This window comes from Mus caroli, unplaced genomic scaffold (assembly GCF_978045245.1).
Source record: "Mus caroli unplaced genomic scaffold, Mus_caroli_1 scaffold_19, whole genome shotgun sequence".
Lineage (NCBI taxonomy): Eukaryota > Metazoa > Chordata > Mammalia > Rodentia > Muridae > Mus > Mus caroli.
In genome coordinates this window covers 83,699,962-83,844,140 of record NW_028227274.1, presented here as the reverse complement: position 1 = coordinate 83,844,140, position 144,179 = coordinate 83,699,962, and the positions used below count along the sequence as shown (strand labels likewise).

Below are 144,179 nucleotides of genomic sequence, written 5' to 3'. Positions count from 1 at the left end.
CCAGAGGGATCCAGGACAACAGGAGAACATAGCACAAAAGAATCAACTACATAGAGCCAATAGGGACTCCAGGAGACTGAAGGCCATGAGGCCTGCACAGGTCTGAGCTAGGCTCTCTGCATATATGTCATGCTTGTGCAGCTTAATGCTCTAGAGGGGATGTCTCTGTTTCTCTTGCCTACTCATAGGACCCTTTTCATCCTATTGAATAGCCTTGTCCAGTTTTGATATGAGGATTGATGCCTAGTTTTATTGCATCTTGTAACACCATGTTCAGTTGCTATTCCCAGAAGTCCTGTTCTGTTTTTGGATGGGAAATGGAGAAAATGTATTTCTGGGAAAGTACGAGGGGGTTCTGAGAGAAGAAGAGGGAGGAGAAGCTGTGTCAGGATGCATTGCATGAGAGAAGAATAAAGCAAAAGAGAAAAAAATCTCAAATAATCCATTAATAATAGCTATTGCATTGAAAAGCCTTCAAAAGAAAAATACAAATAACCAGTAAATATGTGAAAAAAATTATCACCTTTAGCCATCGTGGAATTGAAAGTTAAAATTGCATTAAATATTCCACTTTAGTCTAATCAGAAGAGCTATCAACAAGACCAAAAACAATTAAGTTTCAGGCAAGCTTAATGAAAGAAACTCTGGAATTATCTTGGTCAAATTGTAAATTAATACAAAAAAAACCTATGAAAATGCCACTTTTTGCCATTAATAGTAGTCATGTCTGCTGGTTCCATATCCTGACTACTGTGAACAATGTCATGACGCCCTCATCAAGGAGAACTGTCTTTGCAACAAGCAGAAAGAGCCACAGCCAATGAGAATGCAGAGCTCAGTGCTAATAGATAAATCTAAAAATCCACAGTTAAGGGGTTCCTGAGGAAAGGGGGCATAGAAAGACTGTGATAGTCAAAGCATAGGGAATTTTGCGGTGAGAGTCTGTCTTCTAGTAATGTCAGAAGTTATATCTGTAAAGTTTCATCAACATGATTGCCTAAATATGAGCTGAACATAGACAATCATAGACATGCTAAAGTAGATGGGAGCGCTTATAAAGTCTTAACTCTACACAAATAACGATAGGCATCTAAGGGATGCTGAGAGGAACGAAATAGTCTTCCCCACAGATGAGAACAACAAAAGGTTATCCAAGACCAAGTGTTCAGCCCTGAAAACACAAACACAATTAACAGTATACAGACCAAGCAGGTTGTGTTTAAGAATACCTATGTATATACACATATGTAAGTAACAATCATTTTGAAAATAGAGGCCATGAGTTTGAAAGAGTGTGAAGATATATATGAGAGGTTGGAAAGAGGAAAGGCAAGGGGGAAAGGGTCCAATTACATTGTAATTTCACAAAAATACAAAACAGATGTGCAAATATTCTTATGTGACACCAAAATATTCCTTCAAATATAAATTTTAGAGTGGTATATCTGGGTTATATTTGGAATCATAGAATCAAATGTGATTTGCATGTGAGTACCCCTGCCCCTGTTGTGTGTGTGTGTGTGTGTGTGTGTGTGTGTGTGTGTGTGTGTGTGTGTATGTGTGCATCTGTATGTGTGTTATATAAAACCAATGATAGTACAAAGTGGATTTAGGTCAGATTATTTTCTGAATGTATCAAGGAATTGATATTTTGAAAGTCTGATATAAAGAAAAATGAATCCCTTCACTTCTAGGTCAGTAGTTTGAATTCAACTCAGCTCAGTATTAACTCTAAGTATGAAATATGTGTTGTTTAGATTGGTCCCAGAATAAAAATAGAATGGCTGCCCTATTCAGAAATGAAAACCATCCATATTCTCCAAATCATCAGCCCCATTCCTGACAAGTAGGTTTGCATAGAGTAGGATGAGGCTAGACACAGACAGCAGCTTACTTAAGTCATTTGTAAGTAAATGCCAAATATTGTAAAGATTATTCCGGTTTAAATTAGAACTTTAAAAATAAGTTCCATTCAGTTCTCTCATTAATAATGTAATGAAAGAGTTTATGCATTATGGATATCAGAAATTGAGGTGGAGACCTTATTTAGATTATAAGAATACTATTAAATATGAGGTATTTTTTAGGGATGGAGGACATGCTAAAAATTCAAATACCATTTTCTCACTTTGTTTTTCTCTATTGTAGCCTAATGCCTTGGTTTAAGGCAGATGCTCCATAACACCTTTTTTATAGATACCTGGATTAGTAAGTGTACAGATAAACAGATTTTGAAGTTTGGTCTTTTGCTAGGTATTGTAATGCTAAATGCAGGTGCTCAAGACCTGGTTGCTCCAGAGATCAGAGTGTCTAAACATTGTTGGCCTCAAATTATTTCTGGCTGATGAATAAAGATGCCAACACCTAGTAGCTGGGCAGGAGAGACATGAAGTTTAGGCTCCCTGGACTTAGGGTAGGAGAGGGATAACCAGGGGGAAAAAAGTAGGGTGAGGAATGAGAAACCACCATGGGTTAGGACTCAAGAGAATGTGGCCCTGAGTGCTGACCATTTGATACTAAGGAAAACATAAGAAAAAACAAGAAAAACATAGTAATAACTGATGGTTCTCTATAGAAAGATAAATTCTAACAGCATAGAGGATAGGCAGCTGCCAAGCTATTGTGCAGTTTAAGGCTTATTGTAAATATAAAGGCTGTGTGTCTTTTTTTTAATTAAAAATATTAATTAGATATTTTCTTCATTTACATTTCAAATGCTATCTCCTTTCCTAGTTTCCTCTCTGAAAGTCCCCTATACCCTTCCTCTGCCCTGATCCCCAATCCACCCACTCTGGCTTCCTGGCCCTGGCATTCCCCTGTACTGGGACATATAATCTTTGCAAGAACAAGGGCCTCTCCTCCCATTGATGGCCTACTAGGATATCCTCTGCTTAATATGCAACTAAAGACACGAGCTCTGGGGGTACTGGTGAGTTCATATTGTTGTTCCTCCTATAGGGTTGCAGACCACTTCAGCTCCTTGGGTACTTTCTCTAGCTCCTTCATTAGGAACCCTGTGTTCCATCCAATAGATGACTGTGAGCATACACTGTATTTGCCAGGCACTGGCATAGCCTCACAAAAGATAGCAATATCAGGATCCTGTGTGTGATTTCATTTGGAAAGTTAAATAGCTAAGATGAGTTATAAACCTCAGGCCAGGATTTAAATAATTTATACAAGCAGGTGCACAGTTTGTGAGCTAAGATTATAAATTTAAACCTATAAGATAACCAGATACTTTATACAAATGGAAAATACATCAATATGAATTTGAATTGAATTATGCACATATATTTTCCATGGGTTCAACAATAGAAAACACACATAAAAGTATTCACCTGTCTCTTCCCTATGAAGTTCTTGATTTAGAGCCAACACCTTTTGCCAACACATGCCCTTTCCACCATCTCACATCTCCACACTTAAATGTTTGTTTTCCATTGAGTCAGTTTTTGATGGTTAAAATTGATGTTAAAGAGATTATTGAAGCATATATCTGGCTATATTTATGAAAGTGTATCAAGTAATGGGTAGATTGTAAATGCTCTGGATCCATATTTCCATTGAAATATTCAAATTTGAAGACTATTAGGAAATGGTGGAACTATGAATGTTGGAGGATGTGAGGCATGACTTTGGGTCATTACTAAGGGCCATGACTTTGAAAGGTTTGTATTGGCTCAGGACTCTTCCTTGTAACCCTCTGTTTCCTGCCTACCATAGTATTAGGAGCCACTGTCATATGCTCCCATAGCCATTTCATTATAACTCCCCTCAGATCCAAAGGAAAGGAGAAGATAGTCTTAAAATTTCATGCCCCAAACTATTAACCAGAATAGATCTGTTCTTCTAACGCCCTAGTGTTTGTCAGAGGGATAGAAAACTGACCAAAAACATAAGTGTTTGTATAGAGGAAAAACTGTGACCACCCAGTAAATGTTTATTAAAATAAATATAAAAATACTGTGATGTAGTAAACATTCTTCTGCCTGTTAGAGGACCAACGGTGAGCAAACAGGAAAGTCCTGCCCTGGTTGTGGTTAAATAGCCAATGAGCAAGATGAAGAAAGAGAACCTTGGACACAGGATGGAAGTGTTCGGGTTGAGAAGGAAGTCTTTGCAACTTCAGCTTTAAAAACAATGAAACATTCCTCATCAGTATGGGGTCATTTGACTCAAACAAGGAAGTAACCAAGTCAACCATAAGATATCTACTAGAAAACTCCAAGAAAAGAACATGGCCTTGTGGTGGGAAAATGACAATAGGTATAAGAATTAAAAGATTAATATACATGGGTAAGAGTTCAATAAGTGAACAGAGTAAACCTAGTGGCAACAGAGCCTAGGAGGTCGGGAAACCAGTTTGTAGCTAGAATGAAATGGAAAGACATTGATTCTGAATATTGATGGCTGGATTTCTCCTCCAATAGCACATATAGAACTGTCCAATACCAAGAATGCAGGTCAGCAGGGGTGAATGTTCTGGCTGAGCACTACTCCATGTCCAATGACATGTGGTTTCCTTAGAAATAGTGTCTTACCATGAGGTTGTAGAAGATAACCAACGGCCTTGCTGATAGCTCCTGGTGTTTCAGGGAGTCTATGGGATACCTTTGGCCAGTGACTTAAAAAGATGTAACCATTCCTGCTACTTGGTATTTTATTTAGTAACATATGTTGCTTAATTGTGGGCACTGTCTCTCCTGTTATATGGTAACTATATTTAAATTCATTTTATCCGTACATAATTGTAGAAAGTTTCTACATAATAGGTTTCCATATGGCTTTTCTAAAGGTCTTTAGCATTGCTCATTTTCCCCATAGTCCCTTCTCTACATTTCCTTTTCATCCTCTCACCCATTTAATATTCTCTTTCCAGTTTCCCCTTCATCCCCTTATCACATTATATTCTATTTACATCTTTGGGGGATAACCTCTTCCCCCAAGCTGCTCACTAGCTACTTAGCCTCTGGAATTACACACAAATATCTCAACTTTAAAAGCTAACATTCACATATAAAGAGCAAACATGCGACTTTTCCCTGGGCCTGGGTTGTTATGCCCAGGATTATTGATTCTAGCTCTACTGGCAAGTTTTATCGTCAACTTGACACAAGCTAGAATCATCACAGAAAAAGGAGCCTCAGTTAAGAAAAGGCCTCTCTGAAATCTAGCTGTAAATTTTTCTAAATTAGTGATCAATGGGGGAGGGCTGGTCCACTGTGGATGATGCATTCTCTGGGCTGGTAGTCCTGGATTCTATAAGGAATCAGGCTGAGCAAGGCTGGAGAAGCAGGCCAGTAAACACCACTCCTCCAAGACCTCTGCATCAGCTCTTGCCTTCAGGTTCCAGCCCTGTTTGTGTTCCTGTACTTTCTGTAAGGATGGAGTGTGATATGAAAGTATAAGACAAATTAAACTCTCTACTTCACCACTTGCTTTTTGGTCATGGTGTTTCATTGCAGTCATAGAAACCATGACTATGGCATTATCTCTATGTATTACTTGAGAATCTTATAGTGCCACGTTTATTAACAGCTGCACAATATTCCATTCTGTAATGTACATTTGCAGTCTGCATTCATCAGCCAATGGCATCTAGGTTATTTGCAGTTACCGATTATTATGACTAGAACAGCAATGAACATGGATAAGTATTCCATAGTAATACGGAGTCATTTGGGTGTATGCCCAAGGGTAGTACAGCTGGATCTTGTGGTAGGCTTATTGCTAGCTTCCTGAGGAAGCTCTACACTGATTTCCATAGTGCCTGGACCAGTTTGCACTCCTACAAGTCATGAATAAATGTCTCTTTTTCCCCTATCCCCAACAGCATGTGCTGTCATTTGTTGATTAAACTCTGACATTATTACTATGATAAGCAGAAATTACACTTTTAATTAATGTGATGTGCAAGAATGTTGAGAAATTACAATTGTTTTTCAGCCATTTTTAATTTATCTTCTGAGAGTTTTCTGTTTAGTTTTATTTTATCAAAAAAAATTGTATTTGATCCTAATTCATTTTTTTCTTTTCCTTTTTTTTTTAAAACTCCATATTTTATTCCCCCATCCATCCTCCAAACTGTTTAGTTTTACACCACATTTTTATTTTGATAGCTGTTTGCATAATGTACAGTAACAAGTTCTTTGTATAGTCTAGCTATTGACTCTTGGCTAGATGCATAATTAGTAAAAACTTGTTTTTCCCATTCTGTAGGCTATTACATTGCACAAATGATCTATTTTTCACTCTTCTACAAGCAGGTATCCAGTTTTGTGCCACTGTTTGTCCAACGTGTATCTTTGTTTTCTTTGTCACAGATCAGCTGATGTAAGGTTTGTGGAGTTATGTCTAGGTCTTCAATTCTATTTATTTCATTGATAAATTTTATTTTATCTAATGTCATTAAAATTCTGTTTTTAATCACTGTAATTATAGAGTACAGTTTGGAATCTAGGATGCTGATACCTCCAGTGCTCCAGGAATTCTTCAGGATTGTTTTAGCTGCTCTACTTCTTCTGCTTTATTTTGTTTAGATTTGCTTTGCTTTGATTTAATTTGTGTTTCTATATTTAGTTTATTTTTTTTCAATTTCTGCATGGAACTGAATGGTAATTTTCATGATGATCACATTGAATCTCTACATTGCTTTTGATTGTATGGATGTTTTCAAGCAACTAGTTTAAGGAACGATCTTTTTCCATCTTCCACTGTCTTCAAATTCTATTTTGAATGTCTTAAAGGTTTTATTATATAATTCTTTCATTTGATTGATTGAAGTTATTTCAAGATATTTTTGAGAGTATTGTGAAAGGTATTTTTCCCATTACTTTTTCTCAGCAAGCCTGACATTTATTTCTAGGAAGGTGACTAATTTTTTGGTGTTATTATTTTATCCTGATACTTAGTAAAAGTATTTATCAGCTGTAGATGCTTCCTGATAGAGTACTCAAGGTCTCTTCTGTATAAGCCATATCATCTACAAAGCAGATTACTTTATATTTGTTCTTTCCTCACCATATCTTATTTATATTTCTTTCAGTAATATTACTGCTCTAGCTACAGATCTGAACATTATATTAAACTGTTATAAAGAAAGCGAACATCCTTTTTCTGCTCTTTATTTTAGTAGAAATCTCTTTAATTTCACTGTATTTTGAGTGCTGTTGGCTATGTACTTGCTGTGAATTATTATAATTACATTAAGATATATCCCTCACATTCTTATTCTTTCCAGGACTTAAAGCATAATTTAATCTCACATAGGTATGAACCCTGAGAGATACAATAGCACTTTCTTTTTCCATCTACCAATTTATGCACATGTATATGTATTTCTGAATACACAAGTGCATATTACTCTGTCCATGCAATGTTAACTGACAACTTGGTATAGTGTAGCCTGTTGTGGTATTCTTCCCTGGGGAAAAGTTTCTCTGGCTCTTAAAGCTTTGCTGTTTTACAGAGTTCTTTGGTTACCTGTGAGACAAACTTCCTTTTTACATCTCAGTATATCCACTGGAGTCTTTGCTGTTCAAACCTTGCTTAGATAGTCATGTTGACAAGGCTTTCTAACATTTCTAGGAGATACAACCTCATACAATTCTCTGTTTCTTCGACTCTTACAATGTTTCTGTCCCAACTCTTGAAATCATTAATTTCATGAACAGGATGTGTTTATTTCTTGCACCTCTATAGCCTTCCAAATTGAAACCAATCACAGCTCATCTGCCTATAACATTTCAGCCCGATTTGGAGTTCATGAGATGTCAGAGACAGGTTGTTAAAAAGCTTGAATTGGATTCAGTTGACTCAGTGTAGGCAGTAAAGGGAGGAATCCAAGTTAACGCCAAGGTTTTTAACTCAGCTAAATAAAATTTTATTTACTAGGAAAAAAAGAGTTGACTATAGGAACTCTTTCACTTAAAAATTTTTATTTTTATGTTCATGAGCATTAAAAGCCATAAGCAAGTTGAGAGAGATACTGTAGTTAACTTTCTAATTATAAACATTTTAAAAAGTGATTCTTTGTGAGTTTCACATCATACACTCCTGTCCCACTCTCATTTCCCTGTCCCCTCATTTCTGCCCTCTGCCCTTACAAAACCACCCTCCCAAAACCATAAACAAACAAAAAATAGAACAAAACATAGGGAACATCTCCTCATGGAAGCTTCAAGGTGCCACAGTGGGTCCTACAATATTCCCTTTTAACTATATATCTTTACTAGTGCATGTTCATAACAATGAGTCAGTGGTCCAGTTTGAGTTCTATGGTTTCTGTGACACCACATAATTTTTAAAGGTTAAAAACTAAGAAAAAGGATAAGTGTCACAGGAAAGGAGGAACTGCCTATAGTCATAAAAATCAAAGAAAATATTTTACAAATGATACATTATAAAAATGACATGAGATAAATATAAGAAATGCCTATCTTACCATGACAACCTCCAGGAAATTAGCATTCATATTAGAATTCTAAACATATTAATCTATTGCACAAGTATATGAATTTGCCACAGCTAGGAGACAATGTACTTCAACTGTATGATTAGAGAAGAGAGTGGTAGTCATTACTGGGTATGGGGGATATGGAGGAGAATGACTGAGAAACTCTTATATGGTTACTTCTATTTTTATCTTAAAGACCTCAACTAAACACCAGGATAGGAATATAAGACATAAAAATCTAGATACATTAATAGAGGATATGAAATTAATACAAGGCTGATGGGTGAGGAAGCAGACTAGGGGAACATGGCATAATGTTCCAGCTATAGTTAATGGGCATGAGTTCAATGAAAAACCCACTGGTGCATCTCAGTTTGCTTTGCTGTGTCCAACTATTTTCTTGTTGCTCCTATAGCAAACCATACCTAATGCTTAATGATGCAAAATCACACCGGTGCATTGCCCTATGATATTGGAGATGAAAAGTACAAAATTAGTCATCTAGGGCTCTATTCTTTCTGGAGCTTTAGCTAAGTCTCTGACTCTGTTGCTTGCCATTGGATCCCCTTCTCCTACCTGGATTGAGTGGTTAGGTTTCAGTGGGAAATGAAGATCTCTAAATCCTGCTGCAACTTGATGTTCCAGGGCAGATGGGTATCCAAGGGGATCTTCACCTTCTCTTAGAAGAAAAGGAAGGGGAAATGAGGGTAGGGATTTGTGAGGGTTGATACTGAGAGGTAAGGAGAGGGAGTTAGAAACATTTACTACCCATCCTCACTATTATGGCTTCTAGTTTCTTTGCCTTTCTCAACTCTTCTGTAATGCCAGTAGCAATATGCTTCATTTACCTCATCCTGTACTTTCTGGTATCCATTGAAAACTTTTCTTTGTTTCTCCACCCCACCCCACCCCTCGCCTCTTTCTCTTCCAATACTTCTTTCTCCTTTGTTCCTTTTTGCCGCCTTCTTTTCCTCCTCCTCTTCTTCCTCTTCCTCTTTCTCTTCTCTGCTTCTTCCTCTTTTTTCCTCTTCTAATTCCTCCTCTCTTTCTCTTCTTCCTCCTCTTCTTCTTACTCTCCTGTACTTTGAGATGATGAAATTTATATGTTATAGGATGGCTTTGAATGTACTCCTTACTTAATCCAGGCTATTGCTGAAGTCCAACCCACATGCCTCTGTTTCTAGAGCCCTAGGATTCACCACATTTGGCTCTTCAATTTTACTTTTAACATTTTTAATATTTAAAATGACTGACATAGCTGATCTTTCTTATAAGGTTTCCTTATTAGCAATATGTTTTCCATTTACAATGTTAATTTTACTTTACATGTAAACTAAAATATTTAGAGGTTGAGAGGGTTTAGATTAGAGATTTAAAGGGTATAAGATTGGGCTGTAGACAACTGACAAGAAACATTTGCCTACCATACTCTGGTAGAGAAAAAAATAGAACATGATCAGAAAGAAGTTTTGTCTCAGGAGCACATATGAAAACAGGATGAGATACCATTATATTGATCACTTATGAGATTTAAGCTTAGTGAGAAACATAGTGGCATGCCACAGACTTTAACATCTTTAAAAGTAAGATGTGACTGTTAGCAACATTAAAGTTACAGTGAATGAGTAGTAAAGGCAAGCGGCAGAGGTCTGGCCCTTACATGAGGGAGGAGATGATGTCAAGACACCTGGTGAGGTTGTGAGCCCTAGTGGCTGATAGACAGTCAGCTGACACATCTGAGGCAAGACATGTAGAAAGATGAATGAAGAGTACATGAAACAATCTGAATTGTGGTACACATCCCTTGACAAACTTACCTAAAGAATGAATCCAAGCAAAGGAGAATTTTCCCCCACGCTGACACCATTGCATACACTAGCAAGATTTTGCTGAAAGGACCCAGATATAGCTCTCTCTTGTGAAACTATGCCGGGGCCTAGCAAACACAGAAGTGGATGCTCACAGTCAGCTATTGGATGCATCACAGGGCTCCCAATGGAGAAGCTAGAGAAAGTCCCCAAGGAGTTAAAGGGATCTGCAACCCTATAGTTGGAACAACATGATGAACTAACCAGTACCCCGGAGCTCTTGTCTCTAGCTGCATATGTATCGAAAGATGGCCCATATGTATCACTGGAAAGAGAGGCCCATTGAACTTGCAAACTTTATATGCCCCAATACAGGGGAATGCCAGGGCCAAAAGAATGGGAATGGGTGGGTAGGGAAGTGGGGGGGGGGTATGGGGGACTTTTGGGATAGCATTGGAAATGTAATTGAGGAAAATACTTAATAAAAAAAAAGTGTTTAGAACTGCAATGTCAAATAACGTTGACCTCTGGGAGCTCCTAGAGACTGAGCCACCAACCAAAAAGGGATATGGGCTAGTCTAAGACCCCTAGCACATATGTAGCAGAGGGCTGCCATGTCTGGCATCCGTGGAAGAGGATTCCTCTGGGGTAGGGACATATGAAGGGCTATGATCTCAGAGTTGAAGGATAGGAGTATTGGGGGACAGGGGAGAACCTCTACAAGGGGTAGGGGAAAATAAATAAATAAATAAATAAATAAATAAATAAATAAATAAATATTAAAAAGTGTTTAGAACATTGTTGGCTTTTGCAAACGTTAATTTACCAGTATACCAGTGCAAAGTTGTACCAGATTCCAGGAAAGACAAAGGAATCACTTAAGTAGTTATTTCTAATAGTAAGTCATTTTCTATCCCAACGACAATTTTGATATGCTCTGTGTGTGTGTGTGTGTCTCACTGCAATTTATTTATATTACCTTAACACATAATATTTTTGCATATACTTGAAATATTTTTTACTGAATTGTCTTATTTCTATGTCATGAAATCATACTACCTACATGATTGTACCAATTATTAGATAAAACACATATGTATAAGGATTACAAAGAATTATATCTGTAATTAAAATAGTACTAAGAGAAATCAAAGGAGGATTTATTCAATACAACTTGCTATAAAATATTTCATTTACCCGGATCAATTTTATATGGTTAAGCCCTACACTTCTATATGATAATATATAGTTAGATGTTTGGCCATTGGGAATTAATTTTGTTTATGGAAGATATGAGTTTATGAAAATGAAATCTCCAGAACTGAATTAGTGTCCCTATAGTAATATTATTAACTCTCTTTTTCTATCTATATCCCTACTCCTCTCCTCTTTCCCCCTCATCCCTTCTTCCTCTCTTCTTCTCTCTTTCATGTGACAACACAGCAAAAAGAAACTTTTTCCTTAGGAAACAAATCCCCTGGCACTTCTGTCTTCACCTCTTCTGACAGATTTCTCAGTAAAATATAGATTCTTTTAGATTGGCTACCCACTAAGTTTCTTACTTAAGGCACCCCAGTCCAACTAAGCTACTACTCAAAAAGAAGTCTTAAACTATCCTCTTTAGATTATTGTAAGTCATATTGGTCCACTTACACTTTACAAAAAAACAAATCTAAACTGAAATGCTCTGTAGCAAATAATCAATAAAATTATTTTTTGTTATTACCTGTCATTTGGCACTGTGTATAACATCTAATACTATAGATTTGAAATTAAGTCTTCAAAGTTCACTTCAACAGTTGAAATGAATGGTATGATTGAATGAATATGAAGAGCAATAAACTAAGAGTAATTGCCATGTAGGTGTCAATCAAGAACTCAATCATAAACATACATTTCTGAATACATGTAGATATTTAAAAATCATGGTCAGTCACTTCTTGTTTTTATAAGTATTTGAACATGCAAGTTATTGCTTGGGGATTTCACACAGCTGCAGAGAAGTCAATTGGTCAAGCTCAGACAATTGCAATGCAATAGCAGGAACATTCAGTATTTCATACAGAACTTGAATAATAGGCTCAAAGGAGAAATGTGGATGATAGCTGAATATCGATGCTTAAATGAGAGTTTGAGAAAATTGTCATTTTAATGTCTTGAGCCCTTTGTCAGGTTTAAGAAAGCTCTGATGAATGTGCAGAGACCTCACTGTGGAAAGATTATCACAGCCAGACATGCTCACAATGAAGTTGCAAGGAGCTAGGGAGAAGGATTACAATTTTTGCTTGCTGTGAAGCACTAGGTCAGGAAAGACATTTGAAAGAACTTATAAATTGCAGATTAGGCCAAAACCCCTTATCAATCTATTTTTTTTAACTCCTATGCTATCAGCTTTTAAGTGCTACTATATTGAGAGTCTCTGTTTAAAACGTTAATGTAGCTACTGATTGCCATAGAAAAATTATTGGAGAAATTCACAGCAATCATTGACTCTTTTCTATCATCCTGTAAAACAGACCTTCACTGTAAAGTCATTTGATCACCATGCAATGCATGCTCACTAAATTGCTCACTGTGACAATTAAGGGATGAATTAAGATAAGACATCCACAGATCCAGAAACCTGCTTTATGTGACAGTGGAGTAGGAACCATGGCTAGATACATAACAGATAGAGGATAAGGATGAAACATTGCTAGTACAACTGAAGGAGCATGGTATGTGGTAAAGGGGGAGGGTAGGTACTTTTCTTAGCAATAGCATTGCTGATTCTTGGAGGATGTATCTGTAATGTCTACACCAACTTCACCCATTGATCTTTAATATACACGAAAGGTTTCTACTGTCTGCTCCTGTACAAGAACCATGCTTGTGTGATCACACTGAACAGTGGCAGTTGGATTGTACATGGATCCCCTTGTTACTGGGGAAACTGGTATTCTCTTTTAGGTTCTTAGTCTCTTTAATAAAAAGAAATTTTAAAAATGAACGTAAAAGGAAGTTTGAATTCCATTTTATTAGACTTTGTAGGAAAAATCAACAGAGAAGTCAAGTAATTACTCCTGATAGCTGCAGAGAGAAAGGAGAGGGAGAAGTGGATGAGAGAATGCTATGCCTTTGTGAGTTACGGTTCAAGGAAGCTGGTGTGTTTAGCAATGGAGGTCAGCAAGTAGACACATGATGGAAAGAGGAGAGGTGTGAGCTTCAGAGAAAAATGAGAAAGCCCAGTTTCAGAAAGAGGCCTGGTAACTGGGGGCATGAGAGTGGCATAAGGAAGAAATACAAAAGAGGAAAAGAAAAAGAAAGCAGGCACTTTAGTTAAAACTCAGAAAAGTGAGCAGAGATAGCCATATCACTTGTTAGAAGCCCTGATAACAGGTGTATCAATCAAGGACTTTCAGGAAGTACAAATATATATTTCAACAAGAGGATATTTATTCCTCTCACTTCCTTTGCATGACTTTAAGTAAATCTGCTCTCTTAGGGAGTGGTCTACCAGGCAGGCAATTGACAGAATTAACTGTTTTGAATTCTAAAGGTGAAGTCAATAATAATGTGCTAATCTTTAGGGCAAATCATTATGACCTTGCTCTGCAGGGCCAGATATATAACTCAAATCACTTTTCTTCTTCTTCTTCTTCCTCTTCTTCTTCTTCTTCTTCTTCTTCTTCTTCTTCTTCTTCTTCTTCTTCTTCTTCTTCTTCTTCTTCTTCTTCTTCTTCTTCTTCTTCTTCTTCTTCTTCTCCTCCTCCTCCTCCTCCTCCTTCTCCTCCTTCTTCTTCTTCTTCTTCTTCTTCTTCTTCTTCTTCTTCTTCTTCTTCTTCTTCTTCTTCTTCTTCTTCTTCTTCTTCTTCTTCTTCTTCTTCTTCTTCTATCAAGTGGAAGTAGTTTTCTCTTGATGGCCTTCAAGAAGACCCTGATATTTACAACTTTTTGTATTATAATGAAAGTCCTAAGGAGGGGTTGTGATGTTTGCCTTTCTAGTATTGCCATGGTTGTGAATAGGATAATGAGGGAAAGTGCATCCTTGCCAACCAATTCAGTCACTCCAAATAACAATGTTAAGGGACAAAAGTCAAATGAACCTGGCACACTCAACCTCTTACCTATTAAAAGAATGGTCTCATCAGCTTTGTCATGCATCATCAGATAAGGCCACTGTGAACATGAACTTCTCAAAAGAAACTGTGTCTGCAGACTGGTTGATTAGAATTTTAGTATTGTGGGGAGATTGGAATGCTGCAGGTGCAGAGGTTAATCATTTTATCTTGGGGTAGTTCAAGCTCCAGAACAGTCATTCCATTCCCACCTCTGTGTCAGAGCTAACAACCTGTGACTAATAAGTAAACACATTTTGGAATCTATTAACTTAGCAAATCACTAGTTCCCACCAAACCAAAAGATTGGATAACGGTCTTTCTGATGTAATCAGCACTTCATTTTAAATTTGCCTCGATTTATGATTCTCTCTTTGTTCTACAACATTTTTAAAACATCATGAGACTGCTTCCACATTGGAACTTAGAGTAACTGAGTTTCTGAGCCATGCTTATTCCAAGTTGATCCAGAATAAACTATTTCTTATTCCCTTTAAGGTGAGAGCCATGGCTTTGGCATCCACACCACAAGCCAGAATCTTTAATAGACAAGGGTCTCAGTATCACAATACCAAGGTGAAACTCATTGAGATTCAAGAGGATTACAAAAATGACATGCAAATAAAGGCAAAAATTGTTCCTAGAGAACTACCACCTCCTATAAAATACCCCCTTTAAATACCAAGCATCAACCCTCTGGAGTCAGACCATCTTTCAGAGCAGAATTACAGCACTAACTCTTAGTTGAGCTAAAATATCAGTAATTTGAGACCTCACAGAATTGACTAATTCCACTAGTATCTTGGAGACAACATATTTGGTGTGTGGCTGGCGATAACTGTGACTAGGTAACTTCAGAAACTTGACAGTGGCTTTTACAAGAAAGAAAGAAAGAAAGAAAGAAAGAAAGAAAGAAAGAAAGAAAGAAAGAAAGAAAGAAAGGAGGGGAGGGAGGGAAAGATGGAGAGAGAAAGAGAGAGAAAGAAAGGAAGGAAGGAAGGAGGGAAGGAAGAAAGAGAGAGAAAAGAGAGAAAGAAAGAAAAGAGAAAAAAGAACAGAAAAGAAAAAAATGACTTCACTGACTAAGAAAGGACAAAAGGCATGGCATCTCTCTTGATACTGACTTTGTTCATTTTTCTTCTTGGCCTTTGGGTCATATTTCAATTAACTCTACTAGTAGATATGTTTAACCTTTGATGAAAATGTCAACACAGGAGTTGCTGTATGCATCTGGACCATGTTCTGCTTTCTCAACACCTACACTGCTTCAACTTAACCTGCCTAGTGGTGATGTCATTCATAACAGAGTAGCTCTGTTGATTGCTCAATAGTTCACTGAGTACAAGCTCAGAAGCCTTGCTCACACGCAAAAAATCAATAAAAGCCTGATATTCATTTCCTTGTCTTAAGACAGAATTTAAATACATCTTTGAACATTGTTCCCTTCTTCTCTTCTCATGAGTTAAAGTCCAAAAGGTGCTTTGTCTCTATATTCTTGTTCATTTATTTAGTGTGTGTGTGTGTGTGTGTGTGTGTGTGTGTGTGTGTGTGTGTGGTAAGCGGGGATTAGAGTAGAAGCCAGTTATGTCCTTCCACCATTTTAGAGACAGACCATTTATAGAAGTCGATCAATTTAGGAGACATCAGTTTACTAAATCACAAAATGAAGACATGGAGTAGAATTACATGACTTTTACAAAGTATGATCACAGTATGCCAGAACATCAATTTCAGAGAAACAAGTGGTGGTGGGGGTGGTGGTGGTGGTGGTGGTGGTGGTGGTGGTGGTGGTGGTAGGGATTTGGATGCTGGTTCCAGGCTTCATGGCATGTACATTCATTCAGTGAACATTCTCAAAGATCTGTGTCTTGTTCATAGTGGTTAGATTGGTTTCTATTCTACTACTTTCAATACATCTGATATCACTGTCTAATATCAGTTGGACAGAGAAGCTTACAGTGTTTCTCTGATTGTCTCATATGCTCTTATTCTCAGTACTACAGTGTTAAAATATCCAAATTTGGGGTTTTCAAATACAACTGTTTAAATGTACAGTTCTGTCTAGCAGACACATACAATAGATATCACTGGGCTAGAAAACAAACCATGAGAGAGACAACATCATTGAGGCTATAAAAAATAAGCATTCTCTTACCTCTTCCAGGTTCAAGAGTCAAGAAGACCTATTTTTTATGGCTCAGAGCATTAAAATCGTTTTTTTTTTTTTTTTTTTGGTTTTTTGGTTTTTTTTCACATTGCAGTGCTGTGGCCAAGAATAGGAAGCTTCATTATCTCAACTTAAGAATGCTCTGATTATATCAGCCCTGCCCAAGAATCCAGGACTCTCCTGATTTAAAAATTAGCTGAATAGAAAATGTAATTTTACCTGTCTAAATTCCCCTTTGTTACACAAAATACACCTCTCCATTCTCTCAGGGAAAAACTGTTCGGAGTTGAATGATCAGCCTTACACACACATTATTGCCAATGAATTACATCAACTATTTGATACAGTATTTCTCATTTGTAGTCACACATTCTTTGGGCACATTTATCTATAAAACACATACTACTCTTACTTTGATTGGAGAGAAGGGGCAAAGATTGGTATCATGAATATGGATCATCAATTAGAAAATCCTGACTCAAGATCAGCCAATGTCACATGTGTTATCCTAATACTAAAGAGGAGAGTTGAAAAATGAAGGCCAACCTGGTAGCATGAGGATACATCCTAAAACAGTCATTATCATCACTACAAAACAATGGCTAATTAAGAAAGTCTGTAGCCATTCAAAAGTCATCATATTTACCATATACCAGTTGTCTACTTGCTTTAAAGTTTGAGCATTACTTTATTTTCTCTTGAGACAAAGTCTTACTCTTTAGCCTGAGCTACTTCCCATTCAGTATATAGTTCAAGCTAACATCAAACTCCAGCATTCCTCTCTCAGCATCTCTTATGCTGGAGAATAGATAAGAGTCTATGACCAGCTAGAACATTTATTAGATATTTTCCTTTTTAATATGGCATATATCTTAACTGATACTCTCAACGGTGCATTCACACTTCTATAAATGCAGACAAAATAATTTATTAAACCCAGACATTATTGCTGATTCTAAGAAGTACTTGCTGACTGAAACCTGGTGTAGCATTCCCTGAGAGGCTCTTCCAAAGCCTGATCAATACATATAAGGATGCTCATAGCCAACCACTGGACTGCATTGAGCATGGGAACCTCAAGGGAAGAGTTTGAGAAAGGTCTGAGGGAGCTGAAGAGGATTGCAACATCATAGAAAGAACAACAATATCAACTAACTAGACCTGCAAGAGCTCTCAAGGACTAAACCACCAAAGAATACACATGACATGAAGGGAGCTTATGGCTACAGCTGCAGATGTAGCAGAGGATTGCCTTATCTGGCATCAAAGGGAAGACAGGCCCTTGATCCTATGGAGGCCTGATGCCCTAGAACAGGAGGATGCTAGAGTCATAAGGTCGGAGTAAGTGGGGGAGGGCACCCTTATAGGGGCAGAGGAGGGGGTGAAACAGGGGGCTTGCAGAGGGGAAACCCAGAAGGGGGACAACATTTGAAATGTAAACAAATAAAATAACCCATAAAAAAACAACAGAAAATGTTAATAGATTGCCTAAAAAACTGAGGTTTTGTTATTACCAAAAGTGTTTAAGGTAATGTAATACTTTTTAAAATTGAGATATTATGCCAATTTTACCATATACTAAGCTTATTTTACATAAAATTACACTAACTTTAAATAGATGTGTTACCTTAGAAAGATAGAGTTCAAATAGAACTCATAGATTATATTTCTTAGTTTTGTACAGAATGTTCAAATGAGTCACTTAAATTTAAAAACATCAGTTTATTACATCAAAAATGAAGACATTTGTGTAGAATCACATAAATTTTACTCAGTATGATCACAGGATACCAATATGTCAGTTTCAATGTCAAAAAGAGGTATCATAGCGGTTCTCAGAATGGAATCATGTCAGCTGAGCAAACTAAACCTCTGAAGATGCCTTGTGAGGCCACTATAATCAGATGGTTAAACAGAAACTTCTACTGTGGTCCTTGGGATAAACATCAAGGAATATAAGTCTGGAATATGGCTGTGATATCCTAAATGATAAACTATAACCCATTAATGTTCGAATAAAATGATACTTTCCCATCTGTTCACAGCTATACTGCCCAACATCTGCCCCATTGATTCCAGTCTCCCAGATTTTAGCAATACTATCCCTCTAACCACCACTCTATCTATACATATTGCAACCCAGCTACAGACTGTATTTTACAGATTTCCTGTCCTCAGAACTAAGACAGTTCTGCAGCTGTGCAGTACTTGCAAGCAAACAAGTGAGCCTGAATAAATTATAAAACTGCAGGCAAGCAAACAAGCAAACAATCAACAATAATAAGCATAAGACTGTTTAATCAGAAATTATATTTTGCTATTGACTGTCCTGGTGCACAGCTTTTCTAGGAATGCATAGCAAGGTGTTATCCACTCGGCAGTTGCAACAAGGGGAATTTATTTTCAACTGTCCTGATTGGTTTTCCTGAACATACCTTAACATATAGATATCTGTGTTCTCTGTATCTTCACATAGCCTTTCTTTTGCCTGTGTCTAAAACTTCCCCTCTTAAAGCAATGCCAGTAGCATTGTAATAGATCTCATTATAATGACCTCTCCTCCTTAGATACCCAATCTCAGACATAATAGCTAGGAGATGGAACTTCATGGTAAAATCTGGGGAAAATACAATTCAGTGTGGAACACTAAGCATTTTCTTGTTCTCCAAGGCCCAGTTACCACAGAGGTTATAAGAGAGTCGAGTGATGCCAATTTAAGTCAGTGGAGCTTGCTGTTCGTCCTAAGGGTACCCTGCCTGCTCACAGGGTTATGATGGCTATCAGTTAGGACAAGACAGAGGATGGCCTGTGCAAAATTCTGTATATCTTTCTCTTCGGACCAGCTCTGACATAGTAGATGGATGGGGAGGGAGCTAGAAGTAGAAAGGAAAGACCAACAGTTAATATGTCTTAACTACATTTTCTTGGCACATGGGTATCAGAAGTTCCATTCCATAAAGCTATCATTGCTGACACTAGGAGACTTCAATCAGGGGACCTGTACCATGTCCATCTGCTGAGAACAATGGAGTTGGACACTGGCTCAATCCACTTCAGATTCAACTCCATTTTTCTAAAGGTTCATCTAACTTTAAGCCTGGTCTCATCCACTTGCATAGCACTTGGGTTTCTATCTAAATTCATTGTAAAGCCTGTGAGACAATTCTGGACAGAGGTATTTATAGAGAGGGTGTACATTTCTTTGGCTCTCATTGCCAAAATTTCTACTTAGAGTTATTGTAATTAAAACAATATAATCTTTTGTTTGTTTTTCTTTTTTTTTTATTATGTATTTTCCTCAATTACATTTCCAATGCTATCCCAAAATTCCCCCATACTTTCCCCACTACTTCCCTACCCACCCATTCCGATTTTTGGACCTGGCTTTCCCATGTACTGGGGCATATAAAGTTTGCATGTCCAGTGGGCCTCTCTTTCTAATGATGGCCGACTAGGCCATCTTTTGATTCATATGCAGCTAGAGTCAAGAGCTCCAGGGTACTACTTAGTTCATAATGTTGTTGCACCTACAGGGTTGCAGATCTCTTTAGCTTCTTGGATACTTTCTCTAGCTCCTCCATTGGGGGCCCTGTGTTCCATCCAATAGCTGACTGTGAGCATCCACTTCTGTGTTTGCTAGGCCCCGGCCTAGTCTCACAAGAGACAGCTATATCTGGGTCCTTTCAACAAACTCTTGCTAGTGTATGCAATGGTGTCATCGTTTGGAGGCTGATTATGGGATGGATCCCTGGATATGGCAGTCTCTAGATGGTCCATCCTTTTGTCTCAGCTCCAAACTTTGTCTCTGTAACTCCTTCCATGGGTGACTGTTTCCAGTTCTAAGAAGGGGCAAAGTGTCTACACTTTGGTCTTCGTTCTTCTTCAGTTTCATGTGTTTTATAAATTGTCTCTTATATCTCGGGTATACTAAGTTTCTGGGCTAATATCCACTTATTAGTGAGTACATATCATTTGAGTTCTTTTGTGATTGTGTTACCTCACTCAGGATGGTGCCCTCCAGGTCCAACCATTTGCCTAGGAATTTCATAAATTCATTCTTTTTAATAGCTGAGTAGTACTCCATTGTGTAAATGTACCACATTTTTTTGTATCCATTCCTCTGTTGAGGGGCATCTGGGTTCTTTCTAGCTTCTGGCTATTATAAATAAGGCTGATATGAACATAGTGGAGCATGTGTCCTTCTTACTGGTTGGGGCATCTTCTGGATATACGCCCAGGAGAGTTATTGCGGGATCCTCCGGTAGTACTATGTCCAATTTTCTGAGGAACCACTAGACTGATTTCCAGAGTGGTTGTACAAACTTGCAATCCCACCAACAATGGAGGAGTGTTCCTCTTTCTCCACATCCTTGCCAGCATCTGCTGTCACCTGAATTTTTTATCTTAACCATTCTGACTGGTGTGAGATGGAATCTCAGGGTTGTTTTGATTTGCATTTCCCTGATGATTAAGGATGTTGAACATTTTTTCAGGTGTTTCTCAGCCATTCGGTATTCCTTGGGTGAGAATTCTTTGTTTAGCTCTGAGCCCCATTTTTTAATGGGGTTATTTGATTTTCTGGAGTCCACCCTCTTGAGTTCTTTATATATATATATATATATATATATATATATATATATAGTGAGTACATATCATTTGAGTTCTTTTGTGATTGTGTTACCTCACTCAGGATGGTGGCCTCCAGGTCCAACCATTTGCCTAGGAATTTCATAAATTCATTCTTTTTAATAACTGAGTAGTACTCCATTGTGTAAATGTACCACATTTTTTTGTATCCATTCCTCTGTTGAAGGGCAATATATATATATTGGATATTAGTCCCCTATCTGATTTAAGATAGGTAAAGATCCTTTCCCAAGGTGTTGGTGGCCTTTTTTGTCTTACTGACGGTGTCTTTTGCCTTGCAGAAGCTTTGCAGTTTCATGAGGTTCCATTTGTCAGTCCTCGATCTTACAGCACAAGCCATTGCTGTTCTATTCAGGAATTTTTCCCCTGTGCCCATATCTTCGAGGCTTTTCCCCACTTTCGCCTCTATGAGTTTCAGTGTCTCTGGTTTTATATGAAGTTCCTTGATCCACTTAGATTTGACCTTAGTACAAGGAGATAGAAATGGATCAATTTGCATTCTTCTACATGATAACCACCAGTTGTGCCAGCACCATTTGTTGAAAATGCTGTCTTTCTTCCACTGGATGGTTTTAGCTCCCTTGTCGAAGATCAAGTGACCATAGGTGTGTGGGTTCATTTCTGGGTCTTCAATTCTATTCCATTGGTCTACTTGTTTGTCACTATACCAGTACCATGCAGTTTTTATCACAATTGCTCTGTAGTAGAGCTTTAGGTAAGGCATGGTGATTCCACCAAAGGTTCTTTTATCCTTAAGAAGAGTTTTTGCTATCCTAGGTTTTTTTGTTATTCCAGATGAATTTGGAGATTGCTCATTTTAATTCGTTGAAGAATTGAGTTGGAATTTTGATGGGGATTGCATTGAACCTGTAGATTGCTTTTGGCAAGATAGCCATTTTTACAATGTTGATCCTGCTAATCTATGAGCATGGGAGATCTTTCCATCTTCTGAGATCTTCTTTACTTTCTTTCTTCAGAGACTTGAACTTTTTATCATACAGGTCTTTCACTTCCTTAGTTAGAGTCATGCCAAGATATTTTATATTATTTGTGACTATTGAAAAGGGTGTTTTTTCCCTAATTTCTTTTCAGCCTGTTTATTCTTTGTGTAGAGAAAGGCCATTGACTTGTTTGAGTTAATTTTATATCAGCTACTTCACCGAAGCTGTTTATAAGCTTTAGGAATTCTCTGGTGGAATTTTTAGGGTCACTTATATATACTATCATATCATCTGCAAAAGTGATATTTTGACTTCATCTTTTCCAATTGGTATCCCCTTGATCTCCTTTTGTTGTAGAATTGCTCTGGCTAGGACTTCAAGTACTATGTTGAATAGGTAGGAAGAAAGTGGGCAGCCTTGTCTACTCCCTGATTTTAGTGGGATTGCTTCAAGCTTCTCTCCATTTACGTTGTTGTTGGCTACTGGTTTGCTGTAGATTGCTTTTATCATCTTTAGGTATGGGCCTTAAATTCCTGATCTTTCCAAAACTTTTATCATGAATGGGTGTTGGATGTTGTCAAATGCTTTTTCCACATCTAACATGATGATCATGTGGTTTTTGTCTTTGAGTTTTTTTTATATAATGGATTACATTGATGGATTTCCATATATTAAACCATCCCTGAATCCCTGGAATAAAACCTACGTGGTCAGGATGGATGATTGCCTTAATGTGTTCTTGGATTCGGTTAGTGAGAATTTTATTTAGTATTTTTGCATCTATATTCATAAGAGAAATTGGTCTGAAGTTCTCTACCTTTCTTGGATCTTTCTGTGGTTTAGGTATCAGTGTAATTGTGGCTTCATAGAATGAGTTGGGTAGAGTTCCCTCTACTTCTATTTTGTGGAATAGCTTGTGCAGAACTGGAATTAGATCTTCGTTGAAGGTCTGGTAGGACTCTGCACTAAACCCATCTGGTCCTGGGCTTTTTTTGGCTGGGAGACTATTAATGACTGCTTTTATTTCTTTAGGGGATATGGGACTGTTAAATCCTTAAGTTGATCCTGATTTAACTTTGTTACCTGATATCTGTCTAGAAATTTGTCCATTTCATCCAGGTTTTCCAGTTTTGTTGAGTATAGCCTTTTGTAGAAGGATCTGATGGTGTTTTGGATTTCTTCAGGATCTGTTATGTCTCCCTTTTCATTTCTGATTTTGTTAATTAGGATGTTGTCCCTTAGCCCTCTAGCTAAGGGTTTATCTATCTTGTTGATTTTCTCAAAGAACCAACTCTGAGTTTGGTTAATTCTTTGAATAGTTCTTCTTGTTTCCACTTGGTTGATTTCACCCCTGAGTTTGATTATTTCCTGCCCTCTACTCCTCTTGCATGAATTTTCTTCGTTTTTTTTTTTTTTTTCTAGAGCTTTTGGATGTGTTGTCAAGCTGCTAGTGTGTGCTCTCTCCAGTTTATTTTATGGAGGCAATCAGAGCTATGAGTTTCCCTCTTAGAAATGCTTTCATTGTGTCCCATAGGTTTGGATATGTTGTGGCTTCATTTTCATTAAACTCTAAAAAGTCTTTAATTTCTTTCTTTTTTCTTCCTTGACCAAGGTATCATTGAGAAGAGTGTTGTTCAGTTTCCACATGAATGTTGGCTTTCCATTATTTATGTTGTTATTGAAGATCAGCCTTAGTCCATGGTGGTCTGATAGGATGCATGGGACAATTTCAATATTTTTGTATCTGTTGAGGCCTGTTTTGTGACCAATTATATGGTCAATTTTGGAGAAGGTCCCGTGAGGTGCTGAGAAGAAGGTATATCCTTTTGTTTTAGGATAAAATGTTCTGTAGATATCTGTTAAGTCCATTTGTTTCATAACTTCTGTTAGTTTCACTGTGTCCCTGTTTAGTTTCTGTTTCCACGATCTGTCCATTGATGAAAGTGGTGTGTTGAAATCTCCCACTATTACTGTGTGAGGTGCAATGTGTGCTTTGAGCTTTACTAAAGTGTCTTTAATGAATGTGGCTGCCCTAGCATTTGGAGCATAGATATTCAGAATTGAGAGTTCCTCTTGGAGGAGTTTACCTTTGATGAGTATGAAGTGTCCCTCCTTGTCTTTTTTGATAACTTTGGATTGGAAGTCGATTTTATTCGATATCAGAATGGCTACTCCAGCTTGTTTCTTCAGACCATTTGCTTGGAAAATTGTTTTCCAGCCTTTCACTCTGAGGTAGTGTCTGTCTTTTTCCCTGAGATGGGTTTCCTGTAAGCAACAGAATGTTGGGTCATGTTTGTGTAGCCAGTCTGCTTGTCTATGTCTTTTTATTGGGGAATTGAGTCCATTGATATTAAGAGATATTAAGGAAAAGTAATTGTTACTTCCTTTTATTTTTGTTGTTAGAATTGGCATTCTGTTCTTGTTGCTGTCTTCTTTTTGGTTTGTTGAGGGATTACTTTCTTGCTTTTTCTAGGGTGTGATTTCCGTCCTTGTATTGGTTTTTTTCTGTTATTATCCTTTGAAGGGCTGAATTCATGGAAAGATAATGTGTGAATTTGTTTTTGTCTTGGAATACTTTGGTTTCTCCATCTATGGTAATTGAGAGTTTGGCTGCGTATAGTAGCCTGAGCTGGCATTTGTGTTCTCTTAGTGTCTGTATAACATCTGTCCAGGCTCTTCTGGCTTTCATAGTCTCTGGTGAAAAGTCTGGTGTAATTCTGATAGGCCTGCCTTTATATGTTACTTGACCTTTGTCCCTTACTGCTTTTAATATTCTATCTTTATTTAGTGCATTTGTTGCTCTGATTATTATGTGTCGGGAGGAATTTCTTTTCTGGTCCAGTCTATTTGGAGTTCTGTAGGCTTCTTGTATGTTCATGGGCATCTCTTTCTTTAGGTTTGGGAAGTTTTCTTCTATAATTTTGTTGAAGATATTCGCTGGCCCTTTAAGTTGAAAATCTTCATTCTCATCAACTCCTATTAACCGTAGGTTTGGTCTTCTCATTGTGTCCTGTATTTCTTGGATGTTTTGAGTTAGGATCCTTTTGCATTTTGTATTTTCTTTGATTGTTGTGCCGATGTTCTCTATGGAATCTTCTGCACCTGAGATTCTCTCTTCCATCTCTTATATTCTGTTGCTGATGCTCGCATCTATGGTTCCAGATTTCTTTCTTAGGGTTTCTATCTCCATTGTTGCCTCACTTTCAGTTTTCTTTATTGTGTCTACTTCCCTTTTTAGGTCTAGTATGGTTTTGTGTTTGGCTGTGTTTTCCTGTTTTTCTTTAAGTACTTGTAACTCTTTAGCAGTGCTCTCCTGTATTTCTTTAAGTGAGTTATTAAAGTCCTTCTTGTTGTCCTCTACCATCATCATGAGATACACTTTTAAATCCGGGTCTAGCTTTTCGGTTGTCTTGGGGTGCCCAGGACTAGGTGGGGTGGGAGTGCTGCGTTCTGATGATGGTGAGTGGTCTTTATTTCTGTTACTAGGATTCTTATGTTTTCCTTTCGACATCTGGTAATCTCTGAAGCTAGTTGTTATAGTTGTCTCTGGTTAGAGCTTGTTCCTCAGGTGATTATGTTAGCCTCTATCAGCAGACCTGGGAGACTAGATCTCTCCTTAGTTTCAGTGGTCAGAGTGCTCTGTGCAGGCAAGCTGTCCTCTTGCAGGAAAGGTGCCCAGATATCTGGTGTTCGAACCTGCCTCCTGGCAGAATTTGTCTTCCACTCACCAGAGGTCTTAAGATCCCGTGGAGGGTCCTGTGAGGAAATTGGGGGTGTCCAGAAACTCAGTGCACAAGGAACCCTGGTGCTGGAGTGGACCAGAAGGGACTTGTGCCCCTAATCAGGCCGGGTTATCTGCTTCCCTAGTTAATGCAGTCTCAGTTCCCGTGCGATTGGATTGGAGCAGAAGCTGTGTTCCAATCACCAGAGGACTTAGGATCCCATGGGGGATCCTGTGTGGGTCTTTGCAGGTGTCCGGAGACTCCCCAGGCCAGGAACAGTGGTGCTGCAGTGGACCGGAAGGTGGTCGGATGTCCGGAGCCTGAAAAGGGTGCTGCCTCAGAAGCAATGTGGCTCCCACCTGTCCCAGAAGCTGTCTGCTTCTGTGTGCATACTCTCACCTGTGCAGACCACTTTTCGGCAGAGTCCCGGAACCAAAGAACATTATAATCTTAACAGAAGGCAGAGGGTCCCCAAATTAGACAACATAGGTAGTCTAAGTGCTACCATAGAGATTGTGTGTGTGTGTTTGTGTGTGTGCAATTATCCTCAGTAATAAGACCTACTCAATCTTATTAAATCAGCCAGAAAAATTACTTTTTTTCTGAGAACTTTTACTGTTACCTCTCAGTGACTCAAAGTTGGCAGGGTAGACTAGAGGAGCTCCTGGGGTAGACTACAGAAGATACTGAACTATAAAGTATTTAGCTTCCCTATATGTCCTGTAAAATCAGTTAATGAATGCTTCCTGCAATTCTACATGGAAGCCAGGAAATGTTTTGGCTTGCCTGACTCCTGCCCAGTGTAGTCATGTGTGGGACCATAAAAGGCAGCCTGTTTTCTGGTTGAACTAGGTTTAAATCCAAGACACCCAGCAGATAAATCTGCAAGGGATAGAAAGAAGATTGTCATACTCTCCCAGACACTGGGATCCTGACACAAGGCCCCAGTTCCATAATTCTGTGGCCATCAAGTCACCTAGGGCAAAGCCCCAAGTCCTTGATATTCTCTTTGGACACCACCCTCACAGCTACCTGGCAACAGCTAGGTAAGCAGGCCCACTATAAAAGGTTTAAAAGGTGTTGCTTGCCTACTCCTCTCTCTCTCTCTTGCTCCTGCTTCTGTGTTCCCAGAAAAGCTTTCCACGATGTTGAGCCCAGCCTCCCACCTGAAAAAGCTAAGGGCTCACCTCCCTGTGGTAACCAGCCAGAGTGCTCTCCTCCCTGTCATTTTCCCTTCAGCACCAGGCCAGAGGGGCTCCCACTCTATTTTCAATTCTTCAGTCATAGAGCAGGGTCTGGGATGTATGAGAGTCTGAGAATCTGTCGTCCTTGGCCTCCGTGCAGGCCCCCCAGGAACCCCTGAGCCAATTCTGGCAGGTCCACAGGGACCTCAGACTGCGACTCCCCACCCCTGGAACAGGGTCCTGTGGCTTCTCACAGCCTGGTGCCCACTGGGTGGTGGCATGGGAGTATACACAGTCACACTTTTCGCATGGCCAAGTGGCCTGAGCCCTGGGACAGACATGGGACCCCATTTTTAACCAACAGTCATGGACATCTCCCATTTCATGCTCACAGCAAATGAGTTTCTTGGGAATGGTTGCTTGAAAAGAACTAGAATTCTCTGTCTACTCAGGAGATATAAAGGTACAGGTCATCACAGACCAGGAACCCTGAGTCTAATCACCGATGAAACAGGAAGCACTCCCACTAGAGGGAGGGAAAGCAGCCTCCAAAGCTTTGGAAAGTGGTCTGTATTGCTCATCGCTGACTTAAGTACTCACTCCTCTCCTAAAGCTTTCCTCATAGTCAACACAGTTACTGGCATTGTCTGATAGACTTGGGTCACCATGCTTCCAAATGTTTCCCATGGGCTTCTTGCAATCCCTGTTACACAACTTTCTTTCTTTCTTTCTTTCTTTCTTTCTTTCTTTCTTTCTTTCTTTCTTTCTTTCTTTCTTTCTTTCTCTCTTCCTCCCCCTCCCTCCCTCCCTCCCTCTCTCTCTCTCTCTCTCTCTCTCTTTCTTTCTTTCTTTCTTTCTTTCTTTCTTTCTTTGATGTATTTCATCCTTTAATGGGTTCCCGATATGTCTACTACTTAAAACTAACTTGATAGAGAAAACAATTTTGATAGAGAATACTTGCAGGTTGCATCACAGTCATCACTTCCCACTGCATCAAGATGAGTGTGGACTGTGTAGCTTTCCCCTTCCATGACTAAGTACCTGATGGCAACAATGGTCCAAAAAGAATGTTCAATTTTTTCAATTTTTATTAGATATTTTCTTCATTTACATTTCAAATGCTATCCCAAAAGTCCCTTATACCCTCCCCTGCCCTGCTCCCCTGCCAACTCACTCCCACTTCTTGGCCCTGGCATTCTTCTGTACTGGGGCATATAAAGTTTGCAAGACCAAGGGGCCTCTCTTCCCAATGATGGCTGACTAGACCATCTTCTGCTACATAGGCAGCTAGAGATATGAGCTCTGGGGGTACTGGTTAGTTCATATTGTTGTTCCACCTATAGGGTTGCAGACCCTTTCAGTTTCTTGGGTACTTTCTCTAGCTCCTCCATTGGGGGCCCTATGTTCCATCCTATAGATGAATGTGGGCATCCACTTCTGTATTTGCCAGGCACTGACATGGCCTCACAAGAGACAGCTATATCAGGTTGATCTTTGACAAGGGAGCTAAAATCATCCAGTGGAAAAAAGATAGTTACACAACTTTCAATGCTTCAAACTTCTCTATTCCATAAAGCTGTATCTTTAACACCAGCCCACCACCATTGCCTACAGTGTCAAAAGCCTTCAGATACAGCATCAGATCAAACTGAGGGGCTAACCCCTGATGGCTTCATCCATGTTATGCAAATATGTGACTTTTTTTTTGGGGGGGGGGGGTTAAGACAGGGTTTCTCTGTATAGCCCTGGCTGTCCTGAAACTCACTTTGTAGACCAGGCTGGCCTCAAACTCAGAAATCTGCCTGCCTCTGCCTCCCAAGGGCTGGGATTAAAGTCATGTGCCACCACCACCCGGCAAGATGTGACTTTTCTTATTTAGAGGTACATGAATTGAAACTGGGAGAAAGTAGATTTCTGTATGTAAGAATTCTCTGTGAACCTGCATCTTAATCCCCATGGAGCTATGCCTGCTAGGGGAGCAAACAGCTCACAAACTGTGAGAAAGCCTCAGTTTTGCCTTTAAGGAAAACATTCTCTTCACCTCCCAAAATGCTTTTTGCTATAATAGACTTTGAAACAATCCTAAACAATGATGAAATGGGACTGACAGAGCCAAATGTACTTGTGTACAGAACTTGATTATGGCCAAGCTGAAAGGAAGGTTATAAATACTTCCATGTCCTTGAAGAACTGTCCACTCAGGCCTACATGTTGATTTCATTTCTGAACACAAAGAGAACTGGGCTGCTGAGCACAGACAGAACTGGGTGTTTTCCTTCCATGCATACCCAGAAACTGCAGGTAAAGGACTATAGAGACTCCCTGCCTTGAATGTCCCAATAAGGCTTGTTGACACAGTCTGCTTTAATAGATAGTTCTGCAAAGGAGGTATGAGTGTCTATATCATGAGGTCTGTTTGTTTCAGCACCGTGGTGTTTAGTCTGCCTAATGTAAGCATGTTCCTGACTTGTGATAAAATATCTGTCAGTTCCACTGAAAGCAAAATGCCAATTCTAAAATTGTATGTATTTACCAGTCTGAACTAACACATTAAAAAAGAATTTCAAATTCTTTGAATATCATTAAATAAAGAACTAATAGACTTTCTCCTGATATATAGTCACCTCAATGGCTTGAGAAACATGAAGCAAAATATTGAAAAAAGAAATGGATGTAATTTAAAATCATGAACTGCAAAATCAGTGATTTCCGGTTTTATAGGGATAGTAGCAGGTAAAGATGTTTATATTTTAAGATTCTATGTTATATGTTTTTATTACTTAAATTTCTAAGAAATTTACAAACTAGTAATGGTGCCATGTAAATGAGAAATTCAATATTCTAATTGTGATTAAAACTTTAAAAATCTAGTATGAAAAGATTCAAGAATTATCCAACAAAATGTAGTAATTGAAACTTCAGGAACAGAACATTAACATGAAAGAAATTACAGAGAGATATTTTAGGTTAATGTGAAGAAGATTTAATAATTACAAGCTAAGCTACCTCAGGAAATAAGGCCAGAGTAATACAAGGATGAATAATAGAAATGTAGACCTGCATTTAATTTTAATATGGACAGAGGGCAGACAATGTGTAATGTTCTAAGGAGCCATTCGTCAAAGAATGGTCCCAAGCTGCAGCATCAGCAGCCCCTGAAATCCTTCTAGAAATGTAGGTGGCTAGTTGCCACCTTGTACCTATTGAAACAGGGACTTTGAATTTTGAATAAGAAACAGCAATCTGTAATTTATTAAGCCCTGTAGTGTTTCCGATAAAGAGTGAGTCTAATGTATTTTATATGATCTACAAAAGCACACAAACAGCATTTCTTTCCATTCTCTAGTAACTCACATGGCACATTTGCATCTTTTCTGGTTAATTCCTAATATTTTTTTAAAAAATAAAGAAAAGAGCAGATGCTGTCTGTACTATATAAAAAGATACTAATACTAATTTCATCCTATTAGTTCTTTTCCTATTTTCAGAACAAACATTCAAGGGTGAGTAACATATTTTTTGAAGGAATTACAGTTAACTTGCAACTCTAGAGAACCAAAACCACAGTGGCTTCTTGGGTCTGCTGAGGCTCTCACAGCAGGTGGAGTCCTGCAGCAGGACTGCATGCTGCCTGGATCTCATGCTACCATAGGAAGCCTAGGAGGGAAAAGAGGATGATTCTCCCTGTTCCAAACAGCTCACTCTCATGAGAACTATCTTAGTCTGTGAAAACAATATAAATTCATCCTGAGATCAGGACCTACAATTATTTGGCCTTTCCTATGAGGTTCCAATGCTTATCAGCATCACTCCAGTCTGGTAGACTTCCAATGAATCTTAGAGAAATGTATACCATATTGGAGCTTCATCATCATATCAAAGATAACTTTGTAAAGACACAAAGATATAAATTGGAAAATAACCGAGTTTACAAAATATTATTTTTTCATCACAACTTTTCCTCATTTGGGGAACTTGTTGTTCAAGTAAGCAAAAGCATATATAAATAAATATTAAGTGTCAATAATTCTATTGTGCAATTTCTTTAAATGCATTGAGTGGCTGTAAGGAGTTAGCACTAATTGGTGATCCTGTCTAATATACACTTTTACATATCTAATCACATGGAAACTATAAAGCGATCAATGTTCTTGTTTCTCAATTAGATTCACAGCTGGTGATTCTCAATTTGACCTTTTAAATGACTCTATAAATTTCAGATATTTGATAGTTATATTTGTCGCAAGCATTTGGCTTTTACTCGTCTTCAGTAAATTAATTTTTTTGGAAGTTAATCTCAAACACAGTTGCTCACAAGATCCTTTTCATGGTTCAACAGTTCGCTAGCACAAAATATTAACAATCAGCCTAGGGAATTCTCCTTAATCTAAAAGAAAACAAACAAAAAAGTGGTCTGAGAAAAGCACACTGTTAGGCTATGATAGTTGCCATGGATACTAAGCTCCTCCAGAGTTCAGCTGCATGGATGAGCATAAAATATTAGCCATTTGATTAATCTGTGATTCTATTCAGAAATGCTGCAATTCACAAGCTTTGATTGTTCTATTATAAATGAGTGTATTTACATTCACAGGTAACACAACATTGAGAAAAACTATCTCATCTCCCTTTTTCTCTCTCCCATTTTCAGGTATATATGAGGAACACATCAAGAATATGTGAATCATTAGGCAATAAATCAAACACCTGAAGCAATGAGCAGCTGAAATTTACCATCTTACTATTTTGAAGGAAATAAAGAACTGTCCTTTAAAAACTTTTACAAACCCTAGCAAAACAATGTGCCTCTAAGAATTATAGTAAACTGGTGCTCTACTCAAGGTTTCTATTCCTGCACAAATATAATGACCAAGAACTAAGTTGGAAAGAAAAGGGTTTATTCAGCTTAGAATTCCATGTTGCTGTTCATCACCAAAGGAAATCAGGACTGGAACTCAACCAGGTCAGGAAGCAGGAGCTGATGCAGACAGAGGCTTTGGATGGATGTTACTTACTGGCTTATTTCCCCTGGCTTGCTCAGCTCACTTTCTTCTAGAATCCAGAACCTCTAGCCCAAGGTTGGTACCACCCACAAGAGGCCATGCCCCCTTGATCACTGATTGAGATCAGTCTTACAACTGGATCGTATGGAGGCATTTCCTTACCTTAAGCACCTTCTTCTGTGACAACTCCAGCTTGTGTCAAGTTGACACACAAATCCAGCCAGTAAAACTGGTGACTATCAGCATTATCCATAGTGTTGCCTACAATGGTTCTTTCCATTGATATTTTTTATGTTATCAGACATAGTCGCATTGAGTTTTGTACAACCACCAAACCCAGACACTATTGCATATGCCAGAAAGATTTTGGTGACAGGATCCTGATATAGCTGTCTCTTGTGAAGCTATGCCAGTGCACGGCAAATACAGAAATGGATGCTCACAGTCATCTATTGGATGGAACACAGGGCCCACAATGGAGGAGCTAGAGAAAGTACCCAAGGAGCTAAAGGGGTCTGCAACCCTATAGGAGGAACAACAATATGAACTACCCAGTACCCCCTAGAGCTGTGTCTCTACTTACAATATGTAACAGAGGATGGCCTAGTTGGCCATCAATGGGAGGAGAGTCCCTTGGTCTTTTGAAGATCATATGTCCAAGTACAGGGAAATGCCAGGGCCAGGAAGCAGGAGTGGGTGGGTTGGGGAGCAGGGCAGGCAGGAGGGTATAGGGGGCTTTGGGGATAGCATTTGAAATGTAAATGAAGAAAATATCTAATAAAAATGTATTGTACATATCTTTTTCACAGTCAGGCAACAGATTTCCTTTCATCCTTCACAAAAAAAAAAAAACAAAAAACAAAAAACAAAAACAAAACTATTCAAATCGTTGGTACAGAATAACAGGGTGTACTGAGTTTCAACGAGCATCACTGAGTCACAAGTTGCACTGAAATGACATTGGTGTGCACCAGGTTATACTCTTTTCTCTGCCTTCCAAGAATCCCTGCTTACATTTAAGGAGCCCCATTTCTCTCCAAATATCACAATATAACTGACAGATTTCATTCTGCAGAAACAGATTCTTTGCTATGAATGTCAGAAACTTCATCTATGCAGTCTCACCATCATGCCTACCTAAACATGAGCTGAGCAAAGACTACAGAAGGTAGAGATGCCAAAGTGGATGGGAAATGCCTATGAGATCTCAACCTTGCTCCAAGAATGAGACACAGAGTAAAGAAATGCAGTACAAAATCCTGAGCCCTGAAATCATATATATATATATATATATATATATATATATATATATATATACAAGTGACATTATACAGAATAGTGTATATATGTGCCCATGAATTTGACAAAGCATGGGAGATTTTAAAGGGAGGAAAGAGGAGATGGAATGAAGTAATTTTGTTATAGTTTAAAAAATAATAAAAATGATAAAATTATTCTCTTTATGTGCATTGAATGTTAATGGAATAGGAGTTAGGCACACTAGTCACTGAACACATTTGTCCCAGTGACTCACTAAGAATAGGATGTGTAAGAAGATGCTCTGGAGCTGTGGTTCTCAACCTTTTTAATGCTGCAATCCTATAATACACTTCTTCATGCTGTGGTGATTCCCCAACTATAAAGTTATGTAGTAGCTACCTTATAACTTTAATTTTTCTACTGATATGTATCATAATGTAAACATTTAATGTGCAGGATATCTTATAAGTGACACATTCCCTCCCCCAAAAAGGGGGGGTATTGCAACCCACAGGTTGAAAACCACTGCTCTAGAATGAAGGGGTTTTTAAACCCTAATTTTTCTCTTTGTATTTATTTCTTATTTCTTCCATTTATAACTGTACCACATCATGGATGAGTGAGATGGCTCAGTTGACAACTTAGTTAAGCCACTGGAGGAGAGAACTGACTGCCGAAAATCGTCCTCTGACCTCCATCTTCATCCCGTGGTCTGTGCACGTCCATGTACAAAGGCACCAAATAAACAAAGCTTTTAAATAAAAACAAGTAAAACAAACATAAAGAGCTGTTCTATAACAAGCTATCATCCTCTCTTTCTGCAACTCCACCCTAAGGTTAGCTCACATTTGTTTGTCCAGTTAGATGACATTCTTCTTGCCCAGTCAGGCAGCTACGATCCTCATCATATTCAAGCTTTTAATAGTTTTAGTTGTTTCAATTCTTGCAATTAAGATCAAAATACAGTAACCACAAACCCAGACAAATTATTCCTACTTTTTCCCATTTTCATCCTAAAGAATTTTAAAGTAAAAGACATTTGCTGTTATTACTTTTTAGGTTTGCTGTTTTATCCATATGCTTTTAAAATTAAGAGTTAGAATGTACATCAATTTCTGAACGTTTAATTGAAAAATAATTAGTTTGGAAAATATAAATGCATTAAACATGTACTTTAAAATCATATTTTCGCCTAATGGGTTTCTGTGGCATATTAGAAGAGAACATTGTGCCAAAAGTCGCTAGTATTTAATGTTTCATTGAAGTAGAGCTTCACCTACAAAGGAAATTAACACATTATCAGTTATATATTCCTGCACTAAAGAGTCAGATCAGCAGTTATCAGCAGTTGTTGCTCTTGCAGAGGATTTGACCCTAGTTCTCAAAACTCATGTGATATCTCAAAGCCATCCCTAACTCCAGGTGGTCTGACAATATTTTCTGACTTGAGAACCAGGCACACACATTGTACATATACATAGATTTAGAAAAAAATATTCATACACACAACATGCATAAGTATAAAAACCATTGTCTAAAAAAATGAGATATGTGTTCCCTAGTAATATCCTGCATCTAAACCATACTGTGTCACCAACAACTCCTTGTGCAAATACACTCTACTTACTTTCTTAGCTCAGACAATATACTGATGCTCTGATCCTGTGTAAGTTTCACATCGCCAAGACCATGACATCTGATTGTGGTGGTTTGATTGAGAATGGCCCTCAAAGGCTCATATGTTTGAATACTTGATCCCCAGTTGGTAGGACTGTTTAAGAAGTATTGGAAGATGTGGCCTTATTGGAAGAAGTTTCACTGGGGATGGGCTTTAAGGGAACAATAGCTTCATGCCATTCCCATAGTAGAGTGCTCTGTGCCTCTTGCTGGCAATTCAAAGTGTAAACTCTCAGCCATTTCTGCCTCAATGCCTCACTTAGCTCTGCTATCGTGGGCTTTAGCTGTCTGGAACCTGAAGTCCAATTAAATATTTTCTTACATTAGTTGATTTGGTGATGTTTTTTGTTCGTTTGTTTGTTTTGTTTTGTATCATAGCAGTAAAAATGCAACTAATACAAACAAACTCAACTTGAGTGAGGAAAGGTTGTTTTGCTCACAGTTCTAAAGAGATTTCAGTCTACTATGACCTGGAAGATTTAGTGGAAAGACTTTAGAGAAGGTTTGCTCATGTGGCAGGGAACTAAGAAAGAAGGTGAACCTGTCCCTTCAGGGATGAGTCCCCTGATAGGTTATCTGATTCCATGTGCTCAGCCCTAAACTGATATACATATGAGCAACACTAAATGGCCCCATCAGGCTGTATTAACATATACATATTTGTATATTTACATATATGTAATAGTAATGATTAAATAAGAAGTCATAAATTTGGGCAGGAGCAGGGAGGCACAGGATGTGTTGAAATTGGAAGACAAGAGTATGGAAATGATAAGAATACAGTACTCAGATATGAAATTCAAAAGTAGAGTTTTAAAATGTCATCTCATGAAACATATTGTATCTAATGACATATTTTTCCCAGGCTATATCCATCCTATACAAAATCTATAACCTTCAAAAAAAGCAGCACAAGTTAGGTACCAAGGTTTCCAATCATGAAACTGTAGAGTTATTCCAGAATCAAACAAAAACAATATTGTAATTAATTCAGACAGCACTCCAAACTGTTGATTTTATGGTTTCACAAGTAAGTGTGTGTGTGTGTGTGTGTGTGTGTGTGTGTGTGTGTGTGTGTGTGTGTGTGAAAGAGTTAGAGAGAGAAAGAGACAGTCAGACAGAGGAAATTTACAGCCATGTAAATTGCTATTTGGTATTTCTTTTTGCAAATTTGCATGACACTTAAAATAACAAAAATGACTCACTACTACTCCGCACCCACAAACCTCCCCCATACAAAGGAATAAATATGTGTCATCCTTTGCCTCAGATATTGTCACTCTGTCCAAAGACAACAAAAAACACAGTGATGTTTGGAATAAATGATACTGTCATGCCCAATAAAGTGATTTTATCCATAACATATTCACCATATACTATCGGGATATAACTTTGCAATTAGGATTAAAATTTCTGTTCTGAATGGTAAGGAAAGCAGTATTTGTTTCTGTTGCGTATTTCACTGATAGGTAATGAATATTATCCTGACCATATCCCTGCCACCCAGACTTTTTCATTCCATATTCTGAGCACTATCCACACCTTCTGAGAGCTGTGTCATCCACTGCTCTTAAGCCCTGTAGGAAGAAGGAAGATACAAACCAGTCTGGGCTGTTTCTGAGGTCTCCAGAGTAGGTTCCCAGTCCTTTTTGTCCAGTTTCACTGTCTCCATTGGTATATAAACCTCCCCATAAGCTTTTAGAATGATGCTCAGCACAAGACAAATGTTCAATGGATATTATAGCTGCTGCTTTGTTGCAGTATAGTCATTATTGGTATTATATACATATTCTGCTTTACCAACATATTTTGTTTGATGATTTGTGTAGTTGCTTTACCACACTGGTCTGCTAATTTGTCTCTTTTGGACTGGATGATCTTCAGCACTCAGTGATGAGCTCACTCTATACTAATTTGAGTGAATCATCTTAATGAAGTCACCAGGATATGTGACTAAGCATGCTTCTCCAGCATCCCTGTAACACTGGAAACAGGGTAGCATGATTCAGAGATTTGAGGCTGACATAAAAGCAAAAAATCCAGAGATGATTTTAACACTTGGAGTCATTCCCCAACCACAGGTGTCAACAATTCATGAAAAAAAGACTTGAATCTAGGATTTGAAGCAGCAACTTTGACATGACAAGATATTCACCCTATCTGTTATCTTAGACATATGCTAGCCCATAGGAGTGAGGAGTTACTATCATTAAATTTCTGTAGATCTCAACATTAACTTCTTACAAAAATGGTGACATATTTAGATATTTTGTCACATTTTATTTGATTAGTATGCAAGAAGTTTATATTTATATATGACCTTTGAAATTCAACCTTTACAAAATGATTCAAGTTTAGAAAGATAAAAATGATGAACTCAAAAACAATTTGAAAAACTAATGTGATCTGTTATATGCTATATTAAACTCTTGCAAATAAGTAATTTGTAACAAATATGATTTTTCATATTATTAGATAATATCATATTCATATTTTCATATTATTAGGTAAGATTATATCTTATTAATAAAGTCCATTAAAAAGCTACACAATCTTTGGATGCTCCACCCTTTTATCTTAGCTCCAAACTTTGTCTCTGTAACTCCTTCCATGGGTATTTTGTTCCCTATTCTAAGGAGGAATGAAGCATCCACCCATTGGTCTTCCTTCTTCTTGATTTTCTTGGGTTTTGCAAATTGTATCTTCGGTAATCTAAGTTTCTGAGCTAATATCCACTTATCAGTGAGTGCATATCAAGTGACTTCTTTTGTGATTGGGTTACCTCACTCAGGATGATATCCTCCAAATACATCCATTTGCCAAAATTTTCATAAATTCATTGTCTTTTTTTCTTTTCTTTTTTATGCATTTATTTTCTTTTTTTGTTTATTTGTTTGGTTTTTTATTGGGTGTTTATTTCATTTACATTTCCAATGCTATCCCAAAAGTCCCCTACATGCTCCCCCACCCACCCACTCCAACTTCTTGGCCCTGGCATTCCCCTGTAATGAGGCATATAAAGTTTGCACAACCAAAGGGCCTCTCTTTCCACTGATGGCCAACTGGGCCATTTTCTGATTCATATGCAGCTAGAAACACAAGCTCCAGGGGGGTGCTGGTTAGTTCACATTGTTGTTCCACCTGTAGTATTGCAGATCCCTTTAGCTCCTTAGGTACTTTCTCCAGCTCCTCCATTGGGGGCCCTGTGATCCATTCAATAGCTGACTGTGAGCATCCACTTCTGTGTTTGCTAGGCCCCAGAATAGTCTCACAAGAGACAGCTCTATCTGGGTCCTTTCAGCAAAATCTTGCTAGTGTATGCAATGGTGTCTTTGTTTGGAAGCTGATTATAGGATGGATCCCCAGATATGGCAGTCTCTAGATGGTCCATCCTTTTGTCACAGCTCCAAACTTTGTCTCTGTAACTCCTTCCATGGGTGTTTTGTTTCCAATTCTAAGGAGGGGCAAAGTGTCCACACTTTGGTCTTTGTTCTTCTTGAGTTTCATGCATTTAGCACCAGAGACACTGAAACTTATAGAGGAGAAAGTAGAGAAAAGTCTCGAAGATATGGGTACAGGGGAAAAATTCCTGAATAGAACAGCAATTACTTGTGCTGTAAGAGCGAGAATCAACAAATGGGACCTCATAAAGTTGCAAAACTTCTACAAGGTAAAAGACACCGTCAATAAGACAAAAAGACCACCAAGAGATTGGAAAAGGATCCTTACCTATCCTAAATCAGATAGGGGACTAATATCCAATATATATATAAAGAACTCAAGAAGCTGGACTCCAGAAAATCAAATAACCCCAATTAAAAATGGGGCTCAGAGCTGAACAAAGAATTCTCACCTGAGGAATACCGAATGGCTGAGAAGCACCTGAAAAAATGTTCAACATCCTTAATCATCAGGGAAATGTAAATCAAAACAAGCCTGAGATTCCACCTCACACCAGTCAGAATGGCTAGAATAAAAAATTCAGGTGACAACAGATGCTGGCGAGGATGTGGAGAAAGAGTCACACTCCTCCATTGTTGGTGGGATTGCAAGCTTGTACAACCACTCTGGAAATCAGTCTGGCGGTTCCTCAGAAAATTGGGCATAGTACTTCTGATAGAATCAGCAATACCTCTCCTCAGCATATACCTAGAAGGTGTTCCAACTTGTAATAAGGACACATGCTCCACTATGTTCATATCACCCTTATTTATAATAGCCAGAAGCTAGAAAGAACCCATATGTCCCTCAACAGAAAAATGGATACAGAAAATGTGGTACATTTACAAAATGGAGTAGTACTTAGCTATTAAAAAGAATGAATTTATGAAATTCCTAGGCAAATGGATGGACCTGGAGGGCATCATCCTGAGTGAGGTAACCCAATCACAAAGGAACTCACACAATATATACTCACTGATAAGTGGATATTAGCCCAGAAACTTAGGATACCCAAGATATAAGATACAAATTCATTGTTTTTAATAGCTGAGTAGTACTCCATTGTGTAAATGTACCGCATTTTCTGTATCCATTCCTCTGTTGAGGGACATCTGGGTTAAATAGTCGGCCATCATTGGAAAGAGAGGCCCCTTGGTCTTGCAAACTTTATATGCCCCAGTACAGGGGAATGCCAGGGCCAAGAAGTGGGAGTGGGTAGGTAGGGGAGCAGGGCAGGGGAGGGTACAGGGAACTTTTGGGATAGCATTTGAAATGTAAATAAAGAAAATATCTAATAAAAATAAAAAAATTAAAATGCTACACAATCACCTTTTAAGTTTGTGTCTTCTTATTGATTTCATCAGACTGTTTAAAATGATAAAGGTGAACTTTTCACTATACCAGAGTCCACATTTAAAACAACCTTGGTCTGCCCAGCTACAGTGGATATATCTACAATGAAACTTCAGCACCCCAGATTTGTATAATAAATTTAAAAGAATAGGAAGGTTGTAAGGACCAAAAGACAAGGAAATCTGCTGTGAGATCGTCTCCTACAAAGGACAGGAAAGTTTCCAATGTGATAGCTCAACAACATGACTGCCTAAATAAGTCCTGAACAAGTACACACCATTGCTATCAGTGTTAAAGTGGAGGTAGGAAAACTCACAAACCCTTAAAAGGGACTTACAGGCAACTAACAGCTGATGAGAGCAAAATAAATAGCCTTTCCCAGGGATGGACTCCTCCTTAATTAGTTATCTAATACCAAATGGTCAGCCCTGAAATCATGTATGTACAAACAACATAAAATGGACCCAGCAGCTTTTATTTATATATGTATATGTAACAGTAAATATTAAAGAAAAAGAAGTCATGAAATTAAGAGGAAGTAAGCACTAGAAAGGAAGAAAAGAAGAGTGAAACAATCTAAACAAAATATTAAAATATAAAAAACCCTTATGTTGCAGATGAGTTATAAAAATGAAAGTGTAAAAGAGCTGTTTTCACTAAGATAGTTTTTCTCAAGAGCCCATGAGCTGGAAGTTTTATCCCTAGTGTGGTCAGTAGTCTATAAGTTAATGCACTTTATAGGATTAATGAGCCTCACAGAGGGGAAAGGTAATAGGATCTCCAGGTAAGAACTTCCTGTGGCCCTCACACTTGGAAAGAATTCTATTTTGTGGACTTGGAATATATAGTCATATTGCCCAGGGTTGTACTTCATCAGTGTATATACTGGTTATTGACAAAGAAGCTAAAATCATATGGTAGAAAAAAGAAAGCATCTTCAACAAATGGTTCTGGTTGAATTGACAGTCTGCATATAGAAGAATGCAACTGACCCATATAACTCATCCTGCATAAAGCCAAGTCCACGTGGATCAAGGACCTCAACATAAAACCAGATACACTGAGTCCAATAGAAGAGAATGTGGGAAGGAACCCTGAATGCATTGGCACAAGGTAAAATTTCCTGAACAGAACCAAGGGCTCAGGCTCTAAGATCAACAATTGATAAATGGGACCTCTCATGAAACTGAAAACTTCTGTAATTAAAAGAACACTGTCAAAAGGACAAAACAGCAGCCTACAGATTAGGAAACTATCTTCACTAACCCTACATCTGATAGAAGGATAATATCCAAAATATATTAAAGGACTCAAGAAGTTATACTTCAACAAAACAAACAATCCAATTTTTAAAAATGGGATGCAGAGCTAAACACAGAGTTCTCAACAGAGGAATCTCGAATGTCCAAGAAACACTTAAAAAAAAAAAGTTCAACTTCCTTAGTTACATGGGAAATGCTATCAAAATGACCCTGAGATTCTACCTTATACTCATCAGAATGGCTAAGATAATAACTCAAGTGATAGCAGATGCTGGCAGGGATATAAAGAAGGGAGAACACACCTCCACTGCTGGTAAGACTGCAAATTTGAACAAAGACTCTGAAAATCAATCTGGTGGTTCCTCAGAAAATTGGAAATTGTTTGACCTGAAGACCCAGCAGTGGCTTCTGGGCATATACCCAAAAGAAGCTCCACCATATCACAAGGACATGTGCTCCACTAAGTTCATAGAAGCTTTATTCAGAACAGCTAGAAGCTGGAAGCAACCCAGATGCTTCCAATCCCAAAACCAAAGAAATAATACGGACAATGTGGTTCATTTTCACAACAGAATACTATTTAGTTATTAGAAACAAAGAGATCATGAATTTTGCAGACAAATGGATGGAACTAGAAAATATATTCTTGAGTGAGGTAACCCAGTCTCAAAAGGACATGCATGGTATGTACTTGCTAATAAGTGGATATTAGCCCCCCAAAAGTGCAGAATATCCATGATACAGCCCACAGACTGTAAGAAGTTAAACAAGAAGAAAGGTACACGTTTGGATGCTTAAATCCCATTTAGAAGGGGGAACAAGATAATCATGGAAGAGGGAAGTAGGGACCTGCGTGGGAGATGGGCAGAGGCAGGATCAAGTATAGGTGAGGACAGGAGAGAGTCCTTGAAGGCCAGGAAAGTGAATGGAAATATGCAGTGTCCTGGGTTCAGGGTGGGGGAACCTCTAGAAAGTCCCAAAGGTCTGGGATAGGGGATACTCCCAAGACTCAATATGGGTGACATTAGTCAAAATGTCCAACAATGGGGATATGTAACTTTGAAGAGACCACCTCCAGTAGTCCGACAGAACCCCCAGTGGAGGGATGGGGAAAGCAACCCACCTACAAAACTCTTGACCCCAAATTACTCCTGTCTAAAAGAAACACAGGGAAGCCGGGCGTGGTGGTGCACGCCTTTAATCCCAGCACTCGGGAGGCAGAGGCAGGCGGATTTCTGAGTTCGAGGCCAGCCTGGTCTACAAAGTGAGCTCCAGGACAGCCAGGGCTATACAGAGAAACCCTGTCTCGTAAAAACCAAAAAAAAAAAAAAAAAAGAAACACAGGGAAAACTCATCAGAGACTGAAGGAAAGACAGTCCAGTGGCCAGCCCAACTTGGGATTCATCCCATGCATAGTCAACCAATCTCTAACACTATTACCGATGCTATGTTATGCCTGCAGACCAGAAGCTAGTATGACTGTCCTCTGAGAGGCTCTATCAGCAGCTGAGTGAGACAGATGCAGATACTCACAGCCAAACATGGGAAGGATGGGGGCACCCCTACGGAAGAGTTAGGGGAGGAATTAAAGGAACTGAAGGGAATGGCAACCCCATAGGAAGACCAGCAATGTCAACTAACCTGGATTTCTGGGAACTCCCAGAGACTGAGCCACCAACCAAAGAGTATACAGAGGCTGGCCTTAGGCCCACAGAACATATGTAGCAGAGGGCTCCTTTGTCTGGCCCAAGTGTGAAGAGGAGGAACCTCATCCTATAGAGTTGTGACATGCCAGGGTGTGGGAATATAGGAGGGTCACCCTCTTAAAACTGAATGGAAGGAGATATGGGAGAACTCTGCAAGGGGAGCAGGGAGGAGGCAACATTTTTGATGTGCATAAATAAAGTAATTAATAACAAAAAATTGAAAAAAAAACAAGTACACTTTTTATTCGACCTCTTTTACAAGAAACTGCTTGAAACTCTGCTATGCATGCTTGCTTCGGTGCAATGCCAGCAACCCTAGACTTTTATGCTTCCAAAATCATGAGCTGAAATAAATTTCTTTCTCTTCTACAAAACATAATGAGAGGACTTTTATCATAACAACACAAAATGGGCTAAGATAGGATTCAAACATAATATTTCTCTCATTTTCCTAAGATAATTACATTTAAAGATAGTATTATTGACTGTGACAGTAACTGCATAAAGCACAAGGTAAGTCTATATAACAAATACCACCTTTCTAGGACTCTTGGATGGAGAAAGACAACCTATCTTTCTTTCCCAAGGAACGTTGTCTAGTTTTTACAAAACAAACAGGAATGGCCATGCCAAAGCTAGGTATACTTTCCAAAACCAGATGCATAAGACTTAGACTTTACCACTTCACCAGAGCAGATAATTAGACATCTGCATTAATTAGAAGTTTGAAAAACACAAGCAGACATGCTACTTTCTTATCACCGGTGAAAAATTCAGAAAAGTGAATTTGGCAAATATTATATTTTAGGACAGCCATAAAACTCAAGTTTCTTTGAAATTATGTAAATAATAGGCCTGACATTTTCCTGTAGTTCCTGTTAGTCTCCTAGAAAAAAAAATCACAGTTTAGAAAATTATAATTTCTCAGATGGAAGCTTTAAAAATTTTGACAAGCAACTGAAAAAGTCAGATGCAGGTATTTTAACCAACCAATGGACAAAATCTGTGACCCTGTAGTTGAATTAGGGAAAGGCTGGAAGAAGCTGAGGATGTGGGAAATCCTATAGGAAGACCAAGAGTCTCAGCTAATCCGGACCCCCCACAAGATCTCTCAGACTCTGAGCCACCAACAAGGCAGCATATACCAGATAACATGAGGCCCCTGTCACATATACAGCAGAGGACTGCCTGTCTGGCCTCAATGAGAGAGAATAAACACCTAATCTCAAGAGACGTGATGACCCAGGGAGTGGGGAGGTCTGGTGTTGTGGGGGTACTAGATTGGAGACATCCTCTTGGAGACAAGGCGAGAATGAAAGAGATGAGGAACAATTTAAGTGTGGAGCAGGAGGGTTATAACTACTGGACGTAAATAAAATATAAAACAAACACAAACAAACAGAACTTCATGTGTTTTTGACATTTGATTAGATTACTAACTCAGAATGTGTGTGTTTGTGTGTGTGTGTGTGTGTGTGTGTGTGTGCCCATCTACAAGTATGCTGCAGTATAGAAGTATCAAAGGACTTTCAAGAATTTTTTCCTATTCTTCCACCATGTGAATCCTATTGCCAAATTTAAGTCATCGGGCTTTCAGCAAGTGCCCTTTCCTGTTGGACAATCTCACTATCTTCTGGAAATTTTCTTAAAGCTGTCTTTATTTTTTTTCTCATCGCTGCTTAGATTTGTTTTATTTTTTACCTTATGCATATAAATATTTTACCTAATGTACGTGAATACTATATGCATGCCTAGTGCCTGCTAATGTCACAAAGAGGCATTGGATCCACTGGAGTTATGGATAGTGATGAACCATCCTGTTGATGCTAGAAATAGAACCCAGGTCTTCAGCAAGGACAACAGGGCAACAAGTGGGCTACTCTCTCTAGTCCCACTGCCACTACTGAAACTATAGACAGCATTGCTCAATGCTTTCAAACAATAGTAAGAATGCAAGTAATCTTTCCTTTGCCTCCCAGATTATTTTGGCCTTTTGAACATTACAACCACTTTTTTATGATTGTCATTGAAAGAAACTTGTCTGGAAGGGTTTGGCTTTGAAACATGAACTGAAAAACATATCTACCTAGATAACGTGGCATCCTCAGAAATAAGTGGACAGGAGATGAAAGCCCTGCAGTCTCCTTTACAGCTCCCTCAGGACTGGTCTCAAACTCTCCTAAAACAGTAAAATACACAATGCATATTTTTCCAGTCATTAAGAAAAACAAGCGCTAGATTCTATCCCATTGAAGTCCATCTTTGTGTTCCTCAACCTTTGTGTTGCTAAGGCTTTAGAAGTAAAGAATCTGCAGAATTGAGAACTCTGGGAGGAAGAAGGCTCACAAGTACAGATGCCCAGGGAGAGAGTTCAGCTTGTTTGACATAGATGCACACAGTGAAAATTCTGAAAGAGTTGTGCCTTCTCACTGCAAATATTGTAGGGTTTTCATAATTAAGATAGAATAATCCAAAACATGTACATGGCTTTACAGGGAATATTATGCATTTCGATTCCATGCGTATTACTAAAGAAAGGGCAGGAAAAGAAAGGTTGGATTTCTCTCAAAGCCTCATAAAGGAGGAAATGAGGATATAAACTCCATGAGATCAAATATTAATATCTAATGACTCAGATTTATGTCTACAAATAAAAATACAAACTGATAGCACAATAAAAAATGCTGATCAAAAAATCATTTAAAACTTGCCATGCTTTATCACCTTCAGATGAATTTGGATAATGATTGTAATCTGAGTAAAAAGCACTTAAGCAAAAGCAGAAGAAAACATGCTGTGAATATTCTTGAAAACATACTTTATGAGTAGAATTTATAGATTACCTATTCAGAATTATGATAAAATATAAACATATGTACAAATACATAAATCCTATGAGAAAGAGAAAAAGATAATGCAATTAACCTCTAAGGATTTGGGAGACTTATTAACTTTAAAATATATAATTGCAAAATAAAAAATACAGAAACTGTTAAGAACATAACTTTGGCATCTAATTTATCAACATGTGTTAACATGCTTAAAGATGTTAAAAGTTGCTGTGCTATATATTCTATATAAAAGTATATATATTTTTGCAATAATGTTTCTGTCTTAATGATGAATTATTTGTATTAAAAACACAGAGACACACAAAAATTTTAAATAAAACATAATTTAAAAGTGTAACACAATAACCTAAAAATAAATCACTTTAAAAATGCTTTTCTTTTAAACTGTAATAAAAGAAATTAAGACTGCAGAAATGCGCTGTTGAGAGTTCTTACGGCAGTTTCTGTCTAGTGAAACTCCCTGTAAGGACACAGATAATCTACATCACACTACTCATGCAGATGGTTGTGGGACATTGAAATGATTCCATAAGACCAAAATCCTTATGTTTAAATTTTATTTTAATCAGTGCAAAGTAGCTAGGTCTAATGGCTTCCATATAAATAAGCTCTCTCATAAAATATGACATATGTAGATACAGAATGTGAATAACTCAATGGTAATGATGAAGATACTTCAAATTAAAGTTAACAGTTGGACCTTTATTACATGCAGAGATGGAATGCCATAACATAAGAAAGTAGGAGGAATCTCATTACAACAGTATAAAGATCTTGTAAGATCTGTGCAAAGGGAGAGGTGTTCTGATCGGCATAGCCAGTGTGACAGCTTCAGGACTGGGTGTAGAGATAACCATATATAAGAAAAGAGTCCAGTATAAGGCCAAGTTCATAGTCTCTGGACAAAGAGGATGTGTTTGTACTGGTTTTCTGTGTGGATGTCGAAGGTATCATCAAATAGAGTCATACCTATTGTTGCTATCAATTCCAACCTCATCTAAAGTGACTTTTCACCAAGACAATCAAATGATATAGCTGTGAAAATGCTAGGGTCTAACCAATCTTCCTTCCCATAGTCTGTCTTTCTATTCTTCCCCTCTATCCCTTCCCTTCTTCTCTGCCTATCTCTCTCTGTCTCTCTGCTTCACTCTGTGTCTGCCTCTCTCTCTCTCTTTCTTTCTCTCTCTCTCTCTCCCTCCCTCCCTCCCTCCCTATCTCCCTCCCTCCCTCAGTCTCTCTCTCTCTCTGTGTGTGTGTGTGTGTGTGTGTGTGTGCGAGCGCGCAAGTGAGTGTATGTCTATTTCTAATTTCTCACCAACATAGAGGCAATATAATGCAATACAACCAATAATTCTGCAAATCCTCTGATAAAGCACCATTTAAAACCAGCTCACTAAGCTACACAGATGGAATAATTGTTCCAATTTAATGTTTGGAGTACTCAGTTTAAGAAATTTACACAAGCCATCAAAGGAAGTATAATGAAATTGTCTCTCCAGTTGAGAAAAGGTATGGACATCTCCTTTTCTATGTGTTCTGGTCTCCTGGACTTGGGTCAAGCATTTCTCTCCACTGAATTATTCTTAGGATGTTTGAGCAGTTCATTGCTATAACAAAATACCTGGCAAATGCAACCTGGATAAAGATTTTCCTTTTCTCATAAGCCACAGATGAATTCCACAGTAAAAGTTATAGTAGTCAGAGAAGGAGACTGCTAGTCATCTTGAGCCTAGAGGCAGAAACCTTAGGCAGATTCATTTGGTTCTTAGCTTGCTATCTCCTCTTTATTCAATTCAGGGCCTTGCACTTGGAATGACGTCATGTCCTGCCTTAATTAAACCAGTATAGATTAATTCAAGATCTTGTCAAGTATTAACCACCTTACTTTCCAAGCTTAATTTCAAAAATTAAAAATTAGTTAAAAATTGAAAGCAGTCTGCCTTTCATTCTCACATTTGACTTTCCAGAATCAATTACGAGGAAACAAAAAAAGGACAGACAGATGTTGGACACGACTCTCCTGAGAAAAGGACCAACAGATGTTGGAGATGACTTTGCTGCCAAGGGGTCTTTGTAATAATGTCCCTATCATCTGGCATATCTTCCCTGAGTCTTAGCTTGTGTCATTTCAGAAATACTTTTTTCTGAATTCAATTTTATTTAAATTTCTTTACAAGTAACCTCTTGTCAAAATCTATTTTCTCAAGGTTATGCTCAACTGTCATTGTACATTAGCTGTATGGGTATTTGATCAATCTCACAAAAGAATATAAAATCGGAAATGTGATGACTGTCTCTTCTGTTCAGTATCTTCTCATCAGCAGCCTGCCTGGTTCCTAACATGGAAACTAGTCAGAACAGAAAGTGGGTTGATATGTTAGGAAACCTTCAAAATAGGAAGCTCTGGTGTGACTTTCTTAATGTTTGGTCTAACTCAGGAGCCAGGCTCAAGCCCAATGTCTTACTTAAATGGCATGTTTTCAAATGAACTCAAGAATATGCAATTCATTTTATTTATTTATTTATTTATTTATTTATTTATTTATTTATTTATTTATTTTCTTTTTTCAAGACAGGATTTCTCTGTGTGGCCCTGGCTGTGCTGGAACTGTCTGTAGAACAGGCTGGCCTCGAACTCAGAAATCTGCCTGCCTCTGCCTCCCAAGTGCTGGGACTAAAGACGTGTGTGCCACCACTGCACAGTTGCAGTTCATTTTCTAACGCAGAAGCAAAGATGTAGTCAAAAATACGTCCAATTTTATTTCCTATTATTCATCAATAACATTTAAAAGAATTCTACAAGATGTGTGAGTCCAGCTTGACTATGGAATTGTTTCAACACTGAAACTTGTACTCATATAAAATTTGATGAGTGATGTAATGTCTTCCTTTCCATAGCTCTAGCCATCACACTGTGCAATGTCTTCTCTATAACTGAGTCAAGTGAAGACATGTCCATCCTCCCTTTAAAAATAAACCTATATACATCACCTAAAGAAACACATATTTTTGTTTTTTTTTTCTTTTTTAACTTTATTTATTTATTTTATTTATTTACATTTCAAATGTAATCCCCTTACATTCCCCCCTCCTGAATACCCCCTATGCAATTCCCCTCCTCCTGCTTCTATGAGGGTGTTCCTTCACCCAACAACCCACTCCTGCTTCACCACCCTCGAATCCCATACACTGGGGCATCTATTGAGCCTTTCTAGGACCAAGGACCTCTCCTTCCACTGATGCCTGACAAGGTCATCCTCTACTACATATGCAGCTGGAGCCATGTGTATTCGTTGGTTGGTGACTTAGTCCCTGGGTGTTCTGGGGGATCTGATTGGTTGATATTGTTGTTCTTCCTATGGGGATATATTTGTGGTTTTTTTTTTTATGTCAGATAAGAGTTGTAATGTACTCTAATAAAGTATATATTAATGACCTGTTTTTAATAGATAAATTATAATGGTAAGATAACACTGAAGGAATTATATAATTTAGAGTAAAATGAAGTATATATATTTTTAAATTTTTTATTGGATATTTTCTTCATTTACATTTCAAATGCTCTCCCCACAGTTCCCTATACCCTCCCGCTGCCCTGCTCACCTATCCACACACTCCCACTTCTTGGTTCTGGCATTCCCCTGTACTGGGGCATACAAAGTTTGCAAGACCAAGGGGCCTTTCTTCCCAATGATGGCTGAATAGGCCATATTCTGCTACATATGCAGCTAGAGACAAGATCTCTGGGGTACTAATTAATTCATATTATTGTTCCACCTATAGGGTTGCAGACCCCTTCAGCTCTTGGGTACTTTCTCTGGCTCCTACATTGGGGGCCCTGGGTTCCATCCTATAGATGATTGTGAGTATCCACTTCTGTGTTTGCCAGGCACTGGCATAGCCTCACAGGGACAGCTATATCAGGGTCCTTTATCAGTAAAACCTTGCTGGCGTATGCAATGGTGTCTGCGAGTGGTGGCTGATTATGGGATGGATCCCTGGGTGGGGCAATATCTGGATGGTCCTTCCTTCTGTCTCAGCTCCAAACTTTGTATCTGTAACTTCTTCCATGGGTATTTTATTCCCTGTTCTAAGGAGGAATGAAGTATCCATGCATTAGTCTTCCTTCTTGATTTTTCTTGTGTTTTAGAAGTTGTATCTTGGATATTCTAGGTTTCTGGGATAAAATCCACTTATCAGTGAGTGCATATCCAGTCACTTCTTTTGTGATCGGGTTACCTCACCCACGATGATATCCTCCAAATACATAAATTTGCCCAAGAATTTCATAAATTCATTGTTTTTAATAGCTGAGTAGTACTCCATTGTATAAATGTACCACATTTTATGTACCCATTCCTCTGTTGAGGGACATCTGGGTTCTTTCCAGCTTATGGTTATTATAGATAAGGCTGCTATGAACATAGTAGAGCATGTGTCCTTATTACCAGTTGGAACAACTTCTGGGTATATGCTGAGGAGAGGTATTGCTGGTTCTACCAGAAGTACTATGTCCAGTTTTCTGAGGAACCACCAGACTGATTTTCAGAGTGGTTGTACAAGCTTGCACCCACACCTACAATGGAGGAGTGTTCCTCTTTCTCCATATCCTCACCAGCATCTGCTGTCACCTGAATTTTTGATCCTAGACATTCTGACTTGTGTGAAGTGGAATCTCAGGGTTGCTTTGATTTTCATTTCCCTGATGATTAAGGATGTTGAACATTTTTTCAAGTGCTTCTCAGCCCTTCAGTATGCCTCAGTTGATTCTTTGTTCAGCTCTGTACCCCATCTTTTAATGGGGTTATTTGAATTTCTTTGTTCAGCTCTATACCCCATCTTTTAATGGGGTTATTTGAATTTCTGGAGTTCAGCTTCTTGAGCTCTTTGTATATATTGGATATTATTACCCTATCAGATTTAGGATTGGTAAAAATCCTTTTCCAATCTGTTGGTGGCATTTTGTCTTATTGGCAGTGTCTTTGGCCTCACAGAAGCTTTGCAATTTTATGAGGTCCCATTTGTCGATTCTTGATCTTACAACACAGGCCATTGCTGTTCTGTTTAGGAATTTTTCCCCTGTACTCATATATTCAAGGGTTTCCCCCACTTTCTCCTCTATAAATTTCAGTGTCTCTGGTTTTATGTGGAGTTCTTTGATCCACTCAGACTTGAGCTTTGTACAAGAAGATAATAATGGATCAATTCGAATTCTTCTACATGATAACCACCAGTTGTGCCAGCACCATTTGTTGAAAATGCTGTCTTTTTTCCACTGGATGGTTTTAGCTCCCTTGTCAAAGATCAACTGACCATAGGTGTGTGGATTCATTTCTGGGTCTTCAATTCTATTCCATTGATCTACCTGTCTGTTGCTATACCAGTACAATGCAGTTTTTATCACAATTGCTCTGTAGTACAGCTTGAGATCAGGCATGGTGATTCCCCCAGAAGTTCTTTTACTGTTGAGAAGAGTTTTTGTTATCCTAGGTATTTTGTTATTCCAGATGAATTTACAAATTGCCCTTTCTAACTCAGTGAAGAATTGAGTTGGAATTTTGATGGGGATTGCATTGAATCTGTAGATTGCTTTTGGCAGGATAGCCATTTTAACTATATTATTCCTGCCAATCCATGAGCATGGGAGATCTTTCCATCTACGGAGATCTTCTTTGATTTCTTCCTTCAGAGACTTGAAGTTCTTGTCATACAGATCTTTCACTTCTTTAATTAGAGTTACACCAATGTATTTTATCTTATTTATGGCTATTTTGATGGGTGTTGTTTCCCTACTTTCTTTCTCATTCTGATTATCCTTTGTGTAGAGTAAGGCCACTGATTTGTTTGAGATTATTTTATATCCAGCTACTGTGCTGAAGCTGTTTATCATGTTTAGGAGTTCTCTGGTGGAATTTTTGGGGTCACTTATATATACACTATCATATCATCTGCAAATAGTGATAATTTGACTTCTTCCTTTCCAATTTGTATCCCCTTGTTCTCCTTTTGTTGTCGAATTGCTCTGGCTAGGACTTAAAGTACTATATTGAATTGAATAGGTATGGAGAAAGTCGGCAGCCTTATATAGACCCTGATTTTAGTGGGATTACTTCCAGCTTCTCTCCATTTACTTTGATGTTGGCTACTGGTTTGCTGTAGATTGCTTTTATTATGTTTAGGTATGGTCCTTGAATTCCTGCTCTTTCCATGACTTTTATAATGGAAGGGTTTTAGATTTTGTCAAATGCTTTCTCAGCATCTAATGAGATGAAGATGTGATTTTTGTCTTTGAGTTTGTTTATATAGTGGATTATGTTGATGGATTTTCGTATATTAAAACATCCCTGCATCCCTGGGATGAACCCTACTTGGTCAGGATGGATGATCGTTTTGATGTGTTCTTGGATTCGGTTTGCAAAGATTTTATTGAGTAGTTTTGTATTGATATTCATAAGGGAAATTGGTCTGAAGTTCTCTTTCTTTGTTGGATCTTTGTGTGGTTTAGATATTAGAGTAAAGGTGGCTTCATAGAATGAATTGAGTAGAGTACCTTCTGTTTCTATTTTGTGGAATAGTTTGAGTAGGGTTGGAATTAGGTCTTCTCTGAAGGTCTGATAGAACTCTGCACTAAACCCATCTGGTCCTGGGCTTTTGTTGTTGTTGTTGTTGGGAGACTGTTAATTACTCCTTCTATTACTTTAGGGGAAATGGGACTTTAAGATCATTAATCTGATCCTGATTTAACTTTGGTACCTGGTATCTGTCTAGAAAGTAGTTCATTTCATCCATGTTTTCCAATTTTGTTGAGTATAGCCTTTTGTAGTAGGATCTGATGATGTTTTGGATTTCCTCAGGATCTATTGTTATCTGTTATCTTTTTCATTTCTGATTTTATTAATTAGGATACTGTCCCTGTGCCCTCTAGTTAGTCCAGCTAAGGATTTATCTATCTTGTTGATTTTCTCAAAGAACCAGCCCCTGGTTTGGTTAATTCTTTGAATGTTCTTTTTTTTTTACACTTGTTTGATTTCAGCCCTAAATTTAATTAATTCCTGTCTTCTACTCCTCTTAAGTGAATTTGCTTCCTTTCATTCTAGAGCTTCTAGGGGTGCTGTCAGACTGCTAGTGTATGCTCTCTGTACTTTCTTTTTGGAGGCACTGTGGGCTATGAGTTTTCCTCTGAGGAATGCTTTCATTGTGTCCTATAAGTTTGGGTATGTTGTGGCTTCATTATCAATAAACTGTAAAAAGTCTTTAATTTCTTTCTTTATTTCTTCCTTGACCAAGTTATCATTGAGTAGAGTGTTGTTCAGTTTCCACGTGAATGTTGGCTTTCAATTATTTATGCTGTTATTGAAGATCAGCCTTAGTCCATGGTGATCTGACTGGATGCATGGGACAATTTCAATATTTTTGTATCTGTTGAGGCCTGTTTTGTGACCAATTTTATGGTCAATTTTGGAGGAGTTACCATGAGGTTTTGAGAAGAAGGTTTATCCTTTTGTTTTAGGATAAAATATTCTGTAGTTATCTGTTAAATCCATTTGTTTCATAACTTCTGTTAGTGTCCATATGTCTCTGTTTAGTTTCTGTTTCCAGGATCTTTCCATTGGTGAGAGTGGAGTGTTGAAGTCTCCCACTATTATTGTGTGAGGTGCAATGTGTGCTTTGAACTTTACTAAAGTTTCTTTAATGAATGTGGCTTCCTCTTGCATTTGGAGCATAGATATTTAGAATTGAGAGTTCATCTTGGTACATTTTACCTTTGATGAGTATGAAGTGTCCCTCCTTGTCTTTTTTGACAACTTTGAATTGGAAGTCAATTTTATTCAATATTAGAATGGCTACTCCAGCTTGTTTCTTTAGACCATTTGCTTGGAAAATTGTTTTCCAGCCTTTCACTCTGAGGTAATATCTGTCTTTATCCATGCGGTGGGTTTCTTGTAGGCAGCAAAATTTGGGTCCTGTTTGTGTAGCCAGTCTGTTAGTCTAAGTTCCTTTATGGGGGTATTGAGTCCATTGATGTTAAGAGAAATCAAAGAAAAGTAATTGTTGCTTCCTGTCATTTTTGTTGTTACATTTGGGAATCTGTTCTTGTGGCTGTCTTCTTTTAGTTTTGTTAAAGGAAATCTTTATTGCTTTTTCTAGGGTGTAGTTTCCATCTTTGTGTTGGTGTTTTCCCTTTATTATCCTTTGAAGGGCTGGATTCCTGGAAAGATATTGTGTGAATTTGGTTTTGTCGTGGAATACTTTGGGTCTCCATCTATGGTAATTGGGAGGTTTGCTAGGTTTAGTAGCCTGGGCTGGCATTTGTGTTCTCTTAGTGTCTGTATAACATCTGTCTAGGATCTTCTGGCTTTCATAGTCTCTGGTGAGGACTCTGGAGTAATTCTTATAGGCCTGCCTTCATATGTTACTTGACCTTTTTCCCTTAGCTTTTAATATTCTGTCCTTATTTAGTGCATTTGTTGTTCTCATTATTATGTGCCGGGAAGAATTTTTTTTTCTGGTTCAGTTTATTTGGAGTTCTGTAGGCTTTTTGTATGTTCATGGGCATCTCTTTCTTTAGGTATGGGAAGTTTTCTTCTACAATTTTGTTGAAGATATTTGCTGGCCCTTTAAATTGAAAATCTTATTCTCATCTACTCCTATTATCTGTAGGTTTGGTCTTCTCATTATGTCCTGGATTTTCTGGATATTTTGAGTTAGGATCTTTTTGCATTTTGCATTTTCTTTGATTGTTGTGTCCATGTTCCCTATGGAATCTTCTGCACCTGAGATTTTCTCTTCTATCTCCATTGTATTCTGTTGCTGATGCTCACATCTATGGTTCCTGATTTCTTTCATAGGGTTTCTATCTCCAGAGTTGTCTCCCTTTGGGTTTTCTTCATTGTTTCTACTTCCACTTTTAGATCTTGGATGGTTTTGTTCAATTCCTTTGCCTGTTTGGTTGTGTTTTCCTGTAATTTTTTAAGGGATTTTTGTGTTTCTTCTACCTGTTTAGCCGTGTTCTCCTGTAATTCCTTGAGGGAAATTTGTGCTTCCTCTTTAAGGGCTTCTACCTGTTTAGCAGTGTTCTCCTGTATTTCTTTATGTGAGTTATTAATGCCCTTCTTAAAATCTTCTACCACCATCATGAGATATGATTTTAAATCTGAGTCTTGTTTTGTGGGTGTGTTGGGGTATCCAGGATTCTTTGATTTGGTGTACTGGGTTCTGAGGATGCCCAGTGTTCTTGGTTTCTGTTAGTAAGATTCTTATGTTTGCCTTTCTCCATCTGGAAATCTCTGGTGTTAATGTTCAAGGTGTCTCTGGTTGGAGCTTGTACCTCCTGTGATTCTATTGGAGTATTTAAAAAAAACTCAACCTCTATCAGCATTCATGGGATCCCAACTCTCACCTGAGTTCCAGTGGTCAGAGCACTCTTGCAGGCAAGCTCTCCTCTTGCAGGGCAGGTGTCCAGTAGTCTGGAGCTCTGATTCACCTCCTGAGTTCTGGAGTCAGAACCCTCCCTGTAGGTTGACTCTCCTCTGGCAAAGAATATGCCCCGGGGTCATTATCTCGGCTCTACCTCCTGGCTGAGGATGAAGACCTGATGGGATACTGACCAAGAAGCTCTGTTTCTTCTATCATCCATGTGCTCTCAGGTGATCTGAAGGTCCTGGGTGTACTAGGGGTCCTGAGGTGTGGAGAGCACTCGGGAGCTCTTAGAGGCCTCTGCTGGGCTCAGAAGGAAGATGGCAGGGTGGCCCTGACCGGAATGGATACCAGCCTCTGTTTGGGTGGGGTTCCTTTGTCCCTGTTCTTGCTGGCACAAGACCCTCTGTGATTCTTGAAGCTGGTGTTGCGTTCCACTCACCCGTGATCCCGAGGTGATCATGAAGTCCTGTGATCCCAAGGTGATCATGAGGTCCTGCAGCCTAGAGAGCACTCTCAAAGTATATTTTGTTTAAGTCCCATGGACTTACTGATAGCATTATTTCATATAAGTTAATAATTATGTTTTAGGAAGAAATGCTAAGAAGTGGTTCTTGTACCAGTAGGATGGCTCAGTGTGTAAACGTGCTTGGTTTTAGGCTTGACAACCAGTGTTTGATCTACTGGCATCACATGGTAGAGAGAACTGATACCTGAAAGTGTGTTCTTTTACAGCATGCATACACATATACTCATATACAAACACACACGCGCACATATGTACACAGAGAGGCATACTAAATAAATATTCTCCAAAATGTAAAAGAAAAATGGTTTTATTGTGCATAATAACAAGATATCATGTGTGTTTCAAAAAAAATATTCTGCTCATTCATAATGACTGAGACCTTAATGCCCTTAAGGAAGCCAGATCAGTGAAAGTGACAAGAAACTATTGGAGTATTTAAAAAAAACTCAACCAATACAGGACACTAAAAGAAATAAGGCTAGTTAAGGGGGAAACATGTCAGATATGGAAAGGAAATATTCATCTGAAAGTATATCCTAGCTAAAAGTACTACAAAAGTTTGAGATAATTTTATGTGAACGAGAAGGAAGATACGTGTGTTCCTAATTACAACATAGTGTGATGTTGCAACCAAGGACTTGACATCATCCAATCTAACCCCTCACATACTCACCCTGTTACAGCCAACACTGAAGCAAAGAAAAGATCAGAAAAAAAAAACTTGAAAATAGTAATTGTTTAAGAGCAATATTCAAATTATCACAATTAAAATTTACATCATTCTTCCAAGGAGATATTAATTCCAACTAACATATGCAAACAAACTTTGCAAAGGTTAACAAACTTTAAATAGCAAAAATAATCATCAAGTCCTGTGGTCTACAATTTGTTTCCAGATAGGCACTCATCCAGCCAATCTGACATACTACTTCAGTAGGGCAAAAATCTCTTTCTGGGCCAATTATTTTATTTCTTAACTAGCATCATAATAGACAAAGAAACACATTCAAAATGATTACTGGATATTAGTCACCTAAGAAAATAGAGAAATATTTTTCTAGTCTCAGTAAAGTGAAAGATATTTAAAATTGATGTACTTAAGTCATATTGGATGTCAAGGATTATAATAATGTATTCTATTTACTTATTAAAACATACAGTTAAAACAAAAAGCTCTAGAATGAGCAAAGCCATTGCTACTTCTTCTATGAATCTCTCTGGAGTATTATTGGTATTATTTATGGTTTCAACAATGAGTGATTCTGGATAACCAGTAACATGATTTCAACTCATCGAATGTGTTTATATAATACACACACACAAACACACACACACACACACACACATACTCATCTGGAGTTTATATGTATTTCTATTGTTTTAAGTGTCCACCACCTTACCAGACCTAAGATACTGGCCAAAAGCCTATCAATTTGAGAGTAGGGGGATAAGCAAGAGGTTGGATGGAAGGTATCTGGAGGAACTGGAAGAGGAAAGGTGGGAAAAAGTGATGTAATCCTATTTCAAGAAAAAGATTTTTCAAAATTGATTCTTAACCATCTATCCCATTTCCCTTTTATTTTAGTCTTATTTTATTTTTTATTTCTTATTATCACATTGATTGTGTAAGGTGAAGACACCATGATTCACATTTAATACCTATCCAACACATTCCCTTTTACAATTCATTGACAATAAATATCATTTGCACATTGTTCTGAAGCTATAAGTCATTAATAAATGATTACATGTTTGGAACTTAAGTTTTACAAGTCTAAGAGTTTTGAAAATCCTTATCATAAATATAATGTCATGAGAAATACCATTTTGAGCTGAGTTATAGGGAGGTAATTTTACATTTTTACTACTGTGTTCTATTTTAACACTTTTTATTATAAGTATGGAGGCACAGAGATCTGTATATAGTGTCAAGGTAAATACTAATATTTTACACTCCAAAAAGTGATCAAGATCATAGCACATTAGATTCACATTCCCCGGAAAAGAGGAAAGAGCTTGTTGAAAGGACACAAAATAAGCCAGGGAAGGTGATTAGATAATCACCTATGATGGCACAATAGATTTGAAGAAATGGCCATTTAGGTGGAAAGACATTCTAAGCAAAGAGGAAATGGACAATTAAGGATTAATTGGCTAGAGACTAAATGGCACAAAGAAGTATAGGAGGAGACAAGGCTGATGATAATAACTGTAGTTGCACAGCTTAGGTTCAACTGTGAAAAGTTTTAACCTTGGAGAAAAGCAGGGTGGGACTTGACATAAAGATCACAGGATTCTATGTGGGTAACTCAACCAATTAACTCCTTAAGGAACCACAGTTTAGGGAGCTGATTTTCATAGGAGCACAAGTCATTTATATTGAGAGCAGGATGCTCATGGAAGAGACTATGGCTGACAGATTAGAGCCTATTCTGATACTCCACTGTGGCAAAGCCAGTTTTCAAATGAGTTATATGACAAATCAATTCAGTTTTCTGGTTCTATTTTCCTCTTTTATTCATTTTAAAAGAATCTCAGTCTGTAGCTCAGGCTTGCCTACAATTCACTGTGCAAACCTAGCTGGCCTTGGTGTCATAGCAAACTTCCATCCTCAGTATCTAAAATGAAGGTATTACAATTATGAGCGGCCGTTCTTATATTTTAAGGACAAATTCTTTTATAATTATCTATTTTTTTCCTTCCACAAATTCTAAGTGTTCTAAAAACAAGCTCTTCTAGACATGAATCATGGGAAGTAAGCACTTTTGAACATATGTTATGGTGAGAATTTTAATACCTGAGCAATCATCACATACTCTGTACCAGGGTAAATCTACTACTATTCTTGCTGACATCAGAGTGATTAATAGGCAAAATGTAAATTTGCTTTCTTCCATTCACTTCTGACAATGCTAACTGTGAGTGCTTTTAGTATGTGTCGGACATAGAAGAGTGTACAACCAAATGTTTCAAATCTTAAGCCATGGAATGTGAACAACAACAACAAAAAATGAACAAATATGTCTCCCATATCAAATAAAATAAGAACTGGTGCTAAGTAACCTTATATTGTGTGTTTTTAATTGGAAGAAACAGCCTGTTTTATTCTATAACGTCAATAAAAAAGAAAAACTATAAAATAAAAATAAACCTTCCAAGGATTTAAGTGACAGAGAAAATGTAAAGTTATGTGAAAATTCATTAAAGATAGTAAGTAAATAGGAAAAATAGATAAGTCAATTGGAAAGTTTATTCTTTAGTTTAGAATATCTGAATATTTCACATGTATATGTATTTTTATCAATGAGCACGGGTACATAAAATATACACCATCCTAAAAAATTCTTTACCCACAACATATAATCCATATTCAGCTTCATAATACATTGTATCTTTCACTTTCTTTCTTATTATTCACTTTCTTTCTGTTATTTATTTAAGAATTTCATGTCAACTATTTGTTCTACAATACATTTTAAGCTATATACATTTTCTTTTTAGAGAAGGCAATTGACTAAGTCTTTTACAGTTTTATTTTGTTTTGTAAATTTATATTTAAATTTGTTTTTTCTGCTTTTTTTCTTTTTTTTTCTTTTTACTGGATATTTTCTTTATTTACATTTCAAATGTCACCCCCTTTCCTGGTTTTCCCCTGAAAACCCCTTATCCCACCACTCTTCCCTGCTTCTATGAGGGTGTTCCTCCACCCACCCACCCACTTCCACCTACCTGTCTTCAATTCCCCTACACTGGGGCATCAAGCCTTCACACAACCAAGGGCCTCCCCTCCCATTGATGCCTGACAAGTCCATCCTTTGCTACATATGTAGCTGGAGACATGGGTCACTCCACGTGTATTCCTTGGTTAGTGGTTTAGTCCCTGGGAGTTCTGGAGGGTCTGGTTGGCTGATATTGTTTTTCCTATGGGGTTGAAAACCCATTCAGCTCCTTCAGTCCTTTCTCTAACTCCTCCATTGGGGACCCCATGCTCAGTCCAATGGTTGGCTGCAAGCATGTGTCTCTGTATTTATCAGGATCTGGCAGAGCCTCTCAGGAGACAGCTATATCAGGCTTCTGTGAGCAAGTACTTTTTGGCATCCACAATAGTATCTGGGTTTGGTAACTGTAAATGGAATGGATCCACAGGTGAGGAAGTCTTTGGAAGGTCTTTCCTTGAGATATTTGATATTTAAGCTTTGATGGGAGGGGTTTGATGATGAATCCCATGTAGAACTGAGTACTCCATCATCTCTCACTATATACACATTGTTCTGTTATGGGTCTCTTTAACTTTAATACATTGAAATAGCTAGTCTGAAGAGGACTGAGCAATAATCTTATCTATGGGTATAGCAATATCTCACTAGAGGTCCTTAACTTGCTACATTACTTTAGGAGAATAATAATAGTAGGTTTTCCCATAGTCAATGACCTAGTCTCAGGTCCTTGGTTACTTTAGCAGTGTTATAGGAGTTCTGTCTCATGGATTGGACCTTTTTGTTTTTCAATTTTTTATTAGATATTTTCTTCATTTACATTTCAAATGCTACCCTGAAAGTCCCTTATACCCTCTTCCCACCCTACTCCCCTATCCACCCACTTTCACTTCTTGACCCTGGTGTTCCTCTGTACTGAGGCATATAAAGTTTGCAAGATCAAGTGGCCTCTCTTCCCAATGATGGCCGACTAGGCCATCTTCTGATAGATATGCAGCTAGAGACATGAGCTCTGGGGGTACCGGTTAGTTCATATTGTTGTTGCACCTATAGGGTTGCAGACCCCTTCAGCTCCTTGGGTACTTTCTCTAGCTCCTTCATTGGGGACCCTGTGTTCCATCCAATAGCTGAGTGTGAGCATCCACTTCTGTATTTGCCAGGCACTGGCATAGCCTCACAGGAGACAGCTATATCAGGGTCCTTTCAGTAAAATGTTGCTAGCATATGCAATAGTGTCTGGGTTTGGTGGCTGATTATGGGATGGATCCCATGGTAGGTTACTCTCATAATGTTTGAGCCACTATTACACCAGTATATCTTGTAGACCGGTCTCTGTTGTAGGTCACAAGTTTGTTTTCTGGGTACTTTTCTCCTACAGTATGTTCCAGCAACTTGAACACTTGCAAAAAAAAGTGAAATAAGATGCGCATCTGTTACCTTGCAACAAAACCAACTCCAAATGGGTCAAAGACTTAATATGTAACCTGAGAAACTAAAACTGATAGAAGAAAGCATAAACAATATATATATATGTGGTTTATGCTTATATATATATAAATATATATATATGTGTGTGTGTGGTTTATGCTTTGATGAACTATATATGCTTTTATATATATATATACATATATATATATATACATATATATATATAATTTCATGCTTTTACATATTATGTAAATATGTATATATACATATAAATGTAAAATGAGCAGAAAGGTGTATGTGGGGGAGATTGAAGGAAGGAAAGGGAATGAAGAAATGCTATAAGTATACCTTCAAAACTTTTAAAAATAAAAAAGTAAAGCCTGCAGTAAAGCAAAGAGGAAAAAAGCAAATCACAATACCCGTTCCTGTGTCACTAAGTTCTTCTTCTTTCTTCTACCAGATACACAGTATCTGGTCTTAAATTGAAGACATTCATTCATTTGGAACTACATTTTATTCGGTTTGATAATTATTAATCTATTTTTATTTTTCTAGATGCAGCTGTCACCAGAGAAGGAAATCTTTAATAGAGACTCTTTCCAGATCAGACTGCTGTGTGGGCATGTCTGTGGGGAATTGTTATGATTGTTAACTGATGAAGGAAGCTTGGAACCCTCTGGGTGGCCAGTTCCATGGGTAAGGTATATAAGAAAGCTATAAATGGGCATGAACATGTGAGCAAGTTAACAACTATCATTCTGTTATCATTTTTCTGCTTCACGTTTCTGAATTCCTATCCTGACTTTTCTCTACGATTAACTGTGACCTGAAAAGTTAGCCAATTAACCGTATCCTTCCCAAGCTGTCATTTGTGCAGAGCACTTTGTCACAACAATGGAAAGGAATGGAGGACATTATTCCCTCTATAAGTACCATCTTTTCTATCTTCTCCCAGGTGCTTTCCTCTCACCGAAGGGAGACACCTCACAGTCTTGTCAGAACCTTTCCTTCTTAGAACTCTTCTCAAATTCATCCCAGTTCTGCTTGCCTTCACTCAGGGACAGCTGTTTTCAGGGCCAGCGCTCTCCATGGAGGGTTATTGCCTTCTCACTTTCAGAGTGGTAGCTCTGAATTCTTTCCTTCTTCACTTCTCCTAATTATCTCATCCACTGTTGGTTGACAAACACCTCTGCTGGCCTCAGGAGTGTGTCTCCAACTTATTATTAAATTAAAATTTGGCATATTGACTATATCAGAATCAGCCCCTTGATAGGAGTTTTGAATTTACTTGCATAAAGCATACAGAAGAAAATTTAATTTAGCATTGACAGCTATATCTTGGGACACAGGAAATCTATGTAATTATCAATATAAAATGTCACTTTCCTGAACATTGACATAAATTGGCTTACAAACTGCAGCTTTTTTCTAAAACTCTGTGGTTGCTAATGGCATTTAACTTTTTTATTCAGCTTTCAAGTATCTGTTGGTATCTGAATTTTCATGATTAGTTTTTTAACCTTGAAAATCTAAACACCTTGGTTAGGCATTTCTAATTTTAGAAATCAGTTTGTATTGCCCTACATGATCACAGCAAATTCTTATAACGGTTGGTTTCCTTTTCCTTTGTTAATGCCTTTGTGACAAAATGAGAAAAAAAAATATAGTGGAGTAAAAAATAACTTAAAATAAAGATAATATGCTGAGATAAAAAAAATATCCTAAAAGGGAATCAGATGCACGTGTTGATTGATACTGCAGAATTTTCTTCACTGAAAAATGTGTTGAAATGTCATTTAAACACAATGGATATAAATTTAGGCACATCTCTAAATGTCTGTACTGGGGTATAAAACTCTCTGACTTCATCATTAGAAGACATCCAAGTCTGAAAGTAGCATTAGTTAAATAGTTATCCTCAGTTATTTTTATCATCTTCAATTTAAATAATGATTGGATGTATCATTTAATTTAAAATGATAGAATCATGACATTTGCAGGAAAAGTGGATGGAACTGGACATCTTACAAAAAAGAACAAAGAAAGAAAGAAAGAAAGAAAGAAAGAAAGAAAGAAAGAAAGAAAGAAAGAAAGGAAGGAAGGAAGGAAGGAAGGGAGAGAGAGAGAGAGAGAGAGAGAGAGAGAGAGAGAGAGAGAGAGAGAGAGAGAGAGAGAGAGAGAAGGCAATTTGGAGAAAAATATTGAATGTTTTACTTTCTCTTGTATAAAAAATTTCTAGCCTTAAAATACCCTATCTCCCCGACTTCCTTGTCTGCAGGAAGGTTGCCAGAGATTTTTAGATAGGGTATGAGAAGACAGTAATTGCACACCAGTACATGAAGTCAGGAGAAAGACAGTTTGATAGGGGTACAAAACAGATCAAGATGGAGGCAGGGATGAAGGATGAGGAAGGGTCTCAGGAGAAGAGGAAAAACAAGAGCATAGTATAATCATCTGTGTGTAAAATGACATGATAAACCCCAACACTTTGTATCCTAAAAGTTAATAAAAAATGACTCGGCACAATGATCCTGACACTAAAATATTACATCACAAAAAACCTAAATACAATAGTCTGAAGTAATTATGGGCATTATTACACAACAGAGAAAAATGAGAGACTTCTCACTTAAACACATGTGAGGATGGCAAAGCTGATGTGTATACCCAACCTATTTTCTTTACAGAATAAGCTGCCACACTTAAGTTGTAATCTTCTTCAAGGAAAATATAATTTATCTAGTATCATACTCCTATAACTTACATCATGTTAGGTGAACACTAGATAGCTACAACTGACTATACCTCATTTCACTTGTAAAATTCTTAGAGTCATACAATTAAGAACACAACCTTAGTGATACACCATAAATTGAATGTAATTAACCACAAAGCCAATATTATTATGAGCTTATTCAGTTAAAAATACGCACTATATTTATTCAATGAACAACTGATATAACAGAGTCCATGCTTTCAAAGAACTTACATTCTTCTGGGAAATTCACATGTTAAGAACATAGTTCAGTGGTAAACTGCTGACAAGAACACACTAGGCCCTGCCTTCAGTTAAAGCACAAAGTTTGTTCTAATAGAAAATTCATACACTAATACATTCAGCATCGTCTAGTGCATCTATAACAGTGGTAAATACAAAGGCACAAGACGAATAAAAACAAGTCTGTGGAAATTCTTATGGATCTGCTTATGCCTTTGGTGGATTTAGAATGTAGATAAAAACTATTCAGTTTGACTATGGACAGAAAAGTGCTTCAAAACAAGAAATGGTATTCCAAAATCGGATTCAATAAACCTAAAAAGTACAGTCTAATAGGCACACTGAAAAACAAGGCAAAGTAGAAGGCATAGAACAGTCTGTACATCTCTGAATATGGTAGATTGCCTTAGACAGACCCCAGTGATGCCCCACTGACACCCATAGATGTTTTATCCTTCCTCTTTTCCAAGCATGGGCCTAGTGATATCCTTCCATCTAAGAGAATGTGAGGAATGGGATATGACGTCATTTCCTGAAATTAAGATTCAAAAACATGGTGACATGCATCTTGCTCTCTTTTACTTACTCTGAGTCCTAACTCTTAGGAATGTGAGCTTCCATTTTTCAAATACTCCTGATGAAGCTACAGTGGCAAGAAATGGGTTTATTATCTATATTACAGGTATAGATGTCTGCCTCAAACTAGGAAAATTGAAAATGTTGAGATCACTGTGGTTAATGTACATGTTTATTACATGATATAGCCAACATTGATTCAGTGAACTCCAATGCAGAACTCCAATGCCTAGATTCTCTCATCCTGGACAGAAACATGTTTTCCATCCCATTTCATCTACTCATGTTGAATATATAATATTTTAAGATGAGATGATAAGAGACTTAGATAAGGGTAATGGGATGTGATGAATAAAGATTTCAGGGAAAAGCCAATGTGAATTGGCCTAACAAATTCCTGATATTTTAGTGAATATGTAAAGTATGTTCATAGTATTATAGGCTGAGCTGACAGATGGTATGAATGAAAATTTACTCCAAAGGCCATAGGGAGGGATATTATTTGAGAGATTAGGATACATGACCTTATTGGATTAGGTGTGGCCTTGTTGGAGGAAATGTATCCCTGGGGGTGGGGTTTGGGGTTTCAAATGCTCAAGCCAGGCCCAGTTGTGGTCTCTCTCTTCCTTCTGTTTGCTGATCCAGATATAGAACTCTCATCTCCTTCTACAGTATTGTGCTATTCTTCCCAACAAAGTGATAATAGACTAAACCTCTGAACCAGCCCCAGTTAAATGAATGAAATTATACTATTTCTATGATCATGATGTCTCTTCACAGCAATAGCAGTCCTAAGTAAAAATATAAAAATTAAAAAATTAAAAAGCCTCCAGAAGAAGATCTGAGTTTAAGTTTGACGGGGAAAAACTGAACTTGGAGACACATAGAAGCAGAAATTTATGATGAGAGAGTCTGGAATAGCAAGAAAGGAAGAGTCCATGATGACGTAGAGTTTACGGTTGTCAGCATGCTTGATCAGACTCTCATTTATCTGTAGAAAGACAACAAAGAGAGGTAAGACTGTGTTGGGAGAGAAGGAATGAGGCACAAAATAGTAACCCTGTTAGACACAGAGCACCCTTAGCATGCCAAGACATTTACATGTGGAAAGACTAAAGTTTAAAGAAAAGGGTAAAAATAGAGGATGGCGAAGAGAACCGAGAATCCCCAAAGCACACTAAATCTTTTTTTTTTTTTTTACAGGAACAGAAATGTGTGTGAGGAAGTTAGGAAGAGGCTCATAATTCAGTGAGGAAAGAGAGATACAGTAGACATGAGTAATGTGCCAGAGTAGCAATAAAAATAGCTGCTGGATGCCTGGCAAGTGGTTGGAGATATCTGGAGGCATCTAGCAGCCAGAACTCTACAGTATCTGCTGGATGCATCTTCACAGCTGCTACCCATATCCCCCAGAGCATCCCTCTGTCCATCTTTCTTACCAGCACCTTTATCCTGGGGCTACACTAACATGTTTCCATTTGCATCTCATGATATTCTCTATGAGGAGGCCATGTTCCAAGGTATATATCTATATATATATATATTTAAAGATTTTATGCTTGAGATCACTATGTAGAACAAACCCTTGTCACCAAGGAGCTGACTACTGAGAGTTACCTCAAACTCTGGTATTGCTATGAAATTACTTCCCAGCCTGTGGTTAAGATCAAGTGAAGTTTTTATGTTCTGCCTGTAATAGAAACATTTAAGAGGAACACCAAATGGGCAATGCATATTTTCTCATTTCTTCCATCTGGCATCTCAATCATTCTTTATTCAGCACACAACGCACCTTGCTATTTATTAGTTAGAATAACTTAGTAAGCAGCATGGTAATTCTTACTGTATTGTAGGCAATGAAAAATCTTCACCTTCAAACTAATCATGTTAACTTTTAAAAGCAAACTAATTTCACCTTTCCCATGAGCAATATCAAGCGAACACAGTAATGGTTTTAAGACATTCTCTGTCCTCTGTTACCTGTTTTGTCTCCTGAGGACTCACTCATTTGCCCTGAGAAATGCATCCTACATTCACCCGGAGGTTGGAAGATGAGTTGCACAGATGCTGGACCATATGTGTTACAAGGCAGTGCTTGCCCTTGGGATATCCTTCCGTGGGTATTTGCTTTATCAATTGGAAAATTAGATGGTTTTTCATTCCCATTTATCCAAGTGGGTACAGAGAGAAGTGTGCTCCAAAAATTCACACAGTCTGGAGCTGCCAGGTCCTGTGGCTCAATCCATCAGCTGCTTCTTCTCCTGCTGTTCACTGCACCCCCTGATAGCATAGAAGTCACTTGGCTATTAGGCATGGTAAAAGCATGATCAATGTGTTGTCCCTCTCAACTTGAAGGGTGATGTTTTACATCTATAATACCAGGTAAGTGTCAGTTTAATTTGCGAAAAAATACAGTCCAAAGTGAGAATTTGGAAGTATGTGTTTGTTCTTTGAGCATTTAAGAGATGGAGAGGTGCTAAGTTGAATTTCTAAGTTGATGCTATTTCTTCTAATGAAAGGTTTTTCTGATTTGGATGCTTTCTTTATGAAACAGAAGTGATTTAAGTTGAAAAGAGACGCTAACATACAACATGCAGGGATTTGAAATTCTCAAGAACACTGCTGTTTCCAGCTGTTATCATCCATCTATGAAAAAAAAAGCACTTGTCACTCTAGGGACTTGTACATGGATGAGTGATCCAACATAGCAGCCCTGAGCTGTGATCTTTGATTCACCTCTTCAAAACAGGTGTTTATGTGTTTTGTTTGTTTTAGGTTTTAAGGTTTTTAAAAAAAAATACTTTCTGAAACTGTAAATAATCCAGACTCACCATGAGTAGGTAAACTGATACATAAGTATCAATGTTACAAATTAATTAATGAGCACAAGTTTATCTAGAATAGCTAAGTATTGCAAGGGAGCTTATATACAGTAGAGGAAGTCTATTAAGTTGAAAGAGCCACTGAAGAAGGGGATTGAATACTCAATGGGGGTACAATCTGACAAGGGTACTAATGGACAGCTGGCCAGAGAACAGGAATCTAACTATACAGTCAAGGAGTCAGATCTATCTGCAGCCAATGATAGGGAATCATTCACCTCTGGAGCCTCTGACCAGGAGCTCAGTCCCATTGGCTCCTCTATTTTTCCTCATGTCACATGTCACAGCAAGCTGAGCACATGCAACATCAGGTATTTAATATTATGATTTTTTTTCATACAGATTTCTTTGCCTACTCAGGGTCTTTCATGGTTCCATGTGAATTTTGCTTTGTTTTGTTTTGTTCTATTTATGTGAACAATACTGTGGTTATTTGGGGGAGGGATTGCAATTAACCTGTAGATTCCTTTTGGTAAGATGATGATATTCACCATATTCATGCAACAGATCCATGAACCTGGGAGGAGGGACAAATAACAGCAAAGTTATATAATAAATTCTCAAATAGCATTACTATTTTATACTTATCTAAAATTATGCACAATCCATAGAACTGCGCATTGTATATGCACACATATGTGTGAAAGGAAATTGTGCCATGTGAGCTGACGTTGTGCTCACATGAACCATAGAGTGAATACCCATAGTACAAGGCATGCTAAATCTCCGCTGGAATGGAAAAGTAGTCCATATGACTCCTATAACACAGACTATTGCTTTTGCCTTTAGGTGCCTCTCAGGGGATGACGGGAAGTATCCACTGCTGAAAACACTGTATCCTTAGCACATGTGACCTAAGACGTTTCGAGTTGGAGCTAGTCTGACAGCCTCCTTTATGTGGTCTAGCTCCCAAGCTACTAGAAAAGACTACACAAGTTGCCAGGGGAGGTAACCAATTAAGAGTCTTGCCTAGTAATAACATCTACAAAGCACAACAATGGCCAGTGTGACAAGATAGACATGAAGGAGCAGTAAGAGTCACTCACAAGGGGGTGGTACCCACCTGCTGTTAAAGTAATTTAAGGTCCACTCAATAGGAGGGCAATCATACCTGCTCCCAAAAGCTAGTCAACTTCTAGTGATGTCATGAAATGGAAGAAGAAAATACACTACGACCACTTTCCCAGGTCAGCATAATTCCAAATTCATTCTAAATCTTATCCCACCAGATAATATTTGGCTAGCTAACACCCCTACTCAATGAAGCTCCTCTTTGCCACACAATAAATAATAATTATAATTAATATTATATATTTAATACTTTATATTACATATTATATTATGTATACTATATTTTATATAGTATAAAATTTTATTAAAACAATAGTAAAGAAACATATATTATATATCTTTATATAGAGAATAAAATTATTATTATAAAATAATATAGCAACAAATATAACAGTAAATAATAACAATAACTATTATTATTAAAAAATAAAATACCAAGAACAAAATAAATAAAAAGCGATCAACAAAATAAGATAAACTATGTCTTAATCTCCTTTTTCTGAAATACTATGCTAGTTGAAGAATTTCTTCCTGTTGTTTCCAAGGAAAGTTGTAGCAGTATAGTTAGCGACTGATATTTGTATCTCTGAATTATGTAGAACTAAATTCAGGTATTTTAGAGCCATATAAAACCAGGGGTAATGGCTGATTCTGGTTTTTGTAAGCTGCCTAGTGAGATTTACTGTTAGTTTTATATGATGCAGTCAGATTTTGAAGGTATTATCACTTTTATCACATTGTGTCTTCTTGCTGAGAAGGGGGAAGTGCTGATTTCCACACACATCCATATACATTTTGTTTTATTTTTTTTTCCACACTGAAACACGTGAATGACAATGTTTTTTGTAAACATTAGCATCTTCTTCATCTTCCAAAGGAAGTATGGGAAAGGAAATATTTATCAGGTCTGTATAAATGAATGGTGTAAAGCCATGCACATTAGAGATCTTATTTTACAGTAATTACATTTCCACATAACCTTTTAGAAATGATGCTCATAAAGAAGATTTAGCACACACTGCTATAAATCTGTGTTCAGGTCACTTTTAACTTTATGCCACTGGGTTCCCTAACACTCATGTCCCTTCTTGTGACCGACCGTTCAGCACAGATACCTACCCATTGTTTAAAGTATCAATCTGTAGCTTATTGATATATCTTTCACATGTGACTTTAAAAAAAAATCCCCAAGAGATCACTTATTTACTATCTCTGTGATGACGTAATGAGTATGAATCTGTCTGGAACAAGGCTGAGTGCCTGTCCCTTTGAATATAAGGAGTGAGACTTTATTCTAGATTACCCTGAATATGCACATTCCACATTTATTATACTAGAGGTCAGACATTTTTGCACTTACAACTTTTGATTCTAAAACGGAGTCTTCTTTACAAAGCCAACAAGACATCAGCTAAAGAAAACAGAAAATTTCAGTGTGATTGCACTATACAGTGAATCAACTCCACAGGTCTTTGGGATGGATGATCTGGCTTTCTTGTAGTGTGGGCTAGGGACGTAAAGATGAACAGGAGTCCTTTTTCAGTTTTCATTGTACATATCAAGAACTTCAGGATGGAAAGTGGCTACTAATTTTTTTAAGTGTGCTGAATAAACTGCCAATGTTATTTTTAAAACACATGCAGATTTTTATCATTTTATTTTGTATAAACTTTAAACGCCCTTTCAGCTGTTATTACTAATTGAAGAAAATGTTCCTTCTTTAAACCCTAAAAAAAAAAAGTTATTTAAAGCCACACCCATTCTTTAGATGAATTTCTAGCTTTTGTTTTGTAGAATGAATTAAATATTCACACAAAACAAGTTGTGATAATGCATATCAATAATCCTATTCCCTCAGATTCAAGCCAGAAAAGTTACAAGGTGAAGGGAATCCTGAGTTGTGGAATGAAACCCTGTATTTTAAATATCAAAAGGATGGGAAGTTAGTATCTATACGTAAGTTTTAAGCTCACTATACCTTTACCAGTGCTAAAAATATCACTTTGTCCAGGCAACGAGAAGCTTAGAGACCACAAAGAATTCATCTGAAAAATTTCATAAGCACAGCACAAGAATAAACCACATTAGCCTTTGAATCAAGTAGTCTAACTCTTAGTTCTGGATACCTCAAAGATCTGTGAAAATGGATTTTAAAAAAATCCAATTTTCTAAGCCTTGAGGTTGTTCTTAATATTAAAAATCAGAAATAAAAATTGCTAATTCATAGAATTTTGATAAAATTATATAAGATCAGAACAGCACTTAGGGCTACATAGGACTTCAAAATTCTTTCCTCATTTTCCAAAATATTTACCCTCATTACATTTTCCAGTACTTTTCTGAGGTAGATATCTTGTTTTTCTACTATTTACAAGTTAAAAATTAAAATACAGAAAAGATAAATTAGTAACAGACGTGCTATGAACACCATAGTATATTGTTTGGCAAGGACCAGCAGTCTCAATTAATCCAGACCCCTGAGATTTCTCAAACACTGGACCACCAAACAGACAGCATACACCACCTGATATGAGGCCCCCAACACACATACAGTAGAGGACTTCTGGGTCTGTGTTCATTCAGAGATGATGCACCTAACCCTCAAGAGACTGGAGGCCCCAGGGAGTTTAGAGGTCAGGTGGAGTAGGGGGTGGGGGCATCTACATGGAGATGGGGTGGAGTGGGGAGGAGATGTGGGATGTGGAGCAGTCAGAGAGTAGATGGGGACCAGGGAATGAAATATGGAATGTAAAAGAAAATTAAAAATAAAATTTTAAAAAATGAAAAAATAATTTATCACTGATATTGAAGATAGGGACAAGTCTGTTAGAGACCTTGAAGTGTTATTGAGATTTTTTTTTAAAAAAAAAGAATTATATCAGAGAAGCCAGAAAGTGATGATTTGAAATATTTATTTGCACACTTAGTGGGTGAATTCTGATGTTCATCTTAGAGACATATAATTATAACCCTAGTTTAAAATAACTATTTTTTAAAAAGTTAGTTGTCTTCTTTACCAATTTCTTTCTTCATGAAGTGACATGTCTGGGCAGTTAAGATATAAATAAAACCTATCACAATTTGTTCAATTACAAGGAAATAAATCTAATTATCAATACATTACAAACTGTAAGGAGTACACTAGCTTTTTTTCTCCCATCCGAGTTCATAAGTATAGAGCAGGTATTTTATACAAGAAAATTATCAATGAAACTTAAAGTTTAGCATTTCTTACCATTAAGACAAGCGTTTTTATTGAATTTGATACTATAAACCTAATGGCACTGTCAAGACTATAATCTATGCCTGCGTATGATTTGACTTTTCTCTCTCAGAATATAGTAATTTTTGATGTTTTACTTTTTAAATACATTATGTTCATATGTATGTTTCACATTTGTAGATGTATTTGGGTCCACACATGTGTGTGCAAGAGCACTCAGAGGCTAGAAGAGGCCCTCAGCTCCCCTAGAACTGGAGGTAAATGTGATTGTGAGCCACCTGATTCCGAAGATGGGACCTGAACGTCAGTAATCTGAAAAGGCTCGGAGAGATTGAAACTGTTGCACCTTCTCTTCAACCTAGGGATTTCGTTTCTACAAAAATATAAGAAAGGTTTTTAGTATTCTCCACATTTGATAATCATATTATCCTAGACAAATCACTCAATCATAAGGCACAGATGGAATATTGTATTCTACTGACTAGGGACTCTCAGTGATTTATTGTATGGCAAGTTTTGTTTTGTTTTAATTTAAAGAAAGAAAGATGATTGTGCCAATCATAGAAATGTATTTACTTACAAGAGACATAAAGTTGCCTTGTTTTTCTCATTTACCCTGGGGACAGACACCGAATATATTTAATTAAGAAGTTTAGTTTTCTGCATGAGAGGTAATTTACAGATAAGCTCACCGCTGAGGAAGGACCAACTTCTCTAACATAATATGAATCTTAGAAACCAAACTGCTCATAAATGCACCTGCTACACTAAATAAGCCACATTGCAGTCACACAAAAAAGTAAACTACAGCCACACACACACACACACACACACACACACACACACACACACACACACAAACCAACTTGGGATTTGGAGGCAGAAATAATATGAGATTCAAGGAAAAGCCAGCAATCAAGTAGAAGACCTGTCTCAAACAATCAAGCAGCGTTTCTAAATATAGAATTTTTGTGATACTAATTGAAAGAAGATACCTGAATTCTGGAAACTTCATCTTAATGGAGTTATTATCTCAAGAACTCAAGAAGTTACATATTACCCACAAATAATAAAACCTTAACATACAATACTGAGTGTAAAGATTTATTTCCATTCCTGATACATCATGGGGGGAACATGAAGGCTAATGGCTGTAGTAATATATAGTGCTGATTTGTGTGACAGATGGATATTTACATACTAGCCATCCTAATGTTGCAAGGTCCCGAGTCTTATCCCAAAGTTGAGCTGACTATTCTCCACTGGACAGCCGATAAAGAGGCTAATCTTCCTCTCCACATTCATTAGATTCCAGTCGTTCTATCACATAGGGTGGGACCTCCAGGAAAATTTACCCTTTGACTTTAACATACCCATTGATACAGACATATTTTCAGTCTTGGGTTTGCAGCCATTTGTAAAAACTTCTATATTATACAAGTCTCGTTGTATTATGGACTCTTGAAATCTTTTTGCCCTCTTTTCTGTGATGTTCCTTGAGCCACAGATCCTGCTGTACCCTGTTCACTTTTATTTCTGAGATGAATTCTTACAGAATGAAATGAGCAGCTCTAATTAATGTCACTGTGAATAAGACCTTGTCACAGTTATCTACTGGCAAAACACCATGTGACAGACACATTCAGGACAGGCCATGGGTCTCAGAAAGAATTGCGACTGCAAATTGGATCTTTTTCCTGCAATGTTCGTCAAAATCCTTCCCTCTATCCATCTCTTTCTTGGACTGTTTTCATATCAAATCTAAATGAAAGTGGTGCTCAGATATAGAGTAAAATTCTAAGCAGGAACTCAGTCACTGCCTCTAAAATGATCAAGGTAAAACATCAGATTTGAACAACTGATTTTGATTTTGATTTTGAGTAGCATTCGTGAAGATGCAAGAAACATCAAGATAAGATTAGTATTGAATGTGACTAAGAAAAGGTTTTTATTTCCAAATGCTCATTTAAATACAAATGAAAAATGTTTCTTAAAAGTTTCCATCTTCTAAAACTTTGGCAATAGATATATCCAACTGATGACAAATTGTGCAGTTTCAGCTATTAGGATTACCTATTTACATTTAGTAACAAGCAACACTATACTTTTCTATACTGTTGTATGATACTGTTTGATAATGAAACTTAGAATAATATTAGTAATGATATTAATAATAATTTTAATAATGCATTCTTCCTCCCGGCTTCTTTTTTTCCCATCAATAATCACTCTGAGACCAATTAGTTATTAAATGCCTCGGCCATAAGCATTGACCCATTCCCTGACTAGCTCTTAACTTGTTTAACCCATTTAAACTATTCTGTCTACCATATAGTCAGCTACCTTTCCTTCAGTCCTGGCCTGCTTCTTTGTCTCTTGTAGCTCTCCCTATATCTCTCTTTTATCGCTCACTATTACCCAGAATCCTCTCACTTCCTCGCGGTGAACCACCTTCTGTTTCCTGCCTCAGCTCATTTGCTGTCGGCTTTGTTATTAACAGGTGATGTTTATAAGAGGTTTTCTCTACAAAATACTAAAGCTCATCATAGGGAAGGACTTTTAGGGTGTGACTAAGATATAGTGCGGCCATAAAGTGACAACGTTGTGGTGCTAGGTGGTCTTAAAGGAAGATGAGAGGGTTCATTTTCTCTTCACTCGCAGGTAGAAAGGAAGTTCATGGGGACACATCTTGAGAAGGCAGACTTCTACAAGCCAGAAGCCATCTTAAGAAACTCAGTACATTTTCTTTGGGCAAGATCTTCAAACCCAGGCAATGGGCAAGTATGAAGCCTGAACACAGAATGATAGCCACAAGACAGTGGACCAGGGTTGCTGTGGCTTACCACACCAGGTCAACAGCCATGTAGAAGACAATGCCTCTGAAGAGGCTGAGCATGACATCCCTCAAGAAGAAGAGGAGGAGGAAGCCTTCTTCCCAGGCCCTGAGGAATATTGTCGGCTGCAGAATTTCTCACGGTTGGAAGGAAGGTAATGAGCCTGTCACCCAATGGAAGGCCATCGTTCTAGGTCAACTGCCAACAAACCCTTCTCTTTATTTGGTGAAGTATGACGGAATTGACAGCGTCTACGGACAGGAGCTTCACAGTGATGAGAGGATTTTAAATCTTAAGGTCTTGCCTCACAAAGTAGTGTTTCCTCAAGTGAGGGATGCCCACCTCGCCAGCGCCCTGGTTGGCAGAGCGGTAGAACACAAATTTGAGGGCAAACATGGCTCTAAGGAAAACTGGAAGGGGGTGGTGCTAGCCCAGGTGCCAATCATGAAGGACTGGTTTTACATTACCTACAAGAAAGATCCGATCCTCTACGTCTATCAGCTCCTGGATGACTACAAGGAAGGTAACCTCCACATCATTCCAGAGACTCCTCCAGCTGAGGTGAGATCAGATGATGACAGTGACGTCTTAATAGGTAAATGGGTGCACTACACCAGAGACGATGGTTCCAAAAAGATCGGCAAGGTTGTTTACCAAGTTCTAGCCAAGCCTTCTGTGTACTTTATCAAGTTTGATGGTGACCTCCATATCTATGTCTATAATCTGGTGCAAAAGATTCCTTAAATCACAAAGTGTAGGAATGTAAACTTAAAGGATTGGGGAAAAAAAATGTTTGTTTTCCAATGTGTTGGCTACCCAAGGTTCTTTGACAACCTCAGTATCTTTGCCAATAAAATTAGTTTTGCTCAAAAAAAAAAAAAAAAAAAAAAAAAAAAAAAAAAAAAAGAGAGAGAGAGAGAGAGAAAGAAAAAAAAGAAAGAAAGAAAAAAGAAACTCAATAAAGAAAACAAATTCCTGTTCCCTTGCTCAGTCTTTGGCAACCAGTCTCAGCATCCTTAGCTATGGAACACCATCAGCAGGCACTACAGTGACCACGCCCCCCACGGCATAAACTATGCAACATTCTTATTGGTTTCATTCTAAGGAGGGCTACACTGAGTATTTAAAATACATTTTATACAATTGTGATTCCACTTGGATGCAGTGGGAAAAATTTCTAAAGATGTTTGTTCCTGAAATGTGCAAAATAACACTGGAATCATCTGCAGTTTTATATACGGTTATCATTTTCCAACAGGAATACTCCACACTTTTTAAAATAAGGGAAATCTTTCAGAATGGTTGTTGGAGAGTTATAAGATTCCTTGGATATCTCTCCTTTAGTAAAAAAAATAAAAAAAACCTCATATTTACCAGCTGTCAATAAATCAAGAACTGAAGAAAATATGTGCGTAGAATAACTTTCCACACTTCCCCCGAAGCATCGTTGTCTTCATTTTCATTGAAACGGAACACATGATGGCCCCAGAAGCAGAAGATCCTTCCTGAGGACATGCAGGCAATCTCTTGAGTTTCAATTCCATCAGCAGTAATCTCAGTTCTCTCTGGTCTGGCATGTGACACTCTCTGTGCAAGCAAAGGAACCGAGGCCTTGCATGGGCATTCCATCCTTAGTATCATGGAGCTAAAGATGGCCAGATCAGAATGATTCTCCTCGCTAGACAAATGACTGGCAGCGATTTTTCAGTAGTGTAGTTCCTCAGTTTTCTTCACAGTAGAGACTTAAAATGGCATCAACCTATCAAGTCATCCAAAGAATGGGAGAGGCAGTGGAGAAGTACTCCAGCCCCTGCCAACACCAGCAGGCTCTGTGGCCTCCATCGCTGCTGTGTTACTGTGGCTGCCATACTAGTTCCTTTCTCTCTTCAGAAAGCACCCAATTCTCCCTTGCTTTATGGCTTTTGTTTCATTTCTCTGACAGTCTTCTCATTTTCCAGAAGATAAAAACCCAAATAGAATTTGACTTCAGTTTAAGAGCTTGACAGTTAGTCACACTTAAATGCTTAAGGAAAATAAGGGTATAGTTAAAGTTGTCAGGAAAAGGTAGGGATTGTCAGACAGCAAAGAGCAGCTAGTGACAGGGTCAAGATAGGTGCTTGTAACCTTTCTCTCCCTGTTTTGCATGTCTTTGTGAGAAAAGAATAGGAACTTCCATGTTGAGAGAGTACGTGAAGATTTGAAATAAGGCAATAGAGTTTGTAATGTATGTTCAGAATTAGAAAACCTGCTTAGTTCTATTCCCAGGTTTAATAGCTTCTCAGAGATTATGAATACGTTAAGTGAGCATTTAATATTCCTTTGAAATGTGAATTCAAGTGAAGCTTTGTATTATATGATTAAAAATGCCTTTGATGTGAAGATCTTGGAATTATCTTAGCAAATTAAATATTGAGCAACTGATCTCCAGGTTTATTCATATGGCAATCAATGCTGACACTGGCTTGTGAGCCAGCACAGAGCAATTATGCTACCTTCATTTTAAGTGTACTGTGTGTCATCTGAGAGAGGAGAGCAGAGTGATCAGAGATCTCAGAGTTACCTTATTCTGTTCACTATTCCAATCTATACATGTCAAGGCTGTCATATAACCAAGTATGCTCATAGACTAAGAATGCAGGACAGAAGCATTCAGCAAACATACAATACCAGAAAAAATGTAAATATCTTCAAAAGACATTATTCTTAGTAGTGGAGATAAAGTATAAATCCATCTGCTTACATAATTGTGAAAAATGTAATTCATTTTATTGAAAATTGAGACTCCTTTCATTTCTTATGTTCAATAATATACAAGGTCATCAGCTCTCCTGTTTGCTGGTCTGCCTGAATAGCACCATGGCATGCGGGTTGACTTTCTCTTTGCCAAACATGCACAGATGCACTTTTAGGAACTTCACTAAACAGACACATGCATACACACATGCATACACACACACACACACACACACACACACACACACGCACACACACGCACACATGCACACACACAGGCATGTACACACACACGTACACACACAATATTATGTAGAGATAGAAATGAATATAGTAAAAGTAACTTACAGCATGTTTAACTGCAATGAATCCACATTAATTCAGTGGATTATTGCAACCCTATCGAGTTTGTTACCACCTAAAATGACACAAGAGAGCATTAAGATGTGGAATGCCCATGAGACATACCTGGCACTGCTGTGCAGTCTAACATTAGGTAAATATTGGGAGAACCCTTTATGTGAAAACACCTAGGTATAAGGAATGTGATGTTACATGCATGTGCTGGTAACTATTTGTCAACATGGGAAAGGGAACCTCAAATGACTGCCTCCATCAGACTGATATGGGAACATATCTGTAGGCATCATTTTGATTGATTGATATTGGAGGGCTCAAATTATTATGGGCACTCCACTCATAGGTGTGTAATCCTGGATTGTATCTGAAAACAAGCTGAGTAAGCCACTGGGAGAGAGCAAGCCAAGGAGTTGCGTTACTCCATGGCCTCTGCTCCAGTTCTTTCCTCTAAGTACCTGCCCCAAGTTCTTGACTTGGTTTCCTCCATAATGTACTATAACCTGTAAGTCAAATGATGCATTCTTCTCAAGTTACTTTTGGTCATGGCATCCCAACAAAAAGACAGTCACTAGGACAAGATTTATGTGTTTTAATTTGCATTTTCTATAACTATAATTTTAATATTTATTAAAGATGAAAGTACAGCCATACACAAAGATTAAATCTTCTGGATTTATACTCTTTAAATGTCTCTAGTAAAGCTGAAAGTTCTCAGTGACCATTTATGTGGCTTTACAAAGAAACCGTGTTAACAGTAATGTAAGTGACCTGAAGGTTTAGTAAATATTATCTAGAAAATAAACTTTCATTTTGCACTAAATGAGAAGTTTGCTAATTCTAAAAGAAAATATCATCACTCTACCACCTTTTACTGACATGCATATATCAAGAAAATAGCACCTATACTCATGCTATTTATGCATTTATTTATGGTCTGTACTATATAGAAGTATAAGTGTGGGTCTTTTCTTATTATTTAAAGATGAGAGCTAAGAGCACATTATTATCTTCTTGTGGTGTATGTGTGTGTGTGTGTGTGTGTGTGCTGTGTTAGGGGTATGTGTGTGTTATAGGCTATGTGTTTTGGGGTACTTGTGGAAGTTAGAAAAGGGCACTGAATACACTGGAGGTGAATTTATCGGTGATTATAATGTCTGAATGTGGGTACTGGGATCCAAACTCTGGTCTAATAGAATATCAGGACACGCTTTGGCCTACAGAGTCATTGTTACAGCTCACAGTTACTCCCTTTTATGACAGAAGACCTGGAGGGCCTATATCAAGTAAATACAATCCAACTGCATTACTTAAACATCAACATCTACTTAACAGCTTTTTAAACATTTCTCATGAACCTGATTATCTGTTCCTTCTGTGTAGAGTTGTCTGCTGATGTATAGGTGAACACTATATTTTGTCTCTTATGTAGAGAGGTGAATAAGCACTATCTTCTTTCACATCTCATCATTCTTGAGTGGAAGTCAGAGCCTTATACATAGGTGCTGTAGAAGAGTCTTTGACAAAATCAGGTTTTATCTCTCAGTGGTGTAGGGATGGGAAATTTTGTCCCCTGACAGTCAATACATGATACTTCCCACTGTAGGAAGATCCACTTTACAGAAAACTCTTGTTCTCTAGCAAAACTTAAATACAAAACCACAGAGTTGCAAAGCTTCATTTTTTACTAGATAACATGACAATTACTTGATAAATAACATTCTCCTAGCATATGGATAAACTAGTCTTCAGGCTTATCTACTTCAGAATAACCACTGTTCTGGGCAGAGTACTGTCCTTGATATACTGTCAGGACACAGTATACCCTGTGAGGAGACTTATCAGGACACAATACACCCCTTGAGGAGACTGTCAGGACACAGTACGTCCATGATGAGACTGTCAGAGGGAGTGTTCTAGAAGTTTGATGAGTTCATATGAACCCAACAGAAAAGGAGCAGCAAGTACTGTCTCAGAGACTGGTTCTCTTCCCTAAATGGGTGCAGAGTTTGTAAAGCAAAACTCACTATGTCTTATTAAGGTTTTGCTGACTCTGGCTGATTTAAGATACTAGAAACATCAAGTCATTGAATAACTTATCTCATGGCTTTAGAAATTCCTAATAACACTGAAAGAAAAGGAACCAAAATAATATAGAATGAAGGGGAAACAGACAGGAAGACAGGAAGAGGATGGAGTGACAGAGTGGGGTGGGGAGCAGAACAGGGAGAGGGGCAGTGAGAGGGATAGAGAGAGGAAAAACTGGAGGAAGAATTAGAGAGAGGGTAGGAAAAAAGAAGAAGAGAGAGAAGATGGTGAGAGAAGAGTAGGAGAGAAAGGGAAAGAAAGAATTCACTTTTAGTTCTTGTTTCAATAAAATAATGGATTTACAAACATTTTCATAGTGGTTATCATAATACTATATATTATTTTCTCATCCATATGCTGATATTTAAAATGTATACATCCAGTATAGTGTACTTTTTAATTAAAACAAAATGAAAACTGTGAGTACTACTGTTTAGGAAATAGTAGGTCACACCATTGCTACAATTTCTTCCTTCCTTCCTTCCTTCCTTCCTTCCTTCCTTCCTTCCTTCCTTCCTTCCTTTCTTTCTTTCTTTCCTTTTCTTTACTAACCATATATATTTTAATTATATATTTTCTTTATTTACATTTCAAATGTTATCCCCTTTCCTAGTCTCCCCTCTGAAAATCCCCTATCCCCTCTCCCCCTCGCTTGCTCCCCAACCCACCCATTCCTGCTTCCTGGCCCTAGCATCTCCTATACTGGGGCATAGAACCTTCACAAGACCAAGGACCTCTCCTCCCATTGATGACCGACATTCTTAATCATCTTTTGTCCCCATGATTCAGTGAAAACACAACTGGTATAAAAAATGACTCGAATAGGGTTTGCTGATCTTAAATATACACACCTCACAGACTCATAAAGCAATGCTTGAAAATTTTAGCCAAATCCTGAGGTTTAAAGGGGAGCACAAAATGAAAAAGTGTATCACCACATTATTACGAATGCCTCAGAATATGCAGAGTAAATCGCCTTTGTCCTAACATGACTTTTGAGCCTAAAACAAATGAGCAAATTCAGCAGTATTTTGAATTCTGTAAAGTTCATTTCTGGCGAAAACTGTTCCGTGCTCTTTAAAAAGTTATGTCTTGAGAGATTTAGACTTAAAACACATCTGCCTAACTATGAACTACAGAATCCTTTTATATGAAAAATTAGTCTAAAGAAATGTGATTTTTCAAGGTTTTTATGATAAATATGAGACATTGGCCAACATTAGTGAATTGTTTCATATTCTTTAAGTTATCACACACACACACACACACACACACACACACACACACACACGTAAGGGTAGAGAAACATTCTTCTGTTCTGAAAGAAATGATTCAGATGCATTTAAGAGGTCCTGAATCAGTCTATGTCTCTCTATTTCTGTCTGTCCTCTATCTCCTACTCTCTCCTTCCTTCTCTCTCCCTTCTTTCCCACTCCCTTCCTCTCTTTACCCCCCTCTTCCCCTCTATCCACTCTTCCCTCTTTCCCCTCTCTCCACTTCCATCACATCCCCTCTCTCCTATCCTTTCTATACAAATTATCAAGTAGCATTTATAAATGGCAAATTAATTTTTACATTTTCTTTCCTTTCTTATCAGGGGCTTGCAAATTTGAAAAGCAAAAGAGAATTCAGCAGTTGATGATTTACTCCTGTTAAGAAAAATATAATTGAATAATAAGAGATTTTATTGTTGGCATGTATTAGCATTTGAATTACAATTTGCATTTAAAACATGCAAATTGTCTCAAGTCACATTTTTATACCATGTTTTACCTTCCTTTCTAATGAGAATAGAAACTTGATAGAATACAGAGTGTTATATCTAAAATAAGTTGTAATTTCACAAATTTATTTTCCTAAAGCTACAACTGACTAAGCCAAATATTTTTTATCACTTGGGACATAATAGAAAGAATTGCTGATCCTTTTCTCAGGCTCAGTCTGGTACTGAGCACACGTGTGACATGTAATGAATGCATGTGCTGTGGTACAGCTTGATGGAGGCTGACATTGAAATCCACAGGAAGGACACAGGAGCTGTTCTGAAGAAGTGTCATGGAGCTTGGATGAGGTCATTTAAAGGTAGGGAATCTGAGCTGTGATTTTTCAGCTGGTACTGTAGTCTTGGACGCTTGTTGGGAAAACTGCTCTAAGAATATAGAGCAAGACTGTGGAACATTGGAGAACTTAAAATCCTGTTAATTAAGGCACAATAATATTCTACACATCCGGTCAAGCAGGCCTCTTAGATATCAAAGTGTGAATACTTGCATCTTCTTGGAAGGAGATGGCTAGGCATTTAAAAAATCTTGTGGAACCGATTGGCATCTTTCACTGTGATGTCAAAATACAGCCTTATTGAGTACTGAGAAGTTTTTTCGAAGAAAACAACACTGAATTGGTAAAATATTTTGGATGTTTCAACAGTTAAAATAAGAAAGTACTACAAGGAGAATGAAGGGGGAAAAAGCAGTCAAAGAAAAGAATTCCAAGGATGTTTGAAAACTTAATGTGGTTTCCAGGAGAGAATTGTGTATTTGATACTTGCTAAGATGTTCAGTTAGAGAAAGGCAGACAGTATAAACTTGGTGCTGAGAACACACTCTATGTAATAGCAGAAATGTTGGGTGCACTGGATACTGCCAGTGCTGATAGGCAAGTGTTCCTCAAAGTTTATGACCTTCTTAATACTCCTCAATAGAGGGGATGCATTTGGTGAAGTCACAAATGGAAGTCTCATTTTAGTTTCCCTCCTGATCTTGTAGGTGTGAGCCTAACCGACCATCATTATCACACTGCAGAGTATCTAAGTGTTGTTCTTATACATACCCACTCCTAAGTCACAGGAACCTAGTGTCTTCAACAGTGTGACTAGTCTCTTGAGGCATGAGAAGAATTTTCTAAGTAGTTTACTCAAGTTAACCTACTCTTGTACGATTTTGGTGAATTCTATTATTGATGGTTATTTCCTGAAAAATTAAAGGAAGCACAATTGAATTGGCAAATGATAGATAATGTAATTTTTGCTAAAATTCTAGTATATAGCAAGAAAATATAACTTGAATGATGCCATTGCTCTAAAAATTACCAGTCAGTTCAAAATTAGTTTAAGGCATTTTTTATTAAAAAGAAAATTAGAATGAAATTAAGGCCAACTGTGTTGAATTCTAGTAGTAAGATATGGCCATCCACTGATACTTGAACTAATTGAAAAACTTAAAATCACATTCATTTCATTGTGGTAAGCTTTCAAAAAATGAACACTCTGGTAAATTTTCAGACACTGAATACATTTTAATCATTTTTGTCATGTCTTTATTAGTAGCAACAGAAGTAACTAAATCTTCCAAATGTCTACATGGTATTTTAAGAGGTATTTTACTACATAATATTTTATGTGAAAAGAATTTTATATTAGCAATAACACAAAGCATTGATGAAAACTTTATTAAAAATATTACTGCCAGGCATGGTGGCGCACACATTTAATCCCAGCACTCGGGAGGCAGAGGCAGGAAGGTTTCTGAGTTCGAGGCCAGCCTGGTCTACAAAGTGAGTTCCAGGACAGCCAGGGCTATACAGAGAAACCCTGTCTCAAAAACACCAAAAAAAAAAAATTACCTTCAGACAATTAATACAAAAACATTCACTGAAGAAAATAGGGCAAATATACAGAAATTATGGTAAAGAAAGCTAGATTATTTATTTTCTTAGCAGGAGTGATGTTAGATATCTAGTTGTCATGCTCTTTAGTTTCTGTGAATGAGAAATATAATTAACCCATTTCTAATTAAGATTATACTTTATCTAATTATCTAATGATTTCTAAATTAAAATTGAGTAGTCACTTTCAGCCACAGATCACTGTTAATAAAGCAACTGGAAATGCTATTTTGTATCTTCTCTGAATAAGCAGATACTATTGGTATCAGCAAAATCTACTACCAGTGCCCATCCTGGGAGTGAGGGGTCAGTCATGTCTAATATCAACATTTGTTGTAAGTGGTACATCTCTTTGGCATGGGGAGACTATTCTGAATCACACAGTATGATCACTTTTAATCATCTAAACATCAGTGTCTCTCTGTGGAAGAGGCAAAAACCAGGGTGTAAGATGAAAAGATGTGCAAACAGAAGCAGAGGTCAGAACCAGGTGTGGTCAGTGGCTTCAAAGTTATACAAAGGGCCACAGCTACAGAAGCTGGGCAGGCTGAGAACTTGATAGATAAGGAGACTCTCTAAATGAATAATCCTGAGTGACAACTTAATTTTAAAAAAATCAATTAAGTAACTAAATTCTAATTGTCTGTCTCTAGTCATTACAAATCATTGATGCTTTTCCACTTATTTTGAAAACTTGCATCCAAATCTTCTCATTTTATTCAAGGCCCAAGTTAGATATCAAGTTCTGTGTTCCTCTCAAAGACATGAGACTCTAAAAACAATAAATACACTTTTCTCCAGATTTTATATTTCATCATCCCTCTTGAATTATATCTGAGTTTACAGGCTAGCTCACAGATATATATTTTGCTTGACATATATATTACTTTTCCACTTATTTTAAGATGTAGATATTATTCAATGTATTTAATGTGTTATCTAAGGAATGAATCTGATTTTGAATATTAGTTTTGTTTGTGAATATAGTTCTAAGGGAACATTTAAAAATTGCCTTAGAATTCCATGTTCAGTTTCATAGAATCAAATATGTCATAAAAATAAATTCCTGTATAATATCAAGACAGTGGACTCCCCGGGTTATAAAGAAATAAATGTGTGTCATTTTAAATCACAGAAAGTGTGCTTATTTGTTGTCAAAGAAATAGACTAATGCCCCTCCTCTTCCATCTTGCCTGAGGTAATGTACTATGTACTATGTAACTCATGAAATGGCTGATTTGGAGGTGGCTGCAATCTGTTCAGAATATGAAAGAGAAGAGCAAAGGTCTCCAGGAGGACATCTAAATTTTTCCATGTTCTCTGGTCCTTGGATTTAGCATTCTATCATCCCATCCTACAGATTAAGCTGTGTTTCCCAGTGTGGCACTCTTAATGTAGCCTGATATGGATTTCAGGAGGATTTTTAAAAGAAGTATCTTTAAAAAGATGATGTGAAAATTCCTCTTGGCAATGGGTGATGGGTGTCATTTTGGGAACTGCAAAAATCCTGGCACTCTTTGTTGTCACGATACCAGCAGTCCAGTTCAAAACACCCAAGCATGCATCAGTCGTTGTGGCTTGATCCAGCAGAAACAGCAAGGCTCAACCAATTCATCTCAAGTCTGCAGAAGCAGCCAGAAGCAGCTGGAATACCATAAGAAGTTCTTTGGAGAGTTTCTCTCTGTGAAATGAAAACCAGTGAAAACCAGTTAAGCACAGTATAGCAATGCCAGAAAGCCTCTCACTGTTTGTGGGGTTCCATTTATATCCTTTCTAAACATCACATGCCCTCTCAAGTATGTTTTCAGCAAAACATCACATGCCCTCGCATAAGACAGCTTCCAGAAAAACATCACACGACACACCTGAGTTGTTAAAGAAACCAGAAATTTCCACTTCAGCTACCCAGTCACCTTCATTAGCTTCAGAAACAAGCCAACCATGTGGTACTGTTCACTAAGCTAGCTCAGTCAGTGAACAGGGTCTCAAGCAAGGGAGTGAGGGTTGAAAAAGAAGAAAAACAATGGGACAAAAACGATAAACTGACTCCAGCCAGTGCTGAGGCTGGGGCTGCTTTATGTCTCTCCAGCCTGCTTTCCTATCATTCTAGGTACATCCAAAAAGCATGGTCAGTTCTTAGATCAAAGACAAAGGAATCAAGCAAAGGAGTAAACAAGGAGCTCACACAAGAAAGAAATCAAGTAAAGTGGTAAGCAAAAGGATCAGACCAAGTCAAGTAGTAAGCAAAGAGACCACATAAGGCAGTAATTCAGCCAAGTAGTAATCAAAGCCCCATGGTCAGTGTTTCTAATATTCTTATCTGAGCTGACTTCCTTGTCCGACTGAGTCTGTTGACAAATGCCAGCTTCCTAGAAGGAGCACCACAGGCTCTCAACATGCTCTGATCATGGGCTTCCAGCCACCAGTACTGAGATCTCTTAAGGTCTCTTGTATGTTGGGATGGCAACTCTTATTGATAGCACCTGATAGGACTTATTAGTTTTTGACACCCTGTGGTTTCTCTTCATTTGCAGAACCCAATAGACTCTTTCCTTTTCCAAGCTATAGATGACTTGTGATAATGGAGTTCTCCATAGACTGATTTCTCTCATCTTAGCTAAAACTACTTACTCATATTTATAGCTCCTAAATTTCTCAGAGCAAACACACAACTTCTTGTGTTTCTCAAGGTCTCACACTAAGTTCTGTTGAAAGTTGGCTTTATTTATTACCAATAAATATTTTCATTTAGATACTCTTTATTGTTAATAATGTATACCAAAGAAACATTTATATCTCTGTAGCTATAAATTTCATATCCTCTCTCTCTCTCTCTCTCTCTCATCAAAATTAGGCATTCCAAATACAAATACTAATTCCTTTGTCATCCTGCCTCAAGTTAGAGCATGAAGTCATTTAAAATTTATAATATATAATTTGCCTTGCCTAAAGATTAGCAAAAATATAAATCCCCTGATTAATTTATTATATCAAAATTATTTCAACCATACCTAATAGGATTTCTTCAAAATAAAGTAGATTCTATTTATAAAACTATATAGGCATCAACCAAGTTAAAATTTCTTTTCAAATCTTCTTTAAGTACAAAAATATAATATATGACAATGAAATTCTGTATAACAGTATCATGATTACAAGAATATTAATGTAGACACAACTTTAAATACAAGATCATTGAGTAGCCTTTTGCATGAAAATGACACGTATTAGTCAATCAAGAAATGTTTGTAGACTATACACATGGAAAGCAAGAATTCTAAAAGTCACTTTAGAATTTTTAGCAATAATTTTCTTAGCCTGTTACTCTTTCATATGATAATAAATGGCATGTCTCTTTTATGGTTAAATAGTTCTGGGAAATATGGCTGGTGCACAGTTTTACTGAAGTGTAAATAGTGTTCTGTGCTTTACATGACAACATCATTTTTCTCTCTTATTTTGAAATAATATCACAGAATATGATTGATAGGATGATAGAAATAATCAGATAGAGACATTTGTAACTCACATCAAAGCAGTAGTTCTCTGGGTACAAGATAATTCTGTAGAATTGTTTTCACACAAATGCTACTAATTTTCTGCTTTTGTAAGCTTACTAGACCAAGTTGAGCTGAATATGAAAAGCATTATTAGCTTGGTATGAGTCACATGCACTAAAATGTCACTTAAAAATAGCAAGGAAGGTGTTCAGATTGAAGAAGATTGACATATGCCAATCAAGAGCAGATTGCAGAAACAGGAAAGCACAGTCTTGTGGAGAAACTATTAATGCTCTGAAAAGAACAGTTTGCCTTTAGAAGACCAGTAATCAGCTTTGATTGTCTTAGTTTTCTCATGAGCATGATTGATGTTAGAAGATTTGTAGCACTGTCAAAACGAAGCCAAATAGTTAAACATTTGTTACTATTGACATAATGTAAAACAGAAAGACAAAAACAGAGGCCCAGCTCAGCAAGACGCTTCATTAATCGAGCCTTTTCTGCTAAGATGGGAAAAAAGAGCCATGACTGTATTCTGTTTTAACTGTATTCAGGAAATGTTTGGCTGTAGATTTTGTATGGGTCACGTTTATCAGGAATATAACAAGTATGTGTCTGCATGTTTCAGGGAGATAAGCAGGATAACACTTAGAAAAGAATATGACTTAAGATCCATAGAACTGAGCCGGGCGTGGTGGCGCACGCCTTTAATCCCAGCACTCGGGAGGCAGAGGCAGGCGGATTTCTGAGTTCGAGGCCAGCCTGGTCTACAAAGTGAGTGCCAGGACAGCCAGGGCTACACAGAGAAACCCTGTCTCGAAAAAAAAAAAAAAAAAAAAAAAAAGATCCATAGAACTGTCGATCGCATTTATGTCAATGCCTAGATAGGTGATTTGACTCCCAGGCCAGACACTCAATATGGAAAAATTTTTTTTAAAGATTTTATTAGCATTTATTAATTGTATGAAACTGTGGGCTTTATTTGGGCATTGTATCTTAAGTATATCATATACTTTTTCTGTGTTCACTCTGAACCACCTTCTTGTCCTCTGTCTTCTTCTATTGGTCATTTTCCTCTTCCTATATGGCCTTACATTTTGTCCATACAGAATAAACAGACAGATGGATGATAAATGATAGAGAGAAAAATATGTAGTCATAAGTATATATATATATACCAGGTAGACAGGTAGAGGATATACATATCATAGAAATAGATAGATAGATAGATAGATAGATAGATAGATAGATAGATAGATAGATAGATAATAATGAAAAAGTTGTGATATTTATCTTGTTATGTGTGGCTTATGTCACTAAACATTATAATCTTCAATTTAATCAACTTTCTATTTAATTTTAATCCTATAGCAGATCTAAATCTCATTTGTCCATTCTTCTGCTGATGGACACTGACGCTAATTCCAGAACTTACAGTAAACAAGTTTTGGAATGCTAACTTTCATTCCTTTGAGTATGTTCCTAGAACCATATATAAGCTCTATTTTCAGTTACTGAGTAATCTACAAACTGTTTTCTGTTATGGCTGCAGTAATCAACTCTCTCACCAGGTATTCCTCTATTCCCTTATTTCTTTGCTGGTGTTTGTTTTCTGTTTCTCAAAGAGTGCAAGTATGACTTGGGGAAATTGGAATATTTGTGCCTCTGGTTTAGGAAGAGTTGAAGCTATTTTTTGAAATCTTTACCTAATTCCTAATTGCAATCACAATAACAGGTGATATACTAAATAGGGGAGAAAGGCTCACTGTCGGGTATGGTGATGCATGCCTATAATCCCACCACTAGTGAGGTGGGGCAGAATGATCAAGAATTCAAGATCATGTATAGTTAGTTAGTGGCTAACATGGGCTACAGGAGACCCTGCCTCCCATCAAAAAAATAAAGTTAGAAGAAGAAAGGAAAATAAAAGAGAGTGGAAAATTATAAATGATCGCTCTCCCAGATCATATCTTATTAAGTGTCCTGAAGCCATTTCTTGTCTTTTCCTTTTCTCTCACTTCCACCTTCTTCTCCCCTTTCCAGTACCCTTTGCTACATAATCATGTAAGAAGTGGGAGTGTGTGTGGGGGGGAGTGGGGGTGAGCAGGGGGGAACGGGGAAGGAGACATTTGGGATAGTATTGGAAATGTAAATGAAATAAATACCCAATAAAAAATAAAATAAAAAAAAATTGAATATCTACCTGCCTGAACCTTAGATATACGACCATGTCTAGAAAGAGCTATTCCTTAAAGTATAAGAGTCTCAGTCTTCTCTTATATAAAATGTGAATACTAATAATGAGTTACCTAAGGAACAATGTGCTATCCAAATATCAGTTAAACTCATTAAAATTTCAGTCTACTACTTGGGAATGGTGAGCACTCACTGATCTTTACCCATCATGACTTCGTAATTAGGCATCATCCTTAGGTTTCTATTCAAGGTAATTGCTCCTGTATAACTTCCTGAAATGATAAAGCCTGTTCTTTACCTATATTTCTCTTGTTGTATATAGTGAACATGTGTAAATATTGAATGTATAAAATGTGGCTATCATGACTGATTAATGGAAGCTTTTCTTGAATTAATTTAAGTAATTGCTGGGGTAACACTTGACTGTTAGACACTGCAGTTTGAGATGTTTTTTTTTTTTTTATCATCCCACTTTCTCCAACTGGTGAACATACTTGTACACACAGGCTCTCTGACCCTGTGTCTAGGCACCTGCCACTTTTATATCTCACCACCATGTAGCTAGTGCTTACAGAATGTTGCTCACATACACTGTGTATATTTTTCTTGCACATCCCTGTGACACCATCATAGTTATTTTAGTTGCATTGTGAATGTGGAAGAATAAATGAGGGGTGATTTATGTTGAAGGGGAAGTTGGAAAGGCATCCTTCATGTTTCCTAGCACTTAGACTAAGATAAGTTTTTGACCGAGTCATCACCAGGGTATGGTCAGATTTCTGCTTCTATCCATTTCTGATTCTCTGTCTGTCTCACTATAGAGTTCTGTTGGACAACCAAAACATCTAGCAAAAAAACTGAAATGAAAACCAAAGTTCACTTAAGAAATGACAGATGGATCTTTAGATACAGGGCCAGGAAAGTGAATGCAAAATTAATGATGTAAACACTAGTCACGAAAATTGGATATGATTGATTATGAGTATGAAGAGCAGGCTTCCTGACTCTTTTTCTCTCTTTTGGCCTTCATCATTTGTTTACTCTCTGAATGTATATGTACATGTGTATATGATGTATGTGTATCTAATCTATATCTGATGTATATGTATGTGCATATGTATATGATGTATTATACCAAACTTTTATGTTATATACATAAAGAGGCACACCTGCATACATGTACAAGGACACACTAGGCAGAAAGATTTGAGAGCAAAAGTAGCACAGTGTCCTTCAGTACAAACTTGAAGTAAATTGGGTTATAAATCTGTCCCTTTCTGAGTTATCTAAGCAAAGCTGGATGTTAGTTTCACAAGAACTTTAAAGACTCCTTCTAGTGCTCTGATTGTGAGGGATGTCAGAAGTTAATTTGACTAATTTGAACAGCTTGAAGAACATGTTTGAAAAGAAGTCAGAGAAGCTCAAAGTGAGACCCCAGAGGCAGCACAGAACAGGATATGTGTGCTTCCCTTGTTTAATTAGAGAATCAGATATCTTTGACGATCAGAAAGAATATGAAAAAGGTCATCTCTCAGCCAAGTATGACAAGAATGCATTTAATCTGACAAATATCAAAGGATTTCTTTTTCTTCTAATAGAGTGTCATTTGGTTTTAACCAAAATGCATTGATGTTGTGCTCAGCCAAAGAGGATAAATAAAAGCTAAGTGGTGATCATACTTTACAAAAACACTCACACTTATAACAGGGAAACATTAGTTCTTTGGTCAATTCAAGTAACAACTTATTTTTATATTTTAAAACATGCTCAAATCTTGAGGAATGCGGATGTAGGTCACTGGTAGGGTGTATGCCTAATATGTACAAACCCTGGGGTTCAACGTATAAAGTACATTGACCAGTGTACAAATTACATACACAAGTTACAAGAAATTTGAATTGAGGGATGATTCAGTCAGTAAAGTGCTTGCTGTACAAAGTATATGCCCTGACTTCAAGCCTTGGCAGCTACATTTAGAAAAAGCCAGAACACACACACACACACACATGCACACGCATATGCACACACACACACACACACACACACACACACACACACACAAACATCAGTACTGCGAAAGATTTTGATCCTCTGGTACAGCCAATTGTTTAAAGCTTGGTGAAAAGAAATTATCTGAAAAAATAAGGTAGAGAGCAATTGAAGAATACATTTGACAACTGTCCACATACATATGTGTACATGTGAGTGAGTGGGCACACACACATACACACACACACATGCACACACACACACACACACACACAGGAAGAGAGAGAACATTTACACAAGAATATGTGAAATAAAATGCCATCAAATCTCTTAATCCTGCTTTAAAGACACTGTCATTAATCTCACAAAACAAGTTAGAAATTTAATACCTCTGTCCAGAAAATGTTTTTAGAATGATAACAGATGTGGATGGGAGACAGATTAATCAGTGAAGCATCTGCCTTGCAAGAGTGAGCAGCTGAGTCTGATTCAGCATCCATGTACAAAGCCAGGCATGGGGCTTGTGCTTACACTCACAGCAGTGGGGAAGAAGAAACATAAGGGTCCCTAGGCCCTGATGACTATCCAAGCAAGGAGTGTCCTCAGAGTTTGCTGGCTGTCTAAGTAAGCCTACTTCATGATTTTCAAGGCCAATAGGAAACCCTAGCTCAAACATAGAGTTGATGATATCTGAAGAGCAATAACTGAGGTTGACCTCCACAGGACACATAATACAAGTTTACTTTTACACACACACACACACACACACCTATATATGCATAAACATACACAAGCTATACTCTCCATAAAGAGAAAGATAACACTAATATTGTCTTAAAGCACACTCTGCAACTACACAAGAGCATCAAGGTTTGTTACTCATAGAGTGTTACAAACATTTCTGATTAAAACATATAGTGCGTGCATGTGTGTACTGGTCACAGCATAGATGTAGAAATCCGAGGATAATGTTTGAGAGTCAGTTCTCGCCATGAGGCAGGGTCTCTCCTTTTTTCTGGCACTGTGTTGTATACTCCAGGCTATCTGTCTAGTGAGCTTCCAGGGATCCTCCAGTATCTGCTTCACATCTTAGTCATAAGTGTGCTAAGGTGCCCCAGTGTAGGGGAATGCCAGGGCCAGGAAGCAAGAGTGGGTGGGTTAGTGAGCAGGGGGAGGGGGATGGTATGGGGGGGAGGAGGTTTTCAGAGGGGAAACCAGGAAAAGGGATAACATTTGAAATGTAAATAAAGAAAATATCTAATAAAAAAGAATAATAATTAGAAAAAGAAAAGAAAAGGATGTTAAGATGACAGACACATGGCATTGTATTTAAATTTTATTGCTGGTTTATGTGAGTTCTGGCAATCAAATTCAAATGGTCTGGTTTGAATGGTTGTGAAATCTCTCTAAATTAAAAGACTCATATATAGTAGTGTCCTTATACTTTTAGAAGCATCATGTCCTGTTTCACATTTTCACAAACATCTGCTGCAATGAGCAGTGACTGTTTTCTTGAATGGGGTTGCTCTTATCATCTGGCTACCAGATGCTCCTGAGTCTTGGTACAGCCTGGACTGGATCCTGACCAGAATGGAGAAGCAAAACTGAGAGGCTCGCAAGTCTTATTTTCCTCACTCATGAGCCAGGGCTCTTTACTTGGAGGCTCTTGCAATAAAATAGCAAGATATGTTTCTCTCACCTCAAGATGAAATGTAAGATGTGTATATCATAATGGGGTACATCTGTAATCCCAGCCATCAGGATTCTGTAACAGGAAGATCATGAGTTTGTGGAAGCCCTAAGCTGCATGGAGAAAATTTGTCTAATTTACTCAAAATTGGAGTGTCTAATACCTCTCTCTCCCCAAAAGTTACTTCTTCTGTATTTCCTCTTGATTAAAGTTGGAGAATAATGGCACACATAGCTCTATCTTCTAGAAATGCTTCCATGATCATTACCTCCGTGACCAGTGTGAGGACCTGACCTTCTCTGTGCACTGATGACAAAGAAGCCAAGTATTTACCCCTGACTCTCCACATGATGATCCTGTACCTACATATTCCTCTCTGAGCTTCAGAAGTCCCAGTCTCTGGTGATTAAAAAGCCAAGTCGACACTGAACACTCGCTTAGTCAAATTTTTCCTGGATATGATGAATGAGATTACAAAAACGGGGGAAAGAATGTGTGGCTGAATACAAGTCTGGGTATGTGGAGACTAATAAAATAACTTTGACTTTGCAAAGGAAAGTTAAGAAGCCAAACAATTCCCACTCTTTCTCCTGAGGAGTTTTAAATCTCCCTGACATTAAGTGTCATTAAGATTAAAGGAACTAAGTACATGCATACTTTACTGTTCAAATAATGTGGATTCCAAGTGAAAATTAACTTTATTCCTTATGTTCAGCCCTTCTGTTGTCTCAGGTCACCAAATCAGACAACCACTGGGGCAGATATGATCATACCAATCAAATAATTGATTAGCTCTGACATAATTAGTTTGTTGGGTATACAAACTCAATGTTACCTGAGACTGAGGAAATGAACCAAGAGTGTTAGTTGGGAGATTATGATGGGGTGGACGATTTAAAAATAATAATAACAGTAAAACACAGAATACAATATTCAAGATGGGGTAGAACCACAACTTCATGCCCAAAAGGAAATCAGAAAACAGGAAGCACCTTTCGTTTTTTTAGGTCCCTCCTGTTATTCTGCTCATGATACACAAGATGCACATGGATAAGCCATAGCAAACTGACTTTGATGTCTCAGCTCCGAGCACGTTCCAGTCCAACCACCACACTCTTACAGGATGTGTCCAGTATTAAGAAGAGGTATTTTTAAAATATTTGTATGGGTTTACACATAATTCACTATTACAATGGCAAACATGTTTGCTAGACTGGGGGACTACACATGAAATTAAAATATTACAATGAATATATTCTTAAATAGGAAACTGCTTTAAGAATATTAATGCACAAATGTGACCAGTTAAAAAGTACAAAGAATGAAAAAATAACTCAACCAAGGTAAATGAAAATCGATATTGAAAAAAAAACAATTAAAAATATAAACAAATATGTGAGTCCCAGGATAGCCCTGTCTCGAAAAACAAACAAACAAACAAAAAAAATCCTAGATTTCAGAATACAGAAAATCAACAAAAATAAAGAAATGCTTCATGTATCCATTAGGTTTTTCCAGTCTAAAATCCATAAGAACTACTTGATCCTTCTTCTCTGCATCCTTCCCCTGCCTTCACTTACTCTGACTACCTCTTTTTTTCTAAGTCTACTGCAGCAATGTATTGGTAGTGCATGCAGAAATTTCAATGTGAATCCCAACATGGAATCAGCCACTGCGATGTGGGTGGGTGGGAAGCTAACTCAGCCAAGGTTGACTTTTTATCTCCAGAGTAGGTAGCCTGCCTCCAGAGAATCATTTATTTCTGACACTAAAAGCAAGCATTAATGATGGTAAGTATCACATAGCAGGACACTATAATCGGTTTGGATAGTGCCAGAGACTGACCACACAATCAAATATATTACTACATCATCTATATTTGTCACCTCCATAAATCATAAAAATAACTGTGTGTGTCCTTCCTGGCATGTAACTTTTCCATGTTCCTAATATGATCACACAAAATGATTTCAAGGTCATGTAAGAAAACCAAGACAACCCCATAAGGAGCAATATGTGTTAGTCAATAAAAGGTCATACACTTCAGACTAACTACTCAGTTGAATAGTAGTTGTTTTAAAGCAGTTTTGTGGGGTTAAAATGCTGAAATTACCTGGTTTATTTTTTTATTAAGGCATGTTTTATTAGGTATTTTCTTCATTTACATTTCAAATGCTATCCCCAAAGCCCCTATACCCTCCCCCTGCCCTGCTCCCCAACCCACCCACTCCTGCTTCCTAGCCCCAGCATTCCTCTGAACTGGGGCATATGATCTTTGCAATACCAAGGGCCTCTCCTCCCATTGATGGCCAACTAGACCATCCTCTGCTACATATGCAACTGGAGAAACAGCTCTGGAGGGTACTGGTTAGTTCATTTTGTTGTTCCTTCTATAGGTTTACAGACCACTTTAACTCCTTGGGTACTTTCTCTAGCTTCTTCATTAGGGGCCCTGTGTTCAATCCAATAGATGACTGTGAGCATCCACTTCTGCATTTGCCAGGCATTGGCATACCCTCATAAAAGAGAGCTATGTCAGGGTCCAGACAGCCAGGGCTACAGGACCCTGACATAGCTCTCTTTTATGAGGGTATGCCAATGCCTGGCATATGCAATAGTGTCTGGGTTTGGTGGCTGATTATGGGATGTACCCTCAGGTGGGACAGTCTCTGGATGGTCTTTCCTTCTGTCTCAGCTCCGAACTTTGTCCCTGTAACTCCTTCCATGAATATTTTGTTCCCCATTCTAAGAAGGATTGAAGTATCTACACTTTGGTCTTCCTTCATCTTGAGTTTCATGTGTTTTGCAAATTGTATCTTGGATATTCTAAGTTTCTGGGCTAATATCCATTATCAGTGAGTACATATCATGTGTGTTCTTTTGTGATTGGGTTACCTCACTCATTTATACATAGGTTACAGAGTGATTATGAAAAAGCAATATATTGGATAGATTTTGTTTTGTTTTGTTATTGTTTTTGTTCAGGTAGATATATGCAGATATTGGTATCGTTCATATAATTGCAAAGAAAGAAAAGGCATTGAGCCACCAACCAGGCATCATACACCAGCTGATGTGAGGTGTGAGAGGAAGATACACCTTCTAACCCTGGAGAGACTTGAGGCTCTAGGGAGTTGGTGGTCTGGTGGGGGTGGAGGGACATTGCTTTGGAGATGGAGTGGGAGTGAGGGTGGAAGAAGCTGAGGTATGGGATGAGGAAAAGCCAGAGAGCAGACCAGGATGGGGAATAAGACTGTACTGTAAAAACAGAAAGAATAAAGAAAGAAAGAAAAAAGAAAAATATTTCTGGTAAAGTCTAAATCACTACATTCTAAAAGGACTACTGTTGACTTATAAAGTTGAAAAATTAAAACATCAGCATTTCCACTGGTGTACTTTAAAGACCTTTAAACAGATTTGATAACAATTAGCTCCTGCTACTCACATGCTATACATCACACTTATTATAGGTATGTGTGTGTGTGTTGTTAATGTACATTTGTGTATATGTGTGTGTGTGTGTGTGTCTGTGCATTTTTAACATGATAGCAATTTAAAATTACTTGCCAATATACAAATACAAGTGTATCTTCTTTTATTTATATGATAATTTTAGTATCATACATAAATGCAGTTTTATTGATTGCAATTAGGATTTAATTGAAGTAAATTATTAATGAAGTGTGGAAAGCAAGATCATGGCCTTGGCAATGTATTTAATTCAAAGTTCTGCATGCTGAGGCACATTTTTTTGTTTTTTTGTTTTTTGTTTTTTGTGGGGGTTTTTTAGCAGTGGGGGGTGTTGAGACAGGGTTTCTCTGTGTAGCCCTGGCTGTCTGGAACTCACTTTGTAGACCAGCTGGCCTCAAACTCAGAAATCTGCCTGCCTCTGCCTCCTGAGGCACTTTTTGCTCATGTATTATACAGTTTGTGTGACTGTGTGTGTGTGTGTGTGTGTGTGTGTGTGTGTATACATGTGAACACACATGAGTGCATGGGCACATTTATTAGGCAGTCTTAGTAAGTGTACTTTATGAAAAAATATGTATATGTGTATACAAGTATGTATGTGTATATATGTATATATGCACGTACATATATATATGTGTGTGTGTATATATATATACATATATACACATATACACATCATACACATACACATATACATATACATATATATATATGTAAAATTCCCTCATGACTAAGTTAATGGGCATTCTTTAATTCTGAAAACCTAACTGAATATTTTCTAGCATCATCGAAACTATGACTATGATATCACAAAAAATTCAACCTTTCAGGACTTAAATATATAAGAGATTATGTTAATAGTGTTGTTTAGAAAAGTTTGATCAGTAGAAATATAAATGTATTCTTTATCCAGTTGCAAACATGTTTGTCCTTGATAATTTTTAGAAGACATATGAGTGCCTGTTAAGGAAATAACAAATCCTTTATTGGTGACTATTTAAAAGCATTTGTAGAAAAGGAGTATAACCATGATAAAATGTGTGTGATACTACATGATACACTATAATTGTGCCTTTTTTGCCAAGGTATATACCTGAAGTCTTCAAAGACATTCTCTTTAGAAGTAAATCAATTGCTATTATAAGTATGTTACATTTATGATATCATATATTATTATATGATACATCTTATACAATATAATATCATATATAAATATCAATTGTTAATATCATCAAAATAATTGATTAACTATGCTTCAAACTATAATCCCAGGTAAAGCCACAAATTCAAAGACTGCATGTATAAATAACACCATGCAACAAGGAGTGTCCTTATCATATAAAACAAAAAACCCAGTGGTTGGCTATTTTTAACAAATATTAATCCATGTTATTTGTATCTCTTATCATTGTGTTTTCTTGACTCAGTTGGCAACTATTAACAAAACATAGGAGATAGTCTTAGAAATTTACAAATATTAGAGAATTGGTAAATAGAGAGGTATGGATTCTAAATAAAACTTTCCCTTTTTAAACTGATAGTCTATCACTTAGCATCTATCTTATGAACAATTTTGCCAAAGGTTCAGCTTCTACATATTTTATAATATTCTGGAACGAGCATGGAAAATATGTAAATCACTCCCAAGGAAATGCATAAGTAGTTGTATAACTTTCTTATACCCTCAGAAAAGAAAGAGGGAAAACAGTGAGCTTGTGAACTGTGCACCAGTTCTTAAACAAATTTGGTAATGTGTATATTCAAGTCAGTGACAGACTGACATTTATATAATTGTCTATATATATATAATTATTCTCAACATTCCAATAATAGCATTCCTGAATAATTTAAGAGATCCTAAACCAAACTTTGTGAAATTGTATGGAGAAACTATACACATGTTTAAAATATAAACTAAACAGAATTTCATAAACAAAACACAAATATAAAATCCATAACTGGAAATACTAATAAAGATTATTACTTCCTACTTTAAATTGTTCTATTAAAAACATAAATTTAAAAGTCAAATTGATTAAGAGAAGTCATTTACATGTAAATAACCGCGTTCATATGCAAGTTATTTTAATACCATATATATCTTTGTGCACAGCCACAGGATTAAAGACAGAAGTGAAGGACATGAATGATTGACTCCACACACATGGCTAAGAACCCTGGGAAACCAGTGCCTTCTCGGGAAAAATGAAATGAAATAAATAACGACATACAGCTTTGCTCAGTCTCCCTCCCAGGGCATAAAAAGAGGGCTCATATTCAAAATTTGTTAAGTAGTGGTGATAAATACCATAGAGAGAACATTTTTAAAGTAAAACCCAGTCATAGTGGCACATGACTTTAATCCCAGCACTTTGGAAGCTGAGACACAGATCTCTATAAGTTTTAGGCCAACCCGGGTTATATACAAGAGGCTACCTCATAAAACAAACAGCAAAAGTGAGACACTAAAAATCAATAAATGTTAAACTGCAAATTAAAAATAAGTCTATGATGGAAGCAGGAGTGGGTGGGTTGGGGAACAGGGAGAGGGGGGAGAGGGCAGGGGATTTTCATAGGGGAAACTAGGAAAGGGGATAACATTTGAAATGTAAATAAAGAAAATATCTAATAAAAATTTTTTAAAAAAGAATTAAATTTTAAAAAAGTCCAACACAATTCCACACAGATTTTGGAAGGAAAATTTCATATTCATATGGAAAAACAAAAAATACAGCAAGGAAATCTGACTTTTGATAAAGAAGTCAGAACCACAAACTAGAAAAACATAGTATCTCCAACAAATGATGCTGGTCAACCTGAACATCTACATGTACAGATGAAGTTATAGGTTGTTATAAACCACCAAATGCGGGTGCTAAGAATCAAACTTCTGTCTTCTGAAATTCAGTACCCACTTTTAACCACCAAATAAGTCTTCTCTTTTGGAAACTTTTATACTGCTGGAATAAAGGTAATACTAATATGCTAAGAAAAATACAGAGATTCTCTTGCAAAAATAAAATATGAAAACATGGAGTAGTGAGATAGCTTAGCATATAAATATGTGAGAACCGAACTTCAGAATATGAATTGAAACACTGAGACCTATATGCTGGAAAAAGAATCAACTCTTGATAGTTCTTTGAGCTCCACTGAAATGTAATGTCATGCACATGTGGACACACACACACAAATATAGCAAAAATAATCTTGAAGCCGATGTTAGTTACTTGCCTCTGTATCTTTTCTTCCTTGCTTGAATATCATTCCCAACAGCGTTCCCAGAACATGTGAAAGTGACCACTTTTGATTCATGGATTGAAGAGTGCTGATGGAACACTGTTGATTATACTTTATTAATACCCTTGGTTCAAAGCTTATTTCAAATAAAAAAATCTATGAAAAGAAAAGTTTATAGCTTTCACAATCTATATAACTTGTATGAATCTCATAATTTTCATGACAAGAAAATATGATGATAATGAGCCTTCTAGGGAAATAAATGCCTACGCAAAGCTGAAGAACTATTATACCCATTATCTAGGAGTAATAAAAAATGAAAATAACATGAAGTGGCACTTTGTGCTGCTAAAATACACTTACTAATCTTTGTTTAAAAGGATAGTCTGTAACTCTTTGAAAAAAATATGTATAGTATTGTTTTACCAAACTTCTGAATGTAGTTATGATTATTAATCAAATTCATGGGCATAAGGAGTGTGAAGAGACATGCCAGTATGCACAGTGCTAACACAGCCTGTTTGCAGGATAATCAGTGATTCAGTTCTGAGAGGCATGTCAACACTTTCAGATGAAGTTATCATAGCTAGTTTATATTTCATTTCTCACATAATGAACGAAAATTTTAATAAATTAAATGTATTAAAACTGATCTTTCCTATTTTGTGGTATACTTATTTTTAAGGCCAATTTAGCCTATAAATTTCAAAATAATGATTTTTTATTTGTTCATATTCATGCTCATATTCACTTCATATATAAATGGAGCCTGAACATCCATCCACCTGTGTCAAGTAGCTTATACCAACAGTAAGCAGCCTATCAATTCATCTCCTGTGTCACCACTTAGATTGTTAAATGCATTTGGAGATTACTAAAAGTAAATAAATACATAAATAAATAAATAAATAAATAAATAAATAAATAAAATTCAAGTCCCAACATGTACTAAGATCACATTCTGTAAATCACCAAAAAACCATAAATAGAAAATGAAAATAGTGCATGTTATTAAGTGTTGACTAGATATTATAATTTGAATTTGTGGTCAGAGAGAGAGAGAGAGAGAGAGAGAGATTACAATGTATAAGCCTCTTGTGGTTGTACACTCAGGAGTATCAAAATAAACATCATCCTCAGGTACACAGAGATTTTGAGACCAGCCTGACGTGCAGGAATGGGGTGAAGGAAGGGAAAGTGAGAAGGGAAAGGAGAAAATGGAAATGAACGAAAAAAAATGTTTATTTTTATGTACTGGCCACTGTTTTGTGGTCACTTTTTGATGTCAATGTATGATAGTTGCCTAGCAAAAGATAACACAACAAACAGGTAGCAAAAAAATAGAATTAAGTCACAACAGAAACAGAACCAGAGCAAGTGATAAGTACAAGAAAACAGCTTGATTTGGTTTTGGTTTTTGTTTTGTTTTGTTTTGTTTTCCTGCATACAATGGGGCATTTGCAGCTGTGAAATCACATCAGTTATGACAGCATGCAGAACATGAGCTCAAGTCATATAACAGCAGTGTGGAGCAGAGGTAGACGAGATATCCCACCCCTAGCTAAGGAGTAATCAGAAGTTGAAAAATGCTAGGAAAGTGTGTGTGTGTGTGTGGTTGGTTTCTATCAACTTGACACAACCTTGAGTCATTCTGGCAACTTAAGAAAAACAAATCTCCCCTGAGGACTTGTCTGTGTCTGATTCTCCCCTGTACATGTCTGTGGGGGGTGTTTTCTTAATTAATGATTGACATATGATTGCAACTGTAGGTGATGCTACCCCTGGCAGGTGTTCCTAGGTATTATAGGAAAACAAGCTGAGCAAGCCTGCAAAGAAAGTCACCAAGCAGCTCTCTGCAATTGTCTGGGTTTTGATTTTACCTTCAAGTTCTACTCTCAAGTTTGAATCTTAGCTTCTCTCTGTGAGGTATAGTCACCTAGAAGGATATGATGGTATAACATTTTTCCTCCCAAAGTTGTTATAATCAGTGCTTCATCACAGGAACAGAAACTTAAAACAGACTGGCAGAATTAGTCCTTTTGAGTTTGGCCACTGGTAGATCAACCATATTTCAATGGATAGCCATACATCCAAGAATATATATGAAGCACAAATTGGACTTGCTTTTTAAAAGAGGATACAGAGTTGGTTGGGTGGATAAGTAAAGATTTATCTGTGAGTGTTGATGAAAATACACTGTATGAAATTTCAAAATAACTAATAATTATCCAACAATCTTGTTTTAATATTTATATAACCTAAGATACTACGAGTAAATTTTGTAGGTTGGCTACTAAAGAAAATTTGGAATCATGTATGCAGAAATATTAGGAAGTGGCAATAAAGTATGCACTCATTTAAAAAGGATGTCTAGCTTTTATTACAATATATCCTGCACTGCTACATGATTATCTAGGTGTGTGTGTAATTGTATATAATTTCAACCTTATTTAGATCATACAGCTTTCTGAACTCCATATGTGAAATCATATACACACACACACACACACACACACATACACACACACACTCCACACCCCTACTTAAAAACTCAATTACATTAACAAAGCTACTATCAAAAAGAAAGTTTAGTCTTCTTGGATGCCTAATTCTCTTAACAGAGTCCATTCAACTTACATCCGTGTTACCTAAATTTCTTAAAACTGCTATGACTCTTTTTATAAGAAATTTCTTCTTCCTTTACCATGTCTCCTCTTTATTTGAGGACCATTAATTGTTTTTGAGTAACCTTTTTACAAAATACTGAGGGAATGTCTCTGGGTGTGAATTTGAACTCTATATCCCATTAGTAGAATTTTGTTAGTGCAGGTTTGTGTTCCAAAGTCTTACAACAAATGCACGAAAAACCTGTGTGGCACTCAGGCCTCACTATCTAACAGTGTTCTAGAAATTTAGGGGAAAAGAAATCAACGAAAACAAAACAAAACAAAAAATCAATGAAAACAAATTGTTCAGCATAGTGTTCATTTGAACTGTTCATTGGCCCTTTGATATGGAATGGGAGTCCTTTAAACATTGTTCTAATTTTCTCTTGGGAAAAAAATAATGCTTATACAAATTCAGTATACCTTAAAACCCTTTAACATGTGTCTTCTATCAAACATACCATTTCTTAAAGCTCCTCCTTTTATTTCCTTATGAGTGTGAGCCTACCTATGCAAGATAGAGATAGGATGAGGATTTTTAGATAAGTTATCTTCTTCCTCAATTTTCATACTGTTCCTTGTAGCAGTATCTCTTCTAAGGGGCATGCCAAAGCTCATAATATTCCAGCTTGTCTGCCATCACCTTTCTGTTCCCTGACATCCTAGTCCTAAAATTACATCCCTACTATATATTAAAAGTCTTCTTATTCCTTTCTCAATGAGGCTGCATCCTTCTCAAGAATTCTGAAAATTTATACATAGAGTGACTGAGCTATACAGAAGTCATAGAAGAAATGATCTATGGCAATTAGCTGAAAACTATCTTAGACCTGTCAAAAATATGGAGGTTTTTATTCAGTAGCCCAAGTCTGAGCCATTTGCTTTCCAGTTTCTTGGTCTACTTTATGCTCAAACATCCCTCCCACTACCCGTACTATATCAGAGATACAACGGGTCTGAAATCTAATAGAAATATGTAGTGAGGAGGATGAAGAGCTGGGGATAGCCACTGTAGGGTCCCAGATGCCAGAGAACTGAGAGTCTCCCAGAACCAATAGGGATGATTTTAACAGAGAAGTGGGGATAGAACCTATAGAAACCATTTCCGGTAGACAGGCACGGCCCCAAGTTGAGGGATGGGGCCACCCACCCATGTTCCTGTCCAAAAGAAGAACAGGGACAAAAATGGAGCAGAGCCTAAATGAAAGGCCATCTGGGGACGGCTTCACCTGGAGATCCATCCTGTCTGCAAACACCAAACCAGACACTGTTTCCAATGCCAAGAGGCACTTAACTGACAGGAACCTTGAGTGGTTACTTCTTATGGGATTCAGTCAGCAACTGACCAATGCAGATGTAGATGCTTGGAGCCAACCATCAGACTGAGCTCAGGGACCTTGGTAGGGGAATTGGGGGAAGGACTGAAGGAGCTGAGGGAGATTGCAACCCCATAGGAAGAACAACATCAGCTGGCCAGACCATCCAGTGCTCCCAGGATCTAGACCACGAACCAAGGAGTGTACAGGGAGGGATCCATGGTTCCAGATACAGATGTAGCAGAGGATGGCCTTGTCTGGCATCAATGGAAGGGGAGGCTGTTGGTCCTGTGGAGGTTTGATGCCCCAGAATAGAGGGATGCTGGAGGGGTGGAACAGGAAAGGGTAGGTGGGTGGAGGAAAACCCTCATAAAAGCAAAGGGGAGGGAGGAGAGGAAGGTTCCTGGACAAGGGGCATGTGGAGGAGTAGCAGAGAAATGGGATATCATTTGAGATGTAAACAAATGGAATGGTTAATAAAAATAAATAAATAAATAAATAAATAAATAAATAAATAAATAAATTTTGTGAGTTTTAGAAATGGAATAAGAATCATGACAGAGATAATATTTTCCTTTTATAAAAATAAACACGAGCACGTTAATTTAGACCAGTACTAGAATATGATGGTTCTTGTGTGTGTGTACTTGATCGCAGTGTCTTGCTCCACATCTCAGGACACAAACTGAGAATCAGAGGGAATTTGAGACTACTTGTAAATTATCATTCTGGGTAATGGAATTCCTGTAACATAGATACAAAATTTAGAGCTAGAATCTATCCGTACTTTACTTTTGAAAAACAGTGTCAGTTTTAGTTGTTTGTTTCTAGGGGGTTAACACATGATTTGACAAACTAGCCTAAATTTAGCATTCAAGAAACAGTATCTAGCTTCAATATTTTGTGGCAACTAAGTCCAAAAGTGTTAGGATAGTGAGATGATTAGCTCATTCAGGGTTATTTATGCTCCACATAAGATCCCTAGTAACGGTTTTCCCCCAAGGGGCTTTCCCCTCAACTTGTTTGCTGAGAAGGCATTTTCTGGAGGAATCACAAGAAGAATCATTCCTGTCAATTCCACCACCTGAGAGCTAATGCTAGTGTGCTAACTCTACCTATCTCCACCAGCTGCTCATAAACCCAAACTGACATGACTACTTAATTAAAACTCTTAGATGGATATTGTTTGTGTGTGTGTGTGTGTGTGTGTGTGTGTGTTTGAGTGTGTATGTGTATATATGTATATGTGTATATTTATAATGTATATATATATAGTATTATTCCAATATTTTTGTTTTGCTTCTATTTATATATTTATTTCTATTTCTATAATAGAAATAACTAGTATATCAAATATCTCTATATAACATATCATGAAGCAAATAGTAGTATGCAATCACTATCTATATGTGCGGTTTATACTCTGTCTCCTTCCACAGATGTCATACAATCTCGTAATTGTTCTTCTTACACTAATTTGAACCTGAGAAACTCTAACATTAGCTTAAATAATAAGTCTTTACCACAAACTTCATATAAGCTCTGAATTATTCTAAACACTGAGAAAAGTTATAGGATTTTAAACACATAAATATTTTGATGACCTATAAATAGAAAAAGGTGTAACATGAACTATAATCAACTTTGACTGCATTTCACTGAGATTCTAGAGTATTGGTTTGAGAAACAAACATTAACATCAGTTAAGTGTGTTCACCTACTAAAGTAGTCACCTACCTTCTCACAAGCCTGTGTCATGAAAACATGCCTACTGGCACAGAGTGAGTTTTACAGAATAAGAGTCATGAGCAGCTTGTAAAAAGTTGAGTCACAACTCTACATGAATAAAACTCAAAATGATTTGGTGTTGTTCATCTTAAACACCCATGTCTTCATACCTAAGATATTGGTGAGATGATTCATCCAACAAGTTCCAGAGAGACATTGACAAATTAAGCCCTTTATCAGAATTCTCCCTTTTAGAATGTTTGCCCCCCTTCCCAGTGGCTGTTTCTGTTTAGGTCTTGCACCATCTGTACTGAAACTGTTTTAGGAGCACATCCTGTTGGTCTACATGACTTGTTCTAAGTTATTTTGAGTTCCACATATTCTTCACCCAGATTACTACTGGTGTGTTTTTATTGTTTACACAGGTAAAACAACTTGCCTTGTGTACTGCTTCCTTTACAATGCACACAGGTGCCTGTATCAGTGATTGTCTTCCAGCCAATTCAACTTTGCTTACAGTATCTCTAACGTATTCATCCTTGAGTTATGTAACACTTTTATTACTCAGAGTTGCCTAGAGGCATCACAAAGAGTACAATATGTCTGCCTATAGTCTTTGGAGGGTAGTTACAAGCTTAAATATTATTTTACACCAAATTTCTAAGTCTCCTAGAAAACAAGGAATTGTTATTATCCATATGTCCCAGTTCTAGTGTGGTAATGTGTATACTCTAATAATCTCAGCTATATAAGCCATATAGCAACCACAAAGTGAGAATTTAAGTTTCCATTATAAAATAACAATAATATATTTTGTTCTTAGCCTACTCAAAGTTTGCTTAATGGTTTAAAAATCCTCCCTTTTATTGAATATATTTTCTAATATAAATTACAGATCAATCAAGCCATCATTAAACTTTCACTTTAAATTTCTTTATGCTATAGATATTTTTGTATTCTATTTTATATTTCTATTTTCAAAATCTTTGATCAGATATGGTTTAAATTTCAATTCTAGTTTTCTATTAATGGTTGCTTTCTCAAAAAAAATCTTTTAATTCTAAGTTTGGTAGTTCAGATTTAAAAATATATAATTTTGTTTTATAGTATATAGATTGCCTTTCGGTTAAAATATAAATTCTACTGAATACAAGACTATATTCTCAACACCCACTTTTGTGCATAAATTCTTTTACTTTTTTAGTAACTTAAATATCACTCACATACATTCTTCTCCTGTGATGGAGTATAAACTGAAAATGATGCTGTATTGATTCAAACAAATCTGTTATCTAATCTCAGTTACCTCACCTCATGTGACCCACCAAGTATGAAAGCAAGTCTTATAATCTCAGTCACATCCACACACACTAGGAGATTCAGTTACTACATGTACCTACAGTTTCCCAGTGTATTATGTATGTGTGCCAGACCTCAAGAGTTATTAACCTAACCAACAAAAAGAAGAGACAATAGGGCTGACCCTAGTTATTTCTGGCATGAATTTTAAGGTTTTAGATACCATTACATTATGATTCACTCTTTCTCAGGAATGAATGGAAGATGCTTTAAGTCCAATGAATATGTTATTCAGTGTAAAGCTTTCTCCATCCTCATAATTATATGATATATTATATCATCCAAATAAAATTGGGTATGAGGAGTCTTAACATAATGTTAAACATTAGTCTCATTAATCTAGTGACAATTGATTAAGAAACTGTTGCAGAAGTAAAAACCATACCAAGAAAACGACCCCAATAAAATAATGTAGTCAGGAGGCATAAAACCTCTTCTGGGCTCAAGTTAGTCAAAGGAATGGCATTTAAGGAGTGACTAGAAGTGTCTACCTCTTGGTTCAATGTGGAGACAATACAGACCTTCAGGACTTGGAAGAAAACACATAAGTCATGCTGTATTTTATTGGATTTGATGTAGCAAGTAGAGTAGTAAATGACTGGAAAAAAGTAGTGGAGAGATTTGTGGGCTGGGAGTATATAAGTGCTATGTCTCTGCTTACATATTTGGTAATAAAATAGTAAGCTCATTCAAGCGGCTATCTTGGGATGCTCTGTGATGAGGCGGGTTTAGCGGGTCGTCTCCATCAGGGTGCAGTGCTGCCTCTTTCATTAATCTTTGCAAGAACGTTGTTGCAGCACGTGGAACTGGAAGCATCTGCTCTGCTCCAGTTACTCCAGCATAATGTTAATGTAATTCACGGCTTCAAACCCATCAGTCTTTGCCATTTAATGTAAAGAGAGAAGATTATACAGACTAACAAACAGATGGATTCAGGAATGATCTTTCTATCCCCAAACACATTTAACTTTTAATTAAAGTTATTTTTTTTCTCTTATAAATGGCGTTAATACATAAAAGCTTCTAGGCCTGATTAGTAGATATTTTCCCAGCAGTTAGGGAGGAACTGCAATTATGGTTGGGCCTCATGGCTGCCATTTAGGAAATTACAAACACAGTTCACCAAATGACACTTTCACCGAATGATTGACTCTATTCAAGTGTTTACTCACATCCTGGACAGATTCTGGATGCTGGCTGTTAAAGGGGGAACAATATGTCAGCTTTTAACATCCAGGTTCACGTCACATTCAACAGAGTTCATTTAGAGGATTCTTAAGTTTCTGTAATAAGAGTATGCTCATGTTTCATTGATACACCACCACTATTTTTTATATATCATATATATCTTCAGATACCCACAATACTGATTATTAAATTAGCATATCTTGGGACGTCTGGAGGTGGAAAATTACTGTAGATTACTTAACAATCATTTTATAACATATGTAAATATATATACACTCATGTACATGTATATATACACATCCCAAATATGTATGTATGTGTGTATGTGTGTCATTTCAAAAAATAAAATCCTTATTTAATTAGTTATTTATTGGAATCAAGCCCCACTAAGTAACTATGACACTGAAAATTGTAATCTACAAATAAAGATACTAAACAAGTGTTTATGACTATAAAACAAGAAAATGCCACAGACAATCCTATTTCTCTATTGTTATCATCTAATTCCAACCTAGCATTAACTTTCCTCTCTAAAAGACAGTGATGTACATATCACAAACAACACAGTGAATGAGGAAAGGGAATTACAAGGGAACTGATAAGAATATATAATTCAATAAATAGGAAAGGTGACGCCTAGTAGAAAAGTCATCTGATGTGCCTTCTAACGAGGAAAATGTTCTCACAAAGGGATGTTTACAACTCTTGTCCTGACTCTGGTTATATTACTGATTGCTAGCTCAAATACCTGCTGAAAGCAAAGTAAGGGAAAACTATTTAATTTGATTTACAGTTCTGGAGGATTTGGTCCACTATGGTATTGATGGTATCAGGCAGCAGGATGAGGCTACTCACATCCTGTCTGTAGTCATGAAGCAGAGAGCAGGACAATTGGAAGGTCAAAGACTTTGTGGCTGGACTCGTGTCTCAGTTCCTCCATTGGAAGTCTTGCCTGGCTACAAAAGATGGCAGGTCTTATATCCCCTATGCTAGAAGTCTTAGCTAGGACTCCTTGTCCACTGCCCTGGGTTACCAGCTTTTCTTAGAGATGATTCTTGCTCCCTCCCACATCCCCATTCCATTTGTTTCTCTCAGTACTCTCTCCCTCCCTTCTCCCCAGACTTGATTCCTTCTGTCCCATCTTCATCTGCCCCCCTACCACACCCCCAACCCCCCTGTAGTCCCCTCCCTCCATTCACCCATGATGTGTACTTTGTTTCCCTTTCTCAGTGAGATTCATGTGTCTCCACTTGAGCCCAGCTTCTTTGTTTCTGTGGATTGAAGCATGGTTATTCTTTACTTTATGGTTAATATCCACTTCTATGTGAGTATATACTGAATTTGCCTTTCTGGATCTGGGTTAACTCACTCAGGATGATATTCTCTAGTTCAATTAATTTGCCTGCAAGTTTCATATTTAAGTATTAAACATCAGTTTACATTCCTGTCAACAGTGCCCAAGAGCTCTGTTATCTTTAACTTCCCTGAAATCCTTGATATCTGAGGTTGGTTTTTTTGGTGTGTTTTTATTATTTTTGAGAGTATAATATGATTACATCATCTGCCCCTTTTCATTCCTCCTTCCAAGATTTCCCATATACATCCTCTAGCTCTCTTTCAAAACCATAGCCTCTTTTTAAACATCCTTCAAGGAATTGGTATGGTCTTCATGTTACAATGGAGGTGGAGTGATAAATCACTATAGTCCCATTTGGGTTGATAGTGATTGGAACATCTTTCCATATGCTTATTGACCATATGAATATCATTGTTATAGCAATGTCTCCTTTTGTCATTTGCTCATTTAAATAGATTATTTTGTTTTTACTTGAGGCCACTACTATTGGTGATAGACTGCAGGGGTTCTTTCCTACCTGTTACAACAAATACTTTTTCTTTCCAAAAATCTCCTATAATCTGCCTTTTCACTTCTGCCCTATTCTCAACTTCTACAATTACTATCTTTTTTAAGGTCTCTCTGTGTTTGCTTTTTATAAAATGACGTGTAATTGGAGTAAAATATTACACTGTCCACTTACAACTAGGAACTGAATTTCTCCCATTGCTAATAGCTTGATAGTTCATTAAATATCTTCTATGGTCTGGATGAAGCCCAATAAATTTTCCAGTTCATGTACTGGCTGCTCATAGGTGTGGGACAAACATTAATAAAGCTTCTAAAATCATATCTGTGATTGGTATAGAAAAAGCTTTCAAATTCTCCAAAAAGAAAAATACTGGTGTATACAGAAATGACTAAGATAATGCCTGTCCCAATTTTGTGTCTGCCTAGATATTTCTAGACTTTTCAATCCCTCTCTCCAGTAGCCTTAGCAATGCTTTGTGGACTATCCATGACCTTGACCATGCCCAAATGTCTTATGTCTGCAATATACCACTGAGCCTTGCAAACAAAGTAGATATTGCTAGGCTACTCCAAATCCCCCAGTAATGTAAACCCATCCCCTGGGATACTGATGTAATTTTGGTTTTATCTTTAAAAACATGTATCACTGAGATTGGGCACCAAAAGACTTTTCAGAGGTATGACTCTGCTCTTGGCCTAGCTATCAATAAAAAGGACTCAGAACCTTCTAATTTGCTTAGTCAGCATGGTTGTCAATAACTATTTCATGAGGATAATTTCACCATAGCAATATAAGTGTAGTTTCATAAGGAAATGTCAATCCAGTTTCCAACTTGACCATCCCTCCTCTCATTAACATCTCTGTTAAATCAAAGTGTCTGTTGCTCTGCATCATTGTCAACATTATTTTGGTCATATTCTGCATTTTGTCCTATTAAGATTATGTCAAGATGGTGGGTAGCTTTTGGCCCTTTTATAGATTACTTATCAAATTGCCTTGCTAGTCCTCAAATTCTATTATATTATCCTTTAGACATCATTTGCATATGTATTGCATAATTATATTTTAATTGTGAAAATGTAAAAGATTGCTGGTGTCATTTCACTCTTCACTAGTTAAGACAATATTTTGACATTATCCTCTCTACATAACCCTTTTAGTAATGTGATGTTCCTATGTAATCAGAATCGTAGTTTATATTTCATATCAATGCATTTTGTTAAAAACTCTAATCTAAGAAATTCACATTCACAAGACATTGTTGAGACATTTTCAAGAATTGACTTATCCATTGGGAACTAATATTGATACTTTAAATTAGTGGAAGATGGCATGGATCTGACCAATCAGTGTCCTGGAACAGCTACATAGTTCAGAAGGTGAAAGGCATTATAAGCCAATTCTCGCAACCTAAGCTCATTCCCAGGGACCCACTATAGTAAAAGAGAACCAACTACCACAAATAGTCACTGGACCTTCATGGTTACTTCATGGGATAATCAAGCAAAGACACACACACACACACATACACACACACACACAAATACACACATGCATGTGCACAGAGACAGACAGATATATCAACACATAAAAAAAACAAGAGTCCACTTACTTGAATCATGTTTTATCTCAGGTAATGAAATGCCTAAATCAAGCAAAAACTTTTCTTCTTCCTCTTGTGAAGTACTCTGACTTGTTATCCTCCACCACCTTCCTGCTGATACCTTTATCTGCCTCCTCCTCAGCTGTGACTTTCAACTCTGAAGGTAATGCACTCCTCTATTTGAAATACAGATTATGGTGCAGTTGCTCCAACATCCTCATGTGTATTTATTTTCAGCTTAAATCCCTAACATTCCTGGCTTTTTTATTGATGATACTCATGTGACTGCTGAAGTGTTAGTTCAAGGAAATTGTTTGCTTTTTCAAGGGTTTAAGGATTTTTAATATTAGACATTTTTGGAAATACTAAAATATACTTAAACACATTCTTTAGATTTATCAGTATCCTACAGGTCCAAACTACAGAGTTAAAAGGAAACAATTCAATGTATTGTACTGCTTATTTAAATGATGTCACACAGAGAATGTGTGTGTGTGTGTGTGTGTGTGTGTGTGTGTGTGTGTGTGTGTGTGTATTTAATCATTGCATGACATAAAAGTCTTTTTAAGTGTTTGGTTTTGGAAATCAGTGACCTTAGTGATATTCACCCATCTATTTTATCCTCTTAAACGTGCTGTGATTCTCTGAAGCAGCATTTTTAAATCCTGTCCACTACCATTTGCTGACTGATATATTTTGTATGTATTACTTTCCAAGGACCTTGTTTCTGATTCACTAAGAAATAGTAGCCCTTTTAATGCTATCCCTTTCTCCTTTACTTTGCTTCTACTAAAATAGATCTCTGGAATTTGTACCTGTTGAGTCAGAGAGTTGATTTTTTTTTTTTTTTCTGAAGAAAAGTACCAGATACATTGTCAACCAAGCTGTGCTACTAAGGCTAGTTGCTCTCTGTGTTGCTCCAACTTAACCTATTTCCATAATACACAAGACTCAGAGGCTGCTCAAAATTCAAAACCAAATTTCTCCTTTCTCTGTGCCACTGAACTTAATCCTCCAGACAGGAAAGTAAATATTTCCCAAAGTAAATCCATGATCTTCTTGCCTTGGCAGGCTCCCCTTTATCCCCTTTTCCTCTCCATTATGGAGGGTTTGATGCGCTCTTCTCACTTGTATCCTTTTCATCTCAGTCTGGCTCTGGCTCTAACCGAAGCCCATCACGCAATCCATGGTAAAGGTTAATGTTCACCGTCAACGTGACAGAAGTTAAAATCACCTGGGAAGCGGGCCTTTGCCCTCGCCTAGGAGGGATTATCTTAATTGGGTTAATTGGGGTGGGAAATCTCAGAATTCAAGTGGGCTGCCCCATTTTTGAGGCTTCATGTCCTGGACTGCTTAGAAATGCAAACAAGAAGCTAAACATTGGCCTGCCTGCATTACTCCATCGCTCTCTGCTCTTCTGCTGTCACCGGGATTTCTCAGCAAGGATAAACTGTAATATGGAGTTGTGAACCAAACAAAGCCTTTCTCCCTTTAGGTGCTTTTATCAAAGGAGTTTCACACAGCAACAGGAAAACAAACTAAAATAGCTATCAAACCACAACTGAGGAGACAGTCAAAACTCCTCTCATTTCACCCCTTCTCAAATATGCAGGCAACTCTCAATGAGATGCCGTGAAAGCGTTCATCCCCGTTGTGATTCTTGTTAATACTCCTTCTATGTGGACATCACACTAGTTTATGGTCTACTGATTGCGCTCTCTGTTACCCCTCAAGTTGGTTGGCTCCCTTGGCAGGATTCACCTTGCACCCCCAACAAAGAAGCCTGTACAGCTCAGTTATTTAATTATCTATTAAGTATCATTTATCACTTAGTAAAGCATTTAGTAAGCCACTAAATATCTGAGTCTTGGTAATAATATAGAACATGCTGGTATTTCAAATTGCTATACAACTCTGTATAATAAATAGTATGTATCTTTTGGGGTATATTTTCTTGAGTATTGGAAATTGAAACTATCTTCCCAATAAAGGAAAGGATGCCTATCATTCCAGAAAGTCCTTTATGTCACTTTTTTAGTCAATCCTTACTATACCAGCCAACATCACCTCATGATAAAAAAAAATGTTCTGACTTCTCTTACTAGAGACTATTATTTTTTATTCTGAGAAATTCATTAGGAATAAGTGTTTCTTCTTTATATGTTTGACATTGAAAATCATTGATCACACACTAGCTATGTATTGATTCTTACTGCATAGTAGTATTTCATTCAAAATATAACTAGTTTATTTACTTTCTTATATAAACATGTGTGTTATTTGAAAGTTATGGCTATTTAAAAGACACTGTGAGTATGCACACAAGTCATTTGAAGTAGATCACCTTTTATATGTTTTAGATAAATGTTCTATAGAAAAATTACTGGAGGGTACCTGATGGATCATGACTTAAACCTGATTGTTTAATTGAGGTGGAATAACTTTAGAAGAAAATTATTTTTCTTCTCACTCATTTTTCCTTCATTTTTCTTGTAAATTTGTGACCTCCATACACAGATGTAGTTACATTCATTAACTCACAAGGAAAAATATGTACTATAAAAGATATCATATTCCTGAATGAAAGCTTTAACTAGTAAAGAATTCAGTAAACAGAAGCTATGCAGATAATGTGTCATGAGCCCTTTGGACAGGCTAGGGGATCAGGGACAGCTATGCAAGGTCTTTGGGAAGGCACAAGCAATGGCTCTATACTCTCTGTACTCTGTACTGTGCCCCAGGGGTGCTTGGTTTTCCCACAAGGCTCATAGATTAAAGTCTTGGTCTCTTGCTGTTGGATCCAATCATCTAGATGTCTTTACAGGGAATCTAAGCTAATCAATCTGTCAATTCTATTAATTGATTTATAATCTGATGCCATTATTTAGAGGTGGAGAGTCAAGGTAAGCCTGACTTGGGAAACAGGTCTCTAAGAACGTTTTCCTGTCTGCCTTTCTCCTTCACAGTTGCCTGGAGGTGAAGGTGAGCAGTTTTATCAACCCTATGCTACTTGAAGAGGTATTTCTTCATCATATCCTAGAAACTACAGAGCCCAAGACATATGATGTCAATTTTTTTTCTTCTTTGAGTTGATTTCTGGAAGCATCCTCCTTCTGTGAAGAAAAGCTGACTAGTGCCCTGCTGTGCAAAACACACCAAGGCTAGAAAATGGCCATGGGGGAGAGTCCTGGCTTAGGAGACTTTGACAGGACTGCTGGCATGAGCTATGAGTTGTAAACAATGAACTGGAATTAGACAGGCAGGGTGTCCTGGTCTCTACCTACCCTTGACCCAGTCCCTGTGACATGGGGTAACATGGAAACTTTGTGCCCCATCTCAGGCCCCAACTTTTGATCTGTGTCCTGCAAATACTAGAGGTAATAGATTAACCCCAAATCATTCTGGTTTATACTTTCCAAAATTTTCCACAATATATAATAAACTGGGTTAACAGAATCAGATTTTCTATTTAATAAACAAGTTAAAGTTTAAAGGTGATTTTAAGTTTTTCTTACAAAAAAAAACTAATGTAAATATTTGTTAGTTTTATATCAAATATTTATTTCAAACACACACACACATCTTCTACACAGTTTCATCTCTTTCAGGAGTTCTGTATTCTTGGACAGCCCTGTTAAGTTTAACCAATAGGATCCTCAATTAGATTTCTGATGTCACAGTTTGGAATCTTTGTTGTCCCCAATGTATTCTAAAAGTAGACTATTCAGTAAACAGGGAACCCAGCTTCTGTCCCTCTATCAACCAAATCTACTATACAACAAACCAGGTATATTTGTACACTTAGCTAATGATGGTCATCATAACATCTTGAGTTTTGATTGGCTTAGAAAAGACTAACCCTGCTCACCATTTTTCAGGAGACATCTGCTGAAACAATTCTACTTAGACAATAGCCAATAACTATTTGGAAGAGTTAAGCCATCTAACTTTTAACTATGGGATGCCTTTATTTTCTCAATTATAAATTTCCCATTAAAATAGCTAAAAACAATTTGTTGCTGCTGTGCTATAAAATATTGGCAAGATTTATTTGCTTCCTACTACCACATTAATATATCTAAGTTCTCCTTCTCTCACCCTCTATCTTTTAAATGAGAATTATTGCTTTAATATAATGAAAAGTTCATAGTGGTAGAACCTGCCATGCTCAGCTCTTCTTCAATGTCATTTTACTTAACCTTGCAGGAGTTGTTGCCAACAACAGGACAGGATCAGCTAGAAGAAGGGAGCATCCAGCTCTTTGCAGCCAGTTCTGAGATTTCAACCAGGACTTCTCCAAGCATCTAGCACTTTAGAACAGCACCCAGGGTGTGGAAGCTTTGAATTGATTTCTCTTATCAACTTCATGTTTGCCACCCACCTCCCTCATATTATATATGGTTACAATGAGGGAGAATAAGGAAGGAAACAGAAAAGAGATTGGTAAGGATTGAAAGAGGCAAGGGGAAGTTAAATCAAGTAAGCTGTGAAGGGAAGTCTGATGTGGACCTTCTGAGTTTGAGCAAGGGAACTAACACAGTTTTCCAAATACATGTGTGTGATTATGTGTCGGTTCTTGGTTCAGTGTAGAAGTGATGGGGTGTGTCTTGAGGCTCCAGATAAAGGCCTCTGTCTCCAGAGAATGTAGGGGATGAGGAAAATAGTCGGTGGAGACTGTTGCACAGAGGGAGCAGGCAGAAGATGATTCTACAAATGGTGAAGTGGAAGGTTACTTGCACACACCTCAGCAATACCCTGAAAATGTTGATAATCATCAGTCAATCCAATGCAACATGTACAATTCCCATAACTACATAGTGATAAAGACAGTTTGATGAGGATCATTAGGAGATTGTCAGCAGAAGACAAATGGGAAATTACATTTATGAGAAAACAAAGAGCAAAGGAATGAAAGCAAGAAACCTGCTGGAGTTTAGAGGAAGAGAAGCTAACAGGAGGACATGCTGGGATCAGAGTGTTGCAGTGAGGCAAATGGGGGAAATTCTGTTGAAATGGGCAACTCAAGTCTCTCATTTGGCAGTAGTAGGTTGGAGTATGTAAGCTCTGTGACAAGACAGAAAGTCTCTGCACATACATTCACCCTAGGGTGTACTGTATAGGGATCTTCTTTGTCACAGGGCCATGTTTGCACAGGTAGAACTATTCCTTGCCATGGTGATGAATACTCTTGGCCCCATGAAGGACCACATCTGGCCTCACTTGTTCCTATCACTCAGGTTGCATCAGAGGTCTGAGAGAAATAAAACTGATTTCTTATTTTGCTCCACTTTCTGTTGTGCACTGCAGACTAAGAGTGCAAAAATCACCCAGAGGAGAGGCGTGAGGTTGTTAAGGAGGTTGATGCAGCAACTCACCTGCCACCAAATCTAAACCCATATTTTCTGGTCAACATTACTGGTAATAAAAATTTTTGATACGTGATTGGAGCCTTTAATGTTCACAAATTTGTGAATTTATGGGAAAAAGTACAATTTTGTTCCTGACACTACAAATTTATTGTATACAGTCCTAGCACCCAAACACACATGCGCACACACACACACTCACATGCATGCACACATACTCACATGCATGCACACACACACACACTCACATGCATGCACACACACATACACACTATTTTAGAAGAGGAAGGACACTAGAGAAAGTGATGAGGGGACAATCTAATGAGAAGTGAGCACAGTCTAAACTCGTGATATGTAAGAAAATTGTCATGTGAGACACATTGATTTACATAATGAATATGCAATAATGAAATGTTAACACAATTGAGTTGTGAACTTCTATAAACAGAGACTGAAAACAGTATCCCAGGCTACCCCAAAGGCAAAAGGAGACCAAGTTTCTTCTTGGACTCAACCTAACTCTGGATGAAGTCACTTTACATCAACTTGCTTACTGACTTTCTCACAAAGAGAAGAAGATGACTTCCTGGTATCTGCAGATAGAGATATTTTCATAGCAAGCAGTAAGAGGAAGTGTTCCTTATCTTCCATATGATCAAGAGATGGAACATTATCTTCCTTAACTCCATTTCAAAGACATGGCTCCTAGGGATTGAAAAGGACAGTCTTGCAGTAAAAACTGCAAAGGGATCTCAAAAGCGCCATCATCATCCTAGGTTTCCTAAAGTCAATGAGAAAGGAACTGAGGAACCCCGCCTTAATAAGGGCTCTGAATTCTGTAAAAGCAGAAAGATGGGGACTAAGGTGAGGTCTTGGGACAGGAAGCCAAGCTGGGGAGAACATTAAGGCAGTCTTGGGGCACCAAGTAACTCAACAGGTAAGAAAAGGAATGAGGACAGAAGAAGGAAGATAGACTGCGGACCCCAGGACTTGATCACACACTTGTTATAACCCTTTCGTTTCTTTTTTTTTTTTTTCATTTCTTTTTTTTTCCACAATTTTTTTTTATTATGTATTTTCCTCAATTACATTTCCAATGCTATCCCAAAAGTCCCCCATACTCCCCCCCCCACTTCCCTACCCACCCATTCCCATTCTTTTGGCCCTGGCATTCCCCTGTATTGGGGCATATAAAGTTTGCAAGTCCAATGGGCTTCTCTTTCCAGTGATGGCCGACTAGGCCATCTTTCAATACATATGCAGCTAGAGACAAGAGCTCCGGGGTACTGGTTTGTTCCCCCTATAGGGTTGCAGATCCCTTTAACTCCTTGGGTATTTTCTCTAGCTTCTCCATTGGGAGCCCTGTGATCCATTCAATAGCTGACTGTGAGCATCAACTTCTGTGTTTGCTAGGACCCGGCATAGTCTCACAAGAGACAGCTATATCTGGGTCCTTTCAGCAAAATCTTGCTAGTGTATGCAATGGTGTCAGCGTTTGGAAGCTGATTATGGGATGGATCCCTGGATATGGCAGTCTCTAGATGGTCCATCCTTTCATCACAGCTCCAAACATTGTCTCTGTAACTCCTTCCATGGGTGTTTTGTTCCCAATTCTAAGAAGGGGCACAATGTCCACACTTTGGTCTTCATTCTTCTTGAGTTTCATGCGTTTAGCAAATTGTATCTTATATCTTGGGTATCCTAAGTTTTGGGCTAATATCCACTTATCAGTGAATACATATTGTGTGAGTTCCTTTATGACTATGTTAGCTCACTCAAGATGATGCCCTCCAGGTCCATCCATTTGGCTAGGAATTTCATAAATTCATTCTTTTTAGCTGAGTAGTACTCCATTGTATAAATGTACCATATTTTCTGTATCCATTCCTCTGTTGAGGGGCATCTGGGTTCTTTCCAGCTTCTGGCTATTATAAATAAGGTTGCTATGAACATAGTGGAGCATGTGTCCTTCTTACCAGTTGGGACATCTTCTGGATATATGCCCAGGAGAGGTATTGCTGGATCCTCCCTTAGTACTATGTCCAATTTTCTGAGGAACCACCAGACTGATTTCCAGAGTAGTTGTACAAGCTTGCAATCCCACCAACAATGGAGGAGTGTTCCTCTTTCTCCACATCCTCGCCAGCATCTGCTGTCACCTGAAAATTTGATCTTAGCCATTCTGACTGGTGTGAGGTGGAATCTCAGGGTTGTTTTGATTTGCATTTCCCTGATGATTAAGGATGTTAAACATTTTTTCAGGTGCTTCTCTGCCATTTGGTATTCCTCAGGTGAGAATTCTTTGTTCAGTTCTGAGCCCCATTTTTTAATGGGGTTATTTGATTTTCTGGAGTCCACCTTCTTGAGTTCTTTATATATATTGGATATTAGTCCCTTATCTGATTTAGGATAGGTAAAGATCCTTTCCCAATCTGTTGGTGGTTTTTTTGTCTTATTGATGGTGTCTTTTGCCTTGCAGAAGCTTTGCAGTTTCATGAGGTCTCACTTGTCAATTCTCGATCTTACAGCACAAGCCATTGCTGTTCTATTCAAGAATTTTTCCCCTGTGCCCATATCTTCAAGGCTTTTCCCCACTTTCTCCTCTATAAGTTTCAGTGTCTCTGGTTTTATGTGAAGTTCCTTGATCCACTTAGATTTGACCTTAGTACAAGGAGATAGGAATGGATCAATTCGCAATCTTCTACACGATAACAACCAGTTGTGCCAGCACCATTTGTTGAAAATGCTTTCTTTCTTCCACTGGATGGTTTTAGCTCCCTTGTCGAAGATCAAGTGACCATAGGTGTGTGGCTTCATTTCTGGGTCTTCAATTCTATTCCATTGGTCTACTTATCTCTCACTATACCAGTACCATGCAGTTTTTATCACAATTGCTCTGTAGTAAAGCTTTAGGTCTGGCATGGTGATTCCACCAGAGGTTCTTTTATCCTTGAGAAGAGTTTTTGCTATCCTAGGTTTTTTGTTGCTCCAGAGGAATTTGCAGATTGCACTTTCTAATTCGTTGAAGAATTGAGTTGGAATTTTGATGGGTATTGCATTGAATCTGTAGATTGCTTTTGGCAAGATAGCCATTTTTACAATGTTGATCCTGCCAATCCATGAGCATGGGAGATCTTTCCATCTTCTGAGATCTTCTAGAATTTCTTTCTTCAGAGACTTGAAGTTTTTATTATACAGATCTTTCACTTCCTTAGTTAGAGTCACGCCAAGATATTTTATATTATTTGTGACTATTGAGAAGGGTGTTGTTTCCCTTATTTCTTTCTCAGCCTGTTTATTTTTTGTGTAGAGAAAGGCCATTGATTTGTTTGAGTTAATTTTATATCCAGCTACTTCACTGAAGCTGTTTATCAGGTTTAGGAGTTCTCTGGTGGAATTTTTAGGGTCATTTATATATACTATCATATCATCTGCAAAAAGTGATATTTTGACTTCATCTTTTCCAATTTGTATCCCTTTGATCTCCTTTTGTTGTCAAATTGCTCTGGCAAGGATTTCAAGTACAATGTTGAATAGGTATGGAGAAAGTGGGCAGCCTTGTCTAGTCCCTGATTTTAGAGGGATTGCTTCAAGCTTCTCACCATTTACATTGATGTTGGCTACTGGTTGGCAGTAGATTGCTTTTATCATGTTTAGGTATGGGCCTTGAATTCCTGATCTTTCCAAGACTTTTATCATGAATGGGTGTTGGATCTTGTCAAATGCTTTTTCCGCATCTAACGAGATGACCATGTGGTTTTTGTCTTTGAGTTTGTTTATATACTGGATTACGTTGATTGATTTCCGTATATTGAACCATCCTTGCATCCCTGGGATGAAACCTACTTGGTCAGGATGGATGATTGTTTTGATATGTTCTTGGATTCGGTTAGCAAGAACTTTATTGAGGATTTTTGCATCGATATTCATAAGGGAAATTGGTCTGAAGTTCTCTATCTTTGTTGGGTCTTTTTGTGGTTTAGGTGTCAGAGAAATTGTGGCTTCATAAAATGAATTGGGTAGAGTACCTTCCGTTTCTATTTTGTGGAATAGTTTGTGAAGAACTGGAATTGGGTCTTCTTTGAAGGTCTGATAGAACTCTGCACTAAACCCATCTGGTCCTGGGCTTTTTTGGTTGGGAAACTATTAATGACTGCTTCTATTTCTTTGGGGGATATAGGGCTGTTTAGATCATTAACCTGATCTTGATTCAACTTTGGTACCTGGTATCTGTCTAGAAACTTCTCCATTTCATCCAGGTTCTCCACCCTTTCATTTCTTTACACTGAGATTAGGAACTAGATATGTATAAACTTAGAACCAATAGTCTCTCTCAGGACAAAGCAGTAATCTGGCAGGTTTGTAGCAGAACACCATTGGGCAGAGGCTCCTTAGTGGAGCTCTATGAGCTACATTAGAACCCAGGTGATGGACATTGCCTGCCATTTTCATTGCCTTCCTCACACCTGGAGGCACAGGTGGTCCCTCTAAAAGCACCATAGCACCCACTATCCTAATGTCAAGGCCCTCCACCCAGCACCATCAAATGGCCCATGCCAGCATATCTTTCATGTGTTTCTGGCATCAGATGGTACACAGGGCTGAGTGTTACCTGAAAGTCCCAATGATTTTAGTTTCATTCTATTACTGTGATAAAACACTGACAGAAAAGTAACTTAAGAAAGGAAAAAGTCAATTAGGCTTCTACTTCCAGGTCACAACCAATAGTGAGAGAATCAGGGCAGGAACTCAAGCAGGAACTTGAAGTAGAAACCATAGAGAATGGTGCTTGCTGGCTTGTTCTCAGATTATGCTCAAGTCATTGCCATCTGCCTAGGGAATAGCACCTCCCACAGTGTATTATACTCTCCTATATCTGTACACCAAGACAATCCCCTTCAAGGAAATATCATCTGTGCAATCCCTTAATTGGTACTTTCTTTTCAGGGAACACCAAGCTGTGTCAAGTTGACAGTTAAAGTTTTTTTCTTTTCTTTTCTTTTTTTTTTTTTTTTGATTTGTTTTGGTTTGGTTTTGGTTTTGGTTTTGGTTTTGGTTTTGGTTTTGGTTTTGGTTTTGGTTTTGGTTTTGGTTTTTCAGTTAGGGTTTCTCTGCATAGTTCTGGCTGTCCTGGAACTCACTCTGTAGATCAGGCTCGAACTCAGGAATCCACCTGCCTCTGCCTCCTAAGTGCCGGGATTAAAGGCATGGGCCACCACTGTCCGGCTTGACAGTTAAAACTAACTAGTAAAAGAACAAAAGCAGAGTTGGAGAGTTTATTTGAGAAATATTTTGATAGTCTTAAGTGTGGGAGTTAAGAGAAAAAGAAGCACTTAGAAGAAAGTAAGACTCACACAGGAGTACGGGTATGGGTTTCTCCCAGTGGGTCACTGAAGTCAGACACATCTCAGCTTGGGAAATGCCTTAGCATTAGCCATATATAAATTTGGTGGCTCTCACGTTACATCTTAAAGATTGCAAAGACATTTTCTCTCTCCACCTTCTTCCCTCCCCTGCTGGATCAGTGGGATTAGGGGTGGTTCTGGAGATGCCTTGACATAAATTACAATCTAATAAGACAAAAAAAAAAAGTCAGAAGCTACTGTGGGTGGAAAGGGGCTTTGTGCATGTCCTTTCCTTATAAATGAGGTTGTTGGTGAAATTCCTAGAAAAGATGGGGACTGGAGCTTTAGTATTTGTTAAGTTTGCTAAAGTTCCTCACTGCTGATCAGAGTCATTAGCTGAGTTCTAATATGATGGCATCCTCTCCCTGCTCAGGTCCCCAAGTTTCTTCCTGCCATTCTATCCTGCTAAGTATGCTAAGAACTGAGAGCTAGACATAATGGAGTTACGTCCCACTAAAGTGATTACTAAAGTTATTTCCCACTAAATAGGATCCAGGGTCTCTGATATGACTCTCAAAATGCCCTGTGTTCAAATGACAAATAAAACAAAATGAAATATGAAAGGTCACTTTAAGAATGGGAAAGGAAACTGAGGAGATGGCTGGGTCTGGAAAGCACTTGCCTTATGAGTTCAAAACCCCAGCACACATGGAAAATGCTAAGCATGGCAGCAGACATCCCTACTCCTAGTGCTGGGCAGATGACACAAGAAAATTTCTGAAATTCTCTTGACAGCCAGTATGGCCAAATCAGCAAATGGCATTTTCAGACAGAGATACTATTTCAAAAAATAAGGTAGAGAAAAATTTAGACACATAGGTCAACCTTTGGTCTACACCTTTATGCACACACACATGTGAACATGAACATGAACACATGTGCACATATGCCCATTCATGCCTGTGTATACATACACATAGACACAGATACACCCACAGAGAGACATACATACTGAGACACACACAAACACACACATGCAGACATACACATGTACATGTGCACACACACACACACATACATACATACATACACACACACATGGACACAGGCACACATACACACACAGACACACATACACACACACATGTAGACATGGACACATCCCCATTCAGGCTTGTGTGTACACACATGCATAGACACAGGCACACACACTCACACATATACAGTCACATATACATCATGCCATTCATGCCTGTTCATACACACACACACACACACACACACACACACATACACACACAAATATATTGACACAGATACACACATATGACCACACCCATTCGTGCCTGTGTGTGTATACACACACACACACACACACACCAGGTGGCTGGATTTCAAGATTAACCTATCATTTACTTTCCTCATCACTATGTGAAATACCTGACCTGACAAGAAACAACTAAGAGGAAGTGGGCATATTTTGGCTTAGAGTTGAAGGTGGTCTTATCCATCATGATGGAGAAATCATAGCAGCATTTCCATCCTATTCCAGAATAGGAGGCAGCTGGCTACATCAACATCTGCAGAGAGTGGAAAGGAATTCAGGCTTGGCTGTAAATTGGGGCCCATCCCATATGAACCACTTCCTCAGAAAAAGTCTACCTCCTAAATGGCTACAGCCTCCACAAATAGCTGGGAGACCAAGTCTTCAAGTATATTAGCCTTGAGAAGACTTTCAAAGCACAATCATAACCCTCTTTCATAAAAGACTGGATAAGATGTTTCTTTCCTGAGAAAGAGGCTGCGTCTTTTCAGACCTTCCAGCCAACATTAACCTCTCAGGAAGGTGTCTGGCAGCTGTGCTGAGCAGGGTGAGGTGGGATGAACAAGCTGAGTTTTATTCCCTTTTCACATAAAAACCCTTCTTCAGCCTTTCCAAGTTTATGACCCATGTCAAGACGAGCACATGAGCCCTAGTCTCAATTTACTCCTCACAGGGACAACTGTCTGCACCTAGGCTAAGTAATGTGACCAACTGATCAAGGCTGGGAACTAGCCAAGTCCTAACTTCACACTGACAGCAAAAAAGCCCATTCCTTAGGCCCCAATCATCTATCAGCTTGATTTTTGCCACTTACCACACCACAAGAAATCTTGCAGTGATGGCTCCTCTGCCACTATTTATATGCAGCTGTATCTGCATCTAAACTTTGTAACTTGTTTTCTATCTAACTCTTTAATTCCTTTATTATAACAGAAGGAACAAGTTGAGCTTAGACAAATTGTTTCATGGGGATATATTAACTATTTATATGTAAATCAGAAAGGTCCTAATCCTTTAATAATTTTATAATGACCTACAACATATGTAAGCATATTTGCATAGTAGTCTGCCTGTGTAACTATGAGTTACTGGTTGTGTTCTGTAATTAATAGTGGTTAAGTCAGGCACTTAATTTGAAAATAATTATTTCCTGAAACCCTATACTTTTTTAAACTATCAGTCTATTCATTAAAGGTGAGAGGCTAGCATTTACAATGAGAGACAGAAATAACACATTTTCACTAGTTGAGCCTGATGTGGCAATTTGCTAAGAAACTGCTTTTGTCTGTTTGTTGATCACTTGCCATTTATAAGCACAGAGATTTCTGAGAAAAGCCTTTGTGTTTTCATTAAACTTCATTAGTTCTAGGTGTTATGACAGCCAACTGACACAAAAGACCCCAATAATACTTCATCTAAAATTCTAAAATACCTAATTTTATTAACTGATTTTTTTTTATCTAAAAATCTACTCAGGGACTGGGTGTAAAACTAAGAAGGTAAATTACTTGTCATGTGAATATTACAACCTCAGCTGGATTCTCAACACCCACAGGAAATGCCAGATGTGGGGGCCATATGCCTGTAGCCTCAGGGTTAGTATAAGAAAGTGGAGATAGGAGGATGTAGGGATTGCCTAGCCAAACTGATGATCTCCAGCCCAGTGATGGATTCTGTCTCAAAAATCTCAATACTCCATGTTATCTTCTTTCACATTCATGTTTATGCCTGTGTTGCATGTACGCACACACACACAAGCACATAAGCACACACATGCACACATGCATTGTCAACATCCAATTTTTAAAAATGTTTTCCATATTATCAAAATAGACCATATTATCAATTAATAGGTCTTGTCTAAACCTGATTGCATCACATTAAAAACACACTTCTCAAATTTTTGTTTGAACTCTAGAAGCGACTCAAGGTTCACTTACACAAACGTTGGGTTCTATCTCCTTGACTACACATGGTTTTAGAAACCTAACTATGCATAAAGATTGTTTTCTTGGTTACTGGAAGCTGCTCAGTCAAATTTCAATGGCAAAACTCAGAGATTGCAACAAGGTCTGAAGTGAAATGCATTCTGTCCTTGCTACACAACTCAGGGTCAGAAATAGGAGCACTTGTGACACTCAGCTGCCTGCAGGCACAAACACAATCAGGCTAAGTGGTTTCAGCAGCTCCAGAAGCAAGATGAAGCAGCTATTTCTCTCTGAGGTTTGCAGGGCTCCCATACACCGTGATGTAATGAAGCAATATTCCAAAGATACTGAGAGGAAAGGATAGTGGAAGTGCAGTGGAGCTCAGCAAATCGTTCAGTTCCTTGGCATTCATATGTACCTTGAGCCAAGCTATCTCAGATTTCAAGGGGATTTGAAGAGCCTTGACCTCCTGCCTCTTCTGGTGCAGTGTGCACAGCACAATCACCCTGAAGGACCTTGGCCATGAGAAGGCACTTAGGTGGATTTTGTGCTGAGCTCAGCTTCACATTCATCAGGACTGGCAGGGTGTTTGCATTTCTGATAAGCTCCCAGAAGATGCTGCTGAGATCAGGGACCCCACTTCAGTGATGACTGCTTGATATGTGATTTTGACTATGCTTTGTAAGGTAGATATCTACCACAGTGAAGCCTGCCTGGCTAGAGGAAGGGACCACTGCAGAAACAGTAGAGCAATCGTGCTTCATGAAGCCATAGCGCTTCTGAGAAACCAAGTCCCTCTCCGCCACAACTTGTCTCTCAGAGAGTGGTGGTGTCAGGATCTCCCGTTTTCTTCAATTCGGAGAATAGCCTCTCAATTTCACACTCCCTCACCCTAAGTGTCTCTTAACCACAGGAAAGATGGAAGACTAGGGGAAAAGTAAGATTTTAACATTTCTAATATCTCAATATTGTTTCTTTTTAAAATGATATTCTTAAAAAAAAAAAAAGTAAGAGGATAAGGGAGGGATCCTTAATGATGGTTCAGTAGTCAAGAGCCTAGTGGGATATCTTGTGATAAAAGACCCAAATTGAATGCCACGAGATCACAGAAGGTGTGGATATACTTAATCCAGTGCACATAATGAAGCTGACTTACAGAAGAAATCGATTCCAGGAACTAATCTTGAGTGAGCTGTTGGCACATACTGAATCTGCAAGGGCAGATGAAGACACCAACAGACACTTAGTAGAATGACAAGACTGGTCTCCCTACACTCTGAGATGTGGTACAGGAGTTTGGTGGGTAACCCCAGCCCCAAGCTAGCTCAGTTAACAATGAACCAGATGGTCAGATGGGAACAGGCTATGGGAGAAATTGTGTTATTTGATGGGTGAGAAATCTGAAAAAAGTAAACAAAGTGGTGTGAGAGAGTGTGAGCCCTGGGATTTTTTTTTAATTTTATGAATTTTTTATTAGATGTTTCCTTTATATACATTTCAAATGCTATCCCGAAAGTTCTCTATACCCTCCCTCTGCCTGCTCCCCTACCCACTCACTCCTGCTTCTTGGCCCTGGAATTCCCCTGTACTGGGGCATATAAAGTTTGCAATACCAAGGGGCCTCTCCTCCCAATGATGGCCGACTAGGCCATCTTCTGATACATATGCAGCTAGAGACAGGAGCTAGGGGTGGGGGCGGGTTCTGGTTAGTTCATATTGTTGTTCTACCTATGGGGTTGTAGACCCCTTCAGCTCCTTGGGTGCTTTCTCTAGCTTCTCCACTAGGGGCCCAGTTTTCCATCTGATAGATGACTGTGACCATCCACTTCTGTATTTGCCAGACACTGGCATAGCCTCATACAAAACAGCTATAACAGGGTCCCTGCAACAAAATATTTCTGGCATTGTGCAATTGTGTCTGGGTTTGGTGGCTGATTATGGGATGGATACCCGGGTGGGGTAGTCTTTGGATAGTCCATCCTTTCGTCTTAGCTCCAAACTTTGTCTCTGTAACTCCTTTCATGGGTATTGTATTCCCTATTATAAGGATGAATGAAATATCCACCCATTGGTCTTCCCTCTCCTTGATTTTCTTGTTTTGCAAATTGTATCTTGGGTGTTCTATCTTTATGGGCTAATATCCACTTATCAGTGAGTGCATATCTAATGACTTTTTTGTGATTGGGTTACCTTACTAAGGATGATATCCTCCAGGTAAATCCATTTGTCCAAAAATTTCATAAATCCCTTGTTTTAATTGCTGAGTAGTACTCCATTATGTAAATGTACCACATTTTCTGTATCCATTCTTCTGTTGAGGGACATCTGGGTTCTTTCCAGCTTCTGGCTATTATAGATAAGGCTGCTAGGAACATAGTAGAGCATGTGTTCTTATTACCAGTTGGAACTTCTTCTGGGTATATGCTCTGGAGAGGTATTAGAGGATCCTCCTGTAGTATTATGTCCAATTTTCTGAGGAACCTCCAGACTGACTTGTACAGAGTCAGAGTGGTTGTACAGCTTGCAAACCCACCAGCAGTGGAGGAGTGTTCCTCTTTCTCCACATCCTCCCCAGCATCTGCTGTCACCTGAATTTTTGATCTTAGCCATTCTGACCAATGTGAGGTGGAATCTCAGGTTTGTTTTGATTTGCATTTCCCTGATGATTAAGGACTTTGAACATTTTTTCAGGTGCTTCTCAGCCATTCGGTATTCCTCAGTTGAAAATTATTTGTTTAGCTCTGAACCCCATTTTTAGTGGGGTTAATTGAATTTCTGGAGTCCAGCTTTTTGAGCTCTTTGTATATATTGGATATTAGTCCCCTATCAGATTTAGGATTGATAAAAATCCTTTCACAATCTGTTGGTGGCCTTTTTGTCTTATTGATGGTGTCTTTTGCCTTACAGAAGCTTTGCAATTTTATGAGATCCCATTTGTCAATTCTAGATCTTACAGCGAAAGCCATTCCTGTTCTGTTTAGGAATTTTTCTCCTGTGCCCATATCTTTGAGGCCTTTCCCTACTTTCTCCTCTATTAATTTCAGTGTCTCTGGTCTTATGTGGAGGTCTTTGATGCACTTAGACTTGAGCTTTGTACAAGGAAATAAGAATAGATCAATTTGCATTCTTCTACATAATAACTGCCAGTTGTGCCAGCACCAGCACCATTTGTTGAAAATGCTGTCTTTTTTTCCACTGGATGGTTTTAGCTCCCTTGTCAAAGATTAAGTGACCAAAGCTGTGTGGATTCATTTCTCAGGCTTCAATTCTATTCCATTGATCTACCTGTCTGTCACTGTACCAATATCATGCAGTTTTTATCACAATTGCTCTGTAGTACAGTTTGAGGTCAGGCATGGTGATTCCACCAGAGGTTCTATAATTGTTGAGAATAATTTTTGCTATCCTAAGTTTTTTATTTTTGCAGATGAATTTAAAAATTGCCCTTTTTATCTGAGTGAAGAATTGAGTTGGAATTTTGATGGGGATTGCATTGAATCTATAGATTGCTTTTGGATGGATAGCCATTTTTACTATATTAATCCTGCCAACCAATGAGCATGGGAGATCTTTCCATCTTCTGAGGTATTCTGCAATTTCTTTCTTCAGAGACTTGAAGTTCTTATCATACGGATCTTTCACTTCCTTAGTTAGAGTCATGCCAAGGTATTTTATATTATTTGTGACTATTGTTAAGGGTGTTGTTTCACTAATTTCTTTCTCAGTCTATTTATCCTTTGTGTAGAGAAAGGCCACTGATTTGTTTGAGTTAATTTTATATCCACCTACTACTGCACTGAAGCTGTTTATCAGGTTTAGGAGTTCTATGGTAGAATTTTTAGGGTCACTTATATATACTATCATATCATCTGCAAATAGTGATATTTTGACTTCTTCCTTTCCCACTTGTATCCTCTTGATGTCCTTTTCTTGTCAAATTGCTCTGACTAGAACTTCAAGTACTATATTGAATAGGTAGGGAGAAAGTGGGCATCCTTGTCTAGTCCCTGATTTTAGTGGGATTGCTTCGAGTTTCTCTCCATTTAGTTTGATGTTGGCTACTGGTTTGCTGTAGATTGCATTTATTATGTTTAGTTATGGGCCTCGAATTGCTGATCTTTCCAAAACTTTTATCAAGAAGGGGTGTTGGATTTTGTCAAATGATTTCTCAGCATCTAAGGAGATGATCATGTGATTTTTGTCTTTGAGTTTGTTTATATAGTGGATTTGGTTGATGAATTTCCGTATATTAAACCATCCCTGCATCCCTGGGATGAAGCCTACTTGGTAATGATGGATCGTCGTTTTGTTGTGTTCTTGGATTTGGTTTGAGAGGATTTTATAGAGTGTTTTTGCATTGATATTCATGAGGTAAATTGGTCTGAAGTTCTCTTTCTTTGTTGGATCTTTGTGTGGTTTAGGTATCAGAGTAATTGTGGCTTCCTAGAATGAATTGGGTAGGGTACCTTCTGTTTCTATTCTGTGGAATAGTTTGAGAAGAGTTGGAATTAGATCTTCTTTGAAGGTCTGATAGAACTCTGCATTAAACCCATCTTGTCCTGGGCTTTTTTTGGTTGGGAGACTATTGATGACTGCTTCTATTTCTTTATGGGAAATGGGACTGTTTATATCGTTAATCTGGTCCTGATTTAACTTTGGTATCTTGTATCTGTCTAGGAAGTTGTCCATTTCATCCAGGTTTTCTAGTTTTGTTGAGTATAGCCTTTTGTAGTAGGATCTGATGATGTTTTGGATTTCCTCAGGTTCTAATGTTACGTCTCCATTTTCATTTTTGATTTTGTTAATGAGGATACTGTCCCTGTGCCCTCTAGTTAGTCTGGCTAAGGGTTTATCTACGTTGTTGATTTTCTCAAAGAACCTGTTCCTGGTTTGGTTGATTCTTTGAATAGTTCTTTTTGTTTCTACTTGGTTGATTTCAGCCCTGAGTTTGATTATATCCTGCCATCTACTCCTCTTGGGTGAATTTGCTTCCTTACATTCTAGAGCTTCTAGGTGTGCTGTCAGTCTGCTAGTGTATGCTTTCTCTAGTTTCTTTTTGGAGGCACTCAGGGCAATGAGTTTTCCTGTTAGGACTGCCTTGATTTTGTCCCATAATTTTGGGTATGTTGTGGTTTCATTTTCATTAAACTCTAAAAGGTCTTTAATTTCTTTCTTTATTTCATCCTTGACCAAGGAATCATTGAGTAGAGTGTTGTTCAGTTTCCACATGAATGTTGGCTTTCTAATATTTACGTTGTTATTGAAGATCAGCCTTAGTACATGGTGATCTGATAGGATGCATGGGATAATTTCAATATTTTTGAATCTGTTGAGTACTTTTTTGTGAAAAATTATATGGTTAGTTTTGGAGGAGGTACCATGTGGCGGTGAGAAGAAGGTATATCCTTTTGTTTTAGGATAAAATGTTCTGTAGATATATGTTAAATCCATTTGTTTCATAACTTCTGTTAGTGTCCATGTATCTCTGTTTAGTTTCTGTTTCCAGGATCTTTCCATTGGTGATAGTGGGGTGTTGAAGTCTCCTATTATTGTGTGAGGTGCAAAGTGTGCTTTGAGCTTTACTAATGTTTCTTTACTAAATGTGGCTGCCCTTGTATTTGGAGCATAGATATTCAGAATTGAGAGTTCATCTTGGTAGATATTACCTTTGATGAGTATGAATTGCCCCTCCTTGTCTTTTTTGATAACTGTGGGTTGGAAGTCAATTTTGTTCAATAGTAGAATGGCTACTCCAGCTTGTTTCTTTGGACCATTTGCTTCAAAAATTGTTTTCCAGCCTTTCACTCTGAGATAGTGTCTGTCCTCTTCCCTGAGGTGGGTTTCCTGTAAACAAAAAAATGATTGGTCCTGTTTGTGTAGTCAGTCTATTAGTCAATGTCTTTTTATGGGAGAATTGAGTCCATTGATGTTAAGAGAAATTAAAGAAAAGTATTGTTGCTTCCTGTTATTTTTGTTGTTAAAGTTGGGATTCTGTTCTTGCGGCTGTCTTCTTTTAAGTTTGTTGAAGGATTATTTTCTTGCTCTTCCTAGGGGGTAGTGTCGGTCCTTGTGTTGGTGTTTTCCCTGTATTATTCTTTGAAGGGCTTAAGCCATGGAAAGATATTATGTGAATTTGGCTTTACCATGGAATACTTTGGTTTCTCCATCTATGGTAATTGAGAGTTTTTGCTGGGTATAGTAGCCTGGGCTGGCATTTGTGTTCTCTTAGTGTCTGTGTAACATCTGTCCAGGATCTTCTGGCTTTCATAGTCTTGGTGAGAAGTGTGGTGTAATTCTAATAGGCCTGCCTTTATTTGTTACTTGACCTTTCTCCCTTACTGCTTTTAATATTCTCTCTTTATTTAGTGCATTTGTTGTTCTGATTATTATGTGTTGGGAGGAATTTCTTTTCTGGTCCAGTCTATTTGGAGTTCTGTAGGCTTCTTGTATGTTCATGGGCATGTCATTCTTTAGGTTTGGGAAGTTTTCTTCTATAATTTTTTGAAGATATTTGCTGACTCTTTGAGAATCTTCATTCTCATCTACTCCTATTATCCATAGGTTTGGTCTTCTCATTGTGTCCTGGATTTCCTGGATGTTTTGAGTTAGGATCTTTTTGCATTTTGCATTTTCTTTGACTATTGTGCCATGTTCTCTATGGAATCTTCTGCATCTGAGATTCTCTCTTCCATCTCTTGTATTCTGTTACTGATGCTCGCATCTATGGTTCCAGATTTCTTTCCTAGGTTTTCTATCTCCAGCGTTGTCTCACTTTGGGTTTTCTTTATTGTGTCTATTTTCCTTTTTATGTCTTGTATGGTTTTGTTCAATTCCATCACATGTTTGGTTGTGTTTTCCTGTTTTTCTTTAAGGTCTTCTACCTCTTTAGCAGTGTTCTCCTGTTTTTCTTTAAGTGAGTTATTAAAGTTTTTCTTGATGTCCTCTACCAGCATCAAGAGATATGATTTTAAATTCGAGTCTTGCATTTCGGATCTGTTGATGTATCCAGGAATGGCTGAACTGGGTGTGCTGGGTTCTGAAGATGGTGAGTGGCTTTGGTTTCTGTTAGTAAGATTCTTACATTTGCCTTTGCCATCTGGTATTCTCTGGATTTAGTTGTTATAGTTGTCTGTGGTAGGAGCTTGTTCCTCTTGTAATTCTGTTAGCCTCTGTCAGCATACCTGGGAGTGTAGTTCTCTCCTGAGTTTCAGTCATCAGAGTACTCTCTGCAGGCAAGCTCTTCTCTTGAAGGAAAGGTGCACAGATATCTGGCGTTTGGACCTGCCTACTGACTAAAGATGAAGGCCCTAAACAGGGCCTGTCCCAGAAGCTGTGTAGCTTCTGTAGTTGCACTCTCACCTGTGCAGACTAGTCTCTGAGGGAGCCAGGACCCAAGATGGCTCCCCCAGGTGCTCTGCAGCAGAGCCCTCCTGGGTGGTGTGGACACCTCTCCTCTGTCAGGGAAGGTGCCCAGATGTCTGGAGCCTGAAACAGGGGGCGGGGAGCGGGGGGGGGGGGGTGTGCCAGAAGCTGTGTTGCTTCTTCCTGTCCCAGGAGCTGTGTCACTTCTTTAGTCCGCACACTCACCTGTGCAGACTAGTCACTGAGGGATTCGGGACCCAAGATGGCTCCCCCAGGTGCTCTGCAGCATTGTCCTCCTCCATGGGATGTTTTAAAATGGTAGATGTTGTGAGCCAACTCTTAGAAAGAGGCTATCATCTCTGTAGCCATCTTGGACTTGGACAATTACAGGTGGTACTTTTCCACCCTGACTTGTTTTCCTAGCATGATGTTTTTGCAAGAAGCCCAACATAGCTGAACACTCTGATAATATCTTGTTTTTCTCCTATACATCATGGACTTGTGGTTAAGTGTCTCCAGCTACCCTCCCCAGCTTGTGCTTATAAATATCCATAGTTGCCTTTCAATAAATGAGACTCAAGACTTGATAGCCTGTTTTGTTTCTATTCTTTGAATCTCTTGACTGTCAGCTTCCACTCTCTTGCTCTTGCTGACCCCATTGACTGACCCATGGACAGAGTCAGATAGATATTTGAATGGGATGTGTGAAAGTGTTTGGAGATGTCGGGTGTAGGATCAGATTACCCATTCTAGAAGAAATAGTCCCTGGAAAAACCTGGGAGCTCAAAATGAAACTGTTTCACCCACAAGGAAATTAGATCATTTTCATCACAATGGAAACTACAAGTGTGTGCTTATATATCCATGAGTGTGTGTGTTCCTTCAGTAAATATTTTTTTTTTTTTTGGCAGTGGGATTCATTTTATTTCCAATAATCTGGTGTGCTTTGTTTGATATCCTGGTTTCTTCTTTCTTTGCCTGCCCTGAACCTTTTTTCCACAAAAAAGTGAGGAAACTTCAATAAAAACCCTAACAAGACAACCCCCTTTAAACCATACGATGGACATACGATTCCAGCGACTTCTCCATAGTGTCTTGGTCACATAACCAATACCATAGGACAGTAACATGACAGTCTGTTGACTCACTAAGAGGAAGACCTCTCAGAGTCTCAGTATGTTTGTTGTCTGCCTCCCCACTCTGCTCAGCACTGCTCTCTCTCTCTCTCTCTCTCTCTCTCTCTCTCTCTCTCTCTCTCTCTCTCTTTCCCTCCTTCCCTCCCTCTCTCTCTCTCTCTCTCTCTCTCTCTCTCTCTCTCTCTCTCTCTCTCTCTCTCTTCCAGTACAGGCGACTGAAAATGTGCTTCTTCCCAACACTAAATCCTAGCAGGGACTAAGATCATACTTTCTCAGTCTATAGTCTTCTTGCTGGAACACACTGAAGGTTAGTGGTGATGCAACAGAGAAGAAACTGCAGCAGCAAGCTCAACACACATCTTGAGCTAAGAATGGAGGCTGTGCTCTGCTTTTAAAGAAGATGGGGCTCACAAGGGCTATTTTGCAGGGGGCAGGGGGTGTGGACTGAATAAGCAAAGAAGGGAAAGCCAAAAAACATCTTTGAACTTCAGGAATTTCAGGCATAGGCTAAGCATCCTCACTCTGTGAGCAGCATCCTCTCTTTGCTTCCCTTACACTCCCCAAGGAAGACCCCAGAGGGCAGATAAACAGCCTCAGATGGCTTCTTCCTGATCCCTAACTTCTGCCTGATCATGTGCTGAGTGGAAGGGGAAAAAGCAAATATCCTTGTCCTGTTCTTAAATTAGAAAACAACAACTATAACTAAAAACCTGCCTTAGTTAGGGTTTCTATTCCTACTCAAAACATCATGACCAAAAAGCAAGTTATAGAGGGAAAGGTTTATTCAGCTTACACTACCATGTTGGTGTTTATCTCCAAAGGAAGTCAGGACTGGAACTCAAGCAGGTCAGGAAGCAGGAGCTGACTCAGAGGCCATGGAGGGATGTTACTTACTGGCTTGTTTCCCTTGGCTTGCTCAGCTTGTTTTCTTATAGAACCCACGACTACCAGCCCAGAGATGGCACCACCTACAATAGGCCTTCCCATCCTTGATCACTAATTGATAAAATGCCTTATAGCTGGATATCAGGGAGGTATTTCCCCCAAGGGAGGCTCCTTTGTCTGTGATAGCTCTAGCTTGTGTCAGGTTGACACACAAAACCAGCCAGTACAAAACCCAAACCAGTAAAACCCCCATAGTACCCAGTTCCTCTCTTGAAATAATAATTGAAACTTCCCATAGCTCTTTCTAGATACCTGTCACCAAATAGAAAAAACAAACAAACAAAGAAAACTATGTTTCTCCCTAATGCAGTAAGATTTTTTTTTTATCATGAACAATCGTGGAATTTTCTTTCATGCATGTTTTTTGGTTTTTTTTAACTTACATGATCAATTGCATTACTTTTTTTTCCTTTTGTATCGTTTATTGGTATAGTTTGCATAGTGAGGTCCATACAACCATAAGGAATTGGTCACGGAAAATGTGGGAAAGATATTTCCAGAGTGAAATATGGCATTACATATAGCAACAACTTGGAGGTTTAATGGCACAATCTTTGACTTGAAAATTTTTTCCTAAGAATTTATACTAAAGAAAATATATATATTTATTGTGTTTTTTTAATATTTTTTTAATTACGTATTTTCCTCAATTACATTTCCAATGCTATCCCAAAAGTCCCCCATACCCTCCCCCCCACTTCCCTACCCACTCATTCCCATTTTTTTGGCCCTGGCGTTCCCCTGTACTATCACTTACCTAAGTATCAGTCTGTCTACCCATCCACTTATCTATTTATAGATGGATAGAATTTGACAATAAGGTGACACCTGTTTTGGTCATTCATATGTATGTGAAATTTTATCAGGCATTCTTTTTTGGAAAATGAGCATTGAGAGTTTATTTGTCATTTATCTTGGTCTAAGAATGTTTCCAAACAGTAAACAATATCCTTTTTGAATCTAAAATCATCTAAACATGCAGGGTGGTGGTGGTGTTCAGCACTCAGGAAGCAGTAGCAGGCAGATCTCTGTGAGTTCCAAGTCAGCCTGGACTACAGAGCTAGTTCCATGACAGACAGAGCGACACAGAGAAACACTTACTTGAAAAAACAATAAGAAATTAAAATTAGAATTAAAAAAGATCATATAAACACTAGTAGCCTTTTACTATGAATTTAAGTGTGAACTTTCCCCCCTTACATCATGAAGTGTTTAGTGTAGTGATATTTCTTTCTTAAATGTTTGCAGCAAAAAAATTTTAAGAAGGACCTTTAGCTTGGCATTTTATATTGAAGAAAATTTAAATTAGGATGTAGTTAACAAATACTGAGTTATTAAGCTTATTTTTCTCAACTCAGTTACAGAAGTGTTTGCTGAAGCAAGATTGTGCTTAGGTCAACCAAACTGTCAAATGCAGTTGCAATAGTACATTATTTTGTTAATAACTTAAGAAGAAACACTGCTCTTTCCTCTGATGTTAATGTCAGTAATTTGTGCATATTCTATATCCAGAGGCTAGGGACTGCCACTGTGCTTTTCGATAGCCAGGTTTTGGCTTCTTTGATCATTAACCCAGGTGTGCTTCTGCTTATTCTTATCCCTCTCTCTATAATTCCATCAATTATGAAAACTTTGCACTTCCATGCCACTCTTCTCTAAGGCAAGGTCTCAGAGTACAACATTGTCTTGAGTCACCCTTGATAGTAGGCTTCCCCAGTTTTGAGTTCACAGAGGTCTGCTTGCTTCTGCGCATTAAGTACTGAGTGTAAATGCATGTGCCACCATCCTGAGGAGGCCTTTCTTCAGTAAATTATTTTGAAATAGAAACTACAGTTCTTGAGGGTATCTTTTTTCCAACCCGGCGCTCTCTAGTACAGAGTCCCCTACATTCTTTAGAGGCCTTCCACAATATTAGTGTGGTTTCAATGGATCCCATTTAATATGTTTTCTAAAAATCCCTGTTGATAATTTTTGAGTCATATTCTATTTTAAAATAATTCTTTTTAATATTGGACTATTTTCTAGATACACTGTTTTTCCCGGTTCCATTTACTTGGGATCAGAGAACATTATTTTTTTTTAAATATCTGTCTTTTATCCTTTTTTTTTTTTTCATATATGGACTGCCTTGCTGAACTACCCTTGTATATTTTAAGAGAAATTTGGAAGTCATGAAGACGTATTCTGGAACTGTCAACCACCTCTGATTGGTTCAATACATTAGTGAAGTTTGGTGTGTTTCTACTAATTTCACCTGGCACTGCACCTTGGCTTGACTTTGTTTACACATCAAATTGTCTAGTAAGCAAAGAGGAGCTTTCTGCCTCCATCTGCTATGACTCTATCTGTCTTTTTTCAGGCTCCCCTGAATCAATTTCTCCTCTACTTCTGTTGTTCCCATAAGGAGACAATTGTGATTTAATTTCTTGTTTCTCATCCCATATATAATTTAAATCATCCATTCTACTTCTCTGTTTCTATTGATAGCAGACTCAGAAGGTTCAAAGAAATAGTAGACTGGTCCATGCCTCCTCCTTTTCCACTTTTCTTCTACAAACTTTATAATTAACCTGATTTTCAAGGGTCTCTGCAGGTTTTAAGGCTACTGAAGCATAGCAAGCCCCCATCCTTTGTCTTCTTTAATTGTTCATCCTGATTTTCATCCCACCTTTCAACCCTCCCAGAAGTTCACTGACTCCTGAGTGAACTTGTGCTCCCCAGTGCTATCCTCTGCAGCCACCTCAGTCTCCAGCTGTTCTGTTTTAATCCAGCTCCCTGAAGTTAGAGTCAATTGCTGCCTGAGTCTCTATCAGAAAGCCAAAAATTAAAATAAAATAAAAAAATAAAAATAAAAACATGCAGATATACTCCACTCTTTCCTGAGGCTCCATCTTAGATGATATTTGTACAACCCTCCCAAGTCAAGTGTGTACACTTATTCTGTTTGTTTCAGCAGAAGCCCCTCTCAGTTATGCTTGCTTTAAACTCATGCCACAGAGAAAATTAAGGACTGCATATTTTAGAACTTCCACAGCTACCATCTTACTCCAGGCCATCACAACCTCCTCCATATTTCTTTAATTCATCTCTTAAATTGTCTCATTCCCAGGATTCTATGTTTTCCCAGCAGTCAAACATTCTTCCTTTAATACAAAGAAGAAGGGAGTAGAGAATGCATGTCTAGCCTGCAAGATGCCCTTTTTATTCCCAGAACCACATAAACACTCTGCAGTGGCACACAGCATTTAGGAGGGAGAGGAAGGAGAATCAAGTTCAAGGTCAGCATAGGCTACATAAACAAAATCTTCAAAAATTCAAATGAGATAGTAGAGGTTATATTCTAATAATCAAAGCTTTCTGGCTGCTTCCCCTTGTCTGTAAAGTATAATTTAATTCTTGCCACTTACAGGACCTCACTGGATCTCTTTCTGCTTCTCTCCCCACATCACATCAATCTTGTGCATGCTCAACATGCCAGCCTTTTCTACCTCCTGATCTTTCTGCTGTATTATGCCCAGTGTCTTCAACTGACCTATCCCCTCACCTCTTTAAAGCTTTGTCTTAAGTATCTCTTCCTTCAGGTGCTTTTTGTGCTCCATAAGGAAAGTCAATGAATACAGGCTCCAGGCAAACTTTAACCCCAAGTCCCCAGCCTGGTACTTCCCTTCCACTACTCATCATTTGATATTCCACTAGTTTTCTACTTCTTTGTTTCAAAATATCTTTTTTTAATTATTAGGTATTTATTTCATTTACATTTCCAATGCTATCCCAAAAGTCCCCTACACCCTCCCACACCCGTTGCCCCACCCACCCACTCCCACTTCTGGGCCCTGGTGTTCCCCTGTACTGAGGCATATAAAGTTTGCACAACCAATGGGCCTCTCTTTCTACTGATGGCCGACTAGGCCATCTTCTGATACATATGCAGCTAGAGACATGAGCTCGGGGGCAGGGGGGAGGGTACTGGTTAGTTCATATTGTTGTTCCACCTATAGGGTTGTAGATCCCCCTCAGCTCCTTGGGTACTTTCTCTAGCTCCTCCATTGGGGGCCCTGTAATCAATCCAATAGCTGACTGTGAGCATCCACTTCTGTGTTTGCTAGGCCTGGGTATAGTTTCACAAGAGACAGCTATATCTGGGTCCTTTCAGCCAAATCTTGTTAGTGTATGCAATGGTGTCAGCGTTTGGAGGCTGATTATGGGATGGATCCCCGGGTATCACAGTCTCTAGATGGTCCACCCTTTCGTCTCAGCTCCAAACTTTGTCTCTGTAATTCCTTCCATGGGTGTTTTGTTCCCAATTCTAAGAAGGGGCAAAGTATCCACACTTTGGTCTTCGTTCTTCTTGAGTTTCATGTGTTTCACAAATTGTATCTTATATCTTGGGTATTCTAAGTTTCTGGGCTAATATCCACTTATCAGTGAGTACATATCATGTGATTTCTTTTGTGATTGGGTTACCTCATTCAGGATGATGCCCTCCAGGTCCATCCATTTGCCTAGGAATTTCATAAATTCATTTTTTTAATAGCTGAGTAGTACTCCATTGTGTAAATGTACCACATTTTCTGAAACTTATAGAGGAGAAAGTTGGGAAAAGCCTCGAAGATATGGGCACAGGGGAAAAATTCCTGAATAGAACAGCAATGGCTTGTGCTGTAAGATTGAGAATTGACAAATGGGACCTCATAAAATTGCAAAGCTTCTGTAAGGCAAAAGACACCATCAAAAATTTACTGAATGAGGCTATATTAGAAAAAAAAATAGCAAACCCAGGGGCCGAGTACAATGTCCCTGACCCCACAATGTCTTTACCAAACAGACGTTTAGGCTGGATAGAGCAGAGAACTCTGCGTAACTAAGCAGACTTTGTCAAAGAGTCTCTCCTCATCAGTGACCCATGGCCATCAGGCTTCAGTCTCCTCTTGAAAAGTGGTGTGGCAAGTGATGAGAACCATGGCAACTCTGTTTCCTGGGGACAAGCTCCCTCTCCCGCTGGAACCCTGGTTCATCATTTTCCTCCCTCTGCATGAAGAGTTTTAATTTTGTGGTGTCCATTGTTTCAATGATCAGAGAGCTGAAGGAAAGAGTATAAATATTCTCTTCAGAATATCGTGGCTCCTGCCACACAGTTTCAAGAGTTTTAATTTTTCTGGCTCATGGCTTCATCTATGTTCCTGGAACAATTACATACTCATAATACAGCTCAAGAATATCACAGAATGGTGAATGATGTTCCCCTATGTCTATGAAAAACAGGTGAAGGATGAATGTGAACCTCTGCTTTCTTACCGTGGCCAATTCGAAGTCATCTAACCTAAAGACTGTCCTCCTCGGAAATAATCAGAGCTCGTGTCTCAGACTTTGCTTTTGTAGCTGTCATGATGTATGGCGGTATCTCTTTCAAAAAAACCCAGCAGAGAATGTTATTAGCTGACTCTTTTAGGCTTCTCTGCAGAGGTGGAATTTAGCCAGGAACACAAAGAAAGACAAGGACTTTCAGCTACATACAGGAAATGTTTTCAAGCATGGATCTGGTGAGAGTGATCTAATCTCAATGAAGAAGCACACGAGAGGCAGGAGAGAGACAGTAAATAGAATGAGTATGAGTCACAAGCCGTGCACATCTGCAAGTGGGAACCATCAAGCATCTAGCATATTACTATTACTAAATCCCTTGACGATTACCATTGTAAGTGATTTCTCTGAAACACAAAGAGCTGGCAGAGACAAGGCTGTAGATCAACCCACATCAATATTTATTGAGTAAATGTTTTGTTAAAGACTCTTACCTCATTGAGCCTATCAAACATTAAAATATATCACATCATAAAAACGGAATAAAATTTCCAAATCTAAACTGTGGCTTCTAAATTTTCCTACTGGATATTTGAGTAGATAAACTTCCTTTTGCAAAAAGGATGCCAAAATTGTAAATATCATCTAATGAATGATCCATGCCTACAATGCTAATGTGTTTCATCTACACTCAGCCCTCATGTATCTACAGTCAAGGGAGAAAACCAAGTAATTACAAAAGGAAAATAAACATCCTCTTTCAGTGGGACTATACTCTTCTAAGGTAGAAGGTATACAATAAATTATCATATACCTATTATTGCACTATTAGACGTACAACAAAACATTTGATCCTCAGAATGTGTACATGTGCATGCAAGTGTGTGTGTGTGCATGTGCATGCAAGTGTGTGTGTGTGTGTGTGTGTGTGTGTGTGTGTGCATCTGCATGCAAGTGTGTGTGCATGTGCATGCAAGTGTGTGTGTGTGTACATTGAATACAATTCTTAGTTTGACTTCACTGGCAGTACATCAGGGGTAACTTTAAAGCCTTTCTTTTGTGTTTTTCTCAGTATGCTTTGTGCATTGAGGAAAATAAGAATTTACATGACCATTTCAAACTATGGAAAATACATATGCTGTTCTGTCCAGTAATCTAAGTACCTTCCAATCTCTTGGCAAATTATCTTCACAAGAAATAATTAGTATTACTCTGATCATAATAAAACTCTGCTCTTAACTAGGCAAGGTAGATCTGAACTATACGTGCACAGAGTTACTCAGAAAACAGTTATTCAAATGCCAATGGCCTGTGCTTAATAAAATCAAAACTACCAACAAGCCATTAATTTAATTTTAGATACAATGAAGTGGTGAGACAAATCAGTTTACCATATTCAGTGAAGCTGTCTTTCTAAGTAGTGGACCTGTTCTATAAATAATGAATTAGCAAATACTAAGCCCTTTCTCCTAAGGGAAATCCAAGTTAGGCTCCTTTTGTCAAGTAATCAATACATAACCTTGTTCAATGTGTGCTTTTACTCAAAAATGCTTTAGATGTGAACTGTTGATGCATTAACATGGAACCCGCAGCTGACAGCACAATAACTCAGCCCTGAAAGCAGCCGATCTAACAAGTGGTCCCTCCGCAGGGCACATCACAGATTCCATACAGTTGGGAGCACTCAGCACAGTGCTTAGGGTTATTGTTAAAGGGAATCACTAATGAAAACCTACAACAGTGCAACATACAGAGCAAGGAATGCACCGAGAAAACTTTGTATGCATAATGCAAGAGCAGAAAGGAAAAGGCAGGGCCCAGCCTGCTCATCCTGTCCTAGAAAGCAGATATCAGTTTACACAGAAATGTATCCAATTGATGAAACCTTGAATGACCACAAGAACACTGACTGGTGGTGTTTAACTAGAAGAATTTCACCAATGCTGACTCTGTGAATAATAAGAACTGAAACACAGTGTGTCTTTCTGGTATTTCACTGAATGGACCTTAGGGAAGGCAAGGGCTAGGGTACTAACTAAAACAGCAGTGTGTTGCTATACTTCTAACTATGGCTCTTAAGTTCTATAAAAGATGTGGATAGTTTTTGAAAATATGTGGGTAAATATTTAAGGGCCCTAGAGAAAGAAGGAAATTTTATATTTCAAATCCATAAGCAGATCTGGAAAGAATTTTATGTCAATGATTGTAAAACAATATCAAAACTTCATTAACGTTGTGCTTATCCTTAAGACTGTGAGTTGTCATTTATGTCTGATCAAACTGGCGTTTGAGACTCTTACGGGTCTGGGGCCACTCAGAGATTCACCTGTCTCACTATTATTAAATTCTTAATAACTATAAGGCTTTGTTAAATACTAGCCAGTATAGTGCATAGTGGCCAGGGCTACACCTGACTCCCTTGCTCATAATATATTGCCAAGATACATTAGTCAGGGGCTTTAAAAGCCAAAACTCACAAGGCTACATAATTCCTGCCTCCATGCCATCAGAGGCAAGCACACATCCTGATGTATATCATGCCTGAGTGATCAAGCAAAATGGGAGCAACCAAACTTGATTACAGCAGTGAAAATAGGGAACAACCAAACAAGTGGAGCTTACAGAATGGCATTTCTGTCTTATACATATCTTAAGCACAGTAATTTAAACTTAAAGCATGTTAGCCATCACAAGATATGTCTACCATGCATGTAGACAAGGATCTCATCTGAGCAGTACCAAACACAGCACAACAGGAAAAAACAAACAAACAAAAAACAAAAAAATAAAAAAATAAAAACAAATCTCAGGAATTCATTTTGATTTCTAAGCTCTGTTACTAACTCAACATTTAATAAAATGTCCCAGCCTGTCACTTCAATCTGCCATGGTGTAAGGCCAGCCTGTGCTAAGTGAGATACTAAATAAATAACCAAATAGACAAACAAACATCCTCACATAGAAACATTGAAGTCCACATCCTAAAACAGTCTTGATACTTACATTTGATAACTTATGCATCACGTGATACATGTACATTTGGCTTACATAAAAATTACCTTTGCAGAACACTGTACCTTTACCTGTACAGTGTAAAATTCTGAATTATCTTTTCTAGCTTTGAATGATTTTCTAATTTTACTTCATAAGCCATTGCTTCCACATATCCTTGCTTTACTCCTTCTCTTCTTAAGAAAATGCTTTTCTAACAAAAGTGTATGCACATGCACGTATAAGTAAATGCAAGAAGAAATGAGTGTAAAGATGTTGACAGGCATGTGTGCTGGGACATGAGGTACACACTGCACACATCCATCCCCATGGTCCCACTGAGCAGCATCTTAGGTTACTTTCATAGTAGTAGAGATTTATTTATAGCCAAAGCACATATCTCTGTGATTGTATTGTTTGTGTATATAAGCATTTAAAAAATTCCAAACTTGCCTCAAAGTACAGCCTGGCTTATTTGCTCTGTGCCCGTGCTCTAAAGACAAGTTGACTGAATTCACCAGCACTGGAGGAGGCTGAGGGTGAAGCTGTGACCAAGGGGTATTTTTATGGCTCTTTTGATTTTGAACAGGCAGCTGCAGCTGAAGGGGCAGAATCAATCTGGGAAGCTGCACAGCTTTAGGAGGGAGGGCAGTGATTTCAGCACTTACTTTGTCAGAGAATTCTGCCCTTTGTTCATAGGAAGGGATATCTCTCTTGGAAACTCACTTTGCATTTAAATGAGGGTATAAAACAATTAAGCTCCAGGCACAATCCTCCTGCCATCCTCCTCTCCTACATGGCTGGAAGACTACACATCTTGAACAATATGGTGCTTGGAACCCTGCCATGAGGCTTGGATACCCTCATCATTGATGGGAATTGACAGATTTTGCCTAGAGAAGACCTCTCACTTAGAACACCAGGATACATAAACTCTACCTTTAGCTGTTAAAATGGCTTGCTTAGTCACAAAAGGATCCACACATTCTATTAAGTGACATATCATCCTTGCTATCAAATAGCAGAGCACACAAATGGGGAACAGATGTGTAAAACAAGAATATACTGGTCATGATATTGTATACAAACTATAACTGGCTGGGGGTGACCCTAGCAGCAGGCCTAGGGTGAGAGCTTCACAGTCTCTTACTTTCAAAATATCACCACAGCCACTTGTAAGGCAGCGGTTGTCATCACCCCTCCTCTCTGCTCTCTCATCTTCACTGTAGCTCTACGCACAATAGCAAAGCTACCTGAGCGCTCATCAGTTGATGAGTGGGTAACACATGGCACATTCACACCACCTACTCAAATTTCCCCATAAAAAGAAAGAAACTCAGCCATTTGCACCAACTTGGAGGAATCTGGAAATCACCAACATAACAGAAATTAGCCAGAAACAGAAGGAAAATATATGTTGTCTCTTATAAGTGGCATCTATTTTTAATATTTAACTGAAAAAAATATGTAATATTTAATATCTATAGATGTTTTTTGTCATATATGACAGTGTACTACATGCATACCTGGTGCCCATAGAAACCAGAATGTATCTGATTCCCTGGACTTGGAGT

The 144,179-nt window shown here is 37.9% G+C and overlaps 1 protein-coding gene across 1 annotated transcript; it reads left to right on the top strand.

The window, feature by feature from the left end:
• The first annotated feature begins 74,276 nt into the window (after positions 1-74,276).
• LOC110284688 (Y-linked testis-specific protein 1-like) lies at positions 74,277-74,996 on the top strand. The gene has a single exon (XM_021150536.2). The coding sequence runs from the start codon at positions 74,292-74,294 to the stop codon at positions 74,994-74,996; it is 705 nt and encodes a 234-aa protein (XP_021006195.2). The 5' UTR covers positions 74,277-74,291.
• Positions 74,997-144,179: the final 69,183 nt, after the last annotated feature.

Coding starts and splice junctions, on each gene's coding strand:
- LOC110284688 (XM_021150536.2), top strand. CDS start 74,292: ATGCCTCTGAAGAGGCTGAGCATGACATCCCTCAAGAAGAAGAGGAGG.